This window comes from Ostrinia furnacalis, unplaced genomic scaffold (genome assembly GCF_004193835.3).
Source record: "Ostrinia furnacalis isolate ACB-3 unplaced genomic scaffold, ASM419383v2 OfSCF1172, whole genome shotgun sequence".
NCBI lineage: Eukaryota > Metazoa > Arthropoda > Insecta > Lepidoptera > Crambidae > Ostrinia > Ostrinia furnacalis.
The window spans coordinates 1,699,217-1,843,395 of NW_021131411.1; the positions used below are offsets into that span (position 1 = coordinate 1,699,217).

The following is a 144,179-nucleotide window of genomic DNA, read 5'->3' on the forward strand; positions in this document are numbered from 1 at the left end:
CAAAGGTGTTTGTGTAGTATAGTTGAGTTGAGAGGTCAGATTATTGAAATAATAAAACTAACATTTTATTTTTTAAATACATTTTAAAAATAATTTACATTACAGATAACAATGAGAGGATGACATTGCAAGGTGGTGCCANGATAAAGAATTTACGTATTTATTATTGATTAGGAATAATGTATACCATTATTTTTAATTATAGAGTCGGTGTTGGAAGATTTGAAGATTTTATAGTTTCTTTGGGCTGTCACTTGACAGCCTGGCACACTTTTACGATGGTGGATCAAAGTATTTTGGTTTGACTATAGAGCGTGAGAACACGCACACAGTCATAATTATTTTAGTGTGAATAAAAATAGCATCGAAATTACCTAAACTTGACATGCCACGCTAGACGTAAACGCTCTTAATAACCTTAAAAACCTTTACTGTCCAAAATATAACACAGGAAATACGAAAACTCGCGGATTACGCGTCTACAGATATTTCATTTCGCGCGGGCTCATTCACAAATTCACACCGTGGAAAATCACATAAATTATTCAAAGGAAAAGAAGCTTCCATTTTTGTACAGCGAAATAAATATCAAATGAATTACTAAGTTACTGAATGAAGGAGCATCGGGCTCATGACAAAGTTTGCACATTATTTATTAACCGGAGTATCCATTTAACGTTATTTCCAAACTCGTGTTCAAGACAAAATGTTCTCAAGTTTGCGGATCAACTTCTTGGGTAGTTTTTGTCACGATATTGTGAGTTATTTAAACGTTATGTAATGGCTATTGTAATTAAGCTTTTGAAGATGATTACGCTTTTAAAATGTCGGTATAGATACTTATTTAAATTAGTAATTATGAATTCAGATCCGTTGGGGCAGAAAAGTTCTCGGGACCACGGGCCGGAAGACGTAGCGTGGGTAGGGCCCGCACTGGGTGGACTGACGATCTGGTGAAGGTCGTTGGAAGAATCTGAATGCGGGCAGCCCAGGACCGGCCGTTATGGAAGTCCTTGGAGGAGCCCTTTGTCCAGCCTAATGGACATATAATTTGACTGAAACGAACGAAGGATGACATGGTAAAGGCGCTGGACGCAGGCCGCTACCAACCGGGCTATGTTCAGCAGTGGACGTCCTATGGCTTAGATGATGATGAAGAACGAACGATGAATTCAGAGGCTGCAGTCTGAGTCTTAGTTTAAATAATGTAATTTTAAATTACTAAGGCCATACATAGTTCGGTATCCATTCGATTTTACAAAGAGTAGAGTCGACTCAAAAAGTGAATTCCGTCCTTTTACAAGAACAATAAATACGCACACATTCATCGCCATCGGAACTTCATAATCGGGCCATCGTCATAAAAAGTATTGCCTTTCGAAAATATAAAAAAGAACGCGAGCGAGCACAATATCCGACCCGATCGAGTCAGCATTTTTGCTTCCATAAAAACGAACGTCGTTTTAATCCTTTCCGATCCCTTTTTAACACACTTTTAAGAACTTAAGCTGAGCTGTAAAAGTTTAAAACTGTTATCATGGTCGTCCACGCTGGAGGTGTGCATCTTAAGTAAGTCTTATCCGAGCAGTGACAGTTTTGAGCTCAGATTAATGAATAATTTTGAGATTATTTTCATAGCCTACTGAAGAGCTGGGAGAGCGTGATTAACAATTTTTGTTGAAGATAGTCCTTCTACGGCTAGCACGAAAAACTTTCGAGTTCGAATCGTTTGCGTATATTCGAATCATCATCAAAAGATTTATTACAAAAACTACAACAGCGCCCTTGTGAACGTGTCGTAAAGTGAACTTAGTATGAGAAATGGTTGCACGAAACTTAATTTGAGAATCAAAATTGTCACGTTATCGTTTAATTCGAAGGTTGAATTTTGTCGAATACGAAAACGATTCGAAGATGAAAATTGTTCATGAAGTAGAGTTTTTGGCTTTGGCCTTTTTTTCGGACGTGTCCAGCCAAACATTTTCTCGACTAACCTTTCCGTCTTTTGTGACAACCACGCCAGTCGAAAGTCGAGCGCACAAGTAAAGTCATGACGCGATGTTTTTATTGGGAGTTGGGACATGAAGCCACGTGATTACGGCCGAGTATGTAAAATGTGAAAATGAAAATGAAAAATATTTATTTCCAGAATCAAACAATACAATAACTAAAAGACAGACCTCCACACTAGGCATTGCCTGTCCTGTGGAGGAAAGAATAACGATTAACAGGTAAAATTAGTATGGTTAAGCTGAAGTACTGCTATACTACCTCAATCTTCCCGTAAATGTCATAAGAGTTGACACGGGAAAATTAAGCGAACGTCAGGCCTCCCCAACCCGTCCGACCAGCAGCGTGGCGATTGTGTGGCGTGCTAAATCTTCAACTTGCTTCTGGTATATCAGAGAGGGTCGTCCTCCTGCACTCGACTAATTCCAGTTTTCACCATCAATCCCTAATTTTTATGTTACCCCTATGTTATCGTCACTTAAAATTAGGGATTGATGGTGAAGACGGGCATAATCGCCTCGATTTTGATGATGTATTTTTATAGATTTTCTTTGGTTCATAGATAAATCACATGTGTACCCACATTATTACGAGTATTATTATTGAAGCAAAAGTAAATTAGTACAAATTATTTTAATCAAGCCATATAAATCCTGTTGTATTATCATTAAATGAGTGTAAATAAAACTAATGCTCGTAAATTTAAGCTGCAGTATACGAAAGTGCGAGGGCGTCGGTAATCTGCTGATATACGACGTAAAGTTTTTCATTTGTTGTAACCATCCCTTATTTTAATGCAATAAATCCGAATTTGCTGTGATATCACACAAACGGCGAGGGTTGGTACTAAATATGTATAACACGGCACGCTCAGTCATGATAAATTTAAGTTTAATGCTGCGCTTTATTCTGAGCCATAGAAAAAACATTTGATATATTGTATCTAACAAGCACCGTAAAAATTTTTGTTCAAACATCAAAGTTATGTTTTACTAGATCGTCCGTAGGTAGGTACTATACATCATATTTGATTCGTAGGTATATTAGAAATTTGCCCGACCTGAAAAAAATCACACGCTCAAAAATCTTTTACGCTGAAATATAAGATTAAGCCTCGTATACACACCAAATCGAAGTGACATCCCATGCCTTGCAACAAATAGACTGAAATTCTTTCAGCTCAATTTGACACTTCTTTATTGAATACCTACATGTCATTGTCAACTGAAAAAACATTAGATCACTATCTTTCAAAATCGCAAATTAGGTATGGTGCGGACTTAGGTATGCAACGCGAAATATGTTGCCAGCTCTCGCTCCGAAAGTCTCTAAATCTCTGATATACAAATAAATATTAAGTGACATTCTGCTTTATTCGTCCCCTAGTGTTTCCAAGGCTTATGTACACTACGTTTTTGGTAATTACGACATAATACAAGTATTTTCATAGTCACTAATGATCGTTTGATAGCACAAAAGAACTGTTTTTTTGTCGCTATACAAATAGAAAAATGTACTGCTGGATACGAATAGGGGATCGTGTAGTAATAGTTTTTGGGGCAATGTAACCGAGAATACACAGGGGAAACCTTTTTTCGGTGGTGAAATGGTTTGTAGACGCGCCTTCACACTTTCATTCTCTTTTTTGAGTAAATAATAAAATTGGTTCGATAACCACGAAAAAATATAAAAAGTTAATATACATTTATAGAGCCACTTTTCTAAATACATGAACGGTTAACTATATTAAAAACGATAGAAGATGCGAATAAAATTGATATAGTGTTCTTCTTGTCGTGTCGACAACAAACCTACTTACACAGCGTCAGCACAAAACTCCGCCAGGAGAGTGACGTTGTCAGTAAGTAGCCTTCATTAATCTTCCTGCGTGCAGCAATAGTGTTGTGTACTAAGTACACAATACCGAGTATTCATCAAACTTCAACTGTAATACCTAATTGATTAAGTGCATCCTGCTTGATTTAAACTATGTTAATTTTTAAATTAAAATTCGTATCGGTCCGTTGAAATTAAAGCGAGGTGAGCGGTAAATATTGACACTCGCGCGCGAAGAATTGAATTTGTAATTTTACCCCACCCTGGGGGAAAAGTAGGGAACTTACCCCACTACAACGTGGAATCAATTAAAATTCAGTGTGCCTACCATGAGTTTACGTAAGGTGAGTTCGCTAGCGAATACGTCAAAAAATTCTATGAAGGTCTTATTTCTTGAAAGTAGCCACTAGGGGCGCTGCACAATATGTCATACATTTAAATGTAATTTTTTTACGCAGTCGCTAGCGAGCACACCTAACGTAAACTCATGGTAGGCACACTGATGTTTTTGAGAGAAGAGGTGGTAATTCTAGTACGGACCAATGGTTGTTATTTTGTACCCAGAAGTTATTGAAATTAAGGAAACGAATCTTTGATAATTTATTTACTCGTATACTTCTAAAGTCATTATTATGCCCTAAACTAGATACAGACCTGCTTAGTTAAAAGTAACCATGTGGTTATTGTATCTAATGCCTGACTAATTTAATTAAACACAGGTCATTTTCAGAGCTTTGTCCCACAAAAAAAAAACAAATCAAATCAAAAACAATGTATGTAAAACACACGTGACGGAATTCGGGTACATAATGAATAGAGCTTTATCATGCCCGTTTTCCATCAATCTTTAATTTTTAAGTCACCCCTATGGTAACACTTAACAGGAATTTTTGTTTTCATAGGAGTCACTTAAGAATTAGGGATTGATGGTGAATACGGCCATCAGTCAACTCAATTTGCGGGAATGAAAACTAAGTAATTTGTAAAATGTATATCGATTCGTTAAGACTGAAGCGAGGTAGCAGTGAATATTGACACTGGCGGAAGAATTGAATTTGCAATTTTACCCGGTCCTCGGGGACGTGGCCGGGAGCTTGCCACACTTTTACAACAAGGATTTTATTAAAAACTAGCTGACCCGGCGAACTTCGTACCGCCTTAGCGTAGAGATTTTCTTAATATTTTTTTCCGTAAGAACCATCCTTGGACTTCCACAAACATTTAAAAAAAAGAATTATCGAAATCGGTTCAGCCGTTCACACGTGATGCCGTGACAACGCGAAACGGGTTTCATTTTTATATATATAGATATTAAAATCAGGGTGCTTTTGCGAGATGGATACGGTATTAATCAAGTTTGGGGAAGTTTTTTCCTCTTTTCAAGTTGCTGTCCGCTAGGTTAACTTATGATTAAAATATTCATAAACTACTCGACTACTTGGTACACATTTTACTTCCTGGACGTTGCAAGTTCAGCTAAAATATATTTCGCAACGATTAAATAAATTTCAAACCTACTTAGGAAAATCACAAAGCCAGAGGAGAAAAGGGTTTGAAAAAACATTCGTTCGTTTTCGATTAGATGCTAATTATAGTCACGAAAAGCAAAGGTGGAATGTTGAGTTTATCATTATAAAAACTGAAAATAAAAAAAATAAACTTAAAACGAGCTAAGTATCGTTTCATCCACGAAGACGCGCCCCACCAATTTTTGGTCGAGAGAAGCGCGGGGTACGGGGAGTTTGATCCCAGCAATCCGAACGTCATTATTGTAGTGTGCGTGTGCACTCTTAAATAATTTAGCATGTACCGATAACACTCAAACATTAGCTGAAGAATGGTAAGACGCGTCTACGTGGAAGAAACTAGGTATATGTCTTTTGAAATAAATGTCAACCTTAGTTGCTTACTGATATTAATAAAACAAAACTATTTCCTTGTTTGTATTCCAATTCAGAGAAAGGTTTGACCCGTGACTTTCATAGTAAACGCCAAAGTTTTGCTTTATTTGTGAACCATACAATGCAGGGTTGGCAACGGGTTCGAATTACCGGGAATTGTCGCTTCCCAGTACAATTGGAATGATAGTGGTGAAGGCCACTCGTTATGAAGTTAAAACTCGTGTTCGGTTTCAGGTTTTAGAGTTCCCAATAGCTTTTCAATAAACGACGCATAGGTGCAGATTTTTTGTAAAAATAATTTGTCTATGATTTCATTTGAGAACTGACTGTTATTTTTCAATCAAAAGGGGATATATTATGACTATGCCCACAATCCCAACTAATATTATAAATGCGAAAGTAACTCTGTCTGTCTGTCTGTCTGTCTGTTACGCTTTCCCGCTTAAACCTCGCAACCGATTTTGATGAAATTTGGCATAGAGATAGTTTGAGTCCCGGGAAAGAACATAGGATAGTTTTTATCCCGGTTTTTGAAACAGGGACGCGCGCGATAAAGTTTTTCTGTGACAGACAAAATTCCACGCGGGCGAAGCCGCGGGCGGAAAGCTAGTATCATATAACTATGAAAAGAATAACTAAATTTTTGAATAGAGAACATCTCGGAAGAATGTGATATTTTGTATGTCCGAGGATTGCTTCCAGCAATGGACTTGCTGAAATGATGATTATGATGATAATGATAAGGATGATGGTGATAATGAAGATGATGATGATGATGATGATGATGATGATGATGATGATGATGATGATAAAGATGATGATGATGAACCTTTTGTTGCAGTGTTCGCGAGGATGTAGAGCGATGTGCGCGCCGGCCGCAGCGGCGCTAATGCTCGCCGCTCTCGCTGCTCTGCCTTGTCGAGGTGATTACTTTTTTTTTTTTTTCGAAGGGACGCGCACTGGTAGCTTGAGGAGCTTTTCCAGCTTCACCGGGCAGAGTGGCGAGTACAGAAGGTACTCTAGCCGTTTGGCGATCGTCGGTGCGCGTGCCGAAGAGGCCGAGTGTGGGCTTCGCGAAGCGAAGCCCAGGCTCGTCCGCGTCGGTCGCAGACCGACGTTCGCGATCGGGCCGTATCGAGCGCATAAGGCGCCCGATCAGTGGCGAACCCAACTAGAGGGTTGCCCACCGCGGTGTTGGACCAAAGTCCAGCCTACGGCGGGCTCACTCTAGTGGGCCCGATCGAGGGGACTACGGACGCGGCCTGAGGGCGCCATGGTAGGCTCGGACCTCGGCTCAGGCCGTGTCCGGGGGACGGATAGGGGGTGATTACTTTTTTTCATCTTAGAATAAGATAATACACAGCTTAGATAAAAACCGGTGGTATTTGAGTTTATGAGTTGGGAGCTGAAAATTCAGAGCTAATACATGCATGGTCATTTTTTTAAATTCAAGAGTGACGGTTGTTTATTTCTTGAGGGCTTGTTGATAGTGCTAAGTTGTTCAAAATTTTATATTGCCCCTCCCCTCGCATCGCATGTCCACGCGTATTCATTGAAATCTTATAGGATTACATTTCCGATTGCTGTTTAGAAAATGTTTAAACCTAGGAAATGTGTCTAATAATTTACATCACACATTTCCGGGTGTTTTAAGAAATTATACACAATTCCTAGGAATTATGTATACTGACGGATTTCATACATTTCCTGTAACACATTTTTTTTTTTTTTAAAGATTATTACCAATTTGTATTGCCCAAATTACTAATAGTCCCATTAGCCCCTCGTGTTAAGCTAAATAAGCTTGTGTTACGAGTGGGCTCACCACAATAGTCGAGCGGTGGGATTCGAACCCGCGTTCCTCGTATCTCGAGTCGGCCACTCCGACCCCTTCACCGTTCGGCTATCGTGGCTATATACAATAAGTAAAGCTTTTTATTGGTGCCAATGTTAACATAGCATTATTAGTTAATTTATAGAAATAAACTTAACTGTATATTTTTCAAGCCTACAAAGATAAAGTCTTTTGCAGTGTATTTAAAGGACACATACTGAGTTATAGTGCAATAGACAAGTCCACCTGGTACATGATAGCTTATTAATATTTAGGCGACCTAAAAGCAGTGGCCTGCTGTTCCTATACTGCCGTATTTTCAGTGATGTATTCTACTTGAAGTACATACTTAGCTAAAGAAAATTAAGTAGGCGTATTACCTTTACCTACATTTCTTCGAACTCGTCTTATTTTTCCTTTATCGTTGTGGGTCCAATGTCAGATTAATTTTCCCCAGGGGCAATCTTGGCCTTCACTGGTTGAGTTTTATCGACGGTTAAGCTGTAGATCCTACAATACAGGGCTACATAATATACTTAGGAGTTGCAGCGATGGAACGAGTAGTGGGAATAGTCCCGTAAAGATAAGGTGAAATGTATATAAATAACCCACTCCATTTTTTGAAGTCGGTTAATAAAAGAACTTATTAACAAAACTTACGCCCGTATTCACAAACCATGCTTGCTTAAATGAAGCAGCAAATTGAAGGCACAGTGTTGAATAGAGCTCTGTGATTGGTTCATGTGTGTCCCTGTGCGTCCACGCGCACTGTAAGACCTCATAGTATTGTTTGTGAAAACGGGCGATAATATTTCAAGTAGTAGGTACATTCCAACAGCCGTTTCCTAATCCTAAGTCTTCGAACTCCTCCTATGTTCTTCTGATTAATTTCGTTGCGGGTCCAATGACAGTTTAACTTTCCCCGGGACAAACTTGACCTTCACTGGTTGGGTTTTTATTGGCGGTCCAGCTGTAGATCCTGGCTACACAGGAGTTGCAGCGGTGGGAAAGAGAGGTAGGAATAGTCCCGTAATTCTAAGTCTATCTTACGTTAAACCCAAGGAATCGTTCAAAAATGTGACAACTACGTTTTTGCGAAAATATTTTTGTGCGCCAAATTGAGATAGTGGGCCTAAGATGCCAGACATAACGCGGGTTAAAATAGCTTTCGGAGTAAACCAGCTTACTATGACGGCCGTACCCTCATCACGTGTTAGGATCTACAGTTAGTGTCACTGACATTATACAAGGATTAGAAATATTATTTCTTGTCGCATAAAATGTACAACAGTTTGTGATAGTTTGCATGCAGAGCACAATAATTTTATCATAATAGATAAAATAAGCTCTAATGAACTTGAAACACAAATCGGAAGTATTAATATCACTATTTTTTTGATTTATTGTATTCTGAAAACTGAATTCATGCCTTCAAAATTAATTGTAAACTGGTTTACAAGATCCACAATGAATCTTCTGTCAATTGGATTGAACAAACCTAATAATATTGGACCTCGCTTTGTTGATTTCCTTACAAATGAGACGCGATCTTGGTTGTCTACCAATTTCTGAGTAGGCACTCGACATTGTTGTACATAATAGAATTCCTGGTATATTAATTTTATATTTTCAGAGATTTTTTGTATTGAAGAATGCTATCTACTATTAGGATCTGTTGGTTTTCTAAGTTATAAATAGTTTTTTAGAATAACTACAGAAAGTGGGAAGCTACGTTCATAAAAAACCCAAGTCCTAATTCTCCCATCGAACTCTTCCAACAAACGAAAACAAAGAAATTGTGCAACAGATACAAAGTCAGTACGCGCTTTGCGCTCTATTTAAATCCCTCCTCAAATTAAAACATAATAAGGACACTCAGGGATACCAGTTGAGAGCTTCACAAGGACCGAAATTAAATTTGTGAGAGCGCTTGTGTTAATAGGAAAATATTTTTAAATGGCCCATCGTTCCCAGCCCTCCGGGAAGCCTTTATAAACGCGAGCCTAGTATAAACAATTTGAACAACTGGGAATAAATATTTGGAATCGATGCCAAGCGTTTGTTTTTATTAAAAAGTATTCAATCAAAAAGGTATAGGAAACCTTTTCAATTTGCTGATTCATTAGATGAAAGGGTTGGAAAGCTAATGGGACGTAGTGATTTCTTAAAATAAGAAATTAACATAAAAGGTCAAGGTGGGTAAACTTACAAGTAGGATACTAAAGCCGTTAGCGACTCATAAAAACACAGTTTTTGTTCAATTTGTTGTAGAATTTTACTTTGATCTTAAAGTTTGATACGCGCTGATTAAGCAAGATTAAAGTTACCCTCGTTCTTTACTTTCAAAACAAAGAATTAATATTCTAGTATAGTTTCTAGGTCATTAAAGTGGGAGCAGTTCACAAAGAAGCCCTAAATTAAGTTACTTAATTACTCTCCTAAAAACAGTCCCCTGAAAAGGATCTTCCAATTTCCCGATTTTGTCTGGAAACTTTAAATTTACCTTTGTTAAACATTTACCAACCTTTTCTATTTTAGGTACCGATGCCGACACCGCTCCAAGAGTCCCAAAAGAGCAAGAAACAGGCTTCCAACCTACGATTAACGTTATATACCAAATGTTACATACAACGGTACATAACCAGACAAAAGGTCTTAATTACACGAACTTTGAAAATGTTGAAGAGTGTTGTAATAATACTGTAGAATATAAAGATAAAGGTGCTAATGTAGTCAATGATATTGATATGAGGAATAGAAGGAGGAGGCTAGTTAATGTGGGTAGGACAGTAAATGGGGCGCCAAGTGAAGTGAGGGGTCATGAGGTGACGTCAACGACGATGGCGACGAGCCCTCCTCCGGTGATGGAGAGGAGACGAAAGCCTGGAGAGACGGGATCCAGTGCACCACTGCTCAACTATATCTTTGACACGTATTCCAACACACACCAACACAGGAATGGCAAGTAAGTCCACCGTTTTGTGACTACAAAATATATGTTGCAGTCAAAACTCATAATCAGTCAAAACCACTTTTAACTGCAAAAATCAGTCAAAAGTGGTTTTGACTGAGATCAATATTACTTTTGACTGATTTGTCGTCCAGTCAAAAGTGTTTTTTTTACCGATTATGAGTTTTGACTGTAACATAATTTATACAATCCGATCGAGCTAACTGCGCAGTGCGCACCGCGCTGGATTTTTGACAGGTCATATCTTTATTTTTCAATTTATTATATTTTATCTAGCCATTCCAGATTCCTATCGTTAATACAGTTAGATAATACAACGATTTTTTTTGTTCCAATTTGTTTTTTATGATTATCAGTTTCTTTTAATATCTGTTAAATTAATAACTATCTAATTTTACGATAAGTAATTACTTTTATCTCTACAAAACCGCATGTTAACGAAATTATACAGGGTGTTAGGTAAAGGGTATATGAGCCGAAACTAGCCCATGTTAACAAATGCATATAAATGGTATGGTAGAGTCAGAAAAGAAGAACGGTCACGCCCCATACAAAAAAAACCCAGACCCGACAGAAACGAGACATACCTCAGTTTTTTTGTCATGTCTTAATTAGTTAAATTATATATTTTTTATATTCGAAATCTATGAATAACACCAAAATATTACCCTTTGTTTTTGTTTAGGCGTAATACAAAAACTAATACAAAATGCTTATTTATCACCAAAATTGGTAAATGTATGTACCTAAATGTCTATTACAGCTGCTATGGAATGTATCTAGGTGACCTGGAGATACAACCGGATTATACAGGGTGGTTATACATATGGAACGATAAGTGATCTCACTCGATTATTTCTAAACTATACAAGATATTGAAAAATAGTTACTGATTCTGAAAGTGCTTCACGAGCTCTTTCAAATGGTACCAATAATAGGGTACAGATTATGGAAGCTAGCAACATTGAATTTTTGGATTTTGTAACTTATTATTTTTTCCACCCTGTATAATCCGGCTGTATATCCAGGTCACCTAGATACATTCCATAGCAGCTGTAAAAGACATTTAGGTGAATACATTTACCAATTTTGGTGACAAATAGGCATTTTGTAGTAGTTTTTGTATAACGCCTAAACAAAAACAAAGGGTAATATTTTGGTGTTATACATAGATTTCGAATATAAAAAATATATAATTTAACTAATTAAGACATGACAAAAAAACTGAGATATGTCTCGTTTCTGTCGGGCCTGTGTCACAGATGACCGTTCTTCTTTATTATAAAATTTATTTTGTATGAAAATTAATAAATTAAAATGATGACATCAAATTTCTGACTTCACTATACCATTTATATGCCCATGTTAACATGGGATAGTGTCCTGTCATTTACCTAACACCCTGTATAAATCAGTCAGCGTCAAATTGTACGTGACACCGAAAGTAACCAAAAACTCAAATCAACTCTTTGGTCACTTTGGGTGTCACGAACAATTCGACGCTGACTGTACCTAATTTTCAAATAACCGCCTGAGATAATTAAATCTAAGCCAGTAATAATAAGATCTACAAATACAATGTAAGTAAAGCAATAAAATAATGAATTGAATTCAAATGCTTTGTTATGGGCGAATCTTGGAAAATATTTGCAAAACAGGTCAATAGCGGGTCGGCTTCGCACACAAAAGGGTTCGTACAATACAGTAAATAACGCTGAATAACAAGAACTTCTCTTAATTTGATGGATAGATAATCAAGACTGTCTTAGCGCATTAGAATGAGAGGGCCTTCAAATAAAAAAGGGAAAAGACACAGAAGAAGAAAGATAGATGGAAACTTAGGCTGGATTGCACCACCTAACTTTGACCGTAACTATAGGTAACGATAACCGGTGTTTTTTGTATGGAATGTGACAGATTTTGACGTTGGTTAAGGTCAAAGTGAGATGGTGCAACTCAGCCTTAATGATACCTACACACTTAACAAGTATGATTGCAAATTAAGTAAAAAACTGATAAGGAAATTGACACCTGCTTCAGTGCTCATAATAGGGAGAATATTTTGATATGACTGGTATGGTGTACGCTAGTGTACCACGGACATAAAAAAACAGCTCGTTTTATTGTGGAATGTGCATCCTTTCTGAAGGTGCAGAGAATTTGTCTCTTGCTTATTTTTTATTATCATAGCATAGCATTCATAATAATACATATTGCTTAAAGCTTGTAGTATATACAGGGTGTCCCAGAATGGGTGAATCAAACTGCTAGGGGAGGTAGCATTTACTAATGTACTATCCCTAAAAAATATGAAAAAGAAAATAAAGCGCATAAGGACACAATTTTTTTTAAGTGAAAATAAATCAGCTTTGCCTAAGTATCTGGCTATAATTACTGCGTTTGGAGTTTATTTTGTACTTTTTTCTTACTAATACTAATTGTACATGATACTTATAGAGCACTTTATATTAAAAAACCGAAGTCAACATTTTTTTTTTCATATTTTTTAGGGATAGTACATTAGTAGAGCTACCTCCCCTAGCAGTTTGATTCACCCATTCTGAGACACCCTGTACTAAGCAATTTAAAAGACACAGCTCCGTAACAACAGGCATAGAGCGATCTTTCGGCACGTGTAGTAGGTAATGAGAGTCAAGCATAAATTATTGATTAGTTTAGATTGAAATGTTAAACAAGCTTGAACGATCTTACACGAGTACAAACACTTCAAGCAGTGAGTACCATAAAATAACCACTGTTATAATTATTGGTTCATTTTGTGTACGTAGGCCGTGACGTTTTATTATTATTCATAAATACTCGTATTAAAATATTTTTGAAGACAATATTATTCAATTTGGCCAGAGTGCTAGAGACTATTGCATTGCAATATTAAGATGAGTCATTTTATACCTTTATCATCATCATCATCTCAGCCATAGGACGTCCACTGCTGAACATAGGCCTCCCCCAATACTTGCCCGGTTGGTAGAGGCCTGCATCCAGCGCCTTCCTGCTACCTTTATGATGTCGTCGGTCCACCTTGTCATTGGTCAAGATGTCGTTGGTAATTTTATATCAGTGAGAGGTAATTTAGACTAGCTTTAGATCCTGCAATTGGAGTACAACAATTTGCATAATCAATTGCCTGTAGCAGGACTCTGAAACTGATTGTAGATGCAGCCTGGTTCTGCAATATTAATCACACGGATTGTTCGTGACTGCCGCACGCGTACGTTATTGTATGAAACATTTCCTTGTTGAATTTGAAATTTAATGCAAAGATTTAAAATTCAAAATTCATTGGTAACCTAATTAAAGACCAGCTGTTCAGAATAAAACTGTTTCACATTCCTGGAGTCAGTTTACCTACATATGAGTAAAATGACTTCAATGACGTCGGCCGTTTGGTGTAGTGGTAGTGGTTCGAAACGGACTACTATTCCGGAAGTAGCGGGTTCGATTCTCGCACAGTACAAACATTTGTGTGCATGAACATATATTTGTATTGGACTGGGTGTTTTCTATGTACATATAATTATGTATTTACAAAAAAAAAGTATTTAAGTATCTTTATATCCGTTGTCTAGTACCCATAGTACAAGCTTTGCTTAGTTTGGGACTAGAAGCGCAGTGTAAAATGTCCAAGGATATTTATTTATTATTATTTATTAAATCACTCAATCAAAACAAAAAACACCAACTGAATGGAGAATCGCCTCATTTTGTTGTAGTCGGTTAAAAAGATGAACGTAGTTAGAAACTGACAAAGTACTGGTAGAGATGACATTACTGTACGAAATTCATCATTTAGTAATTATGTTTATTTAGTTTTGAAACGAAATTCATAACAACAATTTCAATCAAACACGAATAGATGTTATTTCACGACCTTTTAAGCAGTATTATCATTGGAATTATAATAGTAACAGTCAATTAAAACGGATTTTAAATGCCCTAATTAATTAAATGTTTTAATTACTACAACTAATTATCGTAAGACGAACAATTAGAACACGTTGCGCTAATGAAATTGCGTGGAACGGTTTTGATTCAAAATTTTGGGAGCAGATGTTCGCAAACTTTTGTATTACGTTGTTGTAATTATATGTTAGAATAGCTTTAAATTAAATTAGATGTTCCGAGTTAAACATTTGAAATGCAGCTCAATTTTTAGATTCACATGTTTTTAAACACAAACTCTTAAGCAAATACCCTAGTTAACTTGGGGTGGATTTCACCAATCGTATACTTACTCACGAGTTGAATTTAAACTAATTGTAAGTTAAGAGCGACAGCTCACCGTTATTTAATTTTTACTATTAATATATATATTTAAATAAAAATACTTATAAAAGAATATTTTCTGTAGCTGATGACAAAAGGCATCTTTTTCTTTAGATTTGTGCGCGCTCATATCAATGACAACTCTTAAATTAAGTTCTCATAAATCTCACTTCTTGTAATGTGCAATCTGTGAAATCCAGTCTCAAATTCTTAATTCCAGTGATAACATCAAAATAACATGAAACTAGGTATATTGTGCAATAAGAAATTCAAGTTTGAACCTTTCATCCTCAGAGTCAGTCCTGGAAACAGCATTTATGCAGCAGCAGCACCAGAAATTGAGGCGCTGGTCGGCTCCACAGCACATCTGGATTGCAAAGTGGACGCGCTCCACGATAAACTGGTAATAAGTATGTTCATTTGAACCACTGGCCCTGAAATTAGGGATCAGTACATCCCTGGGACACTAGTAATGGGAATGTACTAAAATGCCTATGGAAAACAATACTCTTCATAATGCAGTCTACAAATCAAACCAGTGAACCCGCCGATATGAGTCGTCGACTTTTGACATGGTGAAGATCCATTATCCCAAACTGATCAAAATATTCACTTTCTCTGTCTGACCAATGGTTGATTGATAGAGAATACCTACTTATTTTCATTCAGTCCGCTATTAGCACAACACCGTTCGAGCAATAAAGTGTAAATGAATAAAATATGCATAGAAAATACCCTTGATACACCTAATTAACTCATCATTTTGTAGGTGTCATGGGTCCGAAGAAAAAGCGACGAACAGCCAATGGACTTGCTGACAACTGGAACTCAGCAGTATACTGCTGATGACAGGTATAAATGATAAATAATTGAAATAATAATTTATCATCATCGTCCTACTGCTGTCCATTATATGCTAGTAACATGAAAACCTAAAGACATTTACTATTATAAGCTAGTACATTTTTCACTGCAGCTTTAATTTCAACATAAATAGATGCAGGTGAAGCTAAAAATTGCTGTGACTTCTTTAGTTTTTTATCACATAACACATTACATCATCATCAGCCTATTATATACCACTGCTGGACATAGGCCTCTCCCGGATGGAGGGTTTTGCCCATAGTCTTTCGTGTCGTGCTTTGCGGGAAAATTGATAATTTTGATGAGCTCTGTTGAGATATTTTGTAAGAGTATTTAAACTATCACGCATTTTATCCTTAGGTATTCAGCAAGATTCATCCCGCCAGACATCTGGCGGTTAGAAGTGAAAGAAGTGAGGCCGTCCGACGCTGCTCATTACGACTGCCAACTGTCAGCGCACCCGCCTCGGACAGCCCGGGTGACTCTACATGTGCCTGGTAAAAAAAATACTAGTCATGGCTTTAAGCTCTATGGTTTATCTCATCATCCTCATTAGGCTAAGTTGCACTACTACTACTTAACCGTTGTAACTAATGCTCTTATTTAATTTGCCCTCTACTTGCTTAGATAAATTGGGGCGATGGCTTGAAGTGGCCTCTGGAAGATTGGAATCATGACAATAGCAACCAATTTTCTCGTATATTAGTGAGACTCATGCTTATGCTGTAGGGCTGGTTTGTACCATCTTACCAACTTACTACTAACTATAAAAAACTTCAAAAATCTGTCAAACTCTAAACCACACCGTTAATTAAACCACTCCGACCGTAGGTTTTTCTTTTTCAGCAGTCAAAAATAATTTTGATTGGCCAAGGATTTTGCCAGTAACTTAACAATTAATTTCAGAGGTGTCAGTACGAATAGTGGACGGTGCGGGAGCAGAGGTGTTGGAGCAAGTCTGCGAGCTGGGGAGTACCGTCGCCCTCCGCTGCGAAGTGAGAGGCTTGAAGATGGAGGGAGGACCCTCGCTTCTGTGGTTCAGGAGGGAAGCGCTCCTGAACGATGACACTACCAGGGGAGGCATCAGGTGAGGCTTTTATTAATAGTAATAACTAATACTAGTTGCATGAAAATCATAGTTTGACAGTAAGTAATTTAAGCTACGAGTCATCATCATCGTCATCTCGGCCATAGGACGTCCACTGCTGAATATCCTCCCCCAATGCTTTCCATGTTGCCCGTTTGGTAGCGGCCTGCGTCCAGCGCTTTCCTGCTACCTTTACGATGTCGTCGGTCCACCTTGTGGGTGGACGTCTCACGCTGCGTTTTCCGGTACGCGGCCTCCACTCCAGAAGTTTGCTGCTACGAGTAATATTGAGAAAAGGGGTTATAAATCTAATGGTTAGATGGATTTGGCCTACACATGTTAGCCAGGTTGGGGAAGTCTTCTCCCCTAGTCGCATCTTACGACACCACGGAAAACTTAATCTACCCTACCAAAACCACACTAAAAATTACAAAACCACACCAAAAAGGCTAAAGATTACAAAAATCCTAATACGAGACTGGTAGAGCGCATGTACGGGATTTTTTTAAATTACAAGTTTTCCTGCTTATAGCAGAGACCGCCAGAATAAATTGTACAATGTGACATCTTTGAGTAATATTTTTTTTTTTTTACATTTTATTACTTGTGTTCCTTTCAACACCTAGATTGTGATCTCATTTGTGAAAACCCACACGATAACGCACTTATGACCTTCGAACATGCTCTAACCATCTTGTTATTTGTCGCAGCGTGCGAACGGAATTCGGCGCGAACGGCGCGAATTCGGTTCTGCGGGTAGCGCGCGTTCGCAATGACGACGCGGGCCGTTACACGTGTAGTGTGGCGCGTGCGCCGCCACCCGCCCCTCCCCCCGCTCATGTTATATTACACGTTATCAAAGGTATGTATATTTTATACTTAAGTATCAATAGTAATTTATTTTACGCTATTACGATGTGTGGCATTCGAGAGAAGTATCTCAACAATGTAAAAACTTGATCGTTAGGTTTACAAGGTTCGGCCAAACCAACGCGTGCAGCTTGCGTGCGCGATGACGATCAGACGTCGTGTATGAATTTGTATCGATGAGTGAGACATCAACGCGTCCTGTCATTGGTCGCGGCGATCTATGCAGCGCGATTTTAAAATGGCAGACTTTTTTCACAGTAATCGTCTGGATTGCGATCGCGGCAGTGTAAACGACTTTGCGCAATGTTTGCCTTCGCGTACGCGTTGGTTTGGCTGAAGCTTTACTTGAGCTACGTTTAGCGGTGTGTCCGGCTAGCCTTAAGATCGGGGTATGGGTTCAATTACCTTAGTTTGTTTTCAAGTTGCAGTCTTTTTAGTCTTGTCGCTGCATAGAAATTTAAGCCTTAAGGTGGTCAATGGTCATGCGTCAATTTTGTTGATGGTACCTACATAATTAACATTACCTTTCTTTGTTGAACAGGAGAGAGCCTTGCCGAGCTGCACCAAGGGGGCAACTCGTGTTCCGCAGCGACCAATCTCTGGCTGCTTGTTATAGTCGCCATTTTACACCGTCACATTTACATTTATTAATAAAATGTTCATATTTCATAACGACTTCTTTTATTTGATACCTGAGCCCCACTAAACCTACTGGAGTTAAGTCGAACCTTAACTTCAAACTCCTCGTGTTCTATTTTCGTTGTATGTCCAATGACAGTTTAACTTTTCCCCGGGACAAACTCGACCTTCACTGGTTGAGATTTATTTGCGGACAAACTGTAGATCAGCTGGAGTTGCAACAGATGGAACGTGAGGTGGGAATAGTCCCTTTTACCTGCGCCCCAGTGTCAATAGTCTATTTCAACTAGGTACATTATGCCACAGTTCAGCTGGATGTGCTGTCGTTAGTACAGACAGTAGCACAGACTCGCTAAAGAGTGCGTAAAAATGTATGACAGACTGTACGTACAGCGCTATTAGCGGTTACTTTTAAGGCTATAAATAGATAACTATGAGTTAGGTATTCGAATGTATTCGACAGCGACTAAAAATGTTTAGCAGTTTCATAGAAAATCGGTACCACGAGTTACAATTTTAACCAATGCCATCGAAAAATACCTTAACTGTAGTAGTAACGTAACTCACTAGCCTAGTGCCGCGTATAGCACTTTAGAGAACTTATTTTTGTAGCAATAATATCATCCTCATTAAAACGGCATAAGATGCCACACTGTTTACCTTCATGAACTGCCTGCACAAACCTTCTATCATGAGTATAAATCCGATGCGCAAAAATTCCTGCTCTCTTTTTGATTGGAAAAATAATCTAAGAATATAATTTTGAATCAAAGTACAATGTTTATCAAAAAGAAGAAGATAATGTAGATTAAAGATAAAAAAAGTAATTACCCAGTAATTAAAAATATTTATAATTATAGTAAGTAATAAAAAATAGTTAATGAGACAAACGGTATGACTAATAATTAATTTGATAATGAAATGAATCATACAGTGATCAATACAATATAGATGACAAATAATACCCTTGAATGGAGACCGCTAGCTATCAGCACCGTCTATTCTGTCTGTGTGTTCTCATACTTGAAGAAACTCTCAATGAATTTTGGCTAGAAACAGATGATCTAGGAGAAAAATGTCCTTATGTCCTATGAAAAATAATTTTATTATTTATAATTTTTTTTATCTTAATTTATTTTATTTTTTTAAATAAAATTACATAATACAAATAATGAACCTACATAGACTAAATATCATTATTTTTTATTTTAAAGGGCACAGAGAGCAAATGTAATTTATATTGTATTATTGTATTGTATAGACGAACACGAAAACTGGTGTCCGTTTTACTAATCGAATAATTTTAAGGTGAAATTAATAAGGTGAAATGCTGGATCATAGAATTTATTTGCAAAAAAGATTCACAGAGTGTAAAAACACTCCTTATGCTTCAACTATACCAATGCGTGCAGCGATCACGGCGCGATCATAGGGAAATGACAGGTCGCATGAACTGTCATGGGTGGCGCGACCTGTCATTGGCCTTTGATCGCGCCGGCGGTGGCGATCTGCACTCGTTGGTGCGGTTGAAGCTTTAGACAAAACACACTTAATTTATTTCATTACCGAATACATCATCTTTCCATCCCTCGTTTCAGGATGTAGCATGATCCACCAGCGAGGCGACATTTCACTGATGGCAGTGCTGGTGAAGGCCTGGACCCTCACGAGGTACCAGACGCCGACTTGGATGCCCTCCACCTGGGCGCTGGTTGCGTCCGCGCCGACTATGACCTCCTTGAATACATTGCTTTGATCGTTAGACAACGTCTGGAAAAAACGTGGTTTATTTAATCACTGACAAAGCAAATGTTGACAATGAAATCCTTGTTTCTGCATTTTGGTTCGGACAGTCTGGAACGTATTGAAAGAAAGAAAAATGTATTATGAAGTCAATAAGCTCTAGCTTCACTTATTCATTTCTTTTGCAGGTGGCTATTCCAACGACCAATTGAAAATTTATGTTTTGTCTATGATATGGCTGATGCTATTTCTGCTTTTGGAAACATGAAAATCGTTAACTTTTCAAGTCTTAGCGATTTTATCAAAATAATAGCTCTGATTGTAAACAAGATCACAAAGTAATCGCAAGATAATAAAGACCATGAGATAAAATTGTATTACTTACCGATCCCTGGTCAAACGCTGAAACCTGTGATAAGAAAACAGCAATGTCAATAAAATATGTTTTTGCAATTCACGAAGGCGAGTGCGCTTTACATGTGTAGTGGCACGCTACTGTTCGTTTTTCATAAGTTTTCATAGGCTGAGTTGCACCACCTAATTTTGACCGTAACTTTAACGATAACCGATGTTTTTTGTATGGATTATGACAGATTTTTTAACGCTTGTCAAAGTTAAAGTAAGATGGTGCAACCCAGCCTAAGACATTACATGACAAAATACTATCATTATATGCATATACACGTACACACACAAGTAAAGCTCACTCGCCTTTGTCAGTTCCAAGAACTTTACCTATTTCTGACATTTTATTAGGAAAGTGGGATATAGTCCAGTCATTATAGTAAGTTCACCTCGGAATTCGAGATACCCAGCTGTAAGTCTGTAAATACGTGTATATTGACACCCTAAAAGTTGTCTCAAAACCTACATATGGTAGGGTGTAAGCAACTATTAAATTTCAAGGTCAACGGTCACAAAAATCGGTTTTTTGCGCTTTTTTTAGAAATATCTCTTTTTCTGTGGGTTTTTTGCTATTTGTATTTATTATCAATATTGTAGAATACTAAATTCTCTACAAATTTTGTTTAAAAACTTTTTTTATACGGTGAACCGTTTTCGAGATAGAGGGCGGAGAGCGCGCGGTCACTGCATCACTTCAGGTCTACTTAAGCGGTTTAGATTTTTCATACAAAAGGATTTTCCCGCTAATTCCTGTGGGAATTTCGGGAATTCCTTGTTGTAACTAAGCTTTGAGTTTACTAAGGTACCTACATGCCAAATTTCAAGCGTCTAACTTCCGTTAAGCGTTTAGATTTTTCATACAAAAGGATTTTCCCGCTAATTCCTGTTCCCGTGGGAATTCCTAAGTATACTATAACCTGCCCAGGTGTATGAAGAATAATTGTACCAAGTTTCGTTAAAATCCGTCGAGTAGTTTTTGTTTCTATAAGGAACATACAGACGGACAGAATTCTATACATGAAATATATTTTCAAAATAACTATCAGGGGGTGATTAGTGATCGATACTGATGCCAAAAATGCAATCAGTAAAATTTTTGTCTGTCTGTCTGTCCGTCTGTATGTTCCTTATAGAAACAAAAACTACTCGACGGATTTTAACGAAACTTGGTACAATTATTCTTCATACACCTGGGCAGGTTATAGTATACTTAGGAATTCCCACGGGAACAGGAATTAGCGGGAAAATCCTTTTGTATGAAAAATCTAAACGCTTAACGGAAGTTAGACGCTTGAAATTTGGCATGTAGGTACCTTAGTAAACTCAAAGCTTAGTTACAACAAGGAATTCCCGAAATTCCCACAGGAATTAGCGGGAAAATCCTTTTGTATGAAAAATCTAAACCGCTTAAGTAGACCTGAAGTGATGCAGTGACCGCGCGCTCTCCGCCCTCTATCTCGAAAACGGTTCACCGTATAAAAAAAGTTTTTAAACAAAATTTGTAGAGAATTTAGTATTCTACAATATTGATAATAAATACAAATAGCAAAAAACCCATAGGAAATGAGATATTTCTAAAAAAAGCGCAAAAAACCGATTTTTGTGACCGTTGACCTTGAAATTTAATAGTTGCTTACACCCTACCATATGTAGGTTTTGAGACAACTTTTAGGGTGTCAATATACAAGTATTTACAGACTTACAGCTGGGTATCTCTAATTCCGAGATTCTTACCTAATTTAAGCTTAAATGACTGGACTAATAGTGAGTACACACAAGAATACCGTTTACATGCATTATGTATAAAAGGGGTCAATGAAAAAAGTAAATAACTCTACAAGTTTATCTAAAGATGTTGAATCATTTTAGATTATTGTAAGTAAGTAAGTAAGTAAGTAAGCATTTATTTGCTGCACACAAAGTCACATACATAGTTCGACAAAATAACATAATACAATATTTAACATGCACATTCAAAAATAAAAAATAATAATAAAATAAATAACAATGAGAAATGAAATAATGTGAACAGAGTTGCGGCAGCAAAAGGTCTCCGTCTCAGCATGTGTCACAAGCTAATACCTGGACGCTGATTTTCAGACGGCGGCCGACGAAAGTGGAGAGCNCACCGTTGATTTTTCGTAGGCCTTCGTAGGCATGTATGGGAGTGCGCACACTACACCGATTCGATTTGGCCGATTCTTCATACAATTTAAAATCGGGCACAACTATCGGCCAACTAAAAATCAACGGTGTGCGCCTACTCTTAGGCTATCGTGGTTTCAAAAAGTTTTTCTAGTTTTGCTCCAGAGTTCTCTCAATATATTTTTTAAAATATTAAATGTTGTTTTTTTAAACATCAGCAGTGAATTCATCGCTAGGTGATACGAGCAAACTTTAAAAATAGCTTACCCCAGGAAGGCTCGTCGTAGGCGGCGGGCGGCGGGTAGTAGTGGTCGGGCGGCGGCGCGGGGAAGTACTCGGGCGCGTCGCGCGCGTGCCCGCGCCCGTACTCGCGCCGCTCCGCCGTCATCACCTGCGCACACAAGGTTACACTCAGCACGTATGGGTAAGGCGGTAAGGACAATGGCCATAGAAGTATGAGGCACAACTATAACTACAGATAAAAAAAAACATAGACAAAGTAACATTCGTGATAGTTTTAATTTCAAAGGAAGCGATTTCGACACACACTGATACGAATTTTAGACAACATTTTAGATTTATTGGCGTCCCGAGTCCCCGACGCCGAATTGAGATTCCTGGATAGTCACCGACACTCACGCACGCTGACGCTGACACTCATGCTACGATATTGACATTTTACAACTTGTTTTTGGAAGAACAGTGTGTAGGGCTGTCGTAAAGACAGCTAAAGTTTTTTTTTTTTTTTTTTTTTTTTTTTTAAAGTAAAGAAAGAAAACCTAAGTCGCTGACATAGCCCGACGAATAAGCAAGCTGAAGTGGCAATGGGCAGGGCACATAGTACGCAGAACTGACGGCCGATGGAGCAGCAAGGTTCTGTAATGGAGGCCGCGTACCGGAAAACGCAGCGTGAGACGTCCACAAGGTAGACCAACGACATATACTACTACTACTACACTACCAATCGATCAACATGGAAAGCATTGAGGAGGCCTATGTTCAGCAGTGGACATCCTATGGCTGAAATGATCCTGTCTCCCGGAATTTATCAATTAATCTCTTCACAGTTCACGAAGTTAAAACACTATTTCGACCATATTTTGTATGAAATTTTCGCATTGAGGACGAAGAGACGTTGTTTTATCGTGTAACGCTACATTTTTAGTAAGTAAGTAAGCATTTATTTGCTGCACACAAAGTCACATACATAGTTTAACAAGATTACATAATTCAATATTTAACATGCACATTCAAAATAAAAAACAAAATAAATAACAATGAAAAGTGAAATAATGTGAGCAGAGTTGCGGCAGCAAAAGGTCTCCGTCTCAGCATGTGTCACAAGCTAATGCCTGGACGCTGATTTTCAGACGGCGGCCGACGAAAGTGGAGTGCGGCGGTAATCGCCGCAGCAATTCGCAAGGGCATTGAAACACAAATTATAAAAAAAAATTAAATAAATAAAAAGTGAAAATTAGTTTAATGTCATAATAATATATTAAATTATGTAAATTAGATGTCAGGAATAGGAATAGCAAGTCAGTATTATAAATAATGTCAAAATAGAGGGGTCGACTACACCTGGCCATTAGAGATTTTTTGGAATGCCAGTATGTGCTTTTTAAGTTTACTTTTAAAAGTAAACTTGGTTATAGCTTGCCTAATGGGTGGTGGAAGGTTATTCCAGCACTTCGTAGCCAGGTACCTAAAACTTCCTCTAAAAGCAGCAGTTTTGTGCTGTGGTATGGAGAGCCTCCAAGATCTACCACGAGTGTTATAAACTGAGTCCGAGTGTTTCCAATTAAGCTTCCCAAAAAGATTTGGCATAAATATTAACGGTGAGTACATCACCCACCTTCGATTCGCGGACGATATCGTAGTCATGGCTGAAACCTTGGAAGATCTAGGCACAATGCTCGATGGCCTCAGTAGAGCCTCTCAACAAGTGGGTCTCAAAATGAACATGGACAAGACAAAAATCATGTCTAATAACCGTGTCGCACCCACTCCTTTGAAGGTTGGAGACTCTACACTCGAAGCTGTTGACAATTATGTATACCTGGGACAAACAGTCCAGTTAGGTAGGGCCAACTTCGAGAAAGAGGTCAATCGTCGAATCCAACTCGGCTGGGCAGCGTTCGGGAAGCTACGCAATATACTCACGTCCGAAATACCGCAGTGTCTCAAGACAAAAGTCTTCGAGCAGTGTGTGCTGCCAGTGTTGATTTATGGATCCGAAACGTGGACGCTTACTATGGGCCTCATAAGAAGGCTCAAGGTCACCCAAAGGGCGATGGAGCGGGCCATGCTTGGAGTTTCCCTGCGTGATCGAATCAGAAATGAGGAGATCCGCAGGAGAACCAAAGTGACCGACATAGCTCGCAGAATTGCTAAAACCAAGTGGCAGTGGGCGGGGCACATAGCTCGTAGAGACGATGGCCGTTGGGGCAGAAAAGTTCTCGAGTGGCGACCACGGGCTGGAAGACGTAGCGTGGGCAGGCCTCCTACTAGGTGGACCGACGATCTCGTAAAGNCGTAGACTAATAAATGTACATTCGTTTTGTAGAATAGCTCAAATACTAATAATACAATGCAAATAAAATACACCTTAACGACCTGGTTTTTCTTGTGTTGGAAAATAACTGAAAAAGAAGTGTAAAAAGTAATGTATTTTTCTAATTAAATCCATTTTTACTCCCATAAAATGTATGAAACTTGTGTCTGTTTTCTTCTTCTACTAATAGATAATTTTATTGGCTATCGCATGATATAAAATATTTGCCTATTAATGTTAACCTACCCACTCTTTCTCTTATTTTTTAAAGAAGAGGTGCAAACTAAAAATTAAAAACTTAAATTGATGTAATTTTTCGAGAAATGGGTCAGGCCCCAAATTTGAAGTATTTTCATCGATAAAATTGTCCATAGATTACGCCTTTAAAGTTTGATCACTACATGCCCGGACACACTGTATAAGCAATTCCTAGCCAATGCATTGACATGATCCTCAAAGCGAAGACCAGCGTCAAAAGTAACACCCAGGTTTCTTGCTGTCCAGACTCCAGACCCTCTCAATCGGCTGCGCGTTGATTTTTAAAAGGGGGTTAAGGCCTTCCACAGTTTTAATTTGCCCACTTGTACCAAATATTATAAATTTGGATTTAGTAGGATTGAGTGTGAGTGTGTGACTCTCGGCCCACGAGTTAATCCTGTCCAACTCGGAGTTAAGCTCACCGACGGCCTTGCAAGTATCACTTGGGTCAAATGACATGTAAATCTGGAGGTCGTCAGCATACATGTGGTAACGACATGTCTTCAATACTTGTGGCACGTCTGCGCTATATAAAATAAAGAGCAGCGGCCCCAGGATAGAGCCCTGCGGGACTCCCCTATGTATTGCCCGCTTTGCGGTCTGCTGGTAAGAATCACCGGAACACACCTCCACGAACTGTGACCGATCACGCAAGTAACTCGCGAACCAAGAAACAGTGTCCCTGTCAAATCCATAGTAGGAAAGCTTAGACAGGAGTAAGGGTACATTGATTGAGTCGAATGCGCGTGTAAAATCCAACAAAACAAGTATTGTAGCCCTACCCTGATCCTGTGCAGCCAGTATGTTGTCTACAACGTCCAGGAGCGCCGTTGCTGTACCTCACCCCCTACTGAAACCCGATTGATGGGTCGGTAGTATGTATAGTAATCCTAGACTGTCAGCTGTCGATTTGTTTTATTTTTAGGTTTTTCAACACTATGAGTATGAATGGTGGCAAATTTAAATCTTGCGTTAATTTTGGGACACCCTTTACCAGTAATACTCTTACCTGTATAGTATTTTCCCGAACTTGGTAGTTATTTGGCATCACTGGCGGACCGTCGTCGGATCTAATGGGACCTAAAAACAGAAAAAAATATTAACTTTAATTAAAGTAAAGAAAATAGATGTGAATCAAATTCAACACCTGGGATAGGCAAATGGTTAACTAACAATGCATCCGACTGGAAAACAATATAAACTTTTGGTATAGTTTATTGACAAAGCACAAACTAACTAAAATAGACATATGGAAATCTTGCTGCTTGGTATTATTGCCTTCTGTAAATTAGTGAGAATGGATTGATGAGTGTTTGTTACTCTTTCATACAACAATTATAGAACAGATTTAATGAAGTTTCATGTCAAGTGAGCAGTAAATTCGTTTTTTTTTCTATCTGCAATTAACCAGCAGCTTCAATAGATTGAAGTTGTCATTGTAGCAGTTTCGGGTAGAAAAGTTAGTAAATAATAAATAAATAAATATCCTTGGACATTTTACACTGCGCTTCTAGTCCCAAACTAAGCAAAGCTTGTACTATGGGTACTAGACAACGGATATAAATAAACATACTTAAATACATTTTTTTTGTAAATACATACATATTATACATACAAAACACCCAGTCCAATACAAACAAATATGTTCATGCACACAAATGTTTGTGTACTGTGCGGGAATCGAATCCGCAACCTCCGGAATAGTAGTCCGTTTCGAACCACTACACCAAACGGCCGACAGTAAATAAATAAAAAAAATATAAAAAGTATACCAGGCGGTCGCCGCATGTCCGGCGGCGGCGCGCGCGGCGGCACGACGTGTAAGCCCACGCCGGCCTCGCCCACGCGCATGCGGCGCTGCCGCTCGCAGTACGCGCTCCACGTCACCTCGTTGAATCCGTAGTTGAAGTAGTCTGTGGGGGGACGCTTATAATAATAATAATAATCCTTGCACTTAGCGGGTGCTGTCTTTGGCTGTATCTCCTCAATAGTGCAGGCAGAGAGAGATAGTATCTTTTATAGTCTGGTCCGGGAACACGTAGAATTTTGTCCAATGACCCCAAGCTACCCTCCTTATCGCTCGCGCGTAATTATGTTGCTGTCGCGCTCGCACACTCACTGCGGGCGCCCGTCCCACAGTCGCGACAGCAATATAATTACGCGCGAGCGATAAGGATGGGTAGCTTGGGGTCATTGGACAAAATTCTACGTGCTCCCGGACCAGACTATAGACATCCCAACACATTATCGTATCTTCGAGATGGGCCTCTTCGTGTTGGATCTCTATCCCCATGAAGGCCTTCCAAAAGGACCGGCCTCCACACCGCCACAGGAGAGTTACAAATAATAATAATTTATTGCTTCATAAGTGTACATAGATGGTACATTGTCAGGACTTCCATGTTTAATGTACAATACTACCGTCTTAAGGCTATAGTCTCTTATTAAACGCTATACGCGGCGTACGACGTAAGCGTCAAACGTTCGTATGTTGACGTCAATGTCGGAAGGAGACCAAAACAATAGATTTCTATAGCAAGCACTGTGATGACTACGGCATGACGCAGCACGCGACGGCTTTTATAGGAGACCATGGTCTAACACACAAGAATAACTGTTTTACTTCTAGAAGAATGAAAGTTCGTTTTGATAAACAAATATCTCTTGGATGGACATGGAATAATAATAATAATTCTTTCAAAAATCTTAATAGATATCCATTACTTAATAAACAATCAATAAACAATATTTAAACCACCATTTATACATAAACACAAGAGTATGCACTTACCAGATATGTCAGCACCAGGCTTATTCCATGGTTTATCTTCAATGGTGTCAATGTTGAATTCAAGTGCGGGCACTCCATTGATACTGCCGGGCCCATCGAGGTCCTCCAGTGTCACCTTGCTGCCGGTGGCAGTACCTTGGCGCGGCTTCTCTGCGCCTGCTGCTACCAGGCCTACTCCTCTCTACAAATGAAAACCGATAAAGATTTTTATTTATTTACATAACTTTATGTGAAAATATTACAAAGCAATCTATTGATAAAAGATTCAATTAATAATGTAGGCTAGCCTTAAGTAAGACAAATATAATATGTTCCAACCCTTTTGCTTTGCTTGTGTCTTGATGGTAGTTCTAAATAAATAAACTTACCATTCAAATAATACAATCTGTACATAAGAATGAAAATGGTAAAAACATACAGAAATCTAATTATACTGAATTTAGTATAATGAATACACAAATAATATTGAATTAAATACTGCAATCATCATCACCAATCAAATCAAGTGGAATAGGCTTTTAGAGCACTGTTTTTCTACTTTTGCTTTTATGTGACCTCTTTATATTTTAACAACCTATCAGTATAACTATAACTTATTAAATTTAAAATATTTCTCTATGAAGAATCTTGACAATTTAAAATTGTTTATATTATTTTTTGTTGAGCAGTTGTTCTAGTTCTACATAGGTATTGTGATTTCCACTCTTTCATGTCCAAGTTCTGCATCTATTAGGTAGTGTAGTATTTTTGGGTGGTCATATTTTTTACATAATATGGGCTTAGAATGTTTAGATGTAAGTAGCATCATAACAAACTCACTTTGATGTTCAAACTGGCATACGCTTGCGGCCCCGACTTGATTTCTCCGATAGTGACTTTGACATCGTCACTGTCGTCCGAATCCGAGTCTCCGTTGTCCTGGCTGTCGGCATCCCCGTTGGCTTGCTCCTGATCCCCCGTCAGACCAACGTCAGCAAAATGCTCATCGTTGAAATGCGAATCATCGTTGTTGGCATCGTTCTCCTCCTGTTCTTTGTCTTCTCCAACGTCCTGCAATAGCACAAAAACGCATTTGATATGCCTATTTACTATTCTTCACAGTAACAACAAGCCAAAACTTTTAGGTTATGTAAAGTATCTATAAGTAATAACTTACAGCATTCGATTGAACCTGGGTTTTCTCACTATTTTCTGCATCGTTGTTTGCAGCTTGCTCTGCATTTGAGTCTCCGTACAACCAACTATCATCGTTTTCATCGCCTGGAGCAGTTTCAACAGCAGTGTCTGCCATTTTCAATTATGAACTGTCAAACAAAAACCATAGAAAAAAAAATGAACAAAAACAACCACAGATTAACAACTCCATCGCAGATTATAATAATTAAGTTAATAATGCAACGGTTAATAATACGACCACAGCGGATCTGCTGTGGTCATGGCGTTCAGCTGGGGTCATGGCATTCAGCTGTGGTCATGGCGTCCAATCGTGGTCATAGTGTAGGTATGCAATACTCATTATCTCCCAACGGAAGAAGGAAGGTTTAATAATTTCAGGAAAGGTGTACCTACAGACANAGGACATAGGAGCACAACAGACACGCGGTCGCCTAAAGACTGTTTTGCTCCGGGATAAATCAAATCTTGAAAAAATAATAGGAAATGTATATCCATTGCGAGTGTAATGTAGACCATGGCATCCATACTGATAAATATCAGCACAAAATAATTCAAATAAATAAATAAGTGTAAAATTGGTAATATGTAAAAAATAGTTTAAAATTCCCAAAAATATATTTGTGATAGAGATTAATTGGATTAAAGTAGAATACATAATTAAATTCATGTCTAAAAATTGTATAAAAAATAAATTAAAATGTCCATGCAAATAAATTAAATTAGAGTTGGAATAAAATAAATTACAAAATAATAATACATTACTTACATGTCCAAAATTGCTTAAAAACAATGAACTAAAATGTACCTGCGAGTAAATAAGTCTACGTCTGAGGACAAATAAATAACGAGTGTATAGTGCATTAATAAAATCATGTCTGAAGAAGTGTGTATAAAGTAAAATTAAATAATTTTGTACATGCAAATGATTAAAGTAAGTGCGGTCGAATAAAAAACAAAAGGAATGAAATTCAAGTCTGTGACCGTTAGGAACATCAGCTGCCGCAACACTACTCGTGCAGATAAAGATACAATAAATTACAAATGATATGGTGTGTCTATAATTACAATAAAAAAATAACCATCCAATAAAATTTAAAAAGAAGTTAAAACTCTCAAAGTAAGTACGATTGTTATCCATAAGATACAGAACTTAACGAAATACGTGCGAAAAAAGATTTTACAATGTTACAGAGGTAAGAGAAAAAAAAAAATTATTTTAAACTTGATAACACCTTACTGTCTTTAATATGTATAGGCGCAGCTGACTCATCTTTCCGCATGTAAATCCTACCAAATTTCACCCATACGAACTTGTACTTGTGCTCTTTGGCAAATTTCCTGGCTTCAGAATACAGTTCCTTGCTCTCAGGAGACAGGTGCTCCACGATGTATACCCTGTTGGGTTCACCGGGAACCCCCAGATTGGCCGAGTTCAGGGGACTACCAGCATTCATTTTGTTATACTTCCTGAAGGCAGCTATAATGTCATCACGGTGACGTTCTGACGGAAGAGTCACCAAGATATTCCTGGGCCGATCAGACGCTTTATTGAATTTTGAAATTCTGCGGGCAGCACAAGCCTCTGGGATGGCCACCCCGAGGCATTCCTTCAGATTTTTAAGTATCGCCATGAGGTTTTCGCTTTTCTTCTCCGGAAGTGAGTGAAGTTCAAGGTTACAGCTTCTAGAGGATCTCTCAAGGTTCGCAAGTCGCCGTTCCAGGGATAGTAGGCCTGATTGAAGATTGGCCTTCTCGACTTCGATGCTTTTAATCTGCGTCTGAGTAGCGTCGATCTCTCTTTTAAAGTCCTTCTGGTTGTCTGAGAGAAATTCGATGGTCTGATTTATTTCTGCTTTATATCTTTCCATTGCGCCGTTTATTTCCGAGCGAATGGTTGCTTTCAACTCGCAGGCCAGGCTGACCCTAATTTGCTCGAGTTTAAGATCCAAAAGATCCCCAAACTGAGCATAAGTGATGGTAGCCTGATTAGGCGCTACGACCGATGCATGGTGCGGCGCGGTGGACGAGGATGCGTTAACGCTGACTGCTTGCTCTATAGTGCATGAGACATCCTGAAGGGACTCATCGCAAGACATCGTTGTCTCATCCAGATGAGCCGAAACCGCGGGGGATCTCCGGACCGGTGTGTCGTCGTCTCTCCGGCGTGTGACATTGGAGCAAGTGGGGCAACACCAGGTACGCCTGACATGCTGGTTGCCTAAAAACTGCGCTCTGGTCATGCCCAGACACTGGTAGTGAAAATGTTTGGCGCAAGCCGCGCACTTCAACGATCCCTCGGCGCCAATGTTGTTGTTGCACGCAACGCACTTCATTGTAATATTTGAAGAAATAATTTATCTAACAAACCAGTATCTCTGCTACGAGCTGAGTGCTACGGTGTAACAGTGGGCGGGCCAGTATGCAGCGGGAGGGGCGCGAGAGGCAGCGTCGTAGCGCTTCGTAGCACGCCGTAGTCACTCGCAACTCGCCGCTGCTGATGACGACACCGCAGACTGCCGAACGCCACCGATCGTCTCTGCGTGGTCCGATGTGCTCCGATTTGAGGCGCCGGTCAATGACGAGTCCGCGTAGCAAACCGATGACCGCTGGCGATCTCGTTCAAAATATAACGACACCAAATCTTTGCACTAAGATAACTCGGGAACCGATTGCTCGATCGAAATAACACTTTCACAGTGACATTTCCCATAAAAAGTTCTAAGTATTAGTGTATACTAGCGGCGCGAAACGCGGTATAAAGTGCCACCAAACTTGAAAATTACGCGGAGACAGTATTCTTGCGACTGGCCGCGGCGGGCGCCCCCCGCACTCTCATATACAGGGTGACAGGGATATTCGGACTCATTTGTTGTTAAGGATCTTTAGTATAACCCCTTTCAAGGAATAGGTCGAGTATCCCTGTCACCCTGTATATTAACTTACATGCCACCTTACACAGTCATGTATAATTTTTTAATTAAATGTGATAATTTCAAAAATCATAATATTATAAAGTTTTGCTTAAACGAGGTTTTGGTAAAAAGTTTTTGAAATTCTGGAAGTTTAACCTCTAATGTGCAGAATACTGTTTCTCATATGGATGTTACAGTCAATCCCAACTAATATTATAAATGCGAAAGTAACTCTGTCTGTCTGTCTGTCTGTCTGTCTGTCTGTCTGTCTGTCTGTCTGTTACGCTTTCCCGCTTAAACCTCGCAACCAATTTTGATGAAATTTGGCATAGAGATAGTTTGAGTCCCGGGAAAGAACATAGGATAGTTTTTATCCCGGTTTTCGAAACAGGGACGCGCGCGATAAAGTTTTTCTGTGACAGACAAAATTCCACGCGGGCGAAGCCGCGGGCGGAAAGCTAGTAATGCTATAAACCTTTATCGATGATCACGGGTATCTCACAAATCATCTACACAAGGAAAACGCTTAATAAACACAATTAAAACACAAACCAAATCGTTTGCGACCAAAAATCGCGTGATGATTCAAGGTGCCTTTCGTACGTACTTTAACCTTTCCAAATCGAAGGTTCCAATTACCCAATCAAGCGATTTTCCACGACTGGATCATTTCTGTTTATGCCCACGACTTACTTACCTTTGATTATTTGGAAATCATAATAAAGATAGCAATTTGGAGTTCGCCACAATAAACTGACATAAAAAACTATTTATTATTCAGTGTTTATTAACAGTGTAATAGCCTGGTAATTATGGGAGTCATTTAAATAAATATGATGGGCAATAGTGCACTGCGAAGGGCGTTTGTACATGTAGATATTATTATGTTCTTCATTTGCATTTTCTGGCATTGAAATCAGATTTGTTTGTCACAGTTTATTTACTTCTTAATTTTTCTTTCCTTCTAATTAGAACTTACTAATTAGCAAGGTTTTGGAGTGGAGTCCACATACGGAAAGCGTAGCGTAGGACGTCCCACTAGGTGGACCGACGACTTTTATTTAATAGGTAACAGGAAGGCGCTGGATGCAGGCCGCTACCAACCGGCATTTGTGGAAATCATTGGGGGAGGCCTATGTTTAGCAGTGGACATCCTATGGCTGAAATGATGATGATGATGATGAATTATAACTTCAACTCTGCCGTGTGCTTCCAGCAGAGTGGAATAGGACCACTCCCACTCTGCGAACATCAGGTTTTCCCAACTCGTCTGGCCAGATGCTAAATGAAAATGCAGGCTAAATCCTCAATTTGCCTCTGGTAAATTATATATAATTTACCAGAGGCAAATTGAGGATTTAGCCTGCATTTTATTGGTGCACTCTGGTAAATTATATATAATTTACCAGAGGCAAATTGAGGATTTAGCCTGCATTTTCATTTAGCATCTGGCCAGACGAGTTGGGAAAACCTGATGTTCGCAGAGTGGGAGTGGTCCTATTCCACTCTGCTGGAAGCACACGGCAGAGTTGAAGTTATAATTCATCATCATCATCATCATTTCCCAAATTGAAATTGGTGTACAAGCTTCGGTAGTTAAAATTGGTTTTGATATCACTAAAACACGCGCTTTCGTTCTCACAATTTTCCAAAACCAAATCCATGTACCGTGAGAAAGAAATACCAATTAATCGTTAATAAAAAATCGTTGCAAAACTCTTGCTTTACATAAGTTAGTTCCGTGAAAAGGATGAGGTCACTGTCAAATCGAATGTTTTATCGATACTCGATTCGACAATCGATATCGATGGCCGTTGATTAGTAGTCAATTAGGCATTCCCATAACAGCACCAATAAAAGTATTCGGTGATTTCGTTGTATTTTGTTGTAATCAATTTTTGACGTCGGCATCCGTTTGAGTTCGACAAATGGAGGTTTTATTGGCGTACCGAATTTAGTGAGGTCGATGCTTACTGGATGGTGGCGCTGGGGGTCCGCAGGCGAATGGGAAAACTATTTAATAACACGTATAAACGTCCATTAAAATTGAATTTGCACCTGCAAGCGCATTCAGAATGTACATTTACTACCTACATAGTCCAAAAATTACTCGATCGACAAATTGATAATTCCTAAGATCCTCTGTCTGAAATACTGACAATAGTGTAAGATCTTTATAAAAAAGTTAAGATTTATTTGTAAAAGGAAATGTAATCATAGTTTTACCGTTTTTTTTTTCAGGCTGCATTAAGTATTAACAGAGTGCAGTTTTGCAATCCTATGATGTCCTGTGTGCAAATCCTATGTTATCATATTGTTTTGTTAACTTTTTTTCTAAATATGAAAAAAATCGGCACAATACGAACGTGTTACAAAAATGTAAAGAAGTGAATGTATGTATTCTTATCTATGCGGAACCCGTCAAAAATACAAGCATGGCGCTCCCCCCAGGCGTGTCGAAAGGCCAACCCAAGAAGCCGAAAGCCTCGGTGCCGGTTAAATCTTTATAGTTTATAATTACGGCTGATTGGCGGCGTGACCCGCCCGATTCGCTCGTGTGTGAACCGACGACCGCACTGTTGATTCTGTTTTGTTTTGGGTTTTTTCTTAATTTTTTGAAAATGGTAGCGTTTGTCAATAGACACTAGGTTTGTGGTCTGTTTACTTGTAGTCAGAGTAAATTTAAAGAAAATGTCCTTCTGTGGCTAGCGTTAACAATAAAAAGTTGTCAATTAAAAAGCCCGCGAATGTTAAAGCCGCTCTGTTGATTCTGTTTTGTTTTAGGTTTTTTCTTAATTTTTGATAATGGTAGCGTTTTATCACTTTGTATCTGGCCAGTGTGAATCTAAGACAATGCGCTTCTATAGCCAGCATCAACATTAAAAAGTTGTCAATTAAAAAGCCCGCGAAAAGTGAGGTGACCGCTCTGTTGATTCTGTTTTGTTTTGGGTTTTTTTCTTATATTTTGAAACTGGTTGTGGTTTAGCTCCTTGTAAGTATGTGGCCAGTGAATTTATTTTTAAGCAAGGTGTGAAAAACATTGCTCAAAAATAAAATTGAGAAAGGGGTTTTATGAGGGAACTGCCGTTTTATTTTCACTCACCTTAGTCTTGCTCCCGCCAATAGACTCAGGTCTAATCGACCCAGTCTCGTAGAACCTCGTCAGGATCTTGAAGACGCATCCATGGGAGACCAGCAGTTGTCTGCTGATGTCACACGGCCGCACCCCCATGATGGCCAGCAAGGCGAAATTAAGATAAGTAGTTTTTATTATTTTTTACGCTCTTACCTTAGTCTTGCTCCCGCCAATGGACCCAGGTCTAATCGACCCAGTCTCGTAGAACCTCGTCAGGATCTTGAAGACGCATCCATGGGAGACGAGCAGTTGTCTGCTGATGTCGCACGGCCGCACCCCCATGATGGCCAGCAAGGCGAAATTAAGATAAGTAGTTTTTATTATTTGTTACGCTCTTACCTTAGTCTTACTCCCTCCAATAGAACCAGGTCTAATCGACCCGGTCTCGTAGAATCTTGTCAGGATCTTGGAGACGCATCCATGGGAGACGAGCAGTTGTCTGCTGATGTCGCACGGCCGCACCCCCATGATGGCCAGCAAGGCGAAATTAAGATATTTTATTATTTTTTACGCTCTTACCTTAGTCTTGCTCCCGCCAATGGACCCTGGTCTAATCGACTCGGTCTCGTAGAACCTTGTCAGGATCTTGGAGACACATCCATGGGAGACAAGCAGCTGTCTGCTGATGTCGCATAGCCGCACCCCCATGATGGCCAGCAAGGCGAAATAAAGGTAACTTAAGTTTTTATTATTTTGTCACGCTCTTACCTTAGTCTTATTCCCTCCAATAGACCCTGGTCTAATCGACCCGGTCTCGTAGAACCTCGTCAGGATCTTGAAGACGCATCCATGGGAGACCAGCAGTTGTCTGCTGATGTCACACGGCCGCACCCCCATGATGGCCAGCAAGGCGAAATTAAGATAAGTAGTTTTTATTATTTTTTACGCTCTTACCTTAGTCTTGCTCCCGCCAATGGACCCAGGTCTAATCGACCCAGTCTCGTAGAACCTCGTCAGGATCTTGAAGACGCATCCATGGGAGACCAGCAGTTGTCTGCTGATGTCACACGGCCGCATTCCCATGATGGCCAGCAAGGCGAAATTAAGATAAGTAGTTTATATTATTTTTTACGCTCTTACCTTAGTCTTACTCCCGCTAATAGACCCTGGTCTAATCGACCCAGTCTCGTAGAACCTCGTCAGGATCTTGAAGACGCATCCATGGGAGACCAGCAGTTGTCTGCTGATGTCACACGGCCGCACCCCCATGATGGCCAGCAAGGCGAAATTAAGATAAGTAGTTTTTATTATTTTTTACGCTCTTACCTTAGTCTTGCTCCCGCCAATGGACCCAGGTCTAATCGACCCAGTCTCGTAGAACCTCGTCAGGATCTTGGAGACGCATCCATGGGAGACGAGCAGTTGTCTGCTGATGTCACACGGCCGCACCCCCATGATGGCCAGTTCTACTATCCTTTTACGGACCACGTCGGGCAGGGGGCGCCCGTTCACGAAGACGCCCCCTAGTTGGTTCACGCCGGCTTGCCCTGTGGACAATGAATTGACTTTAGGCATCACTTATTTAGCAAAGGTTCCTTTTAAGCCTGTTCTATAACGGCGCGCGTACCTACAGGTGACTTTTATCACCATGACAGTATGTCTCTCATTTTATCTTTATAAAGATGTAAAAGAAACAGATTTATACTTATACTATCACGGATAATACTGCAACAGCGACAAAAAAGTCGCCCGTGCACACGCGCCTCTACTGTACCTATTGAGAAAAAATCCCGCGAATTTGGTTCCAGTTGCGCTCTGAGGACAAAGCTTTTATTTATCGTATCGTTCAAGCAGAGTAGAATGGGACCACTCCCACTTTTCCCGTGGATAAAAGGCAACTAAGGGTCAAATATGCGAATTTCAGGCCTCCCCAACTTAAGAGTTGGTAGGCAGAGTGGGGAGTGTGGGCCAAATCCTCGATTTGCCTCTGGTAAATTAGATAGAGTCGTGCTCCTACAGTGGAAAACTAAAAAGATAAAACCTACAGTAGAAATTAAATGACCACAGGATTTTCTGAGCCCTGCGGCCGAGCTAAGTGATATAAGAGGTCAATAAAAACATAATTATAAAAGTAATAAACATTTTTGATAGGAATAAGTGAAAGTAGGTACTGCTATAAATAATAATAAAATAATAAATAAATTCTTTATTGAATAACTTATTGACAGTTTTTAACAATAGGCTAATTTATACTATAATAGGTAAAAGTACATACGTGCCTGAACTAAGAATTATAATTCCTGTATCTCAGGCAAAAAAAAGGCTTACATTACTTTATTATTTGAACTATGTAGCAATATGAAGAAATAAATATAAAAAGATGTATTAAGAAACCTTATTATTGCGATTATATCAAACAAACAAATACATTATGCACACAATTATAATCCAATCCAAGATGCAAGATAACCACCCCTGTCTTATGTCTCAATCGGAACCTCACATTGGGTTACAAATGAGTTATTTGGTTATTTGCAACGGACCGCGGTCCCACCTGCCCCATTTAGGCTAATATTTATTTGATTGCCAAATTCACGTACCCTACCTGGCAGTGTTGAATAAAAAAGTTAACGTAAGTTTTGGTTCCGTATTGAAAGAAAAAAGTATTAAAGATCTCGTAGCTATTAAAATTTTCTAGCATTAAAAGTCGCATCTCAAATAAAGAAAATTCGTGAATCGATTCCTAAATTAGGCAATTCTATTTTTTTAAATTATTTTAAAACACATCTGTTAAAAATAAATTAAAACATTATGATGTTTCAATTTATTTTTAACAGATGTGATATAAATGTTATAGGAGTATAATTGACTGTAAATACTATATTAATCATTCTAAATTGATTTAGTTTGCGGACATCTGACTCTTCAACTTCGTAGTCCACTTTAGCTACATTCGTAGCATTTTATGTAGCATAGTCTACGAAATTCGTGGAGCAACTAAGCTCTTCTAAAATTAAAATATAATGTGCCCCTTTTTAATAAATTGTCTATTGAATTCAACCTTACCTTCAAATATTTTTCTTTTGATTGAAAATTGTATTAATTTTAATAAAAATATGTAATAAGAAGGTTAGAAAGTTAGTAAGGTTTGTCACTTTTATTAGCGGACCCCTAAATATAATTTCTTTAGTTGTGCGAGGTCTGCACAACAATTTATTGTCTCTCCCTTAATGAAAGGTCGTGTAATAGAAAAAACACGAGTCCAACGAGGCGAAGATATGTTAGAAACCTCGTTAAATTGATTTAAGTTATTGTTTAGTCCTGTTATTTTTGTAGAATTACAAGTTTAATCAAAATGTTATCGAAACTTATGTGAAAATTACTATTAATTTAGTTCTAATTTAGGCTAAAAGTAAATAATTGCTATGTCTTATATTTTACTTCAAAAGCTTTCTAATCCAACGAATTTTATACTACATAGGGTAAACCAGAGAGTGATTGCCCACTGGTAGTGATTGCCCGCTTTAAGAATAATATTGTCAGGTGCTGACTTTGAATCACTCTAGTTAGATTTGAATTTACTGAGTAGAGGGCTCCGAGATCAATGTACAAATAGATTTAAAATTTACAATAGGAAACACTAAAAAAATACAGTTATGGCGGATTTTGTCAAGACGGGTGAAAATGTTACTCAAACAGGTAAAGACTTTAACAATTTTACTAAGGAATTACTTTCTTAGAGGTAAATTTTTTTTTGCAAGTTATTTAATATTCAACTGATGGTGTATAGTCATGATGAAATTATAAGTGTTTTCTCCATTATCAATGANTTGGATTTTGTAACTTCTCGTTTCCACCTTGTATAATCCGGCTGCATCTCCAGGTCACCTAGATACATTCCATAGCAGCTATTTAGGTACATACATTTACCAATTTTGGTGATAAATAGGCATTTTGAATTAGTTTTTGTATGACGCCTGAACAAAAACAAAGGGTAATAATTTGGTGTTATACATAGATTTCGAATATAAAAATTATATAATTTAACTAATTAAGACATGACAAAAAAACTGAGGTATGTCTCGTTTCTGTCGGGCCTGGGTCACAGATGACCGTTCTTCTTTTGAAGACTGTATTTAAGTTTAATGTTTTGTTTTGTTTTGTTTTGTTTATTTAAAGCCTATTTTGTCATTTTAAAATTGATTATTTTGTTTTAAGATACTGGGCAATTACTGTGCTTTGATGTGGGCAATTAGTGTAAGTAATGGGCAATGACTGTACTTTTTGGAGGATTTTAAATTTATTTCAATATTTTCTAAGTTACGTAAGTTTTAACTAAAAATTGTTCATATTCTGTTTAACAGTTTATTGAGGTATAAGAAAAAAGTCATAAATGGTCGATAAATTAAAATACTTTCTTTAATTTTTCATCTCAATGTGTTTGCAATCTTAAGTGGGCAATAGCTATACGGTTTACCCTACATGTTTACTATGCTGTTGTTGAATAAAACTCGAGAGTGGTCAAAGTACTTTGAAAACAAATAAAACGGCAAATAGCATAATATTCTATGAAGTCTACAATTAAATGTAGTGTTTTAGTAATTCCGTTAATTTCCCCACATAAACTGTCGTTCTAGATAGCAAAATCAATTTCCATTAATCCGTCTGTAACCCATGGCTACCGTTACCGTCCATTACGGGCCCATAAAACAATCGGCAAACGCCGTGCGATTTATTGCCTTAATGCAATAAAATTAGCGTTCTAATTTGTTCGTAGCAATTTGCGTTTATGACGTATTCTTTAGTGCCGCACCCGCCGGTACGCGATTTCACGCCTTTAGTCCACAAACGCTGCCGAAGCTCGGTGCAAATTGCCTTCGCTTTACGATTCTTCTTTCAGCCGATGTTGTAATCACGGGTGCACTAATTCCAACTTTATTTATCTCACCTTTGGATTGAACTTGCGAAAGCACAGGCATGTCATTAAAGAGCTGACTCTAGATGAAGTTAATCTGTCTCCAGACAGATGGGCTGGATAGTGCATCTTCCTAGAACCAGTTAAGATGAGAGCATGAGCTTAATCGATTCTTAGCGGCGCACTTGATTGAGGTAGCGGAATTCGGCGAATGGAAAGGGTATTCGATTGTGACGATCATTCGTTTGTTGTGATTAGTATTAGCTAGTGCTGCACTATAATTTAATATACTGCCGCACAATTTATAAACGCAGTAAGTAACACGTGAACAGTTTCGAGAAAAACGCGATCAAAGTTGAAATTTTATTTTGGGGTGTCTACAATTAGTTACGCAAATATTTGTAAAAAAAAATATATGGGCTTATAGAGCTAAACTCAAAGTTTATTTTGATATGAGGTTTTTGTATTTTAATTAATATTTTGTATTTAAAATTATTAAAAAACTGTTTGTGTTATGGATTAACTAAGTTTTCGTTCGATACTTACTACTACCCATGAATGCAGTATGATTGTTCCTTACTGCGTTTATCAGTAGTTTTCGTTACTTACGGTACATGTGTTAAATGATTGATTTAAATTTTAGTTCTTACAACGTAATATATGCGCCGTATCTTTACAACTTACTGCATTTATGAGTGGGAGTGTGAATCAAAATAATTTATCAAAACTTTAAATGCGCAGTAATAATACAATTATACTGCGCTTATCATAAGCCAATAACGCTTTCATGTTGAACTTTCCCAAATGACCAAGGGGTAAATGAAACAAGTATTACAATATAATTGCTGAGATCGCTTGTTATTCAATCAAAAATTAANTAGCAAATTAAATAAGCGCGAGTATTCACGTAATATTAAGTTATTATGTGCTCTTACTGCTAACATAGTATGTGAAGAAACCTACAATCTGCTCTTTACTGCGTTTATGATAATATGTATCTTCCGTTCTAAGATAGATAGAAAAAAACGGGTCTTTGATTCTTATAGATCGCGATGTCAGGATTCAGAATATTCAAAACAATCATAAATGCAGTAAGTGGTACTTACTGCGTTTATAAATTGTGCGGCAGTATAATTAACAGCTGCATTTAGCTTGGATGGATAGCAGTATTTTCCGAATGGAAGGACTCTCGAAATGTGACGCACGGTCATTACGGGTCATAGGTTTCTGAATTGATATTATGACTGTGATATAATAATTTGGCGTTATTAGTCAGTTGGATTTCCCTGAAACCTATACTCATTTCATCATCTCAGCCATAGGACGTCCACTGCTGAACATAGGCCTCCCCCAATGCTTTCCATGTTACCCGGTTGGTAGCGGCTTGCGTCCAGCACTTTCCTGCTTCCTTTATGATGTCGTCGGTCCACCTCGTGGGTGGACATCCCACGCTGCGTTTTCCAGTACTACTCATTTAAAGGGATGTTATACGGCGTTTCGCACTTTCGTCAATTTGTGTTCGAGTTTCTTAAAAAAAAATGAAAAACTTTTTTTAATCATCTTAAGCAAATATTCAAAAATACCTATGTGAAAATATCAAAATTTAAAAGACCTTCATCTTGTTACTATATTTATACCACACGCCACTTTGATACGTTCTCAGTCTTTAAAGAGCGATGCAAGAATCGGCCATTTTTCAAAAACCCTTTAGCTACTGCGAAAGATCTCATTACAAGCCGGCTCGTAAACTTTGGAGCCTGACACTGAGACGAAAGTACACTCGACAGCACATCAAACTGTACATTTCTGTTGCAAATTCAATCTTATAACAACTACATAAGAGACCACAGTGTAAAGCTTGATGTGCCGTTCTGCATTTGATTTTACGCACTAGGGTTCACCACATCGCAGTAGCTATAAACTGCGCGGGAGTTGATATTTTGAACCCAATTTGAAAACTTTTTGTTGAAGGTTTGCGTAGAATATTAAGGCTAAGTTGCACCACCTAACTTTATCGGTAGCTATAACGACAACCGGCGTAAATCGTATGGAGTTTGACAGATTTTTAATGTTTGTTAGAGTTAAACTAAGATGGTGCAACTCAACCTAAGTTCTCTTTTCCGGTACTGTCAGATTCTCATTTTGTTTTTTCAAACATCAAATCATTAAGTTGTGGTTTTATCAAATCATTAAATCGTATGTAATTAATGTTGTGTCTTCTAAAATAAGTGTGTTAATTAGAAATTAACTTTAACATTAGATTTCTTGACTATAAAGCCTTTGTAATGTGTGTTCAATAAAATAAAGGAAGAATGGAAGTTTTGATACCTTATTTTTTATACAATACTAGCGGCCGCCCGCCACTTTGTATGCGTGGATCCCGTTTTACCCCCTTAGGGGTGTAGGCCAGGAGAATAAGACATGAAAATCAATCAAATCGGAAATAATTCTTACAAAAGGTTTTATTGTATTAATGGCTTCATTTGTTCCTCATTAACACTATCCTAGGTTTTCGACTTCGACGGAGTTGTGTTTGATCCCCTGATGTAATTCCAATGTAGCGACCATAGAGCCTGAATCCATTCCTAATCATATTTGGTTAATATTGGTTTGTAAACCAAGGGGCCTGAAATGACTACGAAAATTACGTTTCCATGTCGATCGCACGTTTGTCGAACGATTAAATTATAAGTTATCTCAGGGCATAAACTATGGAATCTACCGATGTCTTCATCAAGCTCAAGAACTATAATTAACAGCGAGCGCTTGTGAGAAGTTTCATGGCCTACTTCAAGCCTTTATAGGAATTTATGCTCAGACATTACCGATTAAAGTACAGACAGCAAATCAAGCTATGGTTTCTTATGCAGTGGGAATAAATGCTATTTTCCAACAAAATGCATAGTCTCGTGTCATGGTTTATGTACATTTGATCTATAAACATAACGGTGGTGTTAACACATCTAACAATGTTGCCGCAGATTGGTTCACGTTTAACTTCGAATTTCATGGAAAGACTTTAAAAACTCGAATTGCGATGCCACACCACTAATACTCTGAGGTTTACAATCGTGAGGCAGTAAACTGTAAGTTACGTCGTGGTTTTCTTTTTGCCGAATATCGGTCGTATATCGCGCAGGTTATTGCGCGGTTTACAGCATGTGACTGATTTTACAACGCCGCCAATCGTGCGCAGGGGCAGCGGCTACCGGCTATCTATTAATTTTAGGTTTATCCCAGTTTACGGCGCGCCCTCCGGTCAGTACACACGGAGAGTTGAGTAATTGTTTGTTACTAGCTGACCTGGCGAACTTTGTACCGCCCTTTTGTAAATATTAAACATTATTATTTTCTTACTAGCTTTCCGTCTGCGGCTGCTTCACCCGCGTGGAATTTTGTCTGTGACAGAAAAAAATATCGCGCGCGTACCTGTTTCAAAATACGGGATAAAAACTATCCTATGTCCTTTCCCGGGACTCAAACTATCTCTATGCCTTTCATCAAAATCGGTTCATTGGTTTAGGCGTGAAAGCAAGACAGACAGAGTTATTTTCGCATTTATAATATCAGTATAGAAGTATAGATTAACAGTAAACGTAATTTAAGCAGAATTGCTAAAATCAAGTGGCAGTGGGCGGGGCACATAGCTCGTAGAGACGATGGCCGTTGGGGCAGGAAAGTTCTCGAGTGGCGACCACGGGCTGGAAGACGTAGCGTGGGCAGGCCTCCTATTAGGTGGACAGACGATCTGGTAAAGGTCGCGGGAAGAGCCTGGATGCGGGCAGCGCAGGACCGTTCATTGTGGAAAACCTTGGGGGAGGCCTTTGTCCAGCAGTGGACGTCATTTGGCTGAAACGAACGAAACGTATTTTAGAAATTCTAGATTGATAGATCTATCGTTTAACTCAGTCTGACATTGACATAATATTATGACGTGATAGAGCATACACTGAAGTCTCGTTACCGTTTGAATTCACAAAAACACCCTCCCGTGTCGCTCCCATACCTCAGGTACAGACTGAGATAAGCGTTAGTTTTAGTTGGCTGATTTTGATCTCAAATACAGCCTAGCCTTTTTTGTTATGACATAGCGTAGACAATATCAACAAATGTCAATGTCAAGTTTACAGCTATTTTGACAATGGCTGTCATAACACCTAACAGAGAATTTATATAATTTTTACAAGTGTTTTTGAATGAATATTGTTTAAAATGGACCGCTGTCGATGCCCGGAGTATGCAGAAGCCGTGAAGGGGTTAAGATTTTACACGGTTGGAACTTTGAGGCCAGATATCATTGATAATTTTGATAGTAAGTAGATGGAATGTCCTCATCATAATTTCAGTCATAGGACGTCCACTGCTGAATATACGTCACCCCAGTGATTACCAGATTCCAAAGCATTAATGTAATACCCCGAAGGGCGTGTTAAAGAGCTCTACCTTTTGAAAAAAGTACATATGAAATTAAGGAAACCAAGCATGTTACCGTGGCTTTCCTCACATAACAAGTTCACCTTATAGGGTGTTAGAGTTCTCTCACTATAAATTTGCATGAAAACAATGCAATTAAGAAGAATTGCATTGTTTTCATACAAAACTTTTGGTAATACAATATCAACATTTCCATTCCATTTCCAAAAACGGTCTACCTTTACAGACTTCGCAAAATTGTTATACCTAGTATTTTTAAAACCTTTAACTTCATGAACTTGGTAAAGCAATAAAGATATTATGATTATGATTATGAAAGCATAAATTCTAAAACCCTTTTTTTCCAGGAACCGGTTACACAGCAGTCTGGATCAAGAACGCCATCAACCTGACCGACCTGAAAGTGTCCAAACCTCGTGCCCTGAAGCTGCTAGAAGACCACGAGCTACCAGAGAACAGGCTCCCGAAGGAAGTCCGGAAAATAGAGCAGATGTGGTGTCCATTCATGACTCCTTATGTTATGAAGAACTAAGGCTAAAGGTTATTCTAAGTAATTTAGTTTTTGCAATTATTGGGATAAAACACTTTTACACGTTCCACTATATGTAACCCTATCACACATATTTTTATTGTTGATTGAAATAAAGGTCATTTATATTCTGCAGTTTTGTTTTCGTACTTATACAGTAACATTCCTATTGTATGTAACGGACCCGTCCTCACAAGTTCATAACGCACTCGTAGGTAGGTACGCGTAACTACCTATACGCCATCGAATATAATATTGTTCTAAACTTAAAAGTTCCGTAAGACATATTATAAAAGGTATGAAAATCGCAACAATAAAACTGCGTGGGCTTACATTTAAAATAGCAACAGACAAAATAAAAGTCATAACAATTCAAAACTAGATACATATTTCGCACCATTCTTTATACGGCTGCCATTAAAATATAAGTCCAAATGGTACAGATTCAACGTTTTTTGTATTGATCACGTCGGTATCATCAACGGTCTCCGTGGCGAGCTCTTTTTATATTGGAATTAATCAACAATAAAACTAAATAAAAGTTTACGATATAAGATTGTAACACAGTTGTAAACACCGGAGTAGAAAATCGAATGTGATGTTTTAGATTCATTTGATATAGACCGGGCGGTTTTGACGGTGGGCATTACGTGGATAAGACATGTAGAGTTACACCCGTATTCATAAACGATGCTTGCTTAAGTGAAGCAGCAAATCAAACGCACAGCGTTGAATAGAGCTTTGTGACTGGTTCCTGTGTCACCCTGTACGTCCACGCGCACTGTGAAGCCTCATAGTAATTTTTGTGAATAGGTACGGGCGTCAGCGTTTATTAAAAGTTTTATTAGAAATCTGAATATTATCTTCCCAAAAATTATCTACTATTGAAAATAATTTTCATGCAATAAGTCATTTAAGGTTGAAAAGCTTGGACTCTACACTGGAGGCTCTGCGTGCAAATCCTAGTTACAGGTCACAGCATATAAAATTGTGAAATAAATTGGTTGTGACCGAAACCGTAGTACGCGGAACTGACGGTCGATGGGGCAGCAAGATTCTGGAATGGTGGCCGCGTACCGGAAAACGCAGCGTAGGACGTCCACCCACGAGGTGGACCGACGACATCATAAAGGTATCAGGAAGGCGTTGGACGCAGGCCGCTACCAACCGGACAACATGGAAAGCATTAGAGGAGGCCTTTGTTCAGCAGTGGATGATGACTGAAACTGATGGCCCTTAAATAATAATGTCTACTTTGAATTTGAATTTCAAGATGATCAGGTTCAGCAAGATACTTAATCCTATCTAATATGTTACCTAATAAGCTTTTCAGTAAGATATTGTAAACAGCGGCTTCTTCTTATGACTGAAGTTTCTGAAAAAAATGCTCCTTTTACAGGGTATAAAAATATAATAAGTGATATCCACAAAATCCAACGCTCGCCGTGCCCGCCCGCGGCCGTCAATAGGTTAATTTGGCGTCAAAAGCTCGTCGCCGCGACTTGTCAGAGCTTTGACTGTAGGGCTGTCACATTTTATAGAGAATTAAAAATGAAAGTATAATTGAATTGAATAAAATAACAGATTTTTTCACTGCCTTCTGTCTTTCCAGAACACTATAATCCGGGCCTCCTCAGGATACGAGTGAATATGAACCATCCTAGACTTCATCATCATCATTATTTCAGCCATAGGACGTCCTCTGCTGAACATAGGCCTTCCCCAATGATTTCCATAATAGCCGGTTGATAGCGGCCTGCATCCAGCGCCTTCCTGCTACCTTTATGAAGTCGTCAGTCCACCTTGTGGACCATCCTAGACTTGCATCTCACTTAATATGAGGTGTGATTGCGGTTCTAGCGTATTCTGTCTGCATAAAAGATTACTAAAATTCACTTTTGTAAGGTATTTTGATTAGCACTCTCCAAAACCACAAGAGTAGGCGCACACCGTTGATTTTTCGTCGGCCGATAGTTTAGTCGGGCAGTTGATCAGTATGGGCATTGGGCATGTATGGGAGTGCGCACACTACGCCGATTCCATTTGGCCGATTCTTCATACAATTTAAAATCGGGCACAACTATCGGCCAACTAAAAATCAACGGTGTACGCCTACTCTAAATATGTATTTTTTGATAAAATACTGCTTTGGTTTTGGCAACCCTAAACCCGATAGATCCATCGCGATAAGCGTAGGTGTCGCCGAACAACCACTCATAAATTAACGTTGAATCGGACTGGCCCTGATAAGCCCTATCTGGCTGTTTATAAACAGAAGGACTTGGTTAGTTAATGAGATAGCCTTTTGATATACACTGAAATAATGCTGGTGGACAATTGGACTCATTTTGTGTACACAATAATTATTTTATTCTATTTGAGAGTAGGAATAATGCTCGTAAACAGAAGACGGAGAGTGGCGACTTGGGTTTGATACAGCAATTCTTAAATTCATGACACGCACATTATTTTATTTAGTTTTATTTGATGTTTTATTTTGTTTTGTATCGCTTAATAGAATAGTTTTTTATTTGAAAGAAAGACATACAAGCAGAAAAGACATAGGTACATAATGAAAGAGATACTCAAGTGGTGGAGATACAAAATTAATAAACATTTCATTTCCAATTTTCATTTTCAAATGTTTATCTCATAATGCTACTCGTAGTAGTGTATCAAGGATGCGAGGCAAGTACCTACGTACAGGCTCCTTAGAGTAACATAATTTGGTTTTAAGTAAAGCTACGCCCGGCCGGCCTGCGTGTCATGTCCGATAATATGTTTCTTGTTACTGTAAAATGTTTCAGTGGATCCCTTAAAATATCCTTCAAAGAAAATCTTTTTTACTGACGTTTGGACCCCTTTATAGTCAGTCCTATTAACGCACCAAATAAATAATGGATTCGTATCAAGTCGCTACGAAAAACATTTTGATCCCATCGCGTGAGAAAAATTAAATATTACTTTGCAAGATATATCGGTTTCAAGACATAATTCACCCGTCTCATTCCTGCAACCAGCATCCCAATGAGTTAGAGAGAGATGGAAGTAGTTTAATAAATTGATATCTTGCGTAGTGATGAGCTCTACTCAAGTTTTTCCGAACGATCAGATCGGGCCGCGTAAGCGCGCCCATGTTCATTAGCGTCCATTATTTTATTATGAATATTATCATAACTCTGAGAGAGCAGCGACCATGAAGCCCTAAATTGTCAACCGGAGCCGTAATTAGATGTTTATCGTTTTTATAAGCCCGGAAACTTCGTGTGCGATCGCCTAGCTTCTATAATATTTCTTTTATATGCTCTGATATCATCACGTTTACAAAATTATTATGAAAATGACGTTTTATTGCTACTAATCAAAACTCTTTTATAAAGATCTTATTTTCTGAGTGACAAAGTTGAGAATGTCCGAAAAAGACCATGTTGAGTTTTTTAATAAGGTGATTCGCTGCCAGGAGATGTTAATAAACAACTAATGTAAGTTAAAGCATGTATAATGTATTAGACCGCGTACGGGTGGCCGTCGATGCCGCGATACTATCTCGGGCGAGATTCGTCTCTTGATTCTCTTAATTACCGTTAATGTGGTTGGCACAGAGCAGCGAGGGTCAGCGGATTGCTACTGGTTTTAATGCAGATTTTGTGGAAATATTTAGCGATTTTTAACACTGTATTTTAAAGCACCAATAAAATTCCTGACACGTAGGTATTATTATATTTATCATGGCCATTTTAAAATCTAGTCTTAAGAAACAAAACATTAGCATAATAATGTGTTCACGTTCGTTCTTAAACACACAATTATTGCACACACAACAATGTTCAGTACAAAAAGGCGAGCTTAATGCCATAAGTCATTCTCTACCAGCTGACCTTGAGCAAAACAGAGATATTGAGTAGGCGGTGCTAAAAAGCTAAGCTTAAATAGGTAATTATGCTTTCTAGAAAATTAGCGATTAGATGAAGATTTAAATCTTTGTAAACATTCAATTCACTTACATTTTAAGTTCTTAAACTGGGACCTCAGTGTATTTTTTTCCATTTAAAGGCGTGACAGTTAGATCGCACCCGGATAATTAAAGACCGATAGAGGCCCTAACTAACCACATAACTTGGCCATTTATTCAAACATCAACTGTTTCCAGCATAGTATAACTAATACTTAATAAATATTGTTTCCAGTGACTTCATGATAGTAAATTCACAAAACTTACTTCAAACCTTTGCTCTTATTTTATCCGACTGCGCCAGATGAGTTATAAACACACTGCTTATTCCTACGCTGTGGCCGTTCTTTGAAACGCTTATGATTTCAATGCGTGAGGCGGATCCCCGATAACCGGCGGCTAACTAACTGTTAACGTTGTGTTAATTAAGATCTGCCTCGGCGCGGCTACTCGGGTTACATGGCCGGACCGATTCCGATGATAACTGATTAACTGGATATTGATTACAAATGGGAGCTTTCAGATAAGGTGGGCTGAAACTTTTATGGTTGATGGGAAAAGTCGCGTTATGAAACTACTAGCTTTTGCCCGCGGTTTCACCTGCGTGAAATTTAGTATGTCACAGATCGTCATAAATTATAGCCTATATGTTAATCTGGGTTATAAACAGTAATACTGTAAAGTTTCAACAAAATCCGTTCAGTAGTTTTTGCGTGAAAGAGTAACAAACATCCAGACATCCAAACATCCAAACATCCAGACATCATGACATCCAAACTTTCGCATTTATAATATTACTAGGACTAGGATACTAGGATGTCGTAGTGTGTACGATTTACTAATATTTCCATTTACCTCTGCTAGTAATAAGCTAAATGTATAAGCATATAAAAGCTTATTACTTGCAGATTTATGCACCATATTAGTTAAGCATTCGACACAGATCGTAGTTCTCTCAGGTTGGCAGTCCAAATCTTGAACCGTTATGATATTGTGTTTTCTATCAAAGCTATGATTATGAAAGAAATAATATTGTACCTGTATGCGGCATCTGGGTGGCGGTGTCAATATCTGAAAAAAAAAGTAAAAATATAATGCAAATACAAAAATTATTAGGCGTTCCTATGAAAATTACACTGTGCCTAAATACTCAATACATAGATACATTGTAACTGAACGGACTGTACGTAGCCCTAAGGCTTGTTCCCATGGGGACATCCCGTTTTTTGCAGGATCCCTTTAAGTAGTACATGTTTTAATCTTAACATTCACATGACGAATACCGTTTGCAGTGCCCCGCAAAACCGATCCGCTCGAATTTGCAATTTGAATTTCAAAAACTGGATTGCCGTGGGAACGAGCCCTTTATTTACCAAGCAACTTGATCCTAAGCACAAAATAAACTTAACTGAAGAAAACCAAGTTTGTTTACAGGAACGCCACGATTTCCATATCTTAGTAAACATGTTTATCTTTCCTACCATCGCGTTATTATACCGCGTGACATCTATATCGGGGCTCCATTTATAATGTCGGCCGAAATGTAGGGGGTTGTTAGTCCTTTAGGGAAATAGAAAAGCATGGTTTAAGTGACAAAACTACTTAATAGTATCATCTTAGCAATCATTTTTTTAATTTGAGACTTATGCGAAAAGCTTTGATCTGTTTAGCGGAAAATAAAGCTTATTATGAGGTCATTTACGCCCGTATTTACAAAAATTACTATGACATTATTATTACACAGTACGCGTGGATGCACAGGGTGATACCGAACAAATCACAGAGCTCTATTCATTCCACGCTGTGCGTTCGATTTGCTGCTTCACATAAGCAAGCATCTTTTGTGAATACGGGCGTTAGTCCGTGCTGCAGGAAAATGCTCATCTATTCCCTCATCATCATCATCCATCATCATCATCGGGTATGGGTATTTAATTTCCACGAGGTGCACATTAATGTAGCAGAGACAAATAGAGGAGAGATCCTATCCTGCTCTACCAGTTTCTAGCTTCTTTTTAAATAGCTAGGAATTTTCCAGCCTTTCACATTTAGAATTACATTTTGCAATGTTTAATCATTCAGACTTATCGTAAAATGGAGTTATTTTAATTCGGTAAGCGTAGTATGCAAATATTGTATTCCCTTACATGCAACACTAAAACGACTTCGTTGTTTCCGTCTCTGCTATTATAATTTTGTTAGCGGGGGCGTGACGCGCCCGTCGCCTGAGCCTTGATTGCCGCTAGCTACCCTTAAATAATAATTTATTCAAATTAAAAATACTTATCAAAATATGATGCGGTACTAAATCAGTGGTAAGTGAGTCGGTGCGTGTCGGTTATGAAAATCGATGTTATCGTCCGTCCGATCAGCGTGAAAATCCGAAATAGGTATATGAATAAAAAAGTCAGTGCTTACACGCGAATATCAGTTTAAAATGCGTGGCTTCTTGTCGCGCCCCTCGGGCCGCGTGACAACCGATATCGATAAAAATGTCTTGTGACACTGACCTTTCATAAAAACCTTGTCAACCTTTCATGTAGGTATTTGCAAAAATCTTGTGGCTGATTTTCAGGCGGCAAGAAAAATTAAAAAGAAAAACAATTCTGTTTGTTATCACTAAAGGAGGAAGATCAAGAAAATGTACGAGTTTTGCGCAGAAAAACAGTAGGTATGAATATTTTAGAAACCTCAAAGCTTTTCTAAGAAAAGCACCTATGAAATGCACAATATCTATGTAAAAATTAAATTAAGAAAATACATTTATCTGAAATTCCGTATTAATTTATTTTAATTCATTGTCACGTGAGTCTTTTTTAATAGATTTTTACGAGTTGATAATTTTCAGCACTCAAGTATAAAAAAAAGCTTCTTCGAGTCTATGCTACTTCCAAAAAACTTCACCAGCCCATGCCCAAAAAAGGGATTGAACTTCACCGTATCACTAATATTACCATGATTTACGGTCGGCACACATTTTGATTAAGGCAAAAAACGAAAAAGCCCGAGTGAGTGGGAGGCCGATAATTTGGCTGTAAATAAGTGTGACCGCGCTTAATGCGGTCAACCATCAGATAGCGCTCCTGTTTTGCATAACAACATCGTTTAGGGACGCGGGCGGTGTCGATACATCGATATCGACACAATTACAACATTAAGATCGGGGTCGAATTGTAATGAGATGTGAAAGATATTGTTTATTGAAAACTGTCAATTTTGGTAGCTATTAATGTTGACTATGATTTTAAAATGTTATTAAGCTTCTCTCAGCACCTGCCAAATGTTTGTCTCGAACCACTGGAAGGGCAAATATAATGAGACATCTAAAAGCTCCTAAAGACCAAGAAATTATTTAATCTATTAGTATTTTATGTTCTCGCCTTTGCTAGCTATACATACTTGCTCAAATCCGTGGTGGTGGGGGCCCGGTGACCTGTAACACAGGTATTCATTTACCTAGCTCAGGCTCCGGTCTCACACAATCATTAATGAGTTTTCTTTAATGTATTGTATATTGTATCCTGTATTTTTGTGTGAGAAATAAATAAACCTTATTATTATTATTATTATTATAATTCATTTTTATCAAGTACAAATAAGTAAATTCTTGATTTTGATATAAAACCAACTGCCAGCGTAAGGGTTGATATACGTGACATTTAATTGCGTTTCGTGGCCTGGCTAATATTTTACGCCATGACACTTTTTGACATAGACATAATCTTTGACCTTTATTTCCTCACGCACAACAAATCCACGAAAAGTAAACCGACCGGACAATCTCTAGGATTCCGTGCAAGAACTTGGAAGTCAGGTCGAGCGTATCAAAAATATTACAAAAACTATTACCATAATGTCATACGACAAAATGCTTAAATTATAGAGCGCGTGCCCAGCGGTCACGCTAAAGTAACCCACAGCAATATCGTTTCGAATAGGGATGTAAAGAATATTCTCATTGGGGACTGATGAAGCGAATGTTTGGCGAATGTATTTTAGATAGAGGGAGGTAATTCGAACTCTATCTCTCTAAAGATAAATTTGCATAAACGATTTCTCTGAAAAACCGTTTAAGCCAAAGTTTTCAACAGTGAACAAGACACAAGAGGAGGATTGATGTATGGACTTAAGTATGTCCAATAAAATAATACTAATATGTATTCTTTATTTATTTAACACGACTGCCTTATTGGTGATAGATTAAACTGTACCGACAAGAAATGTCAAAAGTACCAAACAATTTGCTTGCTCTCCAATTAAAGATCAGTGTTCGTATCGATAGAGACGATGTATCATTCGCGAATATGAAAAACCAACATTCTTTTACAGCCCTAAAAAGCTCCTGAAATCAAGGCTGCGTCTATCATTGTAATCTAAGGGTAGTTTTAGAAGCAGGTATTCGCTTAACCCTGTGTTTTGCGTGGAGCGGTGTGCGTGTCATTAATAATTTGTGAATATTTTACAATTAAATAATCTTTTTACGGACGCTTTGTAAGCAAAACTTGTTTAGGGCAGGCCGTTTGGGTTTACGATTACTGGTTGTTGGTATGCTGCTGAATAACGTGAATAACTTGGTTTATTTCAGCTCTCAATTGACTTTTTTTTTTTTTTTTTAAAGATTATTAGTAATTTGTTATTAAACAAATTACTAATACTCCCGTTAGTTAGTAACTTTGTAGACTAGGTTTATTAGAAGTTTGTTTAGCATCATTATCTACACTAATATTATAAAGAGGAAAACTTTGTTTGTTTGTTTGTTTGTTTGTTTGTTTGTTTAGTTGTAATGGATAGGCTCAAAAACTACTGGACCGATTTTAAAAATTCTTTCACCATTCGAAAGCTACATTACTCACGAGTAACATAGGGTAAATTTTATTTTGGAAAAAAATAGGGTCCTGTAAAATATTTGGGATTTTTATAAGACGTTGAATAGCGCCATCTATCGTCATTGGTTAAAATCTTCTCGCGCCTGACAAAAAATTTTGAGGTTCGTAAATATTTATGAAGGCAAAGCTGTCAAACGCCATCTATCGACATCATTAGTAAATTAGTAACTAAATATTACATGTACTATGAATAGCGCTGTTCGTAAATAATATTGAAATTTAATAAATAAAGATATTTTATGTAACTGAACCATTCACTGTATGTACCTATTTGAATCATATCAGAANGTGGACGTCCTATGGCTGAAATGGTGGTGGTGGTGGTGGTACATATACTGAAAATGTATCATTAGAATGATTTCGATTTCTCCTTAGCCCCCGTAGTTGATACTACGGGGGCTAAGGAGATAAAAGGAGGGTTGGAAGTTTATATTATGAAAGTCCTATGTGTTTAAAGCAAGAGAGTTGAAATTTAAAATGTATGCGCTATAGATGCTAAGAGCGGATTTTACGAAACTCCACTCCTAATGGAGTAAAACGAGGTCCACGCGTACGAAGTCGCGGGCGGCCGCTATCTCTAAATATAAACTCAAAGGTGACTGACTAGCTTACTGATATAGTGATCTATCAACGCACAGCCCAGACCACTGGACGGATCGGGCTGAAATTTGGCGTGCAGGTAGATGTTATGACGCATCCGCTAAGAAAGGATTTAACGAAACTCCAATCCTAAGGGGGTAAAACGGGATCCACGCGTATGAAGTCGCGGGCGGTATTACATAAACAGTTAGAGATATATTTGATATTGGAGAGTAGAAGAGACCTCTACATGGAATTTGGTGGCACTTTTGGCAATATATTGTTAAAACGGTTGTGTAGTTGTTTCTTCCAAAGTACGGAACCATATTTTACATCAGAGGGCTGTTAAAAGATTGAAGTACCCTTAAAAATGGTTATTATTACATTTAAATGTCCCACCAGAGTATCGTACCCAAGATCTCCTTCTTGAGTAAAATTTAAGTTGCTTTTAGTTATAATGAATAGTTATGCCATGTTAAATAATTCATGTATTCTGAGGCCACAATAATGTCAGTAAATTAACACTTTGGTGGACAGTATAAGTTAAGAATTACTTCCCAAATGACACTACTTATTCACATACATTGCCTATGGGAGTGGTGTCCATGTAAAACGAGTCAAAACTATGACGTCTATAGGCGTTCTGTCGTATCATTCTTTACTACCTGAACGCCCGTGGACTTTACTGTCCATCAATGTGTTAAGAACCAACTACTTATACTTCAACATCACCAAGTCATTTAATCTCATCTATAGAAGGAAGGTGTTCTCTAAATTATACTCCCAACGCTGACACAAATTTTTACTTAACATCTTATAAAAAATTTAGAAAATCAATTGAAGTGCGTAACGTCACTATCCCAAGACCTTTGCGACTCAGGATGACCTCCGCAAACCCCGATTGCATCTTCTAAAAAGCAAAAAGATTCTAATTAATGCATTTAGTGGCAAACGCTGCCTTCTTAGAACCTGTCCACGTTTGTAACACTGATATGTCACCAGCGCAGGATATCTTAACCCGTTCGAAGGACTAAATTATACGGTCCGGTAAAAAATAAAAGGGAACCGTCGATGCTCCGCGTGGGTTCCGTTCGGTCACAGAACAATGTTGTCTGTAGATGCCGCAGAAAGAAAAAGGGGTTTTTCACCATTTTGATCATTTGTACCTTCCTTTTGTACAGTAATTTCAGTTCTATATTGTATTCAGATAGGATAAAATAAGTTTATTTCCCAACTGTGCCAGAAGGAGTAACTAAGTCAGGCAAATAGTCTCTTCTTCGATAGTGCCATTATTGAGCCTTGTCAAACTATAGTCTTCTATAGAAGACAGTCAAACTAGTTTCTTTTGTTTCTTAATAATTCTTTATTTTAATTATTTTATTCAATATGGTATGGACTAGTTCATACTCCATAGGCATTTATTTCGCATAATATGACTCTATAATGAAACAAAAAATGAGCATTCAGGGTTTCAAAAGTAAATACAAAGCTGCCTTACTTAAAAAACAGATAGATGCAGAAGATCTTCGTTGTGGTTACTGGAAATTACTGCCCCTAAGAGATTATTTCGCGTAGCATACAGTACAAAACACAAAAACACACACACACACACACACACACACACACACACACACACACACACACACACACCACACACACACACTACACACTTACACTACACANAGAAGATCTTCGTTGTGGTTACTGGAAATTACTGCCCCTAAGAGATTATTTCGCGTAGCATACAGTACAAAACACAAAAACACACACACACACACACACACACACACACACACACACACACACACACACACACACCACACACACACACTACACACTTACACTACACAGACAGAAAAAGTGTATTTTTTTTTCTATTTTTTTGTAAATTTAAATGTTTTTTTTTACTCATTTTTTTTTCTAAGCCCTCGTGACCATTTTTTCGACCAACACCTCAAGAGAAATGGTGGTGTCTGAAAACCAGCGCTGTCTAGGGCAGGTAGTCCTTGGCGGCACATGCTGAGCCACCTCCATTTGCTTTTTCTTTTAGCATATAAGTTATTTTTGTTTCTTGTAATTCCTTTTATGTGTAAAAAGCAATAAACGTTTTTTTTAATTTAATTTTATTTATTTTATTTTTTAATATTCCAGAACCAAAATAAAGAATTTAGCATACATTCCCCACGCTGCTGGGCAGGCAAGTAAAAAATGCCTGACGCTTTTACGTCATGTCATCCACCAAAAATTAGTTGGCACACAGCTGATTTATGTCTGTTTTCACCATCAATCCCTAATTTTTAAGTGACACATTTGAAAGCAAAATTCCTGCCTATGTGTTACCATATAGGTCACTTAAAAATTAGGAATTGATGGTGAAAACGGGCATTAGTCACCCAATATTAAGGACTCTACAGGCTAAGTAGTCTGCGGCCTGTTAAAATTCTTGGTCTGATTGTTTATTGTGTGTCGAGCCGTGATTATTGTCAACAGGTATTTTAAAGTCCCTCAAGAACGTATTGTTACGTGTTACGGAGTTTTTGTTCGCCGGATTTATGCGTTTCGGTTACATATTATGGACGAACTGGATTGATTATAAAGTTAGAGTTTGACTTTTTGATTCTAAATAGGTACTGTTTTAGTAAAATGTATGAAACTACTTTTGCAATGGGACTTCTAAGTAACTAATAGTTTGCAAGTAACCCCAAAGTTCTTTGTTGTAATAAAGAATTTGAAAAAAAAACTTAATTTTTACGTTCCTAACTCTGGATGGCAAATACTCATTGCTGACTAAAGTTTTTGTGCTTTCTTTTGCCCTTTATTCTCTTAGGTAAAGTTAAGGTAGTTGGTATTAACAAAAGCTCTACATGAAAATGTGCAAAACGTGTTAAAGCAATAACATTCATAAAATAAGTTGAATGATTTTAAGTATTGTTGTAAGTTGTATTGTCGATGATACTGAATAAACATTTCTTCTTTCTTTCAAATAAAAATATTTCTACATCCATAATAATAGCTACTTTCATCATAGTATTTTAATCTATCTTAAACAATATAATTAGGTACACTTAAACCACTTAACACAACCTCACTTCCACAAAGTACAAATAATTAGATACCCAATCACCTCTAAACGCAAGTGTGAATTCTAAAAACAAAAAACGCCCGATTCCGGTGGCAGTGGCCGTTAAAAAACAAAATGGTGGATTAGCATAAACCTCGGGGACCCCACACACACTCAATTATGTGACTTGTCTGTTCGCGCGCCGTGTGCGAGCGCCCTTATCTCGATCCGGCAGACATTATTCGCGGGTGATTTTATGCTGCTGGGTGGATTTGTTTCTGTATTTCTGTTTAATTAAGTTCTTAATGGACAGATACTTGGTTTGTGTTAAGGAATTGTATACTTTTTAATACTTACTCATACTGTTGTGTAGTTAATACTAATGTAGCTTGGATTTTTTTGACATTAATTACAGTGGAAGGCATAATATAACTTTCAACAACTTATCAAATCATTTTAACAAATTAATCACCCAACTAAAGAATCCGCAATTTTATTATTTTAAAGGGCTTGTTAGCTCCACGTTCCTTTTTTATTATTGTTTTGATCCTCAAAGTCTTTTTCTTTCTTTTTTATTGTCTTGGTCTTATTTTAGTCCTCACGCTTGTAGTTTTGACATAACTGGGCTTACGTGCCGTGTGTAGTCACCCTTATCGCTGATTTTGTTTTATGCTAGTTTTGTGTATTATTTCATGCTATATTTAGTCAGTTTTTCACAAGCCTTTTTTCAATGTTTTGTAATGAATGAAAGTGGCATTATTTTCTACTTGAACATTTAATGCCGCATAATAGTCTTTGAAAACTTTGACGGAAAATAAATTATTTTTACGTCGAAAAGTTACAGTGTAAAAAAATTGACATTACAACGACCACATCATATTATTATGTAAGTGTTTTTCACAGCCTTTTTTCAATGTTTGTAATGAATTAATGTGGTATTATTTTCTACTTGAACATTTAATGCCGCATAATAGTCTTTGAAAACTTTGACGGAAAATAATTTATTTTTATGTCGAAAAGTTACAGTGTAAAAAAATTTACATTACAACGACCACATCATATTATGTAAGATAATAACTTATTATAACTTGTATAATGTTCCCGATTTCATAAAAGCTCAAGAAAGTAGCTTACTAAAGAGCTTTCTGCATCACGGTTCACATTAGCACCCTTCTTTCAAAGCCAAAAATAGTGATCAATTTCTAACTAAAGGAATTTTAAGCAATCTTAAACATTACAAGTATAGAAATAAAGACATCTTGATTTCAATGGACATCAATATTTATGAGTGTGAATCCACACGTTTTTGTATTGGACTATAAACACGTTTAAAACAAGTAGGAGGTACCAATGGGAGGAGTGACCGCCCCACTCTTTTATCTTTTGTGATTGATTGTGCCCAGCTTTTTTGTAATTTTAATCAAACACCAAAAAGTAATATCATAATCTTGTTTTTGTGGCTTTATTCTTTCAGAAATATGTCATTTTTGTGTACCTTATACATAAAGTCGTTTAAGCCTACGAGTACACAGTATTTAGATTGGGTTTAAGCGACTAATATTGTATTAATAAGTTTCTGTGAATAAAATTAGCATTTATTAGTGTGGCGCCATGTAGAGTCACGCATTTGAATATTTTAAATCCTAAACTTGACTCCTTTGCCCGTGTAAAATAAAGTGTTTCTGTCAAAATAAAGTAAAATTTCTGACATTTCATACCTGTAAATGAACCATCACTACCGTGCTCTAAAAGATAATTATAGGAACTCATTGAAAATAAGTGTTGTGCCTGCACCATAGATGCTACTATCTCTTCCTACCTTATATAATATTCTACTAAATCTAGTTATATCTTTACTATACTAAATTACTGAGATTCTTGTTTTTTCTTTTTTAAATGTTTGTGTCAAACAAAATGATATTTTTCTTACTATCTATCTACATAAATCGATTCCAACACTGTATTACATTTTAGACCACCAATGGAACCTTAATTAAGTCATAGGCAGCCAATTATGCTAATAGTTTAAAACCGAAATAGGCTCAAAGCTCAATTTTACGGAAATGCCTTGCTTATGTATATTGCCTAAAAAGCAATTCGAGTTGGAGTAATTACGTGAACTGCCGCGTATTAATAACCAGCGCCCGCGCAGCGCAGGCATTTAACACAGTTAGCGCGGGGATATATCTTCATTACCGAGTGTACGCAAAGGGGCGTATGTACGCGTTATTGGGATTAAACACCGGCGGCGTTTACACCGTACCGTAATAGAAAATGGTGTAGATTTGAAATAAACGAGGCATAGGAAAACCTCTATTATTGAACACAGTTAGCGCGGGGATATATCTTCATTACTGAGTGTACGCAAAGGGGCGTATGTACGCGTTATTGGGATTAAACACCGGCGGCGGTTACACCGTAGCGTAATATTTAGAAAATACTCTACTTAGAATTCTGTTCCTAAATTCGGTTTGGCATGCGTTCCCGCATCATGACCGGTGTGATTTTTATAATATTAAATTTTCGATAAAAAATGAGTTTTTATCTCCTCGAATTACAAACGAATTCGGCTTGGCTCGCACCGTGACGGTGTGAGTGGGTGCCGTGAGGCGCGCTCGTCCCCGCCCGCGATAAAGACAGCGACGCCCGGCATTTGCATAGCGCCACACAGCGCGCGACCACCCGACCGCTACGGAGTTTATTGCCTAGAACCTAATTTTTCACCCTAGATTTAGCGTTTAAATGGCAAGATTCTGCAGTAGCCATAAAAATAGCTTCTATCTCCTGGAATTACAAGCGAATTCGGCTCGGCTCGGCTCGCACCGTGACGGTGTGAGCGGGTGCCGTGAGGCGCGCACGTCCACGCCCGCGATCAAGACAGCGACACCCGGCATTTGCATAGCGCCACACAGCGCGCGACCACCCGACCGCTGCGGAGTTTATTGCCGCGAGAGCCTAATTTTTCACCGCAGTTTCGGCGTTGAAATGGTTAAAGAAAAACACCAGTGGGCTTTGAAATTTCGTAAGTCCAATAAACATGGATAAACTTTTATCGAGGCATTTTATCGATTTTATGCAAACGCCCATACATTTGTCGTCTGATATCATCGATGAGATTTTATCACGGCGCTTATCCTTGCCTGGCAAGCCCGGTTTCCACCAAAGCGGAGAGGAGAGGACTTCGTTATTTCACATCGACTCTCCGCTCAACTTTGTTTCAAAATCTGATTGATTATGCAAAACATATCTTATTTTCTGAAACCGTGTATCAGGATTGAGAATGGGTATCCTTCCGTTTGGCCAAATTACTTTTCGCCAAATTTCACTTCGCAAACAACTTATCGCCAAAGTTTCATTTTCCAAATGAACTTTTAGCAAATGTACTTTTCGCAACTAATTAATTTGGTAAAATTATCATTTGGCAAAATTTTACTTGGCAAATGTTTATATAGCAAATGTTTTATTTTGCCAAATATTATATCCCAAATAATTTATTTGGTCAAATTGACACATGCTTACCCACCGTTACCTATAAATCAAAGCATAAAGCAGATGATCATAGTTTTCACAAGAATTTTGTGTAAAGTAAGAGATTGCAGGAAATAGTATGGTTGCAGAAAGTAGGTATTGCAGAAAATAGTAGGTTAGGTTAGGTTAGAACAGTGACCCTTAACGCACGAAGGCGAGTGAAGCGTGCCGCGGCAGCGGTCGCCGAGCGCTAGAATCACTTCTATTGTTAATTAATCATTTGAAAATTTCGGTAAAAAGCATGAAATATGAAAATTAAATTAGAATTTTATATTAACTACCTACTAAACAAAATAATAACAACAAGCTAATTTGTATTCCATTCTATGCACCAATCAAATTATTTTGTAAATAGTTTATCGTGAAATATTTTTGCCAAATAAAACATTTGGCAAAACATACTTTGCCAAACAATAATATGCCAAAAACGACATTTGCGGATTAAAAGTTTGCAATAAGTAGTTTTGCCAAATGAGAATTTGCCAAATGAAAATTTGCGAAACGTTGTTTGCGATGTGTTAATTTGGGAAACGTTTTTTGGCCAAACATTAGTAATCCTTGAGAATGACATAAAAGGAAAGCTTGCTTCACGGCAATTACAATCGCGCGAGCTTAATTTTTCCTGTGGATTCAGCGTTAATCAAAAACCCCAGAAGCTGGACTTGAATAAGTCTTAAGGAATATATTGAACGTCTTAGTTCTTAGGATTAGCTGTCCAGATTATGAATTCAGCAGCAAAAAGTAATTAGTTATATCATGCACATAATTGCTTCAAGCCTCCAAAACAATTTCGTGTAAACCACATACCCTTAGAACTAAAATTGCTTTATACATTGCTAATCAAGTGTATTGCTAAACCGCTCATTATTTAGATTGTCACAGGGAAATATCGCTAAGGCGACACATTACCATTTCGTGCGACATGAAATATTTTTATAGTGCCACAGTTGCACTCTTAAATTTTTAACGAGTTCGCACAAAAATTTGCATGTGCCTGCGGAGATCCGTCGGCTGATAGGAGAACCGTATCGTAAAGAGCTTCGTTAACATTCTAATAGTTAATGAGAACCCTGAAATATGACTCTGATGAAAGCTCGTTTTAAACCTGTGTTATCTGTGTGGTCTGTGGATTATACTGGTTTGCAAAATTGAAGCCCGTGCGCAACACTGTTGACCAATCACATTTTCTGCATACATTTTATGTCATGCGTTTACTGCGCTGTCATTTTCGTGAACTTTGACCTGGCAACGACTTATAATCACAGATTAATTGGGGGTCTAATTAGATATTTAGGTAGGTGTACCCGTAACTTTATTTTAATGACAGTATTTGTTGTATCTACTCGTATTAATTGAAAAAGAGGCCGCCATTTCTTCTCAGCCCATATGTTATCCCGAAGTGGTGGTAAGGCAAGCTATATTTGAGTCGTTTACAAGTGCCCTAGAAAGGGCCTAAGTTCTGAATAAATGAGGAGTGTCTTTTCAAAAGGGGATACCTACATTCTATCTTATTTTTCACAAAATGGGAAAAACTTATATGGGAAATATTTGCAGACCTACCGAAAAGCATTATTTCTGTTTTGAAACTATTTCATTACAGTGTTCTAACTACACTTTTTGCCAAAAAATATGACTTGTTAATTTAAAGTTACAGAGTTCAGAAAAATCATAATATCCTCTTTTGACACGGATCTTTTATAATATCCCCCTTTGTTCTGTACTTACTGTAAATATCCCCTTTAGTTGAGCCTACTATTTTGTAAATATCCTCTTTTGTATTGTACATCTCAAAATTTTAAATGATAATAAAACACAGATTATTCTTTTTTTTTAATAATAATAATGACCAAAATTAAAGACGCTACTAAACAGAATTATATTTTTTTAATTATTAGACATTCAAATCCTGAGCCCCGATTACGGTAATATTTAACGTCTACAATCCAGACACGCTTCTTCGATTCTGCGATACGATTGGTCAAAACAGCTGACGTTGACTGACAGCTGACTGTTTTGACCAATCGCATCGCAGAATCGAAGAAGCGTGTCTGGATTGTAGACGTTAAATATTACCGTAATCGGGGCTGATTTGTCCAATATCAGGTGTCAGACAATCACACAACATAGATTCCGTTTTACGTTAATTTTGCGTTCCGTTGAGTAAAATGTCTAAAAATAAATCCTAAAGCATAAAGTTAAAGGAAATAAAACACTATGTAAAAGTAAATATCCCGTTTTGAAACGGCTAATTGGTATAGTGTAAATATTTGTATTGTAAATATCCTCTCTTGTTATGAAATGAAAAATAACTATTATTTTTTTAATTTTGTAAGTGTAAATATCCTGTTCTGAAATGAACACTCATATTTAAATTTAAATTTGAAACCTAGTTAAGTTATCATTGTAATTTTATTGAATTGTATTCTGTGGTTGTGCCTATAAATAAATAAATAAATAAATAAATAAATTTGAAGCTGCTTTACTTGGGAGAATATCCCGTTTTGATTAAGATTCAAGTGACGAAAGTGAGTATTCAGCACTAAGAACAAGACTGCATACTCAGTTTAATAAATAATAAAAATGTAAATATCCCCTTTTGAATAGACACTCCTCAAATGATTTCATTTGATTTGACATTTAGTAATACAATACCAAAAAAGTCTGACGGAACCAAGTAGAAACAACAAGGTGCAAACTTGACCGCATTAATTTGCGAGTAAAAATTTTGTAAAGCAATCTGGTTGTCCCACTTTTGTTATTATGGTATTAATATGTACCCGGAGTCACGGTACAATTTCCCTCAAAGAGTTATTTTACGTATAAATTAAATAGTTAAGCTAGGGTTTCCCACGGCGACGTCACAATTGAGAAAGTATATGGTAGAGCCATTTTGTATGTGAGAATATTGATGATTAATAATTGTCTATTGATCTAATATTGAATTAATTCAGCAAAATATACCTTTATGTTTATTAAACTTAATACTTTATATGCCCTCACAGGATGCATGTGATGTACTACCCTACCATTTACCAACTGTCAAACCACACATGTAATGCAATAAATGATTTGATTTGATTTTGATTTGATTCCTCAATTTTATCAATGGATGAATTTACCGACTTTATCAATGGATATTTATGTACTTAATCACTTTATCAACGGATGAATTTATATTTCTTGGACGCATTTTCACATTACTTTAATAATTTGGGTAATATCTTATGTGTGCAATAAAAAGAAATTGATCTTGTAGAGGAAGGTATCTTCTATCGCCAGTAGCACATCTCCACCGCAAAACCATGGCAGCCAATTGTTTTCAGGACATGTGTGTGTTTTCAGTCACCATGTTGCTTATACGGGGTAGTCATTTACAATTTTTTTGTGTAATTCTTACCACAAAGAAGAGGGTACACTTCTAATACAGGTTTTTATAAACTTACAAGAAGTTGTACCAAACCCTGTAATGATAAAACTTGTAACTTCAATAAATGAATTTATTAAACATTTATTAATATTAATCATCTCTGAGATCGCGTAAGATACCTTGGATGGCTTGAAATCACTACTCTCGGTGTAGAGCGTATTCCACTCAATAGTTCACGGGTCTAAACCTACTGTACCCTAGTATATTGTGGGCACACGATTAAAATGGAAAACTGAAAGGCATATATCAAAACATTTTAAGGTTATTGTAGGAAGCTTGCGTGAATCCGCTTTTTGCTGAAAACTTTTTAATTGCCAAATGAATAAGGTTACAAGAGTTGGTTTAATGGTGCATAGAATATGACAGAACAATGGTATTTTGTAAAAAACTGGAATAAAATAAAACCAACTAACAAAACTAGGTAAGCTGCATGACCTAGTACGTAGAGGAGACTGAGGTGAGTTGTCACAAAGCCGATTTCTTTGCGCCTATGACAGTTAGCGAGCTGAAAATTTCACGCAATCTGTAGTGTTGAAAGAGCAATGAATTCGCGACGTTTCTAGCTGGTTAAACAGAGAAATTGACTTTGTCACAACCCATCTCTGTTACAACTCTCCTCGGTCTCCCCTACAGTTCATAAAGCTAGACACTGTGGCATCTAAGAAGGTTGTGCTAAAAGCTATTTCACAACGTAAATATTATGAACTGTATGCTGTTGATTGTATTAGACCTAGTTATACAGTTACACACAGAGACCTATATAGACAGTTACCTAAAAAGGCACAAAGTCGTTCATTTTAAAATTCATGAGTTGCTGTAGAACATTTAAGGCTAAATTAAACATAAATAAAACTAATGTTTTAAAAAACCACCGCTCGTGTGCTGGACTACAGCGGCAACATAATATGCTATGACATAAAACTATGAACGAAGATAAAACTATAAATTAAACTACTTTCTGAACATATTGAGTCATCACAAAATTCCACTAAGCCGGCTTGGTACTGAGTCCAAAACCAAAGTTCAAGCTCCCAAAAAAGCCAAGCAAAAACTCCCTCAGGAACACAATTACGTAATAAGTACGGCATAAAAACAGTATAATGCGCCCGCCAATACATTAGCGAACATCCTTATTTACGCTGTAATTCCCAAGATCACTCCTCGGGCGACCATCCCTAATTATTTAAACAAGAGAATCGGCCACCAATTCTTTCGTGCCAGTGGCGATATTGGCCACCACGCGATATTCGACCTTATTTTTAAGAAGATAAACCTTTGACATTTCAACTTTTTTTTAAATCACCAAATAGGTCGTGACGTTTGAAACAATGGAAGGAGTTTCGAGAAAGGAGACTGTAATAACGATATGGGTATGTCGTATCGGTAATGGATATGTAGGGACAGATTGAGTAGGGCTTGAAATCAAAATTGATGCTTCCTGATAATTGAGTGGATTCGCTTTTTATGGCTTTTACGGGTCAGGTGTTTGGCATTTGCAATCAAGGTCCTGGAGTCCACTTTCACACCACTTATGTTGTCTATGCTAATCGTATTTTAAAATAAATTGGGCAGGAGGAATAAATGATGGGAGGCAGAGTTAATGAACTTATTGACGTGTATTAATTAATAAATTGATGAAATTGGGAATGAAGCGTATTTGAAATAATTAGGTATTGCAAGATTGCAACTCTTAAAAATCTTAAAGAAACGCAGCATCGTACATGACAGTTACAAGTACATTACACCAATATTAATGTTATTTTTTGGTTACTGCCAATGCCAATTAACATTCAGATGGATTTCCAAAATCATGTAACTGGTAGGGCAATTTTTCGGTCACTCATGCGCAGACCTGCGCAGTGGTTTCTGAAACGGTGCTTCGGTAGCTACCACGCGTCGCTTGCGGGCTCTACTCTTCTTCGTTACGTTCTCAATTCACTTATCTTCGAATCTTTCACACACTTCAAGATCCTGACACGAGTGAAAAAGACAAGTAGATTGATTGCGTATTTCAGAGTACACCCGCTGGGCACAGTGTCATGTTTTGTATGCCTCATGGCTCCGAGCAACCAAAAGCTCCCAATCGACTAATATTTGAGCAATTATTATAATACAACCGGAATTTTAACTTTTTCAATTGGTTGAAGTTTTTGTTAATTAACATTTTCAAGCTAATTGTGATGTGCTTTATTTTTTGTTTGTGATGCACATGGGTAAGCCGCCGTTTCTTTTATTACGAGAAATTAATTTGTATTATTTTGAGCTTTGTCGGCGTAATTTTATGAGTGCTTTATTCTCTGCCGTTTACCTAAGTAGGTATGCAATATTGCGAAGTTTTGAATTTTTTTTTAAATATTTTCATAATTAATTCATCAAAATCATATAAACACTGACAGACTGAATTCATTTTCAACTCAACTTCCAATCTCTCGCTGACGAAATCAAATCCAAAGACTGGAACTTTTTTCTAGACATTAAAGACCCGGACATAGCTGCTAAGACCTTAATTGACACGCTCCAGGATGTGATTGCCAGGCATTCCAACACAGTAACTTTCACCAGAAGAAATAGGCCATTGAAGCCTTGGATCACAATGAGCCTCGTCAAATGCTTCCAAAAGAGAAACCGAATGCAATTACTTGTTAGGAAAAATCCTCACGATGCTGATCTAAAATACTCATTTATTAATTACCGTAACATATGTAACCAAATAGCTAAAAATCTAAAATCTGACTACTACAAACAAAAGCTCAAACATAATTACAAAAACAATAAAAAAACATGGGAAACTGTCAAAGAAATTTGCCATATAAGAAATGTTAGATCAGAAGCCGATGCATTGTTGAAATTGTTGCCTACACCAGAAAAGTCACTCGACTTAGTCAACAGTTACTTTACATCTATAGGAAAGGAACTTGCTGCTGATATCCTAGCCAGCAGGGGTACTGATGAGTCACAATTACTAAAAACTCTCCCAAGCACTAGTAACTTAAATTCCTTTTGTATGTACCCAACAGACTTCATGGAGATCGATAAAATTATTCTAAACCTCAAAAACAGTAGTGCACCTGGTATAGATTCTATTCCAACTAAGGTCTTAAAGAACTCCCATGCTATTTTGTGCTCCATGATAGCTCATTTATGTAACCTTAGTTTTTCATCTGGAGTTTTTCCTGCTATTTTAAAAAAAGCTAAGGTTGTACCTATCTACAAGGGTGGTGGGCTGGAGGAGGTGTCAAACTACCGGCCAATATCCCTACTGAGTACAATAAGTAAAGTTATTGAAAAAGTAGTCAACTCTCGACTGACAAATTTCCTAGAGAGCAAACAACTTCTAGCTGTCAATCAATATGGATTTAGATCTGGTCGAAATACAGAAGATGCCGTTACAAACCTCTCGAAGATTATAACTAGCTCACTTGATGGAGGCGAAAGATGTCTGGCTATCTTTCTAGACCTGAAAAAGGCATTTGACACTGTATCTATTCCACTACTCCTGCACAAAATGGAAGACCTGGGAATAAGAGGCATCACTCTGAAATGGTTTAGAAGCTATCTCTCAAACAGAAGTCAAATAGTAAAACTTGCGGATTCTGCCAGTTCCAGTCTGCCCGTTACCTACGGNCGTTCGTTATCAATAAGCTGATTCCATATCAATAACAAATTTAAGAATTTTTAGTTCACTAACTGCTTACTTAGATGTTTTTCCAAACCCTTAATAGCAGTCATAAAAGCAGCTTTTACACATCGCAGTATGACTTTAACTGCTTCGGTAGAATGAATGGGTTAGTTCTGAGAAAAAAGCAGCGTAATAAACTCAGTTAGGTTAAATATAAATTTTTCGAAGAAGAAAATTCATGATGCCCAATTGACCTTTGCTGAAAATTAATTGATAAAAAAATTCTCAATCAATTAAACACCACATTAACCACCTTAACGCCATGTCCCATTCATGAACATAATATGGGCCCAATCACCACATCGCTCGTTAAAGTCGTGATAATTTTTCCGCTCGCTACTCGACATCCTGATATCGGACCAATTAATTCTTTTGTACTACACTTTTGAGGTAAAACACAGCGGTATCTTACATAGTTGTAACAGGGATCATTTTGCAATAAATCTGGTTTCGTGCAGTTTGTGCTGTCGACGGTACTGATAATTTCGCACACAACCCTTGACAACTCAGATAAGTGAACAAAACTGAGAATTTAAAAGCCAATTACATAATTTGCATAAAACAATGGGATGAGCCGGTCGTTTAATTTATTGCCGTATCGAATGTGCATCGTCAGCTAAATACGCTGGAAATGTGGTAATTAGTTTTCCGCTGTCACTATACAATCAGTCACTGACCGTAAAAGGGAAAAAAAACAACCGAATTGAGAACCTCCTTATTTCGTTGAAGTCGGTTAAAATAGGTACATATTAAGAAGAAAATATTTTACTTACTAGCGGCAAGTGTAAAACACGCTTATTTTGTACGAGTAAATACTTTATCTTGTCTGATGAAGACTTTGGCCAGTTTAATTCAAAAATATCTGATCTTATTGCTGTATTGCACTATTCGGAATCTCGAACTTTGATTGTAAACATTAATGCCTGTCTATAACTAGTATTATATTATCTGTGCTAGAACTGAAGGTTTTGTAAAGGTATTTTTGTTTAACCTACTTATAATATTTAGTTCAAAATTATTGTCTGCAAATTAATGAATATGTTTGTGATAAGCTGGCCTTATTTAGGATGATTCTAAACCACTAAATCCTGGTGGTTGCATTCGGTTAGATTAGCGGTTATCCCGCCCATGTAATGGAATTAGCAATAATAAACTTGGTATCGGAAACGTATCAATATTTAGGATTTGCATACTAAGTTCACTTATTTAGAATTTTCAGCATATCTACTGCAGTTGACATTATACATGTAGATGTTTAGTTACATACAGCAAAAGTCTCTCTCGCTCTACCTTTGGTCTGATCACCACTTTCTAGCAGGCGAAATGCAGGCCAAGAGCTTCCTCGTTGTGGATAAAAAAAATATAAAAGAGAAATTCGAAGTTTTTTTATGACTATGTTATGATTAATCAAAAACTTTCATCAACTTTGATGGGAACCAGGCTAAATTTACCCCAAAAAAGTATACAGCCAGATATTTTTGTAACAAAACAACGGGGCGAGGGCAAAGTTACATTATTAATGAGGCTTAATCATGCGAACTCCACGTGATTTCCTGAAAATTATAGCCTCGACGAAATTTTTAAATTATACAACACAATAACCAATTATACAGGCCAGTAATTTCTCTATCCGAAACATCAGAGCGGAAAATTTGTTTTCGCAGACAAATAAACATACGTCAGCTGGATAATGATTGCACGGGCCGTTTTGCGGGGTACTTAATTAAAAAGAATATTCGCCGCTTTTGTTGTTTGGAAACGGACAGAGCCGCGTTTTTGTACCATACGAGGTATTTGAATTAGCTTTAATGGGATATGCAATAGCAAATGGGTTGTCCATTAAAAACCCGTATGAGAACAACATAATACATGACGTCCCCATTAGATCTGCCGCTGCCAATTTGTCTTGTGAATTTTTGTCAACAGCACATTTTTATTGAAAAATACCACCTAAACAACTATATGTAGGATCATGTGAATCGCTGAGCTGACACTTTTTTATAGTCTTTATTTGATCGAGATGAGAGTGGCACCTACCCCATGACTGCGTTTCTATCTTGCAGTGGGTACTTATTGGTTCATTGACAATATTTTTAGTACAGAAATAAAACTACCAGAATGCATCTGCCACGTTTTCTTCATTAATATTTACCAAGAGCCATGCTCAATCTTCATCTAAGGCTCTTACCAACTGTAACTCTATATAACGACAAATAACCCGGAAGAAAAATCGCCACCAATTTAGTAAAGGACTAATAACTCCGCAAGAGGCCCTATCTTGTCGCTAGATGGCAGTTAAATAAGCCAAATTGTCCATCCCTTCGGACGGAGCCCAGTTTTATAGCACCTTATATCTTCTAGATTTGCCACTCCTTTTTCTCTGATAACATCGATTCATTATTCCTTTTGTTTTTGGCAAGTATACTAAACTTTTAGTTACGATAATTTTCTGTTTTGCAGAGTAGGTACCCTCGACTATTAAAACACCCTATATAAAAGCCCTTAAAGTGCTTCTTTGTTGTCTTAATTTGAACAGACAAAGAAGCTATTATAATTAACAAGATATTGTCAGAAAGGAATAATAACTAAGAGTTTGATATAAAAAATACGAATCGTTTTATATGATAAGCTATTATAATTAACAAGATATTGTCAGAAAGGAATAATAACTAAGAGTTTGATATAAAAAATACGAATCGTTTTATATGATAACCCTGTCATTTTTTTTTATAAGAGCGTGTGCTATTATCGTAATTTAACCAACTCATACAGATTTTACGAGCCCCGCGTATTGCTTTTGAGAAAGCAGCAAAAATATGTCATCAAAGTCCTGAAATACTGTATCAAAGTCCCCGTTTTCTGTCTTATCAGCGATTCTGGGGACATATACCAAAATATAGCGACATTCCCCTATCGGCCCCTAGCGAGAATCGTATGATCGGGGGTTTTCGACACCCCTCCCTCGCGCTTGCTGCAATGACGTAATCTTTAAAGAAGATAACTAATCTTCCTAATTGATCTTTTTCCTTGATGAGTTAAACAAATGAGAGAGAAGCACAGTTATGCGATGATAGGCATTAATACTTAGGGTTTTAGGAGTATTTTCGGCTGTTGTATTTAATGGCAGTGTTTTGTTTTCTTGAGGACCGGTGGCGGGATGCGGATTACGCAAACCTCTTGTTAGAATTTGTGACGGTTTGTTGTTATCGTGATTAAATGTGTGCGGTATAGGGGAGAATGTGGAGTGATCATCGACAATGTGAAATTTATCCCTTTTAAGATGAGCATTGAGCATGCAAATGTGCAAGGAATAATTAGGTACTTCATTTGTTTAATTCTTCCTATACTAAGGCTAAGTTGAACCTCCTAACTTTGACCGTAACTACAACGATAACCGGTGTTTTTTGTGTGGAGTTTGACAGATTTCTGACTTTTTAAAAGTTAAAGTAAGATGGTGCAACCCAGCCTAAGTGAGCTTTCATACTTTTGTCCAGCAGTTGACGGCACTAGGTTGAAGCGAACGAATCTTCATACCCATTATTAGGGATAATTTTCTAAAAAAATTTTTTGAACTCTATAACTGTTTTTAAATAAATAAATAAATAAAAAAACGTTTATTTGGCACAACACAATACAATTTACAATTTTAGTTCTTGTTTATTATAACTTTGCCGTGAATATCAATTTGGAATCGATCCCTATACCTACTACCATCTTGCAAACAAACATCCTTCAACAATATTGGTACACCATCTATTGTAAGAGAAAGATAAACACTTCAAATCTATTCAAAACCAATAATGGCCGTCCATTGATCCACAAACACTAGGCTAGATTACAGGCAGGAGACGTCCTGGAACTTAGACTCAGGCTAACTTCGAAGTTTACAGCCTAGCTTTAAGTTCGAGACTTGCTGTTGAGTCTGTTTTGTAAGTCTTGGAAAAAAGCTCTACATATTTGTAGGTAGTTGTTAGATTTCTTGGAATTTATGTATCTATTGATTTAGATTTTTAAACTGACAATACAAGGCTTTACATTCTTTGATGCTAGTTTTTTCGATCTTTTTTCATCACCATTTCAGCCACAGGACGTTCACTGCTGACCATGCCTCCCTCAATGATGTTTTCCATATTGACCGGTTGGTAACGGCTAATTGTAGCGCCTTCCAGCTACCTTTATGACGTCATCGCTACACCTCCTTCTTTGTACAATTCATATTATTTTGTGACCCTGTAGGTACAGTCACGGAATGAAAAGGTTCGTNATTATTTATTTTGGTCTTACTTCAGTACTGTATTGTTTTAAATGGAAGAAATCGGCACAAACTCTATAATTGGGTATTTGACACCATTCCCCAATAACTCTAAAGCACAACTTTTTTAAAAAGACACTTCTTTCTGGTCTTAAAAATTTAATTAATTTTTAATTACCTGTAAATTAAGATTTTTGGTTGCATTGTAATTCATAAAAGTAGTTTCATTGAGTTGACAAAATTGTGACGTCACATGCTAGTATTGCCATACAAAATCTATGAGAGAGTCTCGTTTTGACAGTTTTAAAAAGTACGTCAATTGATTGGTGGTGTCAAATACCCTATAGTTTAGTTGTGGTAGTAAGCAATCTACCTTTAAATAAAATCAACAGAATATGTTTTTAAGAGCAAAATTAGCAAGTATTGAAATATTAACCGTATGATACGATTATTGAGCGAGACATGTATAACAATGCTCTCTTTAGGGAAATTATCCATCACTTTCACAATTTCCATTTTTAAACTCATTATGAATTGAATCCTGATTCGACGCCATCTTTAAAACTCTAAAGTCTTTATATTCTCGAGCATAAAGCTTAAAATTGACTGATTCACCTCATGCATAGGCCATCGTGAATGACAGTACTTACGCGTTCGCAAATTTTCGGCCAAATTCGCACATCCCGCCATTCGGTGTTAATTACGTGGAATATTATGCCGAATTACAGGTCGGTGAGCGAAGGTGCGAAAATTAGGTGTTAAAACAGCTAAAGGCTTTTGGGAACACGCGACCGAGTGTCGTCGCCGACGGCATATTGAGCGGTGAAGCGCGAAGTTGATTTGCGCGTGGAATAATAGAAGTAATAGTCCATAGTTTTGGTGCTAACATTGCGAATTGGCGGTTGATGGTCAATATTGTCTAATATTGTAATGACGCGATATTGTAACGCTGCTATTGTAAGTTTATCTTAAGCAACTGACTCTCACACCGCAGAATACAACATTAATTAGAGAGAATAGATATAGAGCAGCTTTCTTCAGTACATGGGCACGAATAAACACACGGTAACCAAATGTAATAATTGCAGGACAATTTAACATTTAACTTACCTGAAGAAGTTCAACGTAGTGGTAAAGTACAACAAACAAGACCACCCAGCTTAATATTGCTTATCTACTTAATTTATCATTATTCAGAATTATCCAGTGCACTTTATCTACATGGAAATGATATGAGTCATTTCCTATGCAAAAGTACGTGTTAATTTTGGCGTGTCGGCGTTTAAACGGTCCGCTCCTGAATGCCGCGTTTCCCGCAAAAAACAACCGAGTGCTTAATTAAAGGTAATTTTCTAAGTTTTCGTTTTCACACTTCTTAATATTAGAGTTGTATTTTAAGTGGCAGAAACACCAACTCATTTAAAACCGGAGCCTTCGCATAAATGTCGTTTAGCAGCCAGCGAAATTATAGGAGTTAAAACCAGCTGCCTGTTGGATGATATTTAAAATGGCATGAATGAACAAAAAGTTTGTATTGAATTATGCATTAAAATGAATTAGCACATTAATGTTGCTTTTCGCTTTGATTTTTTTTGTTTACCTACCGAATATTAGTCAATATTTTTGACGGTTAAAGTATATTATAAGTCCGCTATAATCCTTCTGTATTTTATCTTTTAACATCTTTGTATTTTATACTATTTCTTGTTATCACCTCACCAGCAATTTGTTGTCATCGTTGATTTAATTAATAATATAAATAGCCTTATTTCTCGAAAATACTGACCTTTTGCAGTTTCTAAAGTAAATACTGTTGAAGCTTTTATAAATGTTATAAAGACTGTCTGACACAACACGTCTGTTTTGCAATTAAAGAAAAAAAATCAAGTGCATACTCGGGTGAATGAAAAATACTTACTATAAACGTTTTAAAGCTGCTAGTGATATTCGTGAGAAATCAGTTACATAGGAATTAAACAAGAATATCTATTTCGGCAGGATTGATTATATTTTTTTACCCTACTTTGTAATGAATGAAAAATTCCCTTTTTCTTGAATTTAAATTGTTAAGTTTTCACTTCACGAAAATTTACAAAACTATGTTAATTATTTTAAACTCAAAAGTAATACAAAAGTATTTGTAATATGTTGTAATTACATATTTAAGACATTTAAGTAAGAAAAATATGCAAAAAACTAGGTAAATCATGCATGCAAACAGTATAATGCGTGGTTCCAGCTCAAATTAAATAAAAAAGTGCAAAAATGTCGGTAAATCGTATCGTATCGTCGGCAACTGCCTTAAGTTAGTTCTCAGCGACTATTGTTACTGTATACTGTAGTAAAGCCTCCATGAGAACGGCTGTAAGCATGCAAACAGTATAATGCGTGGTTCCAGCTCAAATTAAACACGGCAAGATTAAAGACTTTCGGTCAGTTTACGTTACAAGCGATTGTTAAAAATTTAGAGATATGCAAATAACGTTTGGTGTGAATGGGGTTTTAAGTTTAATTTATAAAATTAACACTATAGACTGCAAAAACTACAATGTTAAATGATTAGAAGATTCGGTAGTGTTCCTTGCGGCAGTCGTCGTCGTCGTCGTCGTCGTTTCAGCCGAAAGACGTCCACTGCTGGACAAAGGCCTCCCCCAAGGATTTCCACAAAGACCGGTCCTGCGCCGCTTGCATCCAGGTACTTTCCGCGACCTTCACCAGATCGTCGGTCCACCTAGTGGGAGGCCTGCCCACGCTACGTCTTCCAGCTCGTGGTCGCCACTCAAGAACTTTTCTGCCCCAGCGGCCATCAGCTCTTCGAGCTATGTGCCCCGCCCACTGCCACTTGATTTTAGCGATTCTGCGGGCTATGTCAGTCACTCTGGTTCTCCTACGGATCTCCTCATTTCTGATTCGATCACGCAGGGAAACTCCGAGCATAGCACGCTCCATCGCTCTTTGGGTGACCTTGAGCCTTCTTATGAGGCCCATAGTAAGCGACCACGTCTCAGAGCCATACACCATCACTGGCAACACACACTGGTCAAATACTTTTGACTTCAGCGGCGGCGACTTCGGCGGCAGTCGTGTGACGGACATATTCATGTATTTTCTAATAGTATTTTCTCTACATTGCAAATTTGTACCAATCGAAGGTAATGTTGGTTACGTCTGAAGATAATACAACCACAGATAAATACAAATCTTATAGATACTCAAGTTTTATCAATATCCAAATCTTCTATGCTTCTGGCACAGATAATATAATACTAGCTTCTGGTAAATTAGATTGTATCGTGCGATGAATATCATGACTATTTAAATAGAATGCAAGTATAGTAGGTATATACATATTTGTCCAATATTTACCTAAGTGCTCCTAGGAACTTACAAGTAAACGTATCAAAAGCTCAAAATAATGCCAAAGTATTACAAAAAAGCTCTCTGGACGTATGAACGTATTTTACAGCTTTCACAAAAGTCAATTAGTCACCTAACTTTGATCCTAATATACTCGCTACCGCTTCTAACTTATAAAATAAGTTTATAAAAATACTAGTAATCATAACCAGACCCTGAAACAATCGCGTGGTCTATCAAACGGCTGTTGCTTTGTAGGGTTGCCACTGGTCCGGGATTCCCGGACATCTAATTAGAAATGCGTCCGAGAGCGTCCGGAGTGACACAGGTAATAATAGAGCTGTGCAATACACTAATATTCTTTACAAAAAGGAAATATTGGAAATATTTCCTACCCGACTAATAAAAAAGCAGTTACGTATGTTTCGAAACGACATTTTCATACTAATCGTCACTTTTAATTAGGTTTCAACGCGCGTGCAACTTTTATTACTCGTAACAATGGGTATATTTTCAGTAAGGGGGTTATGTTTTCAGCATGAAAGTTTGCAATAAAGTTCTTAACTTAACTTACTCAGTGCTTGGGATAAAGAATTGGCACGAGAGGGATGACATTGACATATTATGACATGACAGAGCATACAAATTATTTGAAAGAAATCTGAATTCTCATTAACGTGTGACGTCTCAATAACACCCTCCCGTGCCGCTCCCATACCTCATGCACTGACTATCCTATAGTTTTAGCGGGATTGAAAGCTTTATTCAAAATATTTTTTGTAGATGGCAACCCTACCGTATAGGAAGCGTAGTTTTGTTATTACATACAATAGATCCCACGGTGGGAGCCAGCGTGACGGTTTCGCTACTTGAGACTCAGATTGTAAAAAGTTACACGTTATAAAGTTATATCTAAGGTTGAATAAAGGCAAATTTCTATTTTTTATTTTTATTTTGGAAGCACAGGCAGCTTTGAACTCTTAATATACATACAGGATGTTTCCTGTAAGGTGTTAAGCCAAAGCCAGGTGATAGTTTTGAGGACCATATACCACTCATAAGGGGGTGGAATCCATAGGTTTGGTCCACACCTAAATTTTAAATAACCTACTCACCTATCTATCTATTCGGCTTGAGAGGGAAGGTTTATCTATACTAATATTATAAAACTGAAGAGTTTGTTTGAACGCGATAATCTCAGGAACTGCTGGCCCGATTTGAAAAAATATTTTTGTGTTGGATAGGTACTTGGATAGCCGATTTGTTGAGGAAGGCTTTAGGCTATATAACATCACCCTCTACAACCAATAGGGATGGAGCAGTAAAGAAAAATGTTGCAAAAACGGGAAATATTATTCAAAAACTATTTTCACGCGTACGAAGTCGCGGGCACAGCTAGTACATAGTATACAAGAGCTTTTTGACGGCAACCTGAAAATTTCGAGCTTTTCTATAATATCTAGAGTCGAGGACTTAAAATTAAATACTTTTTCTTTAATGTTATCCTTACCTGTAATCTACACGCAATTGTACCTAATTAATACTAAGCTTTACTTAGTTCTGGACTAGGTAATTGATGGGACAGGAACTTAGAAAGAAAATTGTATACCCACTGCCTACTTTGGCCCGCGACTTCATCCTAGTAGATCTCGATAAAAATACCGTTTTGCCTAAAATATCAAACAGAGATTCATATGGACGAATAAATCCACCTTCATAAATAAATAAATCTATCTATACTTATAATAAATCTGTAGAGAGGTCAATTCTGTACATGAAATATATTTACAAAATAATTATCAGGGGGTGATTAGTGATCGATACTGATGCCAAAAATGCAATCAGTAAAATTTTTGTCTGTCTGTCTGTCCGTCTGTATGTTCCATAAAGAAACAAAAACTACTCGACGGATTTTAACGAAACTTGGTACAATTATTCTTCATACTCCTGGGCAGGTTATAGTATACTTAAGAATTCCCACGGGAACAGGAATGGCGGCCGCTAGTACCTAATAAGATGTTTTTTTTCGGACGGTTGCTAGCAAACTTGGCGGCGCACTGTGGCAGACGAGGCGAAGAAGATCGGCAAGATTTGGAGCGAGATCAAACGCATAGCTCAAGACCGAACGCGATGGAGGACTGTTGTGGACGCCCACTGCCCCATCTAGGGGACATAGGACCATAAGTCAAAGTAAGTCAATAAGATGTTTAATTCAGTTAAATTGCTTTACTGCGGCATTACTCCTTAACGCTTGTTCAGGTCTTTCGATTACTTTATGAGTTTTTACTGTCGTTCTTGCTAGCATCTTCCAACTTGCTATGTTTAAAAAAATCGGCACATCTAAAGATACAATTATTAAGATAGAAATTAACTCTACTGAGGTGGAACAAAGTAACTTTTTAAATTATTTTTAGAAGTCCGATTTAATTCCGGGCAGTGCCGTATTATCCATAAGGCACTTTAGGCCAGTGCCTAGGGGCCCACTATGACCAGGGGCCCAGCACTCCCGATTAAAAAATGAAAAATAAAAAACATAATTAAAGATGATGTTTCAGAAAAGGTCAATTTTCAAGAAGTTTTAAACGATTTTGTATCTAAAAAAATTAGAAGTATACCTTTGCAATGTTTTTACTAAAGCCTGTTGTTGATAATGATGGTACCTTCATTCAATTTCGTAATGTAGACAGTAAAAATTTCCAAATTGCGTTGTTGTGGTATGAAAAAGGGGGGGGCCCGAAACGAGTTGTGCCTAGGGGCCCCGAGATGGTTAATCCGGCCCTGATTCCGGGCAGTTTATATTATTTTTAATTTAAGTACCTATCATTGTAACTTTCTTATTCGTTTCTAATTAGAAATTAATTCATTTACTATCGCGCCGGAGGATCCAAAGGAAGATTTCTAAATGGGATAGATATATTTAGAAAAATTGTAATACCTAGAACTTCATTTGTCTAGTTTTATACTTAGGACGGTTAAAATTATACTGTACTTCGGAGCTTTTGAACTGGGTAAGATTGAGCCACATCTTGTGAGTTAACTGACTCCAGGGTGTTGGTAAGGTCTTGTCTGACCAGGGCTACGATCTCAGTTAGTTGTCAGTCAACAAAAAGAAGAATATGAAAAGTTAACTTGAAAGATGAAACTCGTGCGTTGATGTCTTTCGTTGCATGTTGAAAATAATTCTTTAAAACATAAAAAAACTACTTATAGGTTTTCAACTCCATTCTTATAACATTATTTTAGCATATTGATGATGTATTCTAATTAAAATGATAGAAGAAAATAAATTTTGAAACTCACCTAGGAGATTAAAATATCTGCAACTTATTGAAAATTACGCAACCTCAAAGTTTGCATAAATTATCATTATTCAACTCAATAAAGTCATGATCGTCACTTGCAAAGTTAATCAAAACTTTTTAGAGTCCACGTAAGTCAAAAAGTTCTTAAAAACACTCGAAATTATAAATTCAAACTTATTTAAAAATCAGTAGCGTATCACTGGCATGCACAGAAAAAAAAAACAAAAGGCGCGGCGAAACGTTTTCGAAATTCAAAACCGTGCGTTCCGTTCCGAGTCCGCGTAAGCCCTTCGCGGTGCGTGGCGCGGTTGTAACCGTGAGTTAGCGTGTCGGCCCGGGCCCCGCCTACATCGGAACGGAACGGTGGGGACGATACACCTCTTAGCTCTTCACACTTCCCTCATACCTACTAGTTCCACCAGCATAACTTGATCCCCTTGCCCCCTCCCGCTCAAACCAAATATCGTTCTTTAAAGGGGGATTCCCTGCCCATCCGAGGATCTTCTTTAAATTGTCAATTTTCAAAACCGTGAATGCGTTCCGTTTATTCAATTATAAACTTTATTTTTAACTACGGAAGAGAGTAGAGTCGGTAATTTTTGATGGGTACAATGTATCTGGTATTCCGCGGGGCGGGAAGCTAAGGACTGTTAAATAGATAAGATACGAATGCGGATGTATAGATAGAGCTGAGGACAAGAAATGGCGCTAGCGAAATTGTAGAGTGGAATTTATTTTTGCTAGTTGATATTTAGTCGGAGGAATGAAACCCTAAAGAACTCTATCGTTATCCTCTTATCCTTATCTTTTATAAGATATTTAGATAACTATTTATAATCGAAAAAGCTTTTTGCTTGAACTATGATAAAAACGAAACGAAGAGCTTTCAAGCTAAGAGCGTTTCCAATAGTATCGAAAGTTTTTTTAAAGTTCTGTTAAGAAGAATAAAATAATTTAATTTCAAAAACAATTTTGAACCACCTATAATTGAAAATAACAAAAACAGAAAAACAATGAAAATACTTGCATACTATACTTATCCTGTAGTTTTAATTCAAATTACTTAAGATCCTAATATACCAACATGATGCAATAAACATTTATGACTATGACTAGTATGACTACATTTAGTATTTACTCTCAATTCCTCTACAAACAAAAGTATTCCCGTTCAAACTTTGTGCTCTCTGAAACAAATCTATGATACAAGCTTTTGCTCTCATCAGCTGAAGCTTATCTTACTATTCAGTTACTCCGCTATTTAGTTATCCCACCCACTACAATTAATTATCCCGTACAACTTAAATAAGTTTAATAATAAAAACTTTCATTCAAGTAAAGTTTCATATGTTTTCGCTTTTTGCTCGCCTGCAGTCGGAATGGTAATGTTTTCAGGACATCATTAGCACAAAATGTCACCCATCTTACGCCGATAGCATCGCGTCCTGCATGTATTCGTATATTATGTATGTGTATGTAATATGTATACAGTTTGCGACCGCTAACACCCGAGCGAAGTGCGCCCGTCATGGGAGACACACCCGTCTGTCTGTTTGTTTTATTGCCCTAAAACATAGGAAATCGCGATTTTTATTTTTATAGGTATGTAGTAGACACTACAAACCTTAACTTAATAACTTTGAAAATTATGACAAAACTAAAACTAAATAAAGTCTTAAAACTTTGAGATACCTTCTGTAAAACATACTTCATCTTAGCCCTGAAAACCAAGACTGGATTTGTAGTTTGCCTTAAAATTTAATACTTAATTGAAATGGACGCAGGCCGCTACCAACCGGGCAACATGGAAAGCATTCTGGGAGGCCTATGTTTAGCAGTGGACGTCCTATGGCTGAGATGATGATGATGATGATAAATAATAAAATACTGACGCTATGGGTTCTCAGTGCTATTCAAATTCTATCGGGGATCACGTTTTGGCAGTTTATAGAAAGTATGTTAGTTGATTTATGGTGTTATTATCTAGGTATCCAATTAGATAGCTGACTGTAGTAACTGAGTTAAACTTTTTTGAAACCGTCCTTGATTATTATATTATGGTCTCGATGAAGTGGTAAGACCAAAATTACTTAGGGACGAGTAAAAGGGCTCTTCTGTAGCCAATCGTTTCAAAGAGCACTTTGATTGTCCCAGTAATACGGCCACAGCTAGACAAAGGCCTCCACTAAGAATAGTCCTGCGTCCAGATACTTTTCGTGACCTTCACTAGAGCGTTGCTTCAAATATACGTCATCAATATAATGAATTTTCTTCGTTCGTTCGTTTCAGCCGAAAGACGTCCACTGCTGGACAAAGACCACCCCAAGGATTTCCTGCGCCGCTCGCAACCAGGCATCTCCCGTGACCTTCACCAGATCGTCGGTCCAACTAGTGGGAGGCCTGCACACGCTACGTCTTCCGGCTCGTGGTTGCCACTCAAGAACTTTCCTGCCCCAGCGGCCATCAGCTCTACGAGCTATGTGCCCTGCCCACTGCTACTTGATTTAGCGATTGTGCGGGCTATGTCAGTCTCTCTGGTTCTCCTACGGATCTCCTCATTTCTGATTCGATCACGCAGGGAAACTTCGAGCATAGCACGCTCCATCGCCCTTTGGGTGACCTTGAGCCTTGAATTTTCTTACTCTAACATCTTCCACTCTAACCCACACCCCTGGGCAGTGTGACGGCAGTTCTGGTGTTTAAACAGTGCACTCACTTATTACGCACGTATTCACCGAGCGTTATTGCCGTCTATGTGTTTGATTGTTAGATAATACCATTTAATTGTGCTGCGACTAGGGTGGCTCCTAAATGTTCGGGTAATTCGCTATTCCTGGTAATGTTTATTTATTATGGCGGGTTGGTGAAACACCTAGCCCTTTTATTTATGAGATAGATTCTTAACACGTGGAACCCTAAGTGGTCGCATGAGACTGCGTTAATAATTGATTTATATTGTGTCTCGATTCGCTGGTGCTTGAAGAGTTAAACCATTATCGTGTTTAAGGCTGAACAGGTAGATAAGCCACTCAAAGCACAGGTGGCTAATGTGGTGAATAAGCAATCATAGATTTTTCAGTTGATCGTGATAGATCGCGTGTCAAACAACAAGTCTCCTAGTTGGTGGTTAAAAAGCTTAATTTAAGCTTAAATACGTTACACAGCATGTCTCTCACCCACTGTAATCTGAATCTTTTAATCGGTCTTTACGCTGACTAAATGAGCATTTTCGAGATTTTTTTGTGTAAATATATGGACAACTATTTAAATGTAATTGGAAAGCTCGATTCTTTTTCTTGTTCTAAATACAAGGTTAAAGGCTTTGCTTCTTTCTTGTAGGGCTAGATTAGCCTTTGTATTGTATTAGGACAAGGAAAATTCATTTTCATAAATATCCCAACATCTTGTCCTTCATTTAAACTCCTCAAAAACGGTTAAAGGATATTTCTTCATGTACTATTAGGGCAAAAGAAATTAATTTTCCTAGATTTCAACTTACTTGTCCTAAAGAAGTCTTCAAAAACGGTTAAAGGACATTTCGACGTGTATTAGGGCAAAGGAAATTAATTTTCCTAGGTTCCCCAATTTCCTTGTCCTTAATTTGAAGTCATCAAAAACGGTTAAAGGACATTTCGTCATGTTAGGACAAGGTGCGCACCTCGGAGACATGCGTCTATCTGCGATCGGCGCACCCGACTGCGCACCCTCTAATTATAGGGGAATTACTGGACACTGCTTGGTTAACACGAAAACTGCGGACTTGGGGCGAAAGAACGTTTGAGAAAGACGTCAGAATATGATAAAATATAGAAATTCGGAAAAAGTGGCCTGCGACGTCCACCTACAAGGTGGACAGACGATCTCACAAAGGTAGCAGTAAGGAGCTGGACAGTAATGACATAAGATTTGACAGTAATGACATAAGATTTTTGCCTCACTTTTGACGAAGAGTTTATAAATAAGAAGACCATCAATCTAGGCTTTATTCTTCTTCTTCTTTTCGTGTCGACAACAAACCTACACAGTGTCAGCCCAAAACTCCGCCACAAGAGTGGCGTTGTCAGTTATTAATGTAAGGCTTTATTAATCTAAGGTTTCAGCCAAGAAAACAAAAGACAAAACTTAAAGAAAATGATCTCAAATATGAATAACGTCACTTTTAACCTTTAACTGGTGACATGGTTTTTGTGTAACGTAACTGGTGACGTACGGTCTGAGAGGCCGCTACCGTATCAAGACTGTAGCATAGAAACTAGGCAAGGTAGCATACCACAATCTTTAAAAACAGATTATTAGCATATAAAAGAATTAAATTAAAATGAAATAATAAACTCTAAATATAATTTTTAATGCAGAACTTGCTGTTAAATTATATGTAGTAATAAAAATCAAAAAACTAGAGATGAGATCGATAATCGCAAACAAATAAATTTAAATCAACAAATTATAACAAAATTTGTATTTTTTATTATAGTTTAAATAATAACCAATTTAAAAAAACATATCACACGTAGGTAACCTATCATTTAGAAAACTGGCAGTGGTGAAACTTTCGTATTTTTTATTGGCTGTCAGGGCATTTATTGTTTGGCATAAAGGTGGACCGTCATTTTCACTTTCTGACTGATTCTCGTCAATTGGTCCTTTATCTTCAAAAACACTTTCTTCGGCTTCCGAATCATGGTCATTTTGCTCCAGAACGATGTTTTCACGAAAATATTCGGCTTCCGACCCAATTGCGTCTTCCTTTTCCAGATATTTTTCAAATCTCGAATTTTCAAGTTGTTTCATAAAGTATGGCACTATGTTCTCAACTAATGATCCTACGCTTCTTTTTTGGAGTTATTTAAGTATAAATTGCAAGTAAAAACTGTAAAAATACGAAAAAACTGTATGAAAAAAATGTCACGTAACTGGTGACATGCGGTCTGAGAGACCGCTGATGAACTTTACATCGATGTAACTTGTCGATTTGGAGCTGAATGATGCAAATATCCTTATCTACGGCGTAGACACAACTAAACTCGAAGCTACTGAAGCGGTGAAACATAGGAAGTACGGTGAAGGGGGTGAAACGATGTTTCACTGACGCCGCCCGGCCTGTGAGACCGCTTGTCACCACCAGTTAAAGGTTAAGGTCGCTTTACAGAAAACTTTCAAAAGCTCATCACTGAAAATATAACGTTCATATTTCCGCGATTATGAATCTCCTTACATTTCGTGGTCACACTAATTGTGCACGTAAAATTTGAAAAGAAGTCACACGCATACGCATCTGCCTTCCGTCTCAAGTAGCAATTACAACGAAAATAACAAAAAAAATTGCCATTTTAACAACTTTCCTTATCCGCCACTCGTACGAATTAACGTCCAAAAAATTGCCCAAAATGAGTCATTGTTTCAGTACTTACTTCTTGCTTTACAACTTTATTTTTTTAAGTACACACCGCAGATAATAAAACGCTAATACGCTCGTTTCAAAAAATGCTGTAAATTTTTGACGAATTTATTTTCGTTAAAGCAATTTTAAATACTTCAGCATAGGTGTTGAAATGAACGAATAAGAAATTATGCTGTTTATAAACCACCAGGGTGGTAAGAAATGGAACGGTATTAAAACTCATCCAAACAAATAAAACCTATTTACTTTGAACCTTCTTGTATCGCGCGCCATGATAAGCCGCAGGAAAGAGATAGTGTTGCTAGTCGCTTCAGAGTAAGCGAGATGGGCGTGCCTCGCCGCTTCCACTTCGATGCGAAGGCGGGGCCCATAGACAACTTCCTAGCGGTTTGAATTCGCATCCCATTATGTTTTTATTAACATTTTGATAGAAAACGCTCGTAATTGGCAAGAATCCTTTAATTGAATTACAATTTTCTATGGTTATTAAGGGTAATACTTTCCGGGGACATAAAAATAATTTTTATGGAGTAAAATTGTAATACAGCAATAAAATGCAGAAAACTGGTCCAGCCGGGTATGGGTTTATGTTTTTATTTCTCTGTCCTTTAGAGCGCTCGGCTTAATGGCCCTTACCATGTAATTGGGGTGGTGGGATGTCGGTGTGAATTAGATTTGCTTAATAATGCGTAATTTAATATTTTCATTCGACTCATGTTAATAGTACGCGAGTAATCTCATTATATTTGTTTTTATGGCTTCATTTTATGAATGCGAAAGCTTTATAACGTTACCTATGTGTAGGCAAAAAGTTGAAACGGAAAACTACTACTGTTGTTACATACCTACATACATTGACCTATAGTAGGTTTAAAATTTACTTGATCTTTTAATACCTAATCAAAAACAATAAGAATAAAGAGTAAATAGTAAAGGTTTATGTAGGTATTACCTATGGACCATCGACAGGCAATTTCAACTGAAAGGAGCTTTATCAACCTGAACCAACAAAAGGTAAAATGCCCATCCATACTAAAGACCCATTATATCTACCAACCTAATTTCAGCAAATATTCAACATAACGCCATACAATTCCTCTCCCTATTAATTTTCCAGCACGGACCAAAAACACTGGACATAAACAGCCAGCGACATTTTTTGTTCCGACCTCATTAAGTGCGCCCAAACGTCATTTAAATTAACCATAAACGAGACCATAGACCATCACTCATTTGTCCCAACATTTTTTCCTAGTTCTTTTTTTTCAGGCACGTGTCTGTGGCAAAGGAAAAAAGCCGCATTAAGTACGAACACCTTTCATGTTGATGCTAATTGATTATAAATTACAAACCAGTGACTAGTATTATATTATCTGTGCCAGTGATAACGCTTGATATTTTAAAAATAGAAATGGATTAAGTCGCTCGCGGGACGTTTTTTGTCATGTGGTAGTTCTGGTTGAATAGATTGTGTTTTTGTGTGCAGCTATTTATTTTATAGTTGTTAACGAATGTAGAATCGTTGCGATGAAAAGTTTATAATGCGATGTTGTATGTGTTACTTATTAGTTTATTTACTCGTTACAATTTATAAAAAATTAGTTGTTTAAGTTTTTTAAAAACATTTTATGTGATTTCACTTCTAAATATAATCAACTTCTTTAACTCCCAAAGACCTCAAAATTGTATTAACCTGAGGTACATTAAACAAAACCATCTCAATGTTAACCACAGATTTTACAAGCGAATTATCTATGGTACATTAGCGAAAAATTTCGGCGCTTCCCTCCCGCAATGCGAAAAATCCTGCCAAAAACTAATCGCTCGTCATCTGTCAACTGACAGCACCTGTCAAAGTGGCGCGGCGGGGATTTTAAGTTGACATTTTTGGCGGATCAAGCGCGCGACTTTGAAGTCGTGGAATACCTGCATAGGGATGGTTCAACAGTCCGTATGGATTACAAAAAAATAAGAAAATAATTCTAATATTTTACCTGAAACAATATAAGTTTGTGACGTCACCATAGTTTTCACCATTTCACACAATAAGCTTTATTTATTTGTAGAGTTAGAAGAATTGCGTTTCACAGCTAACAAAAAAGTTATGACTTTAGATTATAAATTTTATTGGCATTAAGAATTGATTAATATCAATATCAAGTCCAAGGGTAAACATGCCATTAAATACGAGTAGGTATATTATAGCTAAATGCCCGTTGATACTTCATTAAACCTCAAATTTTTATTATACTTATATTTCCATTGGGCCATCCTAAACCATCGGCACACTATCGGTCAACACTGAAGTCAAACTAGCAACCTGCCAAGGAGGCCAAAACCGTTGAAACGGGTCAAACCCTATCACCCAATACTAATGACATGTCCCATCCCTATCGCGAAACCTGGAATGGGTCCCTGATTGCCATAAGATTATTATTAGCCATTTGATTTTATTATCGAAAAGTTTAATTATCTTAATTTGGTCAATTAATTATATTTTTACCACTCCATGGCTTATGCAATCAATTAATACCTGAAGGAAGTAAAAGAGATTAAGATTTTTTGTTGCAATCAAATCCAAGAAATATTATGTTACTGTTAACGCTGATATTCAGTGATTAGCAACATTGTGTAGTATAATTTCTTTGGCTCAGATTTTTTACAAATTTCTGCTTACGTACTAACTTCATGTAGAGCAGTCTAGGTACTTTGTGAGTCTACAGGGGGTAGAGTTAAAGTAATACGTACATATTATTATTCTGTGGTAATACTGAGACTGTAATGGCGCTTTTTAATAGCCTATTTGCAGAAAATAAGTTATTTTTACGACTTTGTGACTTTTTTCCGGCGGTCCTTGGTTCAGTTTCTTCTAGAAGGGACACGTGCCCAGAAACACTATTTTCTAGAAAATGTAAATACCGAAAGATAAAGTCTAAACTTTTTAAGGATTGCGAAGTTACTAAAGTTTGACAACAATTTGAAATATTACGTTCACACAAAAAATATCAATAGGTACATTGACCTAATCAGGATTTGAACAAGGGACTCTTCTCACTCAAATCGATTCACCACTTTGGTGCGCCAAGTTGTATAAAGAGGGGCCTATTAATTTAATTAACCACAAACAAATGACGCTCATTTCCACCGAACCCTGAGGCCATAAGCGAAAAAAGTTCAATGATTAATACTCACTCTATTTGTCCTTCTCACTCACCATGTGTTACTGACTTTTAGGACAGAGACATGTAGATAAAGCTAATTTAACGAATTCGTTTTGCGGAGTAGGCCTTCTGGTCGTATGTAGGGTTGCCACGTAGATATTTATAAATCTGTAGGCCTAAGATGCGCACCGCGACAAGCGGTTATCACGCCATTTTATCGATTTTGCCCATACATTTTGACGTCGATAAAAGTTACTGGTCAAATATGATATTTTCGATGGGGTTTGACAAGAGTCTTGTTATAGATTTCCATGCTTTAAAAGTAAATGTGAACTTTGATAGGATTAAGTGATTTTTAAGCACAAGTTAGTATCCCTTGAAGCAAAGTACATAGTATCGTCATTAGAGAACTTGGAACCCTTAATGCACCAGCTCTTTACTTTTCATCATCATCATCATTTCAGCCATAGGAACATGAACATACCGTTCTCTATAACTTGTTGGTAGCGACCATCCAACGCCTTCCTGCTACCTTTATGAGGTCGTAGGTCTACCTTGTGGGTGGACGTTTTACACGTCGTTCTTTTTATTTAATTAAGCTAAGTCGGAAAAATTTTAAAATACGGTAGCAAACGTCAGCCGTGTCTGGACAAATCTGTTCAAAAGCATAGCCCTAATTGGAAAAGCGTCGACAAATTGGGGCGTCACGACGCGCCCGCGGCTGCGACGCGTGGTGCGCGTACGCCGGTGTTCGATCTTTTAGCTTTAGGGGTAGTACAAGGTTCAGAACATTATCAATGATTGCATGAACAGTTCAGGAGTCCAGGACTGATTTGTCAAGTTTTTATGGTTCCGTACCTCAAAAGGAAAAAACGGAACCCTTATAGGATCACTTTGTTGTCCGTCCGTCCGTCTGTCAAGACCCTTTATCTCAAGAACGCGTGAACGTATCAAGCTGAAATTCACATGAAATACTCAGGTCTATTGTCCCTTTAAGCTGTGAAAATATCAAACTTCTAAGCCAAGCCAATCAAAAGATACAGCCGATTATGTCGATATTTTCAACAAATTTTCGACACTCGCAAAGGAATCAAAACCTACAGGATACTTCCCGTAAACTCAGAATCTTGAAATTTGGCATAAAGCATTGTCATATAATGCAAATATAGGAAAAATTGCGAAAATTACATTTTTTTAGTTATATAATATAATAAAAATATTTTAATAAAATGAAACTTACTACGTTATTTCTNCGCAAAAATTCAAAACGCTGAGGAAAAATAATCATACCGCATATTTTGAAATTCGCCACTACTCGCAACGGAATCAAGTAAGTAATTTGATTTAATACGTCATAAATTGTAAACCGCTACGTTTGTACGGCGGAACCCTCGGTGTGCGAGCCCGACTCGCACTTGGCCGGTTTTTCTTATTAATAATGGTAGCTTATTCAGTCGTATATGTTGTTACAACTCAGCTACAGCTCCTAGTCCCAATCAAAGCCAAAGACATGTAACATAGCTAGCTCAATCGGACCGAGACGATGCTTACCTAGTATGTACACAAACTCCGAAGACCACTGAACCCTGCAATAGACCACCGATCTGGGAACAATGTCACAGTGTCATTTTTCAATTTGTGTGTTCCTAGGAATTTTATCTCAGACTTCACCAACGAGAACGCCGAAGTCTGTGTACGTCCCTACAATGTCTCGAAGCGCTGGTAAAGTCCTAAAGATAAAGGAGCCTGTATTATCATTTTTATCGATTATTTTTCATTATAACAAGTACAAATTAAGTCTCAAAATATCAAACAAAATTCTTTATTATACATTCAAAAGCACATAAATTACCATTTTTCAGCCAGTCGCTGCAATCACCCAAGGCACACAGCTTTACGACTCGTGCCCGGCGCGTGCGCGCACTTATTACGTAATCTGTATTACAGAGTTATTACGGCTGTAATGCGGCCGTTTATGCAGCTGTAATATCGGCCTGTAGCGTCCTCTGGCGCTTGTCATAATGTTGGTTACCTACAATCGTGCCCGATTTTTTGGTGATTTTTATTTCTTCTACATAGTTTTTTTATTCACAACGAGGAAGCTCTTGGCCTCCTCACCTGTTTTTGCCTGCGGCTGCATCCACGTGAAATTCAGTTTGTCACAGACTTCTTTGACTTACTCTCACGATCGTATGCACTTGATTATTTTTTCTTTTCCCTTGTTGTTTTTAGGTGGTCTATGGTTTCATTTCACATTTTATGAATGAGTAAACTTATTTGGGCACATGTAATAACATTCATTCTGTTATTATTTTCTTATAGTGCATAGTGTTTACCAAGATGTGATTTCGTCTATACAAGTAGTATTTACACCCAATTAAGTTGGATCTTGCAATTCATATAATCACAATTTTAAAGTTTTTTTTAAGTAGGAATCAAGGTTTTTTTGGGTCTTTTTACATTTCAGGAAGTAGTTTTTGAAAAGCCTCCTTAAGACGCCAAAATTATTTAAGCAAGTAATGTAATTTTCACTTAAATACCAATACATACCTACCCGTAGGCTAAATAATACCCGTAACATTCCCTTCAGTAGCGAGCTTGCATGACTGTCTGTCCATAGGACAAGTTAACCACCGACCTGCCAAACTTTAACAGTAAGTTGACAGTGATACGATTTTAACGGAAAATGACCACCAATTTGGCGTCAAAACAATTTGGGTACATACATCAACTTAAAATTGAGCTTAACTTTTGAAATGTCTGGCCTCACATTATCTAAATAGACCTCAAAATGAAGTATTTTAAATACTTTTTTTTTCACAGGATCACAAACAGATTCACAATCAAAATTTATGTAAATTAGATAATATAAACTAATATGCATATTATTATGAATCTTATAGTTCTGGTCTCAGGATAATATGAGTATCTACTAATTGCATGAATGAACTACGTATCAGTAAATAGGTACTTGTAATTACAAGAACACCTAATTTCAGCCTTGAAGTCCGAATTACGTTTTCAATTACAATTGAAAAATTATATCTTTAGTTGTTTTAAAATCAATTAAAAAATCGCGAATCAGCGAATCTCTACATAAGAGTATGGGAGATTCGCGGTTTGCTCCATCTACGTTTGACCCCGCGGGATTCGAACCCAAAGCCATAACTGACATTTGTAGTCCTGTGCATGACATTGTAGCTCAGATGATACGTACCCTGGCAGGCCGCCTTCCCAAAATGTAAAAGAAAACAAAATTAACAAATTAGTACCTATAAACCAATTAAAGTGTTCATCGATAAAGTCTGTCAATAAATTGATACGTCCACCGGGCATTCATATCACTAAGTACTTATCACCGATCGTCAGCTGATCGCTAACTCAGGTTGAAAGTTACTAAAACCCCTATGAGCACCCAAAACCACACATTATGGGTCACTTTATCATACATCAAACAAGATAGAGATGGGAATATGTCGATAGAATAAAAACCGGTATCGATTTATTTATTCTTAATACTTTTTAACATGTAATGCATGTAGGCAATTAGATAGAGCTTTTTAAGAGCAGCTTAAAAAGTAGTGAAGAAATCTCCACATAAATATTTCATAGGTTTTATTGAATAGCTCAATGATCAAATTAATCAAGTTTACTTATGCTGGTGTTCTATAATCAATTCTAATCCAAATCCGTCCGTCAACTGTCAAATTTCAATTATGTTTTTGGTCAACTATTGGTCAAAATATCTGCGGTTTCGATGTATTTACATTTTCATATTATTGTTTATAAGATCATGCACGTTTTTCATTTGTATATTGACGGTCATAATTTAAGAAGTCAACCAGTAAAGAAGCCATTCAGAATAATTCCAATTCAAAATTAATATTTTAAATCTAATTCATAGCAATTGCGTCAGCGATATCCAATCAAAATGCTTCTTCTTCCCTGCCAGAAATAGAACATCATATCGATATCACCTACATTCAACTTGAACATCACTACCGCCCGAAGCGACCTGCGCACGGGCGTTGGGTGCGCGCGCGCACCTGTCCCGCGCATGCGTCCACAATCCCGCTGCGTGTGACTGCATTATTGAAATCCCGACGTTGATCGACAATTAAACTAATTGTTTGAGTTATTGACCAAATTACGGTGGAAGAAAGGTTTTAGTGTGGCCAGTCAGCGCTAGGAGAAACTTTTTGATAAAGAAATACCACTTGTGCCCAAAGAGTCACAACTCCCATCCAAAAAAATGCCATCCAGTCACACCCCTGCTAATCACTTCAGCCATAACAGGCCCCTACCAATCGCTATTTTCCATGTTGATCGATTGGTAGCGGCCTGTGTTCAGTGCTTCCCTGCTACCTTTATGATGTCGTCAGTCCACCTTGTGGACGTGCGTGGACGTCGCACGCTGCGTTTTCCGCTACGCGGCCTCCATTCCAGAACCTTGCTGCCCCATCGGCCGTCAGTTCTGTGCTCCTACTCGTTAACCTGTATTTTTCTTACTGTAAGCTTTAGATTTCTTAATTATTTTGTACATTGTTTCTTCATAATAAAAGCTCTTATATTAAACGTATTTAATACTCGTATGGGTGTGACTCGTTGTGAACAAGCAAGAAATACCTTAACTTAGTTACTTAAACACAATACAGTGACATAAAACAAGTAGATGTGCTTAATAGCGTCATGTTTATTTATAAGATTGCTTTTTTTGGTACAAACAGAACATCAGGCAGTCTTCGCCTGTTTTCTTCTTACAGCTGCGATATCCCGACATTGATCGACAATTAAACTAATTGTTTGAGTGACTGATGAAATTACGAGCAATGCAGATTGCAACAAATTGTGGAAATTTTGGTAGCTGACACTGGTACAAAGTTGGACACGAGAATTATAATCATTAGGAAAGAAATGCTTATATTCAAATTACATTTGGGGCAGCAACATTGTAATAGAATAATAATCAAAAACCTGCCCTGTCTCAGATAATGTGTGTGGACTGACTGAATGTATTTTCCATGCTTAAGTAAAAGCGGCGACAATTGCCCAACTCCGTCGCCGCTGGAGTATTGTAATGAACCCGCTTGTTACACAAGCAATTATTTATATAAAAGCCAAATCTCAGAAACTACCTACAAGTGCTAGCAGTCACAAATTTTGCATGGGTTCCTTTTAGAACGTAGGTGCTCACTTAAGACGGGATTTTGCAAAATTCTATCCCTAAAACGGGGTACAAGCGTACGAAGTCGCAGGCGGCCGTTAGTATTGATATATTTTTAGAATGCATGTAATTTTGAGATTATATTTCAGTTATTTGATATTAAATTAATTTCTTTACAAACTAAATATAACGGGTCACCCATCGCCCTCGCCGGGATTAGTACCAACTAATCCGCCACTACAAAGGCATTAGTCCACTAATCCCGCGCGTCTGCTTGCCAAAGATAGTGTCGTTACATCGTGTAAGCTGAGCTGAGCGAGCGGTGACGGAGCGAGCCGAGCGGAAGCGGCGCGTGGCGGGTAATCGAGTTTGCTAAAGTTTTTTTGTGTTAAAAATTGGGTAAGAGATAAATTTCAATGATTAGAACGATCCTATTAATCCCAATATTTTTTTGCCATTTACAAAGACTGCTTTTAGTAAAAACATCACGACATCACAAATTATGAGAAAATTTAACTAAATAATAAATATAAATATCCTTGGACTACCATTTGACTCTACATTTTCAAAAGGAAAGGCATCACTAATGTAAGAATCACAATGTATGGTATTAACTAATTAAAACTATTGGACGCTAACTGTACCTACTTAAATTCATGATCTATCGCATAATTATTTGACTCGTAAAGGGCGTGAACTATGTCACACAAGTCACTAAGCTGACCCAGTGATTTCGCACGCGCCTGTCTGTCGTGTCACGCGGAGGGCGGGACGCGTCACTCGATGCCGCTGAAGTGATAACTGTAATACGCTTGTGCGGACTAATTGTTCAATGTAATCTGGATCTACTTGACGTGACAACACGTGGGGTGACAAAACGTTTATTGAATAGAAAACCAAATTGTTTTTTACTCATGGGAAAATATTACTTCTGAAAATAAACACTAAGTCCTACATAAAATTAAATGATTAATTTATTTCGATGTTTGTCCGGAAGCACTGGTAAAGCAAAGAAGTATGTTCTGATTTTCTGAAAAAGCTCTTGGCCTGCATCTCACTTGATGGAAATCGATGATCAGGCCAAAGATCAAAGCTTCATCTTGAGTCCTCAGAGGAACTGGCTATCTTACCTCCAACTACTGAAACACAAGAAAGCTATTAAAACAATGTGTCTTCAGAATTATGTAAGATAGTGGAAGCTAGCGGACTTAGAAAAACCCTACCACTAACCAGAGTAGAAAATGTTACCCTTACTGCGATTCAAACTCGGGACCTACGAGTCTAAAGCTGGTGCTCGTGCCACTAGACCATAGAAGCGGTTACTTAGACCACAGAGGTGGTGGTAAAGCTTACGAACAAGATTTAATACTTTCTGTAGTCAAAAGCACGTACCTACCTATATGAGCGTCATTTGAGACAATCAAAAATGTCTGCGTTTAAAGGCTCAAAGATCGGTCCCACAAACTGATATCAATATTCAATAAAAAGCAAAAATGCGAAACCAAATCCGTCAATGCTTTTTGCCCAAGAGTGGCCATTGATCAGAGAAATGATGGTTCGATAAATCGCGCCGTGGATCTCATAAAATTACAAAAATAATTTTTGTCTCGTCTAAGCAAAAAGCGAACCGGTTACGTCACGAAGGATATTTATGAGAATGTTGCGGATTGTGCGCGCGCGTCGATTTGGGTGATAATGTAAAATCGACTCTTATTATTATAACAATAATGTAGGAACTTGAGCAGAACTAATAGCTTTTGAATACTATTGCTCTTATCTTAGGAATCCTTAAATAAGTCAGCGATAATTTTCACATTTAGGTATATGCATAAGGCGTGTATACTGATACGAATACAAAACTCATGGTAGATTAAAGTTGTCAATCTGTTCTGTTTCAATATTTTTACCAGTTACAGGCTTAAATCTATGCTTGCTGATGTTGCAGAATATGATCTTAAGTAATCTAATTCAGTAAATTTAATTTAGGACTGGATTTGGCTTCTCACATCTTAAATTTCTTACCTCTGCCCATCGTGAAACGTACCGATTTGAAACATCGTTGAACGTTAGAGAGACTAGTTTCCTAATTAACTGTTTATTAATAAAGTAGCATCAGCTTAGGCCAACCCTGTTGTCAAACGTTAAATGGAAATAAGTTGGTGGTGCCTAACCGCTGCACCGTGATTACACGCGTGGCCCAAGGCTCGCAATTTATGTTTCAATAAAACAAAATGGAGCAAAATTTGACTTGATCGCTTTTGCATCAAGCCCTCATTATGACGGTCCGTCGCCTAACGAGAGGCGATCATTTTGACGCTGCCGATAAAGCGATATATTGTTTGCTTACCATTAATTTGAATTCCTAATTTATGCAGCACTTTATCTCGATCGGGGGAAATTTTGAGAAATTTTAATAAACGGCATTATGTTGTTACTTAAAAATTTGTAATTGGCAGAAACAGAAGCATGTACAAGCATTTAGAGTTAAAGTATTCTAAAGAAGCAATTAAATATTGAAGATGGCAGTTAGGGCGGCCACCCTGTATGGTTAGCCGATAATGGCCGAGCGCAGCCGACGCGCCCGCGGCGTGCTCCCGCGCACGCGACGCGCACAATTACAAGCATGCAAGTTTGCTCTGCGCCTACACATGTCAGCTCCACACGCCAATTCCTTACACTCTATTCCCTTACAATAAACACCTATATCGCCCGCCACGAAAGACTCGTGCCACAAATCTATAAGATAATCGTCCAGAAATAGATCAATTTTGAAAGGTGTTAAAATATGAACATAGGATGCCAATTTGTGTTTGATAGCATAAACACCCAAAATTATACGATAATTTACGCCAGATTCGTGAAATAAGTTTTCGTTGTTTTGTATCAAAATGTTGTTTATTCATTTTGTGCTTTTTACTAACACATGAAAGTCAAACGATGTCACCAAAAGTTTGGAGCGAATCCCCAAAAGCAATTCTGGCAGTCGGCAAGAAATACGGGCATTTTTTAATTCCCAGAGCGTACAATACTGCTTACATATTGTAATTATAGTCGATATGTGGTGGGTAAAGGGTAAGAAAAACCTTTGAAATACATTTATTCTAAGGTTAGCCGAAAATGGTAGAGTCCAGACTCAGAGGTCGATGCTGATTGATCTAGCGTTCCTCGTCGAATCTTGACGGCAGTTCGAGCCGTTGGCTATTGTCGCCTGATGGTACATTTTTAGGTGCTTCAATACACATTGAATATTTACTTGGGCTGTGGTATTTTAAACGTCGTAGGTGCTTTCTATATTTATTTATTTACGCGGCCTACTGCGTCACGCTGTACGCGACCTACGGTGTTTATAGGAGACCAAAGCCTTAGGTGCTATTTTAATGTTTCCTATGCAATACCTACCTAAATGCAGAATCGTTTGCAGATCCACTCTCATGAGATCCCTCCGGGCATCGACCTCGCGAATGCTCAGACGCAGCGCGTGTCGTCACGGGAACCAAATTTGCTCTAATTTTCTGCCGCCTAATGCCGGTCTTGGATTCTACGGGACGGTTGGTAGCCAAATTTGTTTTTATAATCAGGATTTTGCGAAGTCTACTGCTATACTGTTCTGGGTGATCTGTTATTTGGATCTATGAGTAGGTACTTATTTTAAGCAGACAAATTACAAACCGGCCAAAACTCAAAATTAGGCATCTTCAGCGCACTATGGCTGATCTAAAAATGCAGCTAAGATCAATTGCAGAATGCGACGAAAAGTGTTTTCACAAACTTAGAATACTACATATATTTTTCAGAAAATCACTTCAATCCAATTAGGTAGGTATCCTATTCTGTCCAAAATGGAATGGAAAATGAAAAAAAAAACAGCTTACCTAAGAATCGAGCACAGGAGCACAAAACTATGTCGACCATGGAAGTGACTGTGGTGAAGTGACCCCAACTATTAGGTACAAGCCTTGCGGAAGTGTGTCAATTAAATTACCCAATTCAGATTCGGGACTTTTGGCTCAATATCCATCCCATACATTCCCACCATGGTCACTAAGGATCGCATAAGTATAATCACTTCACCGGAAAGAGCATCTGCGCACTGCGCAGTGTCCGCGCTCACGCGACTCCAATTTGAGTCCGGAAACGAACCTGGACTGGCCAGCATTTTTTGCTCAGATTTGATGCTTTTTTGGGGAAAAAATGAGAGCGCAAAAATGTTATGACACCTGTGCTTTTTGTTGTATTATTTATTTCATTAGTGCCCTGTAGTTACGTGACATCTGAGAAAAAAAGCTTCTTGTATGAACTTATGAAGGCAAAAGGAAAAAGTGCAGCATGACTACCTGTCCGATAATACGACGACCTGATTGATGTTGCAGATACTATACCATAAGATACAGACGACTACGAACTATGTTCTTACTGTAACCGTGTTTTTTCATCATCAAAATATGTATGTATTCAGAAATCAATAGTAGGTATTCGACTGACGGAGCAAGGTTATGAGTTAGAGAAAAACTATTCTTATATTCCTGGAATTCGATAGGAGAGGTCAGCTGCTTAATTTATGTGAAATTACCTAATATCAAACTGAATGCAATGATACTTTCAACAAATTGTCTCATCATATATTTAAATCCTTTAATTGAATCCCGTTGTTATAGTAAAAAGTAAGAATGAAACCGATCGTTTATCTTCATTTTCCTCCAACATTTTGTTGCGTCGATAAAAGTGACAAACGTCAGTATGCAGTTTCTTCGCTTCATATCACGTCTCTGCAATTGTACGGTGGCATCATCAGGGCCGCCATATTTGGAGACGGTATAAGTAACACTTTGAGATTATTTATTATTTATCACGGATGGAGCCATATTTGGGGACTCGTAGATGTATTCAAGACTTCTCCTTTTTATCTAAAAAGTTTAACACGTTGAGTGCGAAACCAGGTCTATAGACCTTGTGTACGTCTCGCTTACCGTGCGGCTAAGAAAATTATAGTCTTCCCTGTCGTGCGAAAGGCATAACTTTAATTGGGTCCGGTGTAGGAAAGTGATGAATATATATCTATGATGTATTCTTGAAATAGAATCCAATGATGTACCTACCTTAATACCAGATTTTTAGACCTGGTACCGCACGTAAGTAATAAAATGTCTTCACAATGCGAAACCAGGTCGAAGCACCTTGTACCCTGCGCACCTGGTACCGCACCCCACGCTAGCTTCGTGCAGCCAGTGTTGCCTCGCATTCCAAAGAAACGCACATGTCGACATGGCGTCAAGAGAAACAAACAAAATCAAAACTGCAAATTGATTATAATTTAATTTTCTACACGATTTATTGCTAATTTAAATAATGTTTTTCGTGACAAACATTTGAAGTTGTAACTAAATGTTATTAAATAATATGTTTTCTTTAAATATAGCTTATTCAAGTATTTATGCACGTATGTCTTATTTGTAAAATATTTAGACTAAATTATTAAAACATCTTTGTTTGTTACTTTTTAAATTTTTATTAAAACTTAATTTAAACTATCGATATGTATTTCACATCCCTAGAATACCCACCAGACTTCCCTACTTCAGTGCGGCACAGGGTGCATAAGCCTTGTATTTTGAATATAGCTATAATTTTTATACTAAACAAGTTATTCACGTACGCCTTCAGGTGTATGTCAATAAATGCATTATTATTAATATTCAAAGAAAAAAACCACAATATCTATTAACATGAAGCCAAAAATAAAATCAATATATCTTAAATATTACAAGGTCTTTAAGCCTTGTGCCGCCACAATGTAAGTTTTAATACCAGGTTTACTGACCTTGTACCGAAGGAATGGAAAGTATTAGAAATTTACTGCCACAGCAAAGGTGTTATGAGATCTGGGAACAACACGAATGCATTTTTACAAATGATTAATTACCTATAGTTGTTGCAATTCACGAAGGCACAACGAAGGCGAGTGAGCTTTGCATGGCTTGCTACTGTTCGTTTTTCAAAAGTTTTGGTAGACATTACACTATCGTTATCGTTATGTACATTGTACACGTACACACACAAGTAAAGCTCACTCGCCTTCGTGAGTTGCAAAAACTATACCAAAGTTTATCCCTTCTTTGAAATAAACATTTAATAATCATCATTTAATAAAATTATGCACAAGTTTCATGAGAATGCTCACCCTTCATTGGTATTAGCAGCCTTAAGCTAATCCTAAGGAGTTACAATTTCAGATATAGACTACCTAGTAAGGATGACTTATAATCCCAACTAATATTATAAATGCGAAAGTAACTCTGTCTGTCTGTCTGTCTGTCTGTCTGTCTGTTACGCTTTCCCGCTTAAACCTCGCAACCGATTTTGATGAAATTTGGCATAGAGATAGTTTGAGTCCCGGGAAAGAACATAGGATAGTTTTTATCCCGGTTTTTGAAACAGGGACGCGCGCGATAAAGTTTTTCTGTGACAGACAAAATACCACGCGGGCGAAGCCGCGGGCGGAAAGCTAGTCACTTATAATGAAGGCTGATAAGCTGACGAACCTCTACACTTTATTATTTTGTTTGGGTACACTACCTATTGATGTATTGTAAGATCAAGTGGTGACCACTTTTGGTTAATTAAAGGCGATAGTTACATAAATCAAGTGCCTCTAGAAACATATTGTAGATCTTGGCGACTCTTGTTAAATCGATTATTATCAAAATGATTGTTGCATTCTTTCTAGGCACAGTTAATTCGCATCATACACAATGTTTTATTGTGTGATTTAACCCTTTGGTTTCTTATTTCTAGTGCCAAAAATATGAGATGCAAGTCATTTAACCCTTTGGTTAGTGTCAAAATATTTTGGACTAACGTCTACTTCCCGATCGAGCGCAGGAACCAGCCATAACGAATCGCATGCGCGTGCATAAATCTGTGCGCGGGCGAACGCGGCTTTTTGCTGCCGCCACCGCGCACCGGCAAAAACGCACCGTCAAAACTGGGGAGTTTAAATGCGTAGTCTATTTTGTGCGGTTTAGGCAAGATTTGTTCTTCAGAAGAACAAGAGGAAAGGAGTTCTTTCCTCATAGTGCACGATGCATTTTCATTTCAATTCACCTACTATTCTAACTTCGTACTTTACCACTTGCAGTCTGAGGGTCTTACCATTTTCATACTTTTACCCTGTAGATGCATTAGTGACTAGATAGACTTACCTACACAAATGTTAACTGTAAGTTACAGAGAACTATGTAGTTAGGTTATCACCTACTTAGTGGACTGTATTGGGTTCGGGAAACAACTGTAGTCGTAAGAAAATTGTTTATCAAAGTCGCTCTCCACACGTCTACGCCTACGTCTATAGGCATCATAGATTAGGGTTTGTACCCGGGTAGTCCCGGAACCGAAAGAACCGGGAAAACCCGGGTTTTTTCGACAGCTTAAGAACCGGGTTAAGAAAATTCAAAACCCGGTTCTTTCGGTTCTTTCGGGTTTTGCATAGTTATCTAAAAATCTGTTATAGTATTAGGCATGAGTCGTCACAAGAAAATTGCGAACGTTTAGAGAACCTAAAGATATCAGATTAGTTATTAATAAAGATTACTTATTGTACTTTGTTTTTTTTTGTGAGATATGTAAATATTTTAAGCATTTTTCTTACAATTTTTTGTGTGCGCTTACGCTGCAACAGGTTATACAGAAGACTGAGGAGTATAACTTGCCACTATGCTTGGCGTTCGTGGACTATGACAAGGCCTTCGATTTGATCAAGGCTTGGGCAGTGCTTAAGTACAGTCTCTTCAGCGGTGCCGTATTGACTATCGGTATGAGCTGCTGAAGTGCTTGTACAAAAACGCCACCATCTCGGTCCGAGTACAGGACCAGAGCACGAGGGTGATTCCTCTGCAGCGAGGCGTTAGGCAGGGAGATGTTATATCTCCGAAACTGTTCACCGCTGCATTGGAAGACACTTTAATCTCCTGAAATGGAAAGGATTCGGTATAAACATTAATGGCGAGTACATCACTCACCTTCGGTTTGCCGACGATAATTGTGGTCATGGAAGAATCGTTGTAAGATCTTGGCACAATGCTCGAAGACCTTAATCGAGTTTCCCAACAGGTAGGCCTGAGGATGAATATGGACAAAACAAAGCTTATGTCCAATGTCCGTGTTGCGCCCTACCCAGTTTCGGTTGGGAGCTCAATTCTCGAGATTGTTGACAAGTATGTCTACCTCGGATAAACGATCCAGCTAGGTAGGTCCAATTTCGAGAAGGGGGTCAATCGTCGAATCCAACTCGGCTGGGCAGCGTTCGGGAAACTACGCAACATCTTTTCATCCAAAATACCTCAGTGCCTGAAGACGAAAGTACAACCAATGTGTGTTACCAGTTACTTATGGCTCGGAAACGTGGCCTCTCACTATAGGCCTTTACAGAAGCTCAAAGTTGCACAGCGTGCTATGAAGAGGACTATGCTCGGTGTTTCTTTACAAGATCGAATCAGAAATGAGGAGATCCGTAAACGAACTAAAGTCGCTGACATAGCCCGACGGATTAGCAAGCTTAGATGGACTGGTCTAGTTGGCCTAAGATGCACCTACGATAAACTTTTATCAATATTGTACGAAGCACTTATTTATCGTCTAAAATCGTCGATAAGAATTTATCATCACGCGCATCCTAGCCCGGCAGGAGTGGACTTCTAGTTCTAGGCATTAGTAACGTCAAAATACACAGCGCAGCTTATTCCACTCCAAATCAAAATTCTCCCAGCAGCCATCTTTATGTATGCGCCCGATTCGACTAACAGCGGTAATTTTTTCCGGTAAACAATCACTTTTGCCCGAAAAATGCGGGACGGGAAGAAGACATAAAAAGATCCCGGATTGTCTGTGGAATTTTTGCGGCTCTTATTGAGCCCCTCATAAATATCTGCTCCTTATCGAATGCGGCGGGGGATGCGGGAAACTGGACACTTTTGAGACTGCCCGGGTTTATTAGTTAAGTCATCCATTTCAAATTATTGTACTCGTAGTACAGACGTCAGCAGCATATCAAGCTAAATGTGATAATTTACCTACGTAGCTGTAATAACAGCGATTATACAACAAAATATCTAATTATCAGGATTCTCTCTACACATTATAGGGAATTAGCTATGTTCTAGGTATCCCATTAACAAATTAAGTGATTTTAATTATTCGAAGTTTTTGATCTAACTACCTACTTACATTTCTATGCATTTCATTTCGAGTAAGTCATAGTTTCGGGTAAGCAGATTTTTTTGCCATCCAAGGAAATAGAAGAATACACACATCTACTATCCATCATCATCATTTCAGCCATAGGACGTCCACTGCTGAACATAGGCCATATTGACCGGTTGTAGCGGCCTGGATCCAGCGCCTTCCTGCTACCTTTATGATGTCGTCACTTCACCTTGTGGGTGGACGTCCCACGCTGCGCTTACACATCTCCTATCCATTAGGCTATAAACCAAAACTCCCATATTAACAGCAACAGATATGATTGTCCGGTGGAATGACCGCTGCGTAGCGGCGCTCAAAAACTGCCTTTTGTTTCGACTCCTGCGCACTTCCATCAAAAAATGTCATATCACACGTCCAGCTCCGAAATGTACCATTATTTGCCCACGTTTTGGGAAAATGGTCGAAATTTTTAAGGCGGGAAATTAATGAGGACTTCTTATAGGAATAATTTAGTTTGTCATAGATATTTTTATTTAGGTGGGAACTATAAAAAATACTACTACATATCTTCGTCAACTGTAAAGAGACAGTAAAAACTGGCACATACTGTTTCGAAACCAATTCGATACAGTCTCAAACATCTACTTTATTGTACGAGTATCGCGACCACGAAGTCGAATCTAAGATGAACTTTGCATTTTCTTGAGACCTAGATAAATACGAATAAAACCAAGTAACACAGAGTTTCAAAACAGACCTCTGTCACCTGTGTGTTATTACTCAATAAAATAATCGTGCCCTTCCAAATCTATTCATGAGCGGCAAAAGCTCGTAACAGCTCTCACTCGTTAAGTCAGCCGACCGGTCGCCAAAAACGCTTCCCGAATATGAAGCCATGATAAAACCGCACATCCCATCAAAATACCAATAATGAGATCACATTTCAACGACACGGTATCGCGAAAATTACCACAGTACCGGTTCCACAGCAAGAAACACCGTGGAATATTGCCAGATGCGCTAATGACCTGAGCTTCTGCGCTTTAATTGCAATCAAACAAACAAACAAGCTTATACAGACATCCTTTAAAGACCTAAAGCTGTTACTATAAAGTTCAAAATGGCACGTTTTGGCTTTACTTCACGGTTGCGTCAACGAGTTTTGCCGCATTGGCTCCATGTAAAATGTATGAGGACTCATCTCAGAAGCAAAAACTGTAGCACTGGCGAGCCCCTGATTGGTGTCGCGATGAAAGGGCATCATATCGTAATGTCGCCTGTTGGCAATCAGGTGTTTATTTATTTGTTTATTAGACGCCACCTAATAAAGAAAATAAGGCATTGATTAACGACACTAATAAACACGTTGCGCTGGTTGGTTATTAAGTAATTTTCTGAAGCTAAAAGCAATCTTTCTTGTGTCCCTAAATGCAAAATTATGCACTTCCGTTTATTTAGATTGCAGCCACATTTAATGGCTTTAGGTACATACAGACGAAATGATTCTATGATGATATCAGAAACAGTCACTGACGGCATATTTGAACTCGATCTGACTGGCACAGTCATGATCTTTACATTTTTATTTTCTTTTCTTTTCTTTATTTTGAAAACATATACACATCATTGCGTCACATCTGAGAATCGAACTCAGGACAATCAATGTTGTGTTCCGGCAGTTCCTTTGTGGTTGAAGCTTCCGTGTGAAGCTCGCTTCCACCTTTGGCCTTTTCATCACTTTCCATCAGGTGAAAAGCAGACCAAGAGCTTCCTCGTTGTGGACAAAAAATCAATCTTATATCTATGACTTCTTGAAACCAGCAGTATGATGATCGCTATGAACGCTTCCTATCCAGAAGTAATCATGCACGTGAACCGCCACGCTTGCGCTATTACAGATTTGTTCTGCGTCAATCCATCACGGTGCATCTGAAAAAAATGGTAGTTAACGTTAAAATTACAGTATTGATACCGTTAAATTGACAATGTTCCGAATAATATAGAACCAAAGAATCAATCATATAATAAACCTCATAGGCGTACGCTATGAGGTCCCTGACAGAAGGCATCTGCCCTTGTAAATGTATGTTCCTACATACCTGCAACGTAGGCCTAGCACATAGGGGAGACCGAGGAGAGTTGAGACATTGACGATTTTTTGGAACTTATTAACTATCAGCGAGCTCGCAACGGCACGTATTTGTTAGCTGGAGACTTGAGCTAAAAAGTGCGCACTGTTACGAGCTCGCTAGTCTATATCTATACTAATATTATAAAGCTGAAGAGTTTGTTTGTTTGTTTGTTTGTTTGGTTGAACGCGCTAATCTCAGGAACTACTGGACGGATTTGAAAAATTCTTTTTGTGTTGGATAGCCCGTTAGTTCCTGAAGGCTTTAGGCTATTTATCATCACGCTAAGACCAATAGGAGCGGAGCACCAATCAATAATATTTCAAATCGGTGAATTTTTTCCTTTTGAGAGCTGACGCTGCGTAAACGGTTAAAGTTTCGCAAAAATCATGTATGACAGGATTGTTCCCCTTTAAAAGTTCTTTAAAAAAGTCCGCGGTAGCATATGTCTATCTTTTAAGGTTGGCTCATAGTAACCATTTTTATGCAAAAAAAAATCTGTTTTAAAATAATGCATTATTTGCGAAGGTGTTTTTATAAACATGATATTAATCCTTATCCAAATAAATAAATTATTCACCACAAGTATTTAATTTTAAACATTCTTGCCCTTTACACCATTCGATTTCAATAAATATCTTAGGAGATATCTTTTTTTTCGATGTACATACCCGTGTGGGGTATCAATGGAAAGGTCTTTTAAAATGATATAAAGTTTTCTAAAAAACATTTTTCTTAAAGTGAACGGTTTTTGAGATATCAGCTCTCAAAGTCGTAAAAAGTATGTCCCCCCCCCTCTATTTTTATAACTACGGGGTATAAAATTCTAAAAAAAATAGAGGTGATGCATGCTAATTAACTCTTTCAACGATTTTTGGTTTGATCAAAGTATCTCTTATAGTTTTTGAGATAGGTTGATTAAATTGACATAATAAGTTTATTATATTTGCTGCTACGGAACCCTTTGTGCGCGAGCCCGACTCGCACTTGGCCGGTTTTTATATTTTAAAAGTATTCAAACATTTAGATAATAACGTTAAAACATTTAAAAATAATCGTATGAGAACGTTTTCGACTTCTCCACGGACGAAGTCGCGGGCAAAAGCTATTTGTAAAATAATTAGACTAAATTAATAAAAGTGCCTACCCAAAGTCATTATTCCACGCGGACGAAGTCGCGGGCACAGCTAGTAGTTAATAAGTTTAAAAAAATCGTCAATGTCTCACTCTCAACTCTCCTCTGTTACAACTCTCCTCGGTCTCCCCTAATGCCTAAGAAGGTATGGGAGTGACAGAGCATACAAGTCTGAAGCACATTAAAAGTCTCGCTGATATTTGACTTCACAAAAACACCATCCCTTACCGCTCTTATAAGCTATCCGCTCCATACCTTAGGAACTGACTTAGTTATGTTAGGGTCTAACGAATATTAGTATAAAATAATAGCGGACTGTATAAAAATAGGTGCTGTAATTCTCGCCAGCCTAATTACAGGAAACTATCTAAGATACGCGGTAATCGTGCGTCGACCGTGGTGTCCAAAGGCGAGAGTGTGAGCCGAGCGCAGTCGATTGATGACGCTGTCGGCCCGAGGTGACGTTAGTCATTGTACGCCGCCCGCACGTCTCCTCCCGCGCGTTGTTGGCTTCCCAACCCAACAGTTATGTACTAGATCTATTAGCTAAAACTTTTAATTTCATCCTTAAGTGTAAAGGCGAGGGGGCCCTACCTAAAATAATCTAATTTGTAACTATTACGATGGAAATAAATGGATGCTCATCAATAAATTTTAAGTGAGTAGGTCCCTACGGCCTACCTTACTTACCCGAAAGGAAATAATTGATTTATGTCCTCAATCTGTACTTTTACATGACCACTCTGTTATTAAACGAATTATGTGGTCGAAATTCTTTCAAACCACTGTGTTTATTCGGTGGTTCCCTTTCATCATCATCTTGCCGGCCGCATAACAATGCATTGATTGATAGGCAGGTACCTCCTGAATACCTAAACCTCGCTCTTATTGTGTGGCAATAGAGATTGGAATAGAGCTATAAATTGGAAGGTTGCAGAATTTTGGAGTACTTTTTTATCAATTATTAATAAACATAGCTTCAGGTGTCGGTGGATGGTAAAGTGGTGGTTGCACCGCGAGCGGAGCTAGCTTTGGTAAGCTTAATATGTTTTCATACAATGTTTTCATGAAAATTATGAACATAATCGATAGCTTAAAAACCTTCTTCTTTATCTTCTTCTACCAGTTTGCTTTTGACATTTGACAACAACTAGAGATTTAATCGCATTTTTATAGCATCAAGCTTGGAAAGTTAGCCTAGCTCGCAGTGTTGTCTATGCCTAACACCGTCGTCCATCATTGCCCAAAGAGGACCAAATGAACTAAATGTAGCGTTTAGGTACGCGGTGTTTCGAGATTGCAACTTTGCAAGCTGCAATCATTGAGTTATGTTCATAACACCCTTGTGTTAGTAAATGACTAATCAGACTTTCGTTTAGAGAAATTGACGACCGTGAGAAAACGTCATGAATTATTCATTCAATGAAGTGCCTTCTAGCTTTAAAAACTCGACTTTAATATTAGTACTCCCTCTTCAAAAACTCGCGCCATCAGTCGAGTTATTTAAAGACTGTTGGAGTATATAAAAGACCTATCCTATACTAATAACAATTTTTAATGTTGATTTTTTTACAGGAATATTTAACTTCACGTGCTGACACGGTGAGATTTTTTCGTTCGTTCGTTCGTTCGTTGCAGCTGAAAGACGTCCACTGCTGGACAAAGGCCTCCCCCAAGGATTTCCACAAAGACCGGTCCTGCGCCGCTCGCATCCAGGCACCTCCCGCGACCTTCACCAGATCGTCGGTCCACCTAGTGGGAGGCCTGCCCACGCTACGTCTTCCGGCTCGTGGTTGCCACTCAAGACCTTTCCTGCCCCAGCGGCCATCAGCTCTCCGAGCTATGTGCCCCGCCCACTGCCACTTGATTTTAGCGATTCTGCAGGCTATGTCAGTCACTCTAGTTCTCCTACGGATCTCCTCATTTCTGATTCGATCACGCAGGGAAACTCCGAGCACAGCACACTCCAGATTTTTTCAGGATTATGAAAAGACCCAGATGTAAATACCTATGTAGGTAGTTAGACCAATGCTTGATATCCCTCAACCTCAAATAAAATTGATGTGTGTGAAATATTTTAGACGGTTCTACCTTTTACACTTCATTATGTTTTCGATAAGGCCTTTCACTCGGTGGACCGATGATCTAGTGAAGGTCGCAAAAACCCCTGGTTGAGGGCAGTGCAAGACCGGTCGTTATGGAAATCCTTTGACCAGCAGTGGACGTCTTTTGGTTGAAACGAACGACTTCTTAATATGTACTTTTTTAGAAACTTATACCCGTTAAAACTTAAACTACACGATTATTGTGTATTTTGGAAACTACGTTTTAATCCACGACCGCGGCAGTTGTTTCGGCGACGTAATGACAGGCCGGCGCTAAGTAATGACGTTGTGCTGCGCGGACGCTGGTATCCGCTATACAAAGACCCCATATCTTAGTCCAGGAGCTTGAGTAAACATAGCTTTGTCAGAAAAGTGACTTACTTTACGGCAAATACCTCTCATCTTGCAGTTCTCATTGTGTTCTTCTAATATAATCCAATACAGTCGAAGAAAGAAAGAAGAAACGTGACGTTTTATTTCAGCTACATATGTACCTATCTGCACAAACACACCTTTTGTTGTTTGTATTCCTCACGGCTTATTTACAGAAATGATGGAATCGATTTAATACAACAACATTCTAGGTAGCTTAAAGAAACATACATTTATTTTCAAAAATAACTTACTTATGTGACAAAAAATTTACTTTACCTATTTATTTTGAGACTAAATTCTGAAAGTTACTAATTGGTCATGTCAAATTAATTTATCATGGATCTCTGTGCTCCCGGTCTATAATTCACACGACGCTTGCTCATCCAGCTAATGAACATTTCGGTTGTTTGCCCCAATAAAATTAAGCCAGGTTTTACCGCCCAATCTCAGCGGATGCACGCACTACATCGATACAAAGTAACATAATGTCAGTGTTCAGAAGCGACCAATTTGTTTTGGGAATGGCACCTGCAGTTAGATGTCGAAAAGATAATTGTTTAACAAGTAAAAAATAATTGTGATTTGGCTGAAAAAGGTGCGCTATTTAAATGACTTTTTGACTACTTTTCAATATGGACACATTTCAGTAATATTAAAAGAGTGTAGAATATTCATACGAAAAAGGATGAAATGAAACCAATGACAATAGTCTATGGTATTGTAGTAAAAACTACCATCAATGTAGGTACCGTGAATGTACTAACCAATCATTAATGGAAAAGATTTGATTGTTTGTTTGTTTTGAATAGGCTCCGAAGCCACTAGATCGATTTGAAAAATTCCTTCACCATTAGATTACTATGTACCTATATTATTTGTGATGATCACAATTCGCCGGGTCAGCTAGTTTTTTTATAAGATGTGTATTTAATCTTAAAAGGAAAGCTGTTTCTTAGTAGGATAAGAAATACCTAAGCCCAAATACCTGAAACGCATTTCATTAGCATAACCTTCAAATTAAATTAACAAATAACAATCCAACCCCATAAACTAAAACAAAAGCATACACTTTTTATCTAAATGGCAATTTAAAAAACCATTGGCTCGATAACGTCTGATCTAAATCCTATAAACCACCCTCGACCCAGGGTTGCCAACCTGTCGCGATGGGGCGCACCCCCGACCACCCCAAAAGACCACCCGTGGGACTTATCTAATCCGAATTAAACTATTATAAAAACTGTCGTCTGCTGGCGAGTGCGCCCGCGTGATAACGGTTGTGTTAAACGCCACAGAGTTGCGACTAAGTTAACCGCTATATTAACTTGAATGAAACTTTGCGAATTTCCATCCACTTATACATCACTTGGTCAGTCTTAGATTTGCATAAAAAACATTTTTTTCATAACTTTTTCTGTAATCGTTAGCCCCGACATACCTACTCATACTCATCGCTGATCTATAAATCTGTATGTTTTGTATTACATATTTTTAAGTTATTAGTTAATTTTGCAGGGCAATCGAGTCGCGAGCCTCTTGTTCGGGCCATTATACGCAAAATTATTAAACGTTCAATTTCATTTACCACCTTTATGCTTATGAATGCTTTTGAATGCTCACCAGTTCCTGACCATTTAGTCAAGCAAAAATCTGCAAAAAATTAATAAATATAAAATTAAATCCGTGGACAGAACTTTGCGCAAAACAAAAGAATCGCAACTCTACGTCACCGCACCCCACTTGGGATTACAAAGTCAATTCGGTCACGTGATCAGCGCGCGCGCAGCTTGTCATCCAACTAGCAGAATCCAGATTTGGGGTGTAATTGAAACGATACAATCGCAGGCCATGTCAATATTGTTGATGCTTTTGTGATACGTGTGAATGATGTTTATCAAATTAAGCTGATATTAAAAACTTACTCTACCATGATGGTGATATAGATGGTTCTAACAAATTGATAGTCAGTGTTGCACTTTAGTTTTTCGTCTGGGATCGAACAGGATCTAACAAATTACAAATACAAATACAAAATTATTTTATTTATGCAAACACACCGTTTACGCATACACCTTCAAATACAATTGATAACAATGAAATCGGTAAACATTATAAACATATAATCGGTTATTAATTAACAGTTATTAACTGAAATCGAACAGTCAAAATAGTGACTGACTTTCTTACGCTGCTTCTTCTTCTTTCTTCTCAGCACTGGCCCATTTATTGTCCCGAAGCAGTGTAGGGTCAAAGTAACACTGAGACGTGTAAAGGAGTTTTTAAAAGCCTACTTGCGAAATAAATGATAAACAATAATAGGCACCAAATGCATGGTGCCTACTGTAACATCAAAGCAAGAATTTGAAGTTAAGTAACTGCAAAACGTAAAGTGAATTCTCTACCAGCAAGCGTCAACGAGTGCATTATTCGCCCATTTGCGCATCCCATAACCAGACCATGCCACAATAGCAAACACACACACCACTAATCATGGCGTTACAATGAGAAGATCACTTGTCAACACATCTGTGAACATTATACACCTATTAACTATGCCAGCATGATCATTCTCTCGCCGTTAACCGTATTTTGTATTGGGGTGACGAAAGATGGGAGATGTTGTATTGTAATTATAATAAGTTTTATAAGTTTCCAGTGTTAGCTACTTGACTTGAATCGTTTTCTGAAGAGCTTTTAAATTATTTCTTTTAGCAATCCTAAACTGATGAGAGCTCAGATTGGGATATGCGAACAACCAGGACAGGCCTTGCATAGACAAATAAACCTTATTTTTATAGCGTCCACCATTTATTTCAGGTAACTTCAAGGCGAATAGGCACTCACAGGGCAGGTATGTACCATCCTAGACTGCATCTCACTTAACATCAAATGCGAGTCACTGTTTTGTGATGAGTAAAAAACTTATTAACTTATTAATTATTTTAAAATTTTACTTCCTTCATCTATAAAATATCCAACCACCACTCATACCTACGGCAAATTGCACATTATTTAATTTAATTTAATAGGCTTCAGCATTTTTTAACGCTAGATTCTAAAGATGTTCATGAAATCCTAAGATTTTAGGTGATTTTTTAGATCTGATGATTTTAGCTTAATTCAGTGACATTAGCCTCGTTATTACCTACCTATTTATTTTACACTATCACCGAATATACTTCTGAACAGTCTTCATTAATGTTGGTATCACAGCCAGTGCAGCGGCTGGTGTCCAAATTACTTGTCACACATAAATAATCACTTAATTGTGGAATCACAACATCGTGTGCGTCACTCGCCACCCCTGTGCTTTAATAATGGGGTGGAAAGTACGTAGCAGTCACATTTGTATGGATAAGACCATACCTACAGGTCTGTTATTCTTCAGAATAAAGTTAATTGTACCTATAAGTAGGTCATATTATGAAAATGTGTAAGTACTGTTCCAAAAATATTTCTAACATTTACCATAAGCACATTATTAAATCCCTGTATTTTTGCTTCCTACCATTCTGGCCCTTCCCAATCTAGTTTATTTTCTTACAATACATAAACTACTGGCTGTAGGTACATTAACGTTATTAAAAAAGAAAATAGCCAAGAAACTTTTTTTTTTCGCTTCCCGCGCAAATCTGTGTCAGACTAATATTTTGACATTTCGGAAAATCAGAAAAAAATAGCCTATCCCTATTAAGCCGAACGAATCATTTGAACCGCAAAGGGTCGTTTATTTCGGTAGGGTCACAGACACGGGACCATAAGGGTAATTTATTTGTTGGTAAATATTTGCGGTCATCCTTTTGTAATCTTTATTTAATGTTTCACCCATGTTTCATCTTTTTAATTCAATATTTATGTTGTACTGTAAATATTGGAAAAGTGTGTTTTTCATATGGCAATTGTCTATGGTTTAATTGTCACCTGTCAAAGAAAATTATGAAATCTGTCAGCCGCTGCAAAATGTAATCTCTTCTTGACTATTTGTCATTTTTGTGAAAAAGTCGAAAAAGTTCAAGCAAGGCATATTATTATTGTTTTCAATGTGAATTGTAAAATAAGGCATAATTCAAAGTCGATCATTGATTCTAAAGCGCGTCGTCGAGTTGACAGTAAGTTGGACTGAAATGTTTTGATACATTTAGTTTATTACCCAGCTGTGTCAGAAGGAGGGTTGTGTTTTTTTATATTATTCTTACTTAATAGCTGCTTTATCGGGGTTTTCAGGTATATCTCACAAATTGGTGCAGATGTTATGACCATGTAAAGAAAATTGAAAAAGATTTCATAAAGCAAGATTGAATAATGGAGAAGTTTACAATTTTTTTCTTTGAAATAAACTTGAAATAAAAATAAGTAGAACTAATAATAATTGTGAAATAATCATGAAAATATCTCTACAAATAAATAAGTTACAGGGCCCTAAAGTTGCGCATAACTATTCACACCATTTTGATCGGTGTATTCACACAGTCATTCGGAGTACTAACAGTAAATCACAGGGGTGATTTACTGTTAGTACTCCGAATGACTGTGTGTTTGATGATTTTTTATCCAGCCAGTTCATTTTTTTTTAAATCTAGCAGTTTTTAATTTTTCAGCTAGGGTCACTCAAGCAGTGGCGGCGCAAGGCGTAGACGACGTGGGCCACCGCCTACGGCCTCGCGGAACAAGGGGCCTCGCGCATCAAAAATTTTGAAAAAATGTATACAAGGTGGAGATGACAATATCACAATACGACAATAAATGCAAACATTGACTATTAAATATAAATTCTTGATAGCTAAACAATGTAGTTAAAAAAATATTTTTTTCCAAACAAATTCAGCCATAATCAGACACAAAATTAAGCAACAACACGGTTTTAAGTGACGAACATTATTCTTTGGCGCAATATTCCTTTAAAAATAATCACTGAATCAAGAAATCAGAAACTGTCAATGAATAGACCGTTGACCCGTTTTTTTTTTTTTATAAAATCCGTCTTCAGGTCGCCACAGAACAAGGCCTCGCGAAATCTGTCTTGCCCACATCAAATTTAGGTCTTGCCCCGCCACTGCACTCAAGATTCTTTCTTATAGATGACCCACGCTGAACTGTCCCACCAAACTCAATAACAGGGGGGCGCTACCATCGTTCAACTATATGGTTTCCAACATGGCAAAAATCTGAACCAGCGATCCGGTATTGACGGTAGCGCCCCACTGTCAATGTCATCGACAGGACAGTCCAGTATTTTGGAACTATAGTAAAATTTTGTAACCTTTTTTTTTAATAACCCAGACCTGGCCATATACAAAAAGAACGGCACCGCCTATGTTTCAGTTCCACGCGAAAATATGGTAGGTAATTTAAATAATTAATTTCTTAGACATTTCTTTTCTCACAGACGATTTATTTAATTTCCAAGACATTTTCCTATGTTAAAAACGATGTATAACAACATTCTTCATACACCCTACCTAAAATGTATATTCGTTCTTCATGTTCATTAATATTAGTATAAAAGTAAAAAATTAAACAGTATCAAGATCGTTTATTCCAATTTCCCCAGTATTGCTCTCAACAAAGTTTATTTTCCCTATTTGCCATGAGATTCTGGTACACCTATACCTAAATATGACAATATGTCTTTCAAAGCTAATAACTTTCCCACGTGACTACAACTGTATCGTGTCCAAAAAACTAAGCCCAGGAGTCGCCCAAAAAACTAATTGGCGATATAATTATAAATCACTGAAAAACAAAGGCACAGGAATGCCTATAAATAAGGAACGAAGCGTTCAGATGAGCGTATAACTTAATTACCATCGCGGCACAGTAGCGCCCCCACTGCGAGCCCGCGGGACGCATAAAAACGGATGCCATTGCCTGTTACGGCGGTCTCACGGAAAAAATTGAGGCGCCATCAAAGTTTGTTTTTTAAAAGTTTGTCATGGAACTGGTCAATGGAAAAACGTTGTCTTTTTCGCGATGTTGATTTTTAAGTTGTTTACTGAAAAAAAGCTACGATCTAGGTCATTGTCCTCAAATTATTAAATATTTTATAGAGATTTGGTACCATGCCATTTTCCTGATTTATTCTTCCGTTTGCTAGCCTTTGATTGAATTTCGTCAATTGTATTTCTTATTCGATTCGACAAAAAGATTCGTTCTAAAAAATCCTTATGATTATCTATTTTTTAACTTATTCTCAAGAAAGACACGCATTAAAACAAAAGAACTAATAAAGGCACCCTGAACTCACCATACTGCGACATAATTACTAAACACCGCAAAAAACAGCTCCCTACATCGATGCTGACAAAATGCAATAATAAAGTTATAGAGCTGTTGTTTTTTGTGAAAACGTTGTAAAATACTACGACTCCCGGTTGTTTAGGGTCGCTCAGAAGCTCCAATATAACGCTTTTTGAACTCTATACCACTTAAATTAAGGGTGATTGTATAACCAGTTGCTCGCTTGTGGTCATGTGTATCAAACTCCGGGGGGTATGTCATTGCAACTGTGTGATCATCGGTTCTTTGTTATGTTAATTTGATGACTCGTTGACAGTGAACGACATTTTGAAATATATTTGGCGACGAAGACGCCTACTTCCATTTAATAATACTCCTAGATAGAACGAGCTAAAAAAATAGTGGAGATAAGCTCAATTATTACTCTAAAACCTATTTAATTTATTTGAGTGAGGCTACTTTGTCAATCTAGTTTCAATGCTCATACCTTATCAAACACTGCACGCAACTGTTCACGCCACTGGGATTTTGCACTTCATAATAAAACAGCTTTATGGACGGCTGCCCAAGTGCCTAGGCTTTTGGGATTCCAATCATGTGGTAAAAATGTTAATAATATGAACACAAGCTTAATTAGTAGCTGAAGTCATGGAAACTTAAAATAATTAAAGTCGCTCTGGAGTACAACAAACTTTGCGTAGTTGATTACTGTTAATTGTTAAATGAAAGCGAGTTTTTTATGTCTTAAAAAACATTTAAAATCTTTTTTTTATTACAATTTGAGCTCTAGATGGCTTACTTATCTACGTAAGCGTACCTTCGCAAATGGTAAGTATGTATAATATTATGGTAACATAAAACCTTTTTAATCGGCCAATATCAAATGAAAAGGGTTTCGCATTTCACAAAATATAGCGCAACCTATTATTGCAAAATCGCTCCAATCTCCACTAAATAAAGTACAAGTGTTTACCTTAATCTGCTGTCGCCTGTCCTCAGTCACAAATCACACATCCGACGACATTATCAAGCAACTAAGTAACCGCCAATGATGTTATCAAGGCATCCAAAAAACAAAAAAAGTTCGGCCAATCGATATCATTTTGTACCATCGACGGAACTAAATTAAAGGCGGCCGATCTTAAAACGCGTCAAATTTTATTACAAAGGAGATTTACACACCATTTAACGGGGAAAAAAGGTGGCTCTCGTGATAAGAGAACAAAAGGTCGGCTCGCGAAAGGAACCGTTTTAGGAGCGTCCATTTTGTTTCCGGATTATTTTTGTTTTGGGTCAAAAAATGAAGTAGATCACTTTAGTTCGCGTAGTATAATTTTGATCTTGTAATTAGTTTTAATAGAGATCGATTGTCAGCAGAAATTGGATAGGTATAATACAATGTCCAAATTAGAACTAATACTAAGTGCTCTAAGAAAAAGACCTAGGCTTGCAGGAGTAATAATTACTAAAGTAAGATGAAAAAAATAATAGGGTAAGGTGGGGCACAATGTTACACGGGGTACAATGTTACAATGCATATTTCTCCGTCCCTTTCTATTAGTTGTATGATGTTCAGCGGCTCAGTTCAGCAGCTCTTATGAGCTTGACAAACGTGTATGCCAACATCATACAACTAATAGAAAGTTACGGAGAAATATGCATTGTAACATTGTACCCCGTGTAACATTATGCCCCACCTTACCCTACACATAGTACGTTGCAAATATTTGTTCTTTCAAATAAATAAACTACATACCTATCTACTTACTTAAGTCCACAATCTCACGGATCTCACCCCACAGAACATAGAAAGAGGTTTCTATATTCTGTGTCACCATCACCATACAAAGTCTGTCATCTAAAAACGGTAGCAACATGTTTCACAGAAAAAAATAATTGACGCCTAAAAAGTTATAGGAGCGCGACATTCTTCAAATACCTACCTTGAGAAGAGTTGAAGAGATATCATCTTATGTTTGGGAATACTTGAGATATCAATCAGATGCCGGGGGAAATCAGTTCCGAACTATTGACCATTAAATTGAAGTAAAAGTGGTTTACGTTTGCACCTGGATACAGATTTATTTGAGTTATTAAGTCATTAAAATGTGTTGGATAATAAACATGCTTTGTGCCGTCTTCATCGAACTTAACATGCAGATAAAAAAAAGACTTTATAACTTACATAGCTACAAGGATTTTTAGAGTATCTACCTACATAACAGTGATCACAAATAAACCATAGATTCAGGATTTTTATCCATGATGTATTGTCCAAAAGAAACTAAGAAATGTCATATTATGGAACAATTGAAGACTCAAATCAAATCTCTATTCTAACTCAAGTATAGGTACCTACTGCATAATATTAACAAGCAACTTAATTAAATATCCATTCATAATTAAGTGCCGTTTGCCGTTTCTTAAGAGCGTTGTAGCAAAAAGTTGGCGTTCGAATTTTAGGTTTTTATTGCTTGACGTCGCGTAGTGAGTGCGCAAACTGCATTTATCTGTACAATTTCCACGCTGCGTCGACTAAACGATCTTAATCCGTAGTTGTATCGTACCTAAGACAGTACATCATACATAATAATAAAGAAATAATGTATAATTTACCTATTAGATTTCTTCTCAGGTCAGACTTTTAGCAAAATCAAGTTACGTAATTAATGTATTTTACACTAGTAAATCCCGCAACAAGTTTTTAATCTTTAAATTGAGTAAAGTAATAATATGTTGATGGGTTTGAAAGAATTTATGTTTTATTTTATTCTTTTTACAGCATCAAAAGCTTCTTTATGAAAAATATTATTTACTATTGAAATTTTACTTTTGACTTTTTNCCATATTCTGTAAGTAAAATAATAAAAAGTTTGAAAAGAAAGAAATTACAAGTCCGATTTACCTAAACAAATAAATTAAAAATACTTGCGGATCAAAAGTACTCAATCATACTACAATTTACGAAAAAATCACGCGTGACGCATATACGTCAGTTGGCAGTCAACTGACATAGACCCGGCGTCTACGAGTGCCAAAGCACGACTGATTTATGCCATTTGATGCACCCGATTTTATAGTATTTTCAAATTAATTTTTCATTTGAAGATTGAAGATAGATATTTTTTCTTTTTCACACAATAATAGTACTATGTTTCTTCTTAAGTATAAGGTAGTTTATGTTGCCAAATGACTTTTAGATTATGAGATGTGACCTGTTTTCTTGCAGTAATTTTCTCGAATTTTGACTATCTTAGACATGATAAAAATTCATTTTAATGAATTAAACATCAAAATTTTCTCAATACACTTTCTTCTTCAGGGTATGCTTATTCTAATGAATACATTTTATCTTCTTACTTAGAAATAAATTTCTTGTAATATTAGTTCAAAGTTGTGCCTTCGCCAGTTACCTGGAAATCGGGCTTTCGAAATTCGCTGTTTTCGTAGGCAAAAATCCAATTTGAACGAGATTTTGTCAATAGACATTCCGTAAAAAAGTATGATAATTACGATGATATAAGTCAAAAGAAGCTATAACAATAAATTATATGACTAAAATCATTTCGAAATCTGCCAAATTCTCGATTTCTGCATGAAAAATGTGACAACGCTCTTAATAGCAAATTACAGGGCCTATTGTACAACTTGTTTTTTTACAAGTGTCCAACTCAGTAGTAACACAAATGCCTCACACATCACTAACGGCAAATACACAACCACACCACATTGCCTACTTACACGCCATAAACATTTTAACAATATAAAACATTTATCAACCAAAAATAACTAGAAACCTCGTACATTTTTATGGAGACAGCCAATTTAACGAAAACTCGAACCAATTTCCGAAAAACTAAAAGTAACAGGCCTTATTTGAATGATTTACGGGTTAATTGGGGATTAAAGGGCCAGTTTATTAGCAATAGGAATTAATAGGACGAAATAATTGTGGAATTCGGTGAACATTCGTAGATGTTATCGCGACAATTCGGTCTAATGTTGGAAACGAACGTGCTCATGTGAGAAGTTTACGATCGGTGAGGTTTTGGGGGTAGAGCTTTGAGGCAAATAGATATGACGCTAATAGATTTATTACAGCTTTTTAAATCGTAGGTATAAAGTGTTATTAAGATTCAATATAAGTAGGTACTACATGAGACGCTAATGATAAATGTAGGCCTTTATGCTGTATTTCTTTTTCATTTAATTGTGCTAAAAGTCTAAATGATTCATTGTCCCCCATTGCCCAAAGACAATGGTTATTTAGAAGTATAGTGATTGTATGCTCTCAAATAGATTGTAAATGCCTGATTAGGCATTTAGAACAAACTGTTTTTACCGACTTCAAAAAAGTAGGAGGTTATAATTATGTTCGACTGTATGTATTTTTTTTTCTATGTATGTTCATCCTATTAATCACACAAAAGATATTATGTACCACTTTCTCGAATAAAATTATTCTATTTTATGGTTCTATAATGGCTCACATAAAATTCTAAATCCTATTCTTTGTCTTACTACCGATTTGTGTTCATAATAATCTCTCTTCATAATTTTATTTTTCATACTTTTTTTATTCATACATTTTTATTACTACCATCGGAGCTCATAACAGTTAGTAATCATAATTTTTTTATCAATACTGTTACTACCAAGAACCATTTAAAATACATAATTTTTATTTTCAGTACCTCTAGTAGGAAAAACTTTCGAGTTCGTTTCGTTGCGTATTCAAAGTGTCATCGAAAAATTTTGTATGAAAAATTAAACAGCGCCCCCTAGGGCGGCTATAATGTAGGGGGCGCTGTCTAATTTTTCATACAAAATTTTTCGATGACACTTTGAATACGCAACGAAACGAACTCGAAAGTTTTTCCTACTAGAGGTACAGATCTTTTTTCTTCATAACATTCATTGATCATATTGTTTTAATTAATAATGTTGTTACTAAGAACATAACTTCAACTCATAATGTTGTTGTTCAGAATAATTTACTTTATAACAGACATACTAATATCTTAAAAAAAATCATATATAATTTAATAGAGTAGATAAGCATCATGACACATGAAAGCAAGCATGCAGCATGCATTGGTATCTCATCGTCTCCGGCGCTGCGGGATGTGCAGCCCTTCCGCCCTTGCGTAACGAGGCTCAGGCACCCACGCTTGCTTCCGCAGCTTCGGCTTTTTGGATCGCCATCGGCGCCTTCGGCGCCTCCGCGACCAGCGTTACAGCGGGCGAGGGCTGCCCTCCCTCCGCGCCTCCGGCTTTTAAATTACCTACACTCTAGAGGTAGGGCAGACAAGACTAAGTAGGTACGTGGAGTCGGTTTTGCAGCGATTCGTTTCTGTCACATTAGTTTTGTGGCACAAAATATTGCCTGTTTTGGACCATTTCAAATTAATTTAATGTTAAAATACGATTTAATACGAATATAGACATCATGATTTTCAATAATATGGATAAATACACTTATGAGTAATAAATTTATGAAAACAAATATTAGGATACATCACATTTATGAATATTATAGTTATTTATTCGAATGATTATGAGTTTCGATCATTAGTATAGAAAAATATATGAAAACAAATATTAGTAAAAACTAAGTGTATGATTAGTGATATTATGAATATCAATGATTATGTTTTTAAATATGTAGGTTTAAAATTTTTTATGAAGAACGATCATTATGGTATCAAAATCAAATTGTATGAGAAATATTTTCGGACCTCCAATGATAGGAATTGAAAAGTTATGTAAGAAAATGCGCTACCCTATTTTATAAGCTATTCAAGATCTTATTTGTAGAGGCAATGATATTTTACCATAAGTCCTCGCCAGCTCTATGATACAGTAGCTCTACCGGGAACGCTACAGGTGCGAGCGCGAGCGACGGAGCACCACACACGCGCACTCATTGCCTACCATTTACATTTACCACGTCATTCGTAATGTGTGTTGACGTAAGACACTGTTTTGTTTGCCTATTTTCTTTTTGAATGTGTTTGGTATGGAATTTTGGCAGCTTAATAAAAAAATTTTAACATTATTGTTTTGTTTGAATTATTGTATTGTTTTGTGTAATTATTACAAGGGTTTTGTAAAAATAGTTGCAAATTCAGGCAGAGTTCTGCTCATGATTATGAACAACTTTTATACGAAATCAATGTCGAAAGAAAAAAACTCTACGTCTATACAAGCACACTGACGCCCGTATTCACAAACATTACTATGAGGTCTCACAGTGCGCGTGGACGCACGTCGCACATGGTCACACACGAACCAATCATAGAGCTCTATTAAACGCTGTGTGTTCGATATGCTGCTTCACTTAAGCAAGCATCGTTTGTGAATACTGGCGTGGAGTGTAATCAATTTCATAAACTAGAACATTACTCACAGAGTTGGTCTAATTTCTTACATAAGTAGTTCCTTACCTACACTTTGTAATCAATGTACTGACGACCATACACCAAGATTAATCACTATGGCCTCTTATGTACTTGTAATTGGTACTATTTTGCAATATACGTGTTGTAGATTGTACTAAGGTGTAATTTCACACGTCTTTCCTAGTTACCAAACCGGCAGATGTAACCAATGTATCAGTGGTTTGATACGGCCAAGAGCGAACGGTTTTCGTAATATTTACGTATTACGAGTAACTCAACATGATTAATCTAAGGTAGCCCGATGAAATAATAGTACAAAGAATTGCCGTTGGTACTGGGTTCGATTCCTAGTGGGGACAGTGTAGAAAATCGTATTTTTTTTAGTAAAATCTGGGAAGACACTTCCAGAAAAAAATACCTCACATTGGTTCTTTGTAAAACAAAATGAGATCAAGATTAATTTGGCTTGTTTTTTTATTATTGTTGTTGTGTATTTTACGTGTTTTAAAAAATAACTTCAGTCACACGGCTGATAAATTATTCTACATAATTTGATTCTGAATTTAAGTTTAGAGTAGAATAACCTTAGGCTGAGTTGCATCATCTTACTTTAACTTTAACAAACTTTAAAAATCTCTCAAACTATACGAAAAGCACCGGTTATCGTTTTAGATTCGGTTAAAATTAAGTAGTGCAACTGTGCCTTAGTAGAAGTATTCAACTGTCAATAACTTAACCCTACAAAGACCAAGTCTTTAAAAAGCCTAACGAGATCAAATCATCTAATTATCCACTAAACCGAGATATTAATTTGACCACACCAACCCAGATACAGGTGTAAGATTACGAACGCCTACAAAAATGTTCCGAGCAATAAAACTAAAACGGCTTAACCAACATCCCTTTCAAATTTCCGCCCTCAAATTGTTGTATCAACCCTTAAATACAATCTAATCTGTCAGATTAATACCCCAGATAAGACCAATAGGGGATGAAGTTGTACGGTCAAATAGACAGAGGGTTAATTTTTCAATGTAACCCAAATTAGGTATGTCAAATACTCCGATAATACGAAACGAATACAAAAGCGTTTGAGATTGTTGCGTGAAATATTTGAATCAAATATCACTGATAGAGTTAATAATAGGTTTCTGTTAAGAATATGAAAGAATATTTTTTTTATTGATAAAAAGGTGGCAGTCTTTTTGATTAGAATTTCAACAATTAAGTAATATATTATGTAGTTTTAGGGATAAATAAAGTGATAGTCCATTAAACAAATCAGTCTTTAAAACTTTTAACAATAATATAATATTGTTAATAAGCATTGACTTGCTGATGTATAGGGAGGGAGAGGGACACACTTTCCAAATTTTCAGTCGATGTGTCGCTTCACTTGTTTCGTTCGTTTCAGCCAAATGACGTCCACTGCTGGACAAAGGCCTCCCCCAAGGTTTTCCACAATGAACGGTCCTGCGCTGCCCGCATCCAGGCTCTTCCCGCGACCTTTACCAGATCGTCGGTCCACCTAGTAGGAGGCCTGCCCACGCTACGTCTTCCAGCGCTTCACTTGTTTAGGAACAGATAATGGACGATACGTTCCATCAACAAATGCCATGTAATTAATTTTAGATTCTGTACTAAGTAGTCTTAAATCACTATAATCTCATTGAGTATATTTGGTACATTAATGAAACCGTTCAACGTTGCAACACCGATACCACGGCACTTAACTACAAAACGACTTTTACTTTCCTATCAAATTTCGCTCGAAAACAATTACTTAAACTTTTTTTCACGTTCACGTACATTTTGCTCGCTTTGAGTGGGCCTAATGAGACACACCCATCCAAAAACTCACTCTAAAACAATGGAAATACAATTTGTTTTGCGTTACATGCGTGTGGAAATTGCATCATTTGTTTTCAAGCGAAATCAGGCTTTAGTTGAGTGCACTTAAAGAACAAATCAGGATGAAAGTAGACTACATATGGTAACCTTAATTTCTTTAGATGCCACTGTTTTATTTTCTTTAGATTTCTCCCGGTTGCATAACGTAGAGACATCTCGCAATGCGAATAGAGCAAACTATAAAATTGCCTGTGACATTTATTACAATCATCAGGAACCGAAAATGAGGGTAATGTTACACTTTATAATCTACTTCATGAGTCATAAACAATATAAAATTATTAGTGGAAATTACGTTCCAGTGGTAATTTACGGTCCCAAATACAAACGCCCGTATTCACAAACGATGCTTGCTTAAGTGAAGCGGAAAATCGAACGCACAGCGTTGAATAGAGCTCTGTGATTGGTTCGTGTGTCACCCTGTGCGTGCACGCGCATTGTGACTTCATGTTTGTGAATACGAGCGAATGTGACTCAGCTAAGTAGTAATTTTATTTATTTTATTTTCGTTTGGGATAACAAACGATTTATGAAAGCTTAGTAATAAAACTTTAAGTGACTTGTTGCTATTTTACGGAGGTATCACGATCAGGCGACCAAGGGACAAGACAAAATGTGTAATGTGAAATTAAGGGCTCTCTTGTCAACCCTGGATTAAATTTAGAGAAACTTCAAAATTAGAGAAGTGACCTTATGATGATATTAAATATCTAACGGAACGTCGAACAATTTTATTAGAAGACATAAACTCATAAAAAGCAAATTCTTTTTCTCTTCCATTAAAATAAATGTCTACGTGCTACGGCGCATGCGCACCGATACAAATAAGACATCAACGCGTTAGAAGGGGCGTCAATGTCAAAAGTATTTATTTTTAAGCTTGAGTGCGTCTGATTATCTATTTTGTTTTAAATACATTGAATAAAATAAAGAAGCATTATAATTTTAATTTGCTAATGTATTACAATTATACAAGAATTCGTATACCTAATATTAAGAGCCGTTTCGTATGCTAATAGTTTAAAAATAATTCTCTCGAAAATATTTTAATGGTTTCTATGCCACTTAATAAAAAAAGTTATGATTATAATTTATAACACAAAATATTTTGAACGAAGTCAATAAAACTTATCAAATGAATGTCAAAACTGTGCAAATAAAATGAATTTAGCATAATATTAGCATCCATTTAACGCATTTTTAATTAACACTAACAGTGCCAACAAAGCAGTTGCGTCACCGAAGATCTTTATAAAGCCGCCCACCGACGCGCAGACAAATTAATCACAAGTTTTTGTTGACGTCTAATGAGCGCGGAAAGCGTTGCACAACGAGCGCACTCGTAATACGTGGAAATGCATACTGCCACTTTTAAGTGTAAGCGCAGATAATGCTACAGCGGTAAAGCGGAACATGCAAGGAAAGATTCGCGACTGGGAGTGTGCGATTAGTCTGATAGACTTTATTTTAAACTAGATATTTTTGGAAATGAAAAATCCAAACAACTGTACAATTCTGTTTAAAATATGTGTTTTAGTTTCATCATTATCATACAAGAAGATGACCCTGTCAAAACCGAGGGCAAATGCAGAATTTGACCTACAATCCCCACGCTAGTCAGAGGGGTTTTAGTGTTTCAGGGTATTTTAGTTACGTCGAGATAAATAGAAAAGAAAAGCAAATACTGGAAATGTCAATCAAAATTATTTTGAACTTACAAGAAAAGTAAGTAGGTAGGTATTATCTATTTATTTTCAATGTAAGCAATTTGACTTTCTTGTCAAAAAAGTGTATTGAATAGCAGGTTTTATAACTTTATATTGATCATAAGTCAGCGCTGCTTTGAGCGGCCGATGGCTTCCTACCACGAACGGCTAAATAAATAAATCACCCACATTGATGCAAACTTATACTTTACATACCTAATTACTGCATTAGTTATAGTAATAGACTTTTTAAAACATAAGTTTAAATATAATTTCATATTTTGACACTTAAATAAAAAAAACATATGTAAGAATTTCGGCCCTGAAGCTATTTATTGAGTACTAGCTTTCCACCCGCGTTTAAGTTACAGAAAAACATTATTACGCGAGTCTCTGTTTCAAAAACTAAGATAAAAACCATTCTATGTCCTTTCCCGGGACTCAAACTATCTCTATGCTAAATTTCATCAAAATCGGTTCAGTGGTTTAGGCGTGAAAGTGACACAGACAGACAGAGTTACTTCGCATTTATAATATTAGTATAGATTTTTAAATATAGGATAGGTTAGTTTTGTCAGGCCATTGCAAGATTTAATTATTTAGATTCCGTGCTTACGTGTTGATTCTCTTCATAATTCGTTACGAAGAGACCAAAATGAAAAACCGTATTGTGTTTGTTAGAAAGTCTGACATCTTTATTTTTTTGTTTTTTAATTTCTTTTTAAATCCTGTCCTTGACATGTGTACTATTCGTATTTATCTACTCTGTGGCTTAAAAGAGAGCAAAATAGAATAGAATAGAAAGTATTTGTCTCAACACAAGTTACATTAACAAGTTATCACAGTATACAACAGATAAAACGATTGAGCCATCATGTCAGACGCATCTTATCATTATCTTTGGCTCTATATTCATTGTTGTAACTATGCAAATGGCTAACGTCTATCGTAACAAGCGAAATATTTAACGTTTCCTTATAGTTAAACGTCTGTTTTCACACAACAAGATTTACATATTATTTAACTAACATTTACATAAGCACATTATTATTTAGTATTGGTATCGAAAGTGGAGAATACACCTGGATCCAGAAGGACTTATCTTACTGTGTTTTAAGTTTTTCAATGAAACATCCAATAGGTATAAAAATAAACTATACTCCTGTGAGCCAGGATCTTTCTGTTCCTTTACTTATGAATAAAGTTTGCAATTTTAAAATAATTAGTATCGTAAATGTATTAAAATGTAGGTAGGTACATTTTAAGAGTATATTTAGAGCCAAATGAAAAAATACCAGTCAGCAATATTTGCGAAATTGAGGATCATGAGATCATGACTGTGCGAATAAAAACACATTCATAAACGAATCTTGTATTTGAGTCATATCTTTGCGACAAAACCAAATTTGTAGTTGATTGACAATCGTTATTTTCGATTCGATAAAGTCGCATTCTACACTTAATCCTTCAGATCTGAAACTGCACTTATCTTTTGGCTAAGGGAAAACGATATTGAATCGCAATCGAATCATTGTGACTCTATTGAAATAAAACTCTACCTCAATCATGTCTTGTCTACCAGCCGGGCTAGGATGTGCGCCACGATAAAATCTTATCGAAGATTTTAGACGACAAATGTATGGGCTTATAAGATCGATAAAATGGCGCGATAAAAGTATATCGGCGCGCATCCTAGGCTTACCTACAGGTAATATAAAATAAAATGTAGAATTCAGATAAGGTCGTACTTCTGTTTCAGATCTTCCCGCGTACCACCGCAGTCTCTGCCATCTGGCGCCATTAATATTGGATCGGTACATCAATATGGATCCTATGGATGGAGATGTCAGGCGCATCTGAATAATGCAAGTCACCCAAGAACACTTGCTCAATACCTTGCAGTTTTTAAATCCGCTGACATGCTAACACACTAACGCTACATTGACCTTTGATAGATCTAGACGTCTAATGATCTGATTAAATCTAAAATTCATGTTTTATAAATATATCCACCCGTCTCACATTCAAAAGCTATCATTTAAAACACTGCATCAGTAGTCAAGATTTTTTTGCCTAATTTTATTTTGTCATTGTTTTTTTCTTTCCTTTCTCATTTCAGCCAAATGAAGTCCACTGCTGGACAAAGGCCTATCCCAAGGATTTTCACAACGACCGGTCCTGCGCTGCCCGCATCCAGGTACTTCGCGCGACCTAATAAACTGACCATTTTTTTCATATTTCAAGTTGCAGAAAATGATAAAAAAACACCTAAGGGCAGAAACTGCGTTAAGCGGGCACCGGCGCGGTTTCATACAAAGTGCTCCGTCGTGGCCGCCCGCGCGGGGGACTTTCGTATGAAACCGCGCGGGCGTCCGCTTAACGCAGTTTCGGGTCTTAGAGGATCTCTTAATAGCCTCGTGCCTTTTATTATATCAAATCAAATCAAATATGTTATTCAGTACATAGGCCCTTTCCAGGGCGCTTATACACGTATCAAATATAGCTTGCCCTACCACCACTTTGGGACAACATATGGGCTGTATTTACGAGTAATACGAGTATATTATGTATAAGTATTCGAGCTATGTTACCTGTAGGTAATTAGTGTTCTCCTGGTCCACGTGATGTTGCACGTGAGTTGCTACCGCACATTTAGCCACTGGTGGTGGCTATCAGTTGGTGGATGAAAGCTTTACACATTGCTGGTGGCTCAAACATAGACTAACCCTACTTATTCCCCTACATCAGTCTATCTCTACCCCAATGCAAACACTAAGATTTGGTCCTCAGACTATTTTATTTGCTACTGCAAGCAATATAGCTTTAAGCCACCTCTTCGTGCTAGAGGTCTTACGCTGCTGTATGGTAATGTTTAATAGCATAAGCATAGATTGCTTTAATTGAATGTTCATATTATTATTTAGACTCATCACAGGAATGAATCTATCACAGAGACTGGATAGTTAATCAATACTACCTATACTACGTACTCGTAATATGGAAATTCTGTCTTCTTGGCACACAGATTTGAGATTTTGTTCTCAACTTATAGTAGCCACTAGCCACTAGTGGCCCGGTGTGCGACGATAGTGATCTAGTCCAACAAGTCCACACTGCAATTCAAGTTCTCACTAGCGCTAGGAAACAGCCATTTACTGCGCGGAAGGAAGTGCTACAACTTTATAGTTTTATGCACTTTTAAGTGGTCCAACCACTTTTGCTTTCAAACGCTTTCTAACTTAGTTTAAGCTGTAATTTTACGTGGAGTTAGTTTAAATAGTACTTGATTAGTTAAAACAGATAAATGCAACCTGTCACACGTTACTAAATCTACAGTAGTTCATTTTCATTTTGTTCATCTTTTATGTATCTAATAACTTATGCAACTATAGTCAATCCGGGAGAAATTTATCATCATCAATATTAGCTTTAGAAGCATTAATTACCTTTACAAAGTATTATTGCTCATATGTAAGTATTCGAATTTAATTGAGTTAACGTTTCAAAGTCGTGTCAATTTTCATTCGATTAATTAACTTAAGTATATTATTAATCATCAATTCATCAACTCTAATCATTATTTGTACCCAATTTCAATACAGCATTACTAAAGATGTACCACTAACCTAACCTTTTTAATGGATAGTGCGGAAACTGGGAGTAACAATTTGCAAACCAGATTTTGTTCACTCGTGTATTAAATCCTAATAGTGAATATTATTCACTTAATTGACATGCATTATGAATATTAAAATTACTTAAAAATGAGGTCAAAATACATAATTGATCAGAGTGCATAAGCCTATCTCTTGATGATCATTTATTAATTTTAGTTTTGAAGTTATTTAATCGCTCTGATTTGCTACTTATTTTCTTTATTTATGTAAACTATTATATCGGAAAATTAGACTAATTAAAACTTGATAATTGGTTGTATATTTTAAATGATATTATTAATTTTGCCAATTTGCACTTTTAAATTAATTTAATAATACCTAATAAACAAATCCTGAGTAGCATAATATTGTTGATACCACATACTTATACTTCCTTATATTCTGAAGCACATTTTATTACAAAAGTATGGAAAACCATTTCCACGAAGTCGCGGGCTCGGCTAGTTCTTACAAAATAAATATTCTAGAGTTCTCTTATGTTACGTCTTACCCCTAGGAAAGCACTTCTATGAAATAGGTAATAACATGATTTGCTAATCGTCACTGTTACGCTTCTGTGAACTGCTTCATCTTACTGCATTTGTTTTACATAATGTCAATCTGCATAACCATTTGCCTACACCAGAGATGGCGAACCAATGGTACGCGTACCGTTGGTGGCACGTGCCACAATATTTAGGGCACCAATAAAAAAAAATCACTATGAAATAAAATGTATTTGCCCTCAGCAGTTAGTGGATGTAGAGTAAGGTTCGTACCTCTTTCGACTTCGAATCGTTTGCGTCTTCGAATCGCCTTCAAAAGATTTAGTTAGTATGAAAACTTAAACAGCGTCCCTGTGAACGTGACGTAAAGTGAACTTAGTATGAGAAATGGTAGCATGAAACCAATTTTGAAAATCGAGATCGTTGAATTGGAATCGAATTTTGTCGAATACTCAAACGATTCGAAGACGAAAGTTTTTAGTGCTAGTGATCACTCGCTACTTGTACGATACCCCTCATTGATAGCATTAGCTGTTATTTGATGGCACGCCTATGGCTACATCACACATTTTTTTTAGAATAATAATAAAGGTTCGCCATCCCTGGCCTACACCATGAAGTTATTTCATCAGCAGCCAGCGCAATCTCTACAAGCCATCAGAGCACCACATATCTGATCATGTAATGCACCAATTACTGATTTTAAATGAGAAATCAAGATTGCGCAAATATGACCGTTGCTCAATTGAAATAAAAGCTATCGACTTTACATTCTTAAACCATATTCAGGTTCGATCGAGGCCAGCAATTTTTATTGTCCACGCATTGGATAATACTAGATTTGCTTTGCTTTTTTATTTACTTTCATACAGCAAAGGCATCCTTGACCAGAATTACACGTTACGTACCTACTTTCATAAAAACAAAACAATGTATTGTGTTGCAATTGTAATAAAAATGGAGCCATAATATTTCTAAATGCAATATTAATTGGCAGTTTAAACTTATATGTTGCCATTAATCTATTTTAGTTGAAATTCAAGCTTGAAATTTATTCTTTGAGTTTTGACGATTTGAACCAAGTCACACTTAAATAATTATTCACTACTCGTAAATAATTGCAATGCAATAGTTTTAACTTTATAGTTAGGTTTGTGGTGTCTTTAAGAACTTTATTCTGTGAAGTTAAAATCATATTCTTTAATCAAGTCTTCTTTTCATATGTATTTCTAATTGTTCTTTTTATAACTTATTTAGCTAGCTTTACTTTGCCAAAGTTTTTTCTAATTCATTACTCGTAAGTTACAAAGACCTCAGTATTCAACAAATATAACTAGTTTGAAATTTGAATTTCTCCTATTTAATAAAAAAAATACGACTAGCTATTAAATCTTTATGTTATTAAAAAAAGTGAATGACAACAAACTACTTCTATAGGGGAAAATAACACAAAACACAACAAACGTTTCACATTCTTTTATTAATCAGCCTCAATCCAAAGTACTACATGTACTTTGATACATACAAAACAAAGCGTATAAAGCTAAAACAAGTATAACAGATTTAAAATATCTACAACTGAATCACCGCGCACAGTTAACTATGCTATGCGGTATACTATGTATTCTCCCAAAACGGACCGTGGGGAATCCCCAGCCAGATCACAGGAACCTTACACGCGCGAGCGATCAATACCGAGAGTTGATTTTGCAATACATACACTAAAATACTAAAAGATCACATTTTTCAACTTAGCCTAATAAGGTACTGGTGTGGGACCTAAAAAACTAATTGCGCTCAGTTCCAGCCGTGGTGGTGGTGGTGCTGCTGCTCGTGGTGGTGCTCCTCCTCCTTCTTGAGGTAGACGGGCACGTGCACCTTGACGGGGTAGGGAACCTCCTTCACGAGGGGCACTGGCACATCCTTGTACACGGGGTAGGGCTTGTCAACGGGGACCTTGACTTCGTAAGGCACACCCTTCTCGACGGTGTAAGGTACCTTCTTGTACACATCGTAAGGCTTGGGCACTGGCACCTTAATGTGGACGGGGTAAGGTTTCTCAACCTCGACCTTGTAGGGCCTGTCGACGGGGACCTTGACTTCGTAAGGCACTGGCTTGTGCACGGTCACTGGGTAAGGCTTCTCGACTGGCACAGGGTAGGGCTTGGGCACGTACACGTTGTAAGGCTTGTCGACGGGCACCTTGACTTCATAGGGCACCTTCTTGATGACTTCGTAGGGCTGGGGAACCTTAACTTCGACCTTCACGGGGTAGGGGACCTTCTTCTCGACGGTGTAGGGCTGAGGCACGGGGACCTTGACTTCATACGGCACTTTCTTCTCAACGGTGTAAGGGGTGGGTACTTTCACTTTGACTTCGAACGGCTTGTCAACTGGCACCTTAACTTCGTAGGGAACTTTCTTCTCTACAGTGTAAGGCTCAGGCACGTAAACCGGGTATTTCACGTACTCCTTGACTGTGACGGGGACCTTCTTCTCGACGGTGTAGGGTTGGGGTACGGGCACTTTGACTTCATAGGGGACTTTCTTTTCGACGGTGTAGGGGACATGCTTCTCGACGGTGTAGGGGACGGGCACTTTCTTGACGACCTCGATGGTCTTGACGTGTTCGTGGTGGTGATGGTGGTGGTGGTCGGAGGCGATGGGTTTCCAGTCGCTGGAGCCGCCTCCGTAGCCGCCTCCGTAACCGCCTCCGTAGCCACCTAAATCGTGGCTCTCGTGGCCTCCTTGGCTGATGCCTTCAGAGCCGCCGTAGCCGTGGCCTTCAGAGCCACCGAAGCTGTGGCCCTCGGATCCGCCGAAGCTGTGGCCCTCGGATCCGCCGAAGCTGTGGCCCTCATCGCCGCCGCCGTAGGAGCCGGTGTCGTAGATGCCTCGCTTCTCCTGCTTCTTGTCTTCGGCCGCCGCCTGCTTGGGTGCGCCTTTCTCCTCGCTGGCAAAGGCCACCACGGCCAATGAGGCTACAATAACAACCTGCAACAAAACACACACCCGTTAGTAAATAGGGAATATTGTATCAAAAGTATTATCACATAGTTAAATGACCTATTTAAAGCTTATTCGATCTTCGTAACAACTACTAAAATCAAACAAGAAATAATACAGATGCAAGTTTCGAAACATTGCATGGAATCTTAGCATAGCAGCTTGTTATTTCAACGTGTACAATACGAATATCTCACCTAGTAATGTCATATCTTTGGTATTTCTATATTTTTGAATAGTAGTGGATGATTTTATATAACGACAAGGCTAAAGAAATGTGACTAAAACGTGCATTTTCCTTATAGCGGAACAACAACTTCAATTGAATACGAACTGGGGCGATATCAGATCGCGCCACGGAATACTAAGTCCCGACTTTCTATCCTAATCTCTTAGAATGTCGATTACGTATTCGTTGGAAATAATAGCAAATACCTGAGTGTAATTAATTTATAATACCGCTAATCTTAACGTTTCATGCAGTAACGGAAACTGGTTAGCGATTTGCATTTTATTGTTCTCCACGGTCGGTTTTACTTTACATACTTTCGATTGTTTTATAGCGCAATCGTGACAGCCTAATCGGGCGAAGCACGAAAGCTTGAGCGAGAGACTTTGAGCTTTATGGCAAGTTAAACTTATCTTAATAATGATCGGGCAATTGTAATTGGTGTTGATAGTATCGACATTATTATGAAATTGAGTATCAATTGAAGTTTCTTTGGAACCTTTAGAAAATAAAGTGAATCATAATCCTATACGTCTGGTAATCTCTACAAACAAAAAGTTCATCAAGAAAATTAACTTCATCCAGATTTTAATCTTAAATTGTCATCATTTTGAAGGCCTATTGTCAGTCGACAATACATACATTTAACTTTTTTTCGCAACGATGTGTATGCAATTAGTCCAGTTTTTAGAACGTAAACAATTGGAGCAATTAACTTGTGCATACAGTGCAAACGGAACAACCAGCTCACTTAATTTCATTTGAATTAAAGCTAGCTTGCATAATTTGGCATACAAAACAAAAGACGTTTCAAAATTAACCATTTTGTAAGTGGACTGAAACTAATTTGTAACACTATTTTGATATAGCATCAAATACAGGTTCAGAAAGTACGAGTATTAAACAGTATACGCGTTTTGAACTGATAGGCTTTATATGAAATAAATTTATTTAATTATTAGTAATGCAGTTCGTAAGAAGCTATGAATGAAATCCAAATTGCCACTAGACTCGACAAATGTAAACAAAAACTTTGAATGCACACTTTTAGCGTAATTATAGTGATTTTAACTGGCGTTTCTTTTTGCTCTACGGACGCGACCCATCAAACTTAACTATAGTAAGTAACAAACACAACATGTTAAGTGGTCATTTTAATTACGAAAGACAGTGAAAGTGACTTGACTAAACTAGATCATAGCCGCAATGAGAGCTTTGCGATAAGAAGCTTTACGTAGAGCTTTAAAAGCTTACAGTTGTATGTCACGCAATTTATTAGCGGACGCTGTTTTTGTGAGATATTGATCATGGTTAGGGGTTTTGTTTCATAATCGGATAATAAATGATAAAAGTTGACAAGGACGTTATTTAAAGTCGTTGTGTTTAATCTCTCGATTATCACGATTATGAGTAATTATGTAATGCCTTCTCAGGACCATAATAATATTGTTTTAATGAAATAGGAATGCATACAACCTTTAAAAGTTTGAGCAGTATATTACTCTAATTTTACTATTAACAACTTACTTATTGATTTATACTGATAAGTAAGTTTGTCGTCTTAATAAACATTCGGTAATGTATTTGTATTAACTACCTTAATACCTTTGTCTTAAAGTATAAAAATAGTGAAAAGAAAATGAAAATGTCCTAATGTTCCTTAGCCAAATTAGCATCTTATTCTAAAGCAAATATCTCGTATAATCATCTAATAACCAGCCTGCCACAACTTGTCAAAACAAGCACAGCCTTCCTGGAAAATTATATCACAGAATGCAATAAATCTCACAAAGTCTAGCTGAGATTATACCAGATATGTCGAGACATGCTTACGTAAAGTAGAGCTAAAGGAAACCAATACAGTCGTATATTTACTTGGAATGATCACAAAGAGTCAAGTAACAATGACTCTGACTTTCTAGTTGCGAGAGGCCTTAATGCAATCGGCTTTGAAACTTTACATAAAATTGATTAAGAAACGACAGCAACAAGATTAATATTTTTGATCCAAACATCGCTTTTGTATACTTAATATGATGATAGCATGTCAAACAAGCAACAATATAAATATTTGTGATTTTTACTTCAGTTAAAAGCTTTCTTGTTAGGTTAAAAGCTCGCACAATAAGGCTGGGTTGCATCATCTTACTTAAACCTTAACAAACGTCAAAAATCTGTCAAACTCCATACAAAAAGCACCGGTTTTTGTTATAGTTACGGTTAGATTAAATTGGTGCAACTCAGCCTAAAAAAAGAACAATTTGTTTTTCTTAACTTTACGTCTAATGGTGGAAAATTGTATAAAAGTATAAGTACTCGTATTTTAAGCATTATGCAGATGAAATGACCTTAAACGAGGGAAAATGATGGTTACTTTGACAGGCTTGAATAATAAACCTCTCGTTAAGACTCTACTAGCATTGTAATGGTATTTTTATTGCCAACACGTGCTCTAATCCGTTTTAACTTACACAAACTAGGAAACTAGCCCGACCTTCTTCAAATTCATAACATCTCCCCAAATAGAAAACGGTATGTAAATATATGCTTACTAGCGAAATACTATTGCATCGAATGCATAATTTTTCGTACAGTCACGGCGTAAAATTACATAGAGTCTTAGTTGGATATAGTTATTATTCATTCATTTACATTGATGATATGATAATGTCGAAAAATGGCAGTGTGAAGTAATATCAGTAATCTAATCCCATTTAAGATGTTTGAGCTGTTTGTGTTTGTATAATTGAAATTGACCACATCAACAAGCTTAGTTTAAACTGGTTAACATTTTGGGAGCTAATTTGTTGTATTTACATATTTTACATACTATATCGTCATATTCACAAAAAAATATAATTTCCAGCGTAGACACGATAAAAATGTGTATGAGCATCGTCTTTTCTAACATAATAAACACCTTATTACTCAATTATTTCGTAACTATTATAACATAGTTGAAATGCAAAAAAATATGGAACTAACACTTTAAATCAAAGCCTTAATTGAACAACGATTACCGAAATATTTCAATTAAAATTTAATGTAACGATAGTTATATGTATAGTGTGGCCAGTAACAATGTGTGGCACAATTAAAAATTACATGTTAATTGTGTTCTGAGAATATTACATGTGCGCCGGAGCATGTCGTCCGCGTATGGCATAATCGATTATGCAATCGGTTATGCTATATCGATGTATCGATGTTTGTTGACAAGATGTAATCGGTACGGCGAGGATCGATACTCAGATCGAGTTGCTCTATTTGTTTATGGTTTGCAATAAGTGAACAAAAGAATTAAACTATTAACAGTTTTTAATCTGAAATAAGCTAATTTATTCTTGTAAATAATTGATGTAAATGTAGATTAAAATAATAATTTTGAGTTAAAATAATAATTTTGAGTACGATATATTTAAGATCTTTTTTTCCTAAACATTGACTGAAATTATTTTATGTTACAAAGTATTGTAAATACTTATTTCATTTATTAGATTAGGTAATTGAGGCAATATTGAAGTTGATGTTTCATGAACGTTTGCAACAATATAACTAATTATTGATTAGTCGGTAAGTAGATCATACACGCAATTAATAATAACTTGACTTATCAATAATTACGTTATAGCCTCGTTTTTGTTTGATTTCATAAACTGAGGAATAAACTTTTTTTACTGTTAAAAGTTGTTTTAAAAACAAAAGACGATGTTTTAGGGATATATTAGATTAATTGAGTAATAAAATAAACGCCAAACTTTTGAGGCATTTGTTTCGCCTGCACACAAAAAAATCTGAACGGATTTTAATCAAACTTAGCTTTGACACGAGAATAGCACACAGCTATAATGAGTAAGATTATTTTTTATATCAATCTACACAGATGAAGTCTAAAAGCTAGCATTAAAAGCAGTTATTACATTTATCGATCTGTTGCACATTATCTATGAACAATATATGATATAATTATTATCTCGTATGTAACCGTAACTTTTGCTAGAAACGGGCAATTTGAAAACTTTCACATTTTGTACTTAGAAAGTGAAAAGAAAATTACATTAGTCGGAACCTGTTTCACAAGACTGAGAAAATTGTATGTTCCGTGAGAACCGTGGTAATTGCCCTGTGTTTTGAATCAATTACACACATTGAGCGTTTTAAGCTAACAACTTTCTTACCACTAACCTATTCGTGGAAAAAGAAAGAATAAATAATAATGAAACCGGTTTGTTTCATTTAAATAATTAGATTTAAAACTTTTTAATAAAACAAAATCACTGGTTACTATCAAAGCCGCCATTAAACCTAAAAAAGTTCATTCCCGAAAAAAAAACCGATCACTTTTTCTAAACGCGTTCTAAATTCGAAAACCGCGCCCTAATTTGACACTTCACATCACAGCACTTCACTCAACTCACCAAGAACTTCATGTTGCTGCGTGTCTTCGTCTGACGCCGAAGACTGGTTGTGTGGAGTGGCCAGTAGCCATCACGTTATATACCGTCCCTCCCACACGCGAGATTCGTCCAAAGAAGGGTGAATGCCTGGGCTCACTAATGACATGTATTTAATTTATTGTAACTTGCATTTTGAACATTCCATTTACGAACTAGATGAACGGTCAATCGATCTTCTTTTTCGGAAAAAATTGATGAGCCTACATGTTACCATGCCAATTACCGATCAATCAGTACAGAATCTGTTCCATTTTAATATTAAACTGTATCATACGCATTTGCAATATTTACTCTTGTTATATGACCTACTTATTCAAACATCGCATCGTATGTATCTTGTTCAGTAACCGTAGAAAAAACTAGAAAAAAAAGCTGTTTTTTAAGTTTTTCTCGTGATTCTGGAATTTTAAGCTTAACATTTTGCTACAATTATAAAAAAAATATGTTACCTTTTTGACCCTATGACGAAAGTTGATATTTTCTCATCGCGAACTAGAGAATATTAAACCTACAAAGAGGTCAGATACTGTCAATCTTAATGCAATAGAAGTATTGCTTGCAGGACAGAGTAACCTTAAGACAAATGTCACTGCACTACATAAACTGTGAATGTTGTCAGACAATGATGAATAGAGAGTACGATTATAGAATAGGAACAAAGAGATTTAGAAGATGTTAATTTGTATTGAGAGCTATTTGTTGCTTGAATTGGGTTGTTGACAAAACCAGTTACTATTCAATTAGCTAAAAAAACATTTCTTTGAAATCAAAAATAGTCGATTGACTTCGCAAACCGCGAAATGTGATATCATTCATAAGTTCGCTTTGCCATACAAACTCTAGGGAGAGTCTCGTTTTGAAACCAGAGCTTTTACTAGGCGACTAGATGACGAAACTAAACACAGTGATTCAAAAACATTTTGTCTTATTCAAAACAAGATTAAATAGATATCATTTAGATGCTAAATAATGCACTATGTGTAGGTAGATATTATAAGGAGCAAGGGTAGAGCGACCTTAAACACATATCTCAACCAGCCCTAATTGTCAAAATATCTTTTGGAAAGATGTTGACAGACAGGCTCTGGAGGCAGGTAAGTCAAAAAGATGTATTCTAATGAATCAAAAACATTTTGAGTGAGCTATTACCGTTTTTAATGGAATAAAATTTGCATATTTATTTTTAGTAGCTCACGTAACCATGACATTGATGTTTTAGTAACCATCGTGTCCGTTACACAATAATTGCAGCTGATGGAAGAATGCAGTTAAAATCTTTCTTTTTTTCCGACTGGAAAATGAGGCTGACTTGACATTTGCTATTCTCTCAAGTGTTGGTGATAAGGTCCAGCTTTTTGTGTTTGGGTTTCTATTAATACTCATTACTAACTTCTTAGGTATCATAACATGTGCATATTGAAATGGTTAACAATGGCTACTACGAAGTATTTACTATGTGACTACGACTTTTTTACAACAAGTATCTACAGCTTAGCTGTCTAGTGAAGATTAGACAGAAGGATAGCTAAACTGTCGAGTTCTTCAAGAAGTTTACGAGTTACTATCCTATATCTACTCGTACTAAGCTAGAAAGGGATGAATCACAGACTCTTTTGTAGAGGTTTTGTGCCATAAAAATAGATTCTACGCGTTTCATTGTTTACAACGGTATCAGCAGTTCCTACAGGACCTAAATAACACCTTTTGCAACCTACGGAATCATTTAGTACCTATTGACCTGCTGACGATCTACTGAGACAAATAAGATGTATTATAGTACTATGAGTGTGCTACTTAAGTCTTAATTCTGCTGTTTTTCCCACCATCTCATATAAATCCAACGTCGCCCAACATGACAAGGAACACATTGTGAACAAGAAACGCGACAAGAAAATGATTGCACGTGAAGTGTAACAGCGAGCCGATCGTATACCTGTGATCCAATAAGAGCTGATGATGCTGTTATGTAATATTGACCGTGGTGAGCTGAGCGAGCGGCTAAGCGATAAGCGGAGCGGAAATATGATAAAATATAGAGTCAATGCTCGTGGGTTCAATTCCCACCTGAATTAATCGATCAAAGCTAAGTTAGTAAGTTTCCTTTCCATTAATTTATAGCGAAAACATTCTACTGGTCAAGTTGGTGGTATTAGATTAGATCTTTGACAACAATAATTTCATTAATTGATCGCCACCAAGGCAGAAAACACTAAACTATTTGGGTGAATATCAACAAACTCGATTTTTGCCTAATTCCGGTGGCAAATTTTAATTTCCACTTTCCAAAACTTTTTTGTGGCAGAAATAATAGGAAATAACTTGTATTATTCAATGATATGGTAGAGATCAAAATATTATTAATACTTCTCGAGATATGTTAATTTGAAATTCTCAAGAGCCGCCGAAATTGTATTTGAACCACCGGAATTAAGAACCAATCCACCGAAATTTATTTATACAGCGGAATTCAGAATGTTATGGATGATTGTCTCAAATTACTTATTTATTTGTAATCAAGTAAGTATTATTATCCAGTAAAGATGTTTATAATTAAATACAATATTCAGGCCTGTATTGTGACCCTAAAAAAGCATCAGATCTTCCCATGTGAGTCGTAAGAGCCGACTAAGCAATCAAAATACTGGAGGATGGGCTGCATCATCTTTCCAGGTATTATACTACCATACTGGAACTACCAACCAGCCTGCTAAGCATGGTGATAACGGCAAAATCCCTCCATAGAGAACAAATCCAAAACTTTCTGGCTCTAGCTGCCAACAGCCCCGTTATTCTAGACTCATCACAAAGACATCATATTACATGACCCTCAAACCCAGAAACCAACTCTAGTCCCGGGAGGGCGACCAACTGCCCCAGGTTGGTGTTAGGTTTATCTTCCATAAGTAAAAATGTTGGTCCAGGCTAGCCAAGTTTTCATGATGAGTTAAATGAAAGTAGAATAATTAAGAAACGGAGGACTAAATCCAGCCAGCCTCATGGAGATAGAAGGCCTAGCAAAACATGCCAGAACTGTAAAAGCGTACTGAGCTGCACCCTAATAGTACTGCAAAAATCAAAATGTAGTAATCATTTTTAGACGAACAAGCAATTTAATCACATGTGCATTCTCCGATCACCACACAGCTTATGACCGCAGTCTATGGAGGAACACTATCTGCGGTCGCGATCCTCATCAGTGAGGGACCGAGGAAGAAGAAGAAGTGATCACCGAAATAGAAGAATGCCGAATAAAAGATGCTCAAAAGATGTCGACTGATGAAGTCTAAGCCACGACCAGTTCCAATAAATTCAGCTCCAAAATCCCACGAATTTTCAGCTCGAGTGGCAGAATAGATTGCAACCTATGAGACTAGGGAAATTTTAGCTGTTTCAGAACTATTCTCATCTGTTTTTAAGATTCTGCTTAGTATCGATGTATAAATAGCTATCCAGTCCTTACGCTGATACAAAGTGTATTATAGAGACGATTTTTTGTAATAAATCGAAAGTATGTATTTACGAGGACCAAATTGAATATACCAACATGAATAATGAGGATAGCAGAACTATTTTGGTAAATGCCTAAGCTGCTAGGAGAGATTAAGAAGCACTACTAGTAATTAGGCTGAAGATCGAGATTATCCCGACACTTTAGCGAAGATATCCTAGACTTAAGCTTGAGCGAGATTAGAATGCCCTATTAAAAACAACAAGGTATGAACCAAGAGATAATGAAATCACAACTGAGCTTATGAAATCAGTGGTCGCTTACTAAGGGCCTCATAAGAAGGCTCACGGTCACCCAAAGGGCGATGGAGCGGGCTATGCTTGGAGATTCCCTACGTGATCGAATTAGAAATGAGGAGATCCGCAGGAGAACCAAAGTAACCGACATAGCTCGCAGAATCGCTAAAATCAAGTGCCAGTGGGCGGGGTACATAGCTCGTAGAGACGATGGCCGTTAGGACAGGAAAGTTCTCGAGTGGCGACCACTGGCTGGAAGACGTAGCGTGGGCAGGCCTCCTACTAGGTGGACCGACGATCTGGTAAAGGTCGCGGGGAGAGCCTGGATGCGGGCAGCGCAGGATCGTTCATTATGGAAAACCTTGGGGGAGGCCTTTTTCCAGCAGTGGACGTCATTTGGCTGAAACGAACGAACGAACATGCAACTTCTGAAGTATTTGTATGAAAACTTCATCATATCAGCCCTCCCCCAAGATCACAACTCGAAACTTATCTGATTGCTGCGAGGGTTCAGAGTTGGAGACACCATAATCTCTTAAAGTCTTCACTACCTCCCACTTAGAGGTTTTCAAGCTTCTGAGCTAGACCGAGCTCAGTATCAAGATACGGCGAGTACATCACACAACTTCGATTAACTGACGATATTGTAGTTATGACTGAGACCTTAGTAGACCTAGGTACAATGCTCCAGAGCCAATAAGACCAATCCTGGCAATAGATTCGCCACCGGAGCCACCGAAATTGCGCCACCGGAATTAAAAAACTGTATCAAAAATTCAAATTATAAAGAAAACTATAATTCTGATCAATAATTTCTGTATGCAGATACAACAAAACACCAAACTTTAATCATGTTAAAGAATCGTTTAGCATCTAAGTAAGTAGCTTTCACTCATACACTCGTCAGCGAAATTGAAAAATTTCGTATTCCTGTGCCGCTGATACAAATATTTACGGGTCTGCTGGAAAAACAATACCACAAGTCGCAAGTCTTTATAGCCCGATCAGGAGGACACAGCTGTGTGATGCATGGAAGAAGAACTCTACGTCTCTCAAAGCTTCTTTGGAGATGTAAGAGAGTGTCGAAATTGAGCCACTGTAATTGCTTTTTTTCGTGGGACAGTTTTGAAAGGCTATTTAAAATACTAAAATTATGAAATATCACATTTCTTTCATATCATTTGGAAGTCTTATTTAATGTATTTTATGGCTATACTATTCTTAAATTACTAGAATCCCCGAGAAAGAAGGAATAACACAATTTATGAGTAGAAATAGAGTAAGGACACGCCACCGCTATTAGATTTTGGGTCTTTGAAAATTTTTTTAGTACATAAAATAACTACCTATTGTCCTGAAGACTTTGCTATCGTATAAAACGCTGTTTAAACTATATACATAAAAAAAATCATCGCTCTAGTTACATTTCTCCCATCGATTCTCAGCTCCGCCGCGTAAAAAACGTGCTTGGGATATTCACCCATTTACTACAGGTTTTGTTTAACTGTGATAATTCCTATTGGTAATAATAACGAATTATCAGAACATGTTGTGCAACAGAAACAAAAATCTGAAACCTTATCCTTGCAAGTGATCTATGATTTTTGGCAATGACCTTGCCTCATGATGAGCAACTTGACTTGCGACTAAATAAGCTAGTATTTTAGGTGACTAAATAGGCATTAACTAAGTTCTAACTTAGTTGCTAACTAACAATATTATACTTCTTAGACTAAGGCTAATCTTTACATAACCGGATACGCTGGCACTTTCAATGAATCGCTGATCTCTGTCACGCGTCGCCTCCTTTACTCCACTTAACATTCCGTAATTTGAGGCACGTTTACCTAAAAGTAGACTTAGCTAAATTTCAATGTGAGTTTTAAGCAATTTGGAAAAAAAATGCGTTTAAAACTATTTAAATAGTGTGACCTTAACTTAATGGCCAGCGTTTGGTGATAAAAGTTATAAAAGTCATTTATTTTTCGCAAATAGGCTTTTAAAATGCAATTTTACATGTCCTAGTATATTTTTTACTATTTCACTGCTTTGAGACAATAAGGTGGGCTCGTGCTAAGAATCATTGTTTAAATTTTAAACTAAACTATTTAAACATTCAATAGTTTACCGGTAGGTTAACTCAGAGGTAAACTCAGTCCCTTTGTCAACCTCTTTTTCAGTCACTGGTACAGGAACAGATATCGTCACAAGACTCACAAGCATCCTATAGCCTTACATACTTAGTCGTCCGTTCATCAGGCAAGCGGTCGTCACGTCATTCGCCACATTAGCCAGGGTGCGGTGTTCACTTTGTGAAACTTTCCACTCAATCTGCTGTTTATGTCTCAGTTTCAACATTGCTAATAAATAAACACATTTCATAATAATAAAAAAGACACGTGCAGGACATTTTCGATCACATTATAAGTACCTAATTTAAGTTAAAGATACAGTTTATGTTTTAATCAATATTGATAAAAAGTATATTTTAATTTTAAACTGAGACGCATTCCGTAATAACTGACCTGGATAACTAATTACTTATAATTTTTGGTGTTACGGTTCTCGAAGTATCTGGCAGATAAAATCACCAACAATCTCAATTAGTTAGATTTAGATAGCATTATAAATGACTTATCTGAAACTATATCAAGGATAACCTGATGAAATTAATTAGCCCTTATTCTCACAACTTTAATAAGAAAATTACGTCTTGAAATTGTTGATGACAAAACGACATATTGATAAATAATAACTTGATTATGATTACACTTAGGTAGTCAATAATGAGATAATTTTCTTCAGCATGATATTTCGTAACTGAATCCTCACGAAATAATGACTTTAAGCGATTGTCTTTATTGCGCAAATCTATAGGTACGACCGTAATAATGCTGCAATAAAGTTTCAATTCCACCAAAATGTTATATTGAACTCAAAATATACCAAATCATTCAATATAATTTACCAAACTTACTCACTTACTAATTTTCAGTATTGAAATCGAAACAATTACTGTAACTTATTATTAATCTGAAACTTTTGTTTCAATAACTTTGTATTAACTTCAAACTACGAGTATTTCAAAACAAATTGATATCTAACAAAAAGTAATATTACGGTTAATAAGTCTGCAGTTGTTGTAAGTACATAACTTGTGGGTACATAATAAGGTTTTAAGTGATTTAAGTCATAATAATGTCGTTTATGATTACTTGTTGAATTACAAGTAATTACCTAACTTGCACGCATATAGGGGCGTAAAATCGAAGCAGTGAAGGGGAAGACCTAGATTTTAAAACAATTTTAAGTTAAAATGTTTCTTCTCATTGCTAACATGTTCTTTACAACTTTTACTTAAAATCCTCTTACTGCATTCGTCTGGTTACTCCACTATGCATCTATCAAGCCATAAATTATTTCGACCAGTTTGGAGTGAGCTAATCAGTCAATCTAGAAAAAAATATTTACTCCGCTATGCTCTGAAGATCCAACTGGTCAGGTTACACCCACAACCGGTTCCGTACATGTTATGCACTGGACCGGTTATTTTCAATTGAAATAAAATTTAGTAGTCAATTGTATAGTTAATCAACCCCGATATTTTAATTAGTAGTGCAAATATTCTTACTTTTTTACACTTGTCCTGTAAGTTTTTTCTAATTTAGATTCATTAACTGATAATAGCAGCTGCAGTATTTTGTTCGACTACTGATAATGTAACAATGTAGGTATACTTTACGTAGGTACTCCTAACATGACTTAAAATTTTTCTGCTAACATTGATGAATGCCCCTAGTGCTGACAATTGTCACCGAGTTTCTTGGGCTGCTTCTTATCAGCACTGGCCCAATTATTGTCCTGAAGCAGTGGCAGGGTTAATATTGGGACGTGTAAAAAGTGCTTTTTAAAAGTCTACTTGCATAAATAAATGAGTTACTATACCTAAAGGGCGATCATCGTGCGGGTCACTAAGGCCTTAAGATTGTTAGTCCTTCTAATACTTAACAACATAATACAAATATTTTATGAACTCTATAAAGATAGAACTAAGAGCTAAATTATGAAAATATGCTAGACTATAGAAATCTCTGATTTACCTTCCTTCTAAATAAAATCGTAATGTATAGACGGAACACAGTTTCAAATAAGAAAATACAATATTTTTAAAGCATAATATCCAAATAAAGATTAATGGTGGTAATAAACATAACATAATAAAACAAGCTCGAAGACTGGTTTGGTTGGAAGTCGAGAAACTTAGCGCCATTTACTCTAAGATGGGTAAATCTTGGTGGATGTGACTATCCAGATAGGTACATAACATAAAGTGTTTCAAACTTACGAGTACCTTCTGTATTAGGTAGGAGTAAGAACTCGACACCTCCATATTCTATC

At 37.2% G+C, this 144,179-nt stretch overlaps 4 protein-coding genes across 4 annotated transcripts; 1 reads left to right on the forward strand and 3 right to left on the reverse strand.

Moving 5' to 3' along the window:
* The first annotated feature begins 6,593 nt into the window (after positions 1-6,593).
* Positions 6,594-18,555, forward strand: LOC114351749 (uncharacterized). Its single transcript, XM_028303053.1, has 8 exons — positions 6,594-6,670; positions 10,120-10,546; positions 15,134-15,242; positions 15,609-15,691; positions 16,064-16,200; positions 16,610-16,790; positions 17,501-17,652; positions 18,202-18,555. Exons 1-8 carry the CDS (start codon positions 6,610-6,612, stop codon positions 18,309-18,311), a joined length of 1,260 nt encoding a protein of 419 aa, XP_028158854.1. The 5' UTR covers positions 6,594-6,609; the 3' UTR covers positions 18,312-18,555.
* A 4,254-nt stretch (positions 18,556-22,809) lies between these two features.
* Positions 22,810-29,507, reverse strand: LOC114351689 (pre-mRNA 3'-end-processing factor FIP1-like). The gene is made up of 6 exons (XM_028302992.1): positions 29,352-29,507; positions 29,015-29,245; positions 28,196-28,376; positions 27,177-27,317; positions 26,414-26,484; positions 22,810-22,983 (listed from the first exon to the last, which is right to left on the reverse strand). The coding sequence occupies exons 1-6, from the start codon at positions 29,484-29,486 to the stop codon at positions 22,825-22,827; spliced, it is 918 nt and encodes a 305-aa protein (XP_028158793.1). The 5' UTR covers positions 29,487-29,507; the 3' UTR covers positions 22,810-22,824.
* A 7,166-nt stretch (positions 29,508-36,673) lies between these two features.
* Positions 36,674-79,556, reverse strand: Poxn (paired box pox-neuro). Its single transcript, XM_028303010.1, has 3 exons — positions 79,259-79,556; positions 50,228-50,260; positions 36,674-36,906 (listed from the first exon to the last, which is right to left on the reverse strand). Exons 2-3 carry the CDS (start codon positions 50,238-50,240, stop codon positions 36,674-36,676), a joined length of 246 nt encoding a protein of 81 aa, XP_028158811.1. The 5' UTR covers positions 50,241-50,260; positions 79,259-79,556.
* A 50,250-nt stretch (positions 79,557-129,806) lies between these two features.
* Vajk4 (chitin-binding protein vajk4) lies at positions 129,807-136,042 on the reverse strand. The gene is made up of 2 exons (XM_028303091.1): positions 135,999-136,042; positions 129,807-131,339 (listed from the first exon to the last, which is right to left on the reverse strand). The coding sequence occupies exons 1-2, from the start codon at positions 136,008-136,010 to the stop codon at positions 130,143-130,145; spliced, it is 1,209 nt and encodes a 402-aa protein (XP_028158892.1). The 5' UTR covers positions 136,011-136,042; the 3' UTR covers positions 129,807-130,142.
* Positions 136,043-144,179: the final 8,137 nt, after the last annotated feature.

Bases quoted from the DNA above. Each gene is read 5' to 3' on its own strand.
- LOC114351749 (XM_028303053.1), top strand. From the start codon at position 6,610: ATGTGCGCGCCGGCCGCAGCGGCGCTAATGCTCGCCGCTCTCGCTGCT. The intron at 15,692-16,063 runs GTATAAATGATA...TTTTATCCTTAG, and splicing joins CAGTATACTGCTGATGACAG to GTATTCAGCAAGATTCATCC. The intron at 17,653-18,201 runs GTATGTATATTT...TTTGTTGAACAG, and splicing joins TATATTACACGTTATCAAAG to GAGAGAGCCTTGCCGAGCTG.
- LOC114351689 (XM_028302992.1), bottom strand. From the start codon at position 29,486: ATGGCAGACACTGCTGTTGAAACTGCTCCAGGCGATGAAAACGATGAT. The intron at 27,318-28,195 runs GTAAGTGCATAC...GTCCCCCCACAG, and splicing joins GCCTGGTGCTGACATATCTG to ACTACTTCAACTACGGATTC. The intron at 26,485-27,176 runs GTATACTTTTTA...TTCTGTTTTTAG, and splicing joins GGACATGCGGCGACCGCCTG to GTCCCATTAGATCCGACGAC.